The sequence below is a fragment of the Cavia porcellus genome, unplaced genomic scaffold, assembly GCF_034190915.1.
Source record: "Cavia porcellus strain 051 isolate PalLab524CR breed Dunkin Hartley unplaced genomic scaffold, mCavPor4.1 scaffold_31, whole genome shotgun sequence".
Lineage (NCBI taxonomy): Eukaryota > Metazoa > Chordata > Mammalia > Rodentia > Caviidae > Cavia > Cavia porcellus.
In genome coordinates, this window is record NW_026947514.1 from 7,386,164 (window position 1) to 7,530,342 (window position 144,179).

At 45.1% G+C, this 144,179-nt stretch overlaps 1 protein-coding gene and 1 long non-coding RNA gene across 8 annotated transcripts; one reads left to right on the forward strand and one right to left on the reverse strand.

The window, feature by feature from the left end:
* The first annotated feature begins 24,298 nt into the window (after positions 1-24,298).
* On the forward strand, positions 24,299-28,049 carry LOC111754875 (uncharacterized). Its single transcript, XR_002789552.2, has 2 exons — positions 24,299-24,528; positions 26,530-28,049. It is a non-coding gene; the product is annotated as an uncharacterized LOC111754875 (long non-coding RNA).
* Positions 28,050-28,230: 181 nt separating this feature from the next.
* Positions 28,231-104,139, reverse strand: Vrk1 (VRK serine/threonine kinase 1). 7 transcript variants are annotated; one of them, XM_023562033.2, is made up of 13 exons: positions 104,018-104,139; positions 71,063-71,227; positions 65,702-65,757; positions 58,377-58,446; positions 57,261-57,348; positions 53,553-53,661; positions 53,331-53,423; positions 51,201-51,333; positions 50,366-50,486; positions 49,981-50,039; positions 48,879-49,057; positions 32,670-32,760; positions 28,231-28,423 (listed from the first exon to the last, which is right to left on the reverse strand). In XM_023562033.2, coding segments are annotated over exons 1-13 (1,197 nt in total). In that variant the 5' UTR covers positions 104,019-104,139; the 3' UTR covers positions 28,231-28,391. The 7 variants fall into 7 exon arrangements, with proteins under 7 accessions (XP_023417801.1, XP_003463056.3, XP_063097309.1 ...); XM_003463008.5 differs by having other exon boundaries at positions 103,980-104,131; XM_063241239.1 differs by lacking the exon at positions 104,018-104,139 and adding an exon at positions 103,560-103,808.
* Between the last annotated feature and the right edge of the window lie 40,040 nt (positions 104,140-144,179).

Genomic DNA, 144,179 nt, shown 5'->3' on the forward strand with positions numbered 1-144,179 from the left:
AGTGAGCAGACCAAAGCCAGGCACTCTGTAAGGTGGCTGTGAGCTAGGAGGGCTGAGGTTCCTAATTTAATTTCTCTTAATTTCCCTTATACTAGACAGTGTGTGCCAGTCACCAGTGCTGTATAACAAACATCTCCCAAATATAATGGCTTAAGATGATATATTATTTTATTGTCTGTGTTGGTTTGCTAAGGCCTCTATTCAAAATACCACAGACTGGATGGTTTAAACCTAGGAAATTCATTTGCTCCTAGTTCTAGAGGCTGGAAGGCCAAGGCCTAGATGCCAGCAGGGTTGGTTTTTTCCGAGGCCTCCCTCCCGTGCTGGAAGGTGCTTGTCCTCTATCCGTGCCCTCACATGGGCTTTTCTCTGTCCACGCCCTTCCCTGGTGACTATTTTGCTTTCAAGGACGTTGGTCCTATTGGGTTAAGGCCACCACCACATGCTAAGGTCTCCCAAGACCAACCAGGAATTTTGAACCCCGCTCCACTAAGCCCTACTCCCCGAGAATCGAGGAGAAAGTTCTGGAAATGACCCCTAAAGCCAACATCGCAGGGCCCCAGCCACGCCCCTTTCCACGATGGCGACATGACACCTGTTGGCCACATCCTGCCCTTCTGATCGCCTTTGGAGTCTGCACGGCCAAGATGATGTTCACCCACTCCCAGTACCTACCCGATGCTGTTTTTTTCTGTGTAAATTCCCTCTTTCTGCCACTTGATAAAACAGAACACAGTTGTTTTTTCCTGGAAAGGACAGCTATTTCATCAGCATTACCAAGCGCCTTCAAGAGAACTCAACCTGTAGCCAGAGCTGAAGGTTATTTCACATTAAGTCACCATGACGGGTAATATTATTCATTACTTTTTTTTATTCCCAGCAATATGTTTTCTATCAGTGTGTGACTTTTGTTACTTTTTTTTTTTAACATGAATGAATCTCTCTTTACCATAATACTGCACAAGCAGGCAACACACATGCTGAACTCCAGCACGTCTGTGGCTCATTTGCATTAACTCTCCCCGGGGCCTGTCCCAGGCTTGCCAGCTCTCCCTGATTCATGCAGAGGAGAGTCTCAGGCCCCCCAGGGCAGGGTGGTGCTGTGGGTACCCCAAGCTTCTGGACATTCGGGTCGGGGTGCAGAAGAGCTTGGTGACTCTCTCACCTCCTGCTCTGCTGTGAACACGACAGGAGCGTCCCAGGCCTCATCTGGGGAAGCCTGGTAAGAAGTGATAGGGTCATGGGGGTCTCGCCCTCAGAAGGGACCAGTGTCATCCTCCTAGGGCCCTGAGTTAGTTCCCCACGAGCCAGCTGTTAGAAGCTGTTGCATCTGCTTCTCCCCCTTCCAGCTTCCTGTCTACCCTTGTGACCTCTTCCTCCTGAATGTGTGACCACCATAGTGGTGCCCCCTGCCCTGAGGTCCTCATCAGGGGTCACAAGCTCCTGGACTTTACGGCTCCGGAACTGTAAGCTAAATAAAATGCTTTCCATTACCTTGATGCAGACACTTTGTTATAGCCCTGGGAAACGGGAGGCTCCACTCCCTCCAGTGAAACCAAGCTCGTGCCAAGTGGAGCCCCCAGTGGTCACAAGGGTGAGGGACTTCAGAAGTGGGGCCTCGGGTCAGGATGAAGATTTCCTGTGTGGACCACCTTGGAAGAGCCACGAGCCCCTGTGGGTCTGGATGCCCACCCCTGCAGAGCAGGGGCCGTCCTGGGAGGGGTGTAAGGGCTGTTTCTCCTTGTCAGTGTGCTCAGCCATGCTGGGAGGCTGCTCTTCAAGGAAAGTTCCCAGCAGGTGGGCCGCTGGGAAGAAGCTCACAAAATCCTCCCTGTCCTGTAATGCCTGCTCCCGTGCATCCTCCTCCAGGAAGTCATCTTCTTCTCCTCACACCCATCCAGGCCCCCAAGAGCACCTGACAAGGTCCCCGGCTGGTCCCCCACAGAAAGCTTGGGGTTAGCCACTGGAAGTGGGTCTGTGGTCCCACACCTGAGCTGGTCCTCTATTTGTCTCCCAGATCCCAGAGCCTAATGTCTGCTTGGTGCCTAGAAAATGCTAGCTGGCTTGACTGAGAGACCAGGAAGCAGCCACAGCGCTGGCACTAAACAACAGGACACTCCATAGCTTCAGCCTCTAACAGCAGAGCTGACGGTGGGGCTCTGAGCTGCTGCAGCCGTCTCTAGTTGCAGGTCTGTGAAGGACTGCTTTAGAGGAAGTCGAGGCTCATCGAGGGGCTGGTCACGGCAGCAGGATGGCAAGGTTAATTTATGTCATATCCCCATCAGCCTCAGAAATTAGCCATCGTCCAGAAGGCATGGGGCAATTTATAAAAAGCTCAGAAACAGAAAGGAAATTGGTTTAGTATCCAGAATGTGTAAGAAATTCCTGCAAAATGTTATCCATTTTGTAAGAGAAGAAAGTAAGAGAGAAAGAGACCAAAACTAATAGAAAAATGGACAAAAGTAAAAAACAAGCAATTTACAGAGGAAGAAAATAAAACGCCTGACAAGTATAAGCTGAGATGCCCACCTGTATGAGCAAATGATACTCAAGACAAAAATCACTTTGCCTCTAGGAGGCCGGCAAAAATTAGAAAGTGGAGTTAGGTCAAGTGTTGGTGACACTGTGAGACACAGCACCACTTCATCACACAAGATGCCCAGCAATTTCATTTCTGGGCTTAGAGCCCAAAGAAACTCACACACTGCTGGAAGGGAACACATGGGGGCCATCGGGCAGAATGACCACACTTCAAGCAGATCAAGGCTCATCCCGTGTAAGAGGCACAGTGTTTCACACGTGTCCAGGAAAGCCGGGAAAACACTGCCTTCCCTTCTTTGATTGAACCTGACAAAACGCTTTCTTCTCACACAGAAATTTATACTCACTGAAAGGGTTCTTTTGACTTTGTGTGGCTCTTTCTGGGCGCACAGGTAGGAGAAAGCGCGGGTGGAAAAGGTAAACACATCCTCGGTGCTCCTGCAGCTCCTGCACCACCTTCTGCCTCTGCGTGGTCAGCATCATGTGTCCACACAGCAGTGTCCACCAGGACATGAGTCACAGGGCCTTTCCTGTGCAGCCCCCGACACCCTCCTGAGCTACAGTTCCCCGTGCTCCAGTTCCATCCGGGGTACAGATGGTGCCTCTATGGGGGCCAGTGGTGGCAGTGTGTCACAGCTGTGAGTGCGAGCCCAAAGGGTCACCCAGCCTGAGCAATGGCCTTTGTGGACTTGCTGGGCACCTGGGACTGGTGGGGGAAACGAGCAGCACCCAGAGTGTTGGAGGAGGCACAGGCACCACTGTCCAGTAACCCAAGGCACACCGCCTGGGGGGCAGGAGGGGAAGAGCGGAGTGGGGAGTCAGTGGACTAAAGAACACCAATGAGGAGCTGGGAGGCTTAAAAGTACCACGAGGTTGGGGCTGGGGATTTAGCTCAGTGGCTTACGTGCTTGCCTGGCAAGCGGGAGGTCATGAGTTCAATCCCCGGCACCAAAAAAAAAAAAAAAAGGACTGTGAGGTCACGTGATAAACCTCCTCTCTCTGCCATCTGTGTTCAAGATGGGAAACCAGGGCTCTGAACGTGACAGGGGGACCAGGTCCAGGAGAAAACACTCACTGCTGAGGACGTACTGTGTGTCTGCCCATCATTTAGCCTCACAACAGTTTTCCAGAGCAGACTGAGGAATGGCATAGGTGCCCTCACTTTACAGAAGCAGAAACTGAGGCTCAGAGTGAAGAACTCTGGTTTGGGGACACATGGCTCACGGGACCAAGCTGAGATCTGAGCCTCGGTGTGGGGCTCCATAACTCATAGTCGCTGCATGATTGACTTTTTCACTGCAGGGCCAGGTGAGGTTCACGTCAGAAAGGAAGGCAAGGAACCCACCGTGGGGTCTGCGACAAGCAGAGAGGATTTGCACTCGGTGCGGGAGGTGCGGCTGTCTGCTGCAGGGGAGAGGGGAATCCCATCCCGCAGCCCTGAAGGTTCTACCCGCTGGGCCAACATGCGGCCCAGGAAGCTGCAGCTGCAGGGCGAGCCTAAAGGACAGGCCCTCATGGGCATCTCTGCCACGCCCCACTCCGCTCGACCTCCAGGCAAGGCAGAGAACTTCTGTCTCCTGGACCCCGATCTATTTGTCCCCTGCCGCACTTCTGAGCTGAGTGTACAGGAAGAGGACGGAGGCCCGGAGGGCGGCTCCAACGCGGTGCAGCTAGGGTTAAATTCTGGGCTCCCAGGCAGTCAGGGAAGCAGCTCAGAAGAAGCAGGAAGAGCAAGATCAGCATCCTGGCAAAGCGGAAAGAACATTTATGAAGAGTGAACAACAAACATAAAAATAAGACAAGCCTGCGTGCTCTCACCTCTGCTAATCTTCCCTAATTAGACAAGAGAAAAAAATAAAAGGCCTCCAAACGGAGAGGAGGAAGGGAAATGGTCGCTGCGTGCAGATGACATGATCTCATGCACAGCAGACCCCTAGACACCCCACTTAAAAGCTGTTCGAACTGATAAATGAATTCAGTAAAATAACAGGGTGCAATGATCAGTAACATTTTTACACACCGACAGTGAACTATCTGCAAAAGGAATCAAGAAAACAGGCACATATGCGATAGCTACCAAACGATTAAATCTTCAGAAGTAAATTTCACCAAATAAGTAAAAAACCTATATATACACCGACAACTATAAAACGCTGTGAGGGAAACTGAAGACTTAAATAGATGGAAAGATATCCCATGCTCATAGATCAGAAGAATCAATATTGTTAAAATGTCCATAGTATCTGAGGCAATCTGCAAACCTTATCAAAATTCCAGTGTTGTTTTTGTAGAAATGAAAAGGTAATTCTAAAATTCATACTGAACCACAGAAACATATGATGAGCAAAAAGGAGGTATTGCTCTATTTGATGTCAAACTATACTACAAAGCTACAGTAATTTACACAGTATGATAGTGAACAAAATCTATCAACCAATGGGACAGAACAGAGGGCCCAGAGGTGAGCTTCTGTTCATAAAATCAATTCCTTTTTGACAAAGGTATCGATAATATTCAATGGGTAAATGATAATCTCGATATTCACATGAAGAGGAATGAACTTGGATCTTTGTCTCAAACCATATGCAAAGTCAATTCAAAATAGATTAAAGACTTAAACATGAGGCCAGAAAATGTAAATCTATTAGAAGAAGCTATCAGGGAGAACTATACGATATTGGTCTCAGTGATGAGATTTCCTCAAAAAATAGGTGGCGATAGCAATAATAGACAAATTGGGTTATATCAAATTGAAAAGCTTCTGCACAGAAAAGAATTATCAGCGTGCAGAGACAACCTCTGTGCTGGAAGAAGATATTTGCACATCATGCTTTAAAATTGAGCAGGAGTTAATATCCAAAATATGTAAAGTGTTTGAGCAACTCAGGAGCCAAATGGTCCAATTTTTTAAAAGGTAGAGTCCTGGGGGCTGGGGATTTAGCTCAGTGGCATAAGTGCCTGCCTTGCAAGCAGGCAGTCATGAGTTCAATCCCCGGTACCAATAAAAAGGAAAAACAAAAAAATTTTAAAAAATGAACCAAAGGGGTGGGGGGAAAGGCAGAGTCCTGAGCAGACATTTCTCATAGAAAACATACAAATGGCCGTTTTTGTCAGACATATGACAAAAAAGATCACTGACCATTAAAGAAATGTAAACTAACCCTACACTGAGATACCGGCCCACACCTGTAGGAGGGGCTGTTGGAAAAAGGGAAGGGAGGAATGTAAAAGCTAAAAATAGACTCAACATACAATCCAGCAATCTCATTTCTGGGTTTTTACTCAAAAGATTTTAAATCAGTTTGTTGAAGAGACATCTATACTCCAGTATTCACTGTAAAATTATTCACAATAGCCAAGTTGTGGGAGCAATCTATGACAATCCCTGTATGACCAAGCAAAGAAAATGCAACACACTGACACAGTGGAATACTACTCAGCCATAAAAGGGAATGAAATAATCCTCACCTTGGAGAAATGATACCGGTCTGAGATGACAAATGTGTTTAACCTGATTCAAACATTACACAACATGTCCATCAATGCTATCTCATAAGTATGATTTTTGTTTCTACATGTTGGTTTAAAAATAAATTTAATTTTTTAAAAAATGTAAACGCAGCACTTTGGGAGGCTGAGGCAGGAGGATCATTGCAAGTTCGAGATCAGCCTGGGCTACAAAGTGAGTTCAAGTCCAGCCTGAACTGCACAGCAAGACTCTGTCTCCAAAAAACAAGTAAATGCAAAAGAACAAAGATGTTTTGTCATTTGCAACAGCATGGATGGAGAGAGAATATTTACTAAGTAAAACAAACCAGGTGCAGAAGGACAAATGCTATTTGTCACCAAGAGTAGACCTTGTGGAAGCAGAAGGTGGCGGGGTGGTTACAGAGGCTGGGGCAGGTGGCAGTGGCCGAAAGGGCACAGTGATCAAGGACACAGACTCCAAGTTATACTGGAAAATACATGGTTTATTTTTTGACATCTATAGTGGCCAATGTCATTGTAACAGTGTCACGCACCTTGAAATCGCTGAGGACAAGCATCGGTGTCCGTATTACAAAGTGTTCCGCAAGTGAGGTGACGCCTGGGTTAGCTGGCTTAATTGTTACGTGTTGCATTCAGAAATCATATACTTTGTGCCCATAAATACGTGACTACAAATTATCAATTTAGAGTAAGAAATAAATATCTTTCAAAACCAGCAGTAACTTATGTAGCTTCTAACTCTGTGGTTGCAGTGTGGGCTGACCCCGTCCCACCCCACCCCGCCCCACTCCCCCACGTGCTTCTCTGCTGACCGTGTGTGTCCGCTCAGCCAGGGGCTGGCAGGCGGTCGGTGGTCCCACTCCCAGGCCAGCTAGCTGTGTAGCAGACGCTGGGTGACAGGGGCACCTTAGTGTGGGTTGCTCATCTCCCAGCAAGCCATTTCGGGCATGTCCACACAATGCCAGCGACACTGCTCCCTGAGCAGAAAGACCAAGCAAACCCCATGGTACTGTCACCTCCCATGCTTCTGGAGAGGCGTCATGACACACTGTCACCCTGCCGACATCCCATTGGCCAAAACATGTCACATGGCCAAGCCTGTTTCCAAGGGCAGAGGAAACAGAACGCACTTCTTGATGAGAGCGAAGAAATTTTCCTCTGCCTTAATTATTTCAGAAAAACTAAAAACATCAAAAGAAAACTCAGGAAGGCTCTGCCAATGGTCAGATTTGATGGAAGCCCGAAGTCCAGTCATGGGTGAGAATGTCCCCTCTCTTGAGCCCTAAATCCCCAGTACTCCAAGACTGCAACCAGGTATCCCGAGGGGCGGAGGACTAATGCTAAGAACAGGATACTGCTGTCTCAAACGTCCGTCTGCAGGTGGCCTCCCCAGCTCCACCCCCACAGTTCCGTGGGGAAAAGCCTGGTCTCAGTTATCTCCTTCCCAACAACCGGCCCTCCGCAGTCCGCCTTCCCGCACCTTCTCCCAGCTCAGGACGGGCAGGGGGTGTTTCCCCTCCGGCTATGCATTAGCCACCGCTGTCAGAAGCACGCTGTGCCGTGGCTCCCCCTCGGATGACACTCTAAGCTCGAGTGCTAGAAGACAGGGAAATGCAGCTGATTGAGACTGAAGACGGTTGTGAGCCACTTTCTAATTTTCCACTGTGAGCTCCTTTTTATTCTCCGGCGGTACCCTTTTTGGTAATTGACTTTCAAATACTACTTGTTACATATCACACTTAGACAGGAGTATATCTGGCAGAATTGAGTTACACAATGGACCCAGAAGTGGATTTCATTAAGGGAACCTGTTCTGCAGGTCTGAGGCACCCCACAGTGCCAGCCGCACACCGATGTGACACAGGAGGCCCTGCGACACGTACACTGTGACCAGCGTGCAGAAATCGCGGTGCAGCTGTGCGCTGCTCCACAGCTAGGCACAGGCTCGCGGAAGGAGTTCCCAGAGCTGTTTTCTCCTTTAGCATGACCCTGTGAGTTTAGAGGGATGCGTGTCAGTGAGGACACGGAAGGCCATCCAATCTGGGCCATTCATTTACAAAATGCATCATGAGGGCACATCTCCTACGGAGAGGCTTCGGAACTGCAGTGTGCAAGGCAAAGCTGGCCTGGAAGACCTCAGGGCGGGGCATAGCAGCAAACAGTGACCATGCTGTGGGAGGGTCTACCCAGTAGAGGCTCACACCACGCAACAGAGGCAGAGGACAGAACTCTCGGTGGGGACAGAGGAGATGAAGCTAAAGTCCCATCTTAAGGGAGGCCTAGAGCTCAGCCTGCCTGACAGTGTGGAGACACCCCAGGATTTGACCTTGGCGGAGGGCAAGCAGGAGGCTGCTGACTATGGCAGTCAACCTGTTATGAGATTTATCACACCAGGGGCGGACCCCTGTAATCCCAGCACTCAGAAGGCGGAGGCAGGAAGATCCTTTGAGTTTGGCATTTTCTACTCAGGTTTGCAAAATCCATGTCAATAAAGGGGTGTGCTGGGTGCCCATCTCTAGGCCTCTGTGCATTCTAGATTCTTGGAAGACTCCCCCTTCCACCCGCCACGTGAGACCGGCGTGCCAATCCCCAGCTCAGAAACACCTCGCCTAGGGCAGGAAGGCAGCTCTGTGATGCCCACCCCGGCTCTCAGAGTTACATGCTGTCAGACTGCTGGAGACAAAACCCCAGGGTCACACAGGCCAGGGAGCAAAGTCCTGGCATTTCTGGGCTGGGAACTGCAGATTGAGGTGCGGTAAGGTCCAGCTCTAGGGCTCCTGCTCCTGAGGGCAACCAGGGCACCTGACTGCCCTGCTTTCTACGGGAGCTGGTGACAACAGTGACACTGTCACTCACTAAGAAAAGTCACTTCCTAAAATACCACACGCTGCAGGTAAACGGAAGAAAGGTCAGAATGATGTGAGTAGGCACAATATAAATCGCCTTATACATAAAAATTGCCTAATTACTGGGGTGACGGAGAAGAGTGCGTGACAGTCCTCTGAGCCACCACACCTCAGCACGGGGTAGGATGGGGGGCCAATCTCAGTGCAGCCAAGGCCCTCAGATCTCAGGCCTGCTCCAGCAGCAGAGAAATTGCCAACATTCTGTGCGCCCCCAACCTCGCCGTATGATCAGGTATAAAACAAGCTCTAGAAAAACAGCATGAAAACGTCGTATTGTATTTGAATCTTTGTATTCATTTCATACATAAGTAATGTGACTAATCATTGATTTTTTTTAAACTTCTGCCCTCGAATTTTCATTACGAAGATTCAAAAGGTATAAATTTCACCCGTTAGGCTCGGAAGCGTACACAGTATATTACTTGGATGAATTACATGTTGTTGATTTCTGTCTGTTCAGCCAGATTTTGAAATGACATGGGTACCACGCCATCCATCCTCTCTCTCAGTGAGTACTTAGCACCTCAGCTCTGCACCCCCAACTCTGCAAATATGGGTTTCAAAGACAAAATTCATTTGGAAGAGATATAATTCTTCTTTAAAAATGACTGAAATCCATTGTTCCAACCCCCTCAAAAGATCATTTGTTGAGTGTTCTTTATGTTCCAGAACAAGACAGAAAGACAGCGTGCACCAGTATGTCTAAGAGCTTGTTGAAAACATAACACATAGCTTTGTTTTGGTTCTGTGTTTTGTACCGGGAATGAACCCAGGGCTACATCCCAGCATTTTATTTACTTATTTATTGTCGAGATGAGGTCCCGCTAAGTCACTAAGTCGCCCTGGCTGGGCTTCAATGTCTGACCCTGCATGCTGTGATCACCAATATGTGGCACCACGCCCAGCTGAGAAAGTTTTCAAGTCACTCTTGGAAAGCACAAAACAGGAAGCAAGTGGGAGTGACCTCTAGGCCACAGTGATGGGATTGGGAGTGGAGGAAACCGCCAGACTTACGGAGTTAACAGGATTTAGGGAAGCGGGTGAGGAGAGGAGGCTGTGGGCAGAGAAAGACCTGGCATCCGGAGGGCAGGCGCGGTTCCAGATGCAGTGCGTCCACATACTGCAGGGCGGGCAAGCCCCTTGCCTCCAGTGGGCACTAAAGGGCTGCTGTGGATCTTTTTTTTTTTTCCGGAACCCCAGGGTACCAACTGTGAGTCAGAGTGAGGTTTAGACCTTTTTTCCTTTTCCATAACACAGGCCATATGGGACGAGACACACAGCCAAGGTAACGGGCATCTAGAGACAGAGGAAGGGAAAGTTGGGGCTGGAGGGATGGGGCAGTCGTGGAAGCAGGGCTGGTAGAGTGCCAGTCACGGGGGAAGTGATTCCAACCTCAGCAGACGCCTAACCAGCCACTCAAGGGGATCAGACTAGAGAAACCTCTGTGTGTGTGTGTGTGTGTGTGTGTGTGTGTGTGTGTGTGTGTGTGTGTGAGAGGCCTTCAGGGAGAGCTCTTGGCTTGCCTCTTTGGGTAGAGTATTGGCTGGATCAGGGTCAGTAGTTGCAGGATGGGACGAAACCCTAGAAATGAGTGTAGTTTCTACAAAAGGAGTCATTGTAGAGCAGAGGCTGAGTCGTATACACCACAGAAACAGCCACAGTGCTGGCTGCAGAGAAAGGGCAAACCCCCAAGATGCCACCCGCCCAGCGGGGAAGGGAAGCGCCTGTGACTATGGAGAGGGGGCCGATTTGATCTCGTTAAGTCTTCCAAAAATGCAGTTTGCTTGTGGGGCTCACCCTCAGGCGTCACACAAATATCACCCAGCACTTGCCATTCTCTGGAATCCTCTAACTTGCAGTTACTTTGCAGTTGGAATTTCCACCATTCCCATTTGCCTGGGCGGGAACAGAACGAGCAGAACTCTTCCAAAAAGTCAGCCACCCGAGAGAAACCCTTATCAAAGGCACTGATATTGCCAGCACACCGGCTCCACACCCGACCCATCTCCGAGGGGTGGCACAGCAAGCTTAGCTTCTCTGAGTAGAGGCACACAGGGCATGGGCCCAGCACTAGTGAATTCCTGCTCCCAGGTGGGAAAACGAAGTTTCGCACAGGAAGTCACAGCACATACGAGGATGCAGCCTGAGACATGCGCGCAGAACTGGAGATCTAGGAGCCAGATTCTTGCTGCATCCACCAAGTCACTGGCCCATCCTTCTCTCCAGCATCCAGTGTTTACCAAGCACCCAGGGGTGCCAGGAAGCACAGGGCAGAGAAGGGTGAGACAGAAGCAAAGTGCTTGCCAGTGAAGAGCAAGCAGCATGAACGTGACTATAGACAAGATGGGAGCTGCCGAGGGCTACGCGAGGGATGGGAATTGAGAGGAAGGGCTGCCTTCCCCTCCCTGCCCCGGGGCACGCTGGGAAGGCTGGGGGTGGTGAGGATTGGCAACTTGGATTCAGCTGAACTGAATCGGTGTGGCGCTGGATGTGGACGGCCCACCTGAGGATTATTGCCAACAGCATAGACAACTAGAGGGGAAAATGGTGCTGTTGATTCTCCTGGAGAAACTGTCATGCTGGCTTCCTGATAGGAACTCAGCTGTTCTCAGCATTTCAGGGGAGCTTGGGACTTCACTGTTGCTGAGGACAGCTGCGGTTCTTTTTGGGGGAGCCCTGGCCTTACCTTGGGTGTTACTGCCTGGTTCCAGTGCAGATCCCTCAGCCTACTGGCACAGACTTTCTACCTTCCACCACTGACCTTTGGCCTTCCAGTGCAGATCCGTAAAACAGACCTGCTTGACACATTGTTGTGGGCTGTAGGGCTCCAGTTGGACTCAGGGAGGGCATTGTCGTGGGCTCTGGGTCTTCAGCTGGACTCGTGCAGGACACTGCGGGATCCAGGTCCGCAGTTGGACTTTTTGGGTCTCTAGTGTGGACAGATCTCCTACACTCTTGCATTTACTCTTTGGGTGACTACCATAAAATAATCCTGTAAATTATGAGTCCTGTGTTAAATTGCAAACACTGACTACAACAGAGCAGGAGAGCACAACAGGAAGGAACACACGTACCCCTGACCCTCAGAGGTACACCCAGGAACCCCAATGGCCGCCAATGGAGATACATGTGTCCTGCCACCTCCACACTGTGGACATTCATGGCATACCCGGTAGGTTTGACCTGCAGGAGTGAGCTGAAGTAGGAGAGCCCTGGACTTGCTGAGATGGACCTGAGCCGCATTGCAGATTTGCTTCTGGCTCGCTGGTGACCCGCATACCGGGATGCACGGCCCACACCCCCCACAGGACTAGGGACTCTTCTCAGGTGCTGAGAGTGCGGGCAATGGCTACCATTGCTCTCCAAGAGCCACTTCAGTGGACATGGCTGCTTTACCGGAGGGGCAGGGTTAGCTGATGTCTAATACCAGGAGCACAAGACGGCAGAGGAGCAGCCTTGGCCTCCCAGGGGACTGCGCTGAGGGGCCATTAGCAGCTCCGGCCTGGCCCGCATGGCCCGGGGCTGGCCCGAAGCAGAGCTGGCCTTCTATGCTGGGTCCTGCTCCCACCCCCCAGCCCTCCACAGGCAGGGGTACCCTGGAGGGATACACTGCTTGTGATAGTTGATCCTGAGTGTCTTCTTGATGTTCGGTGCTTGCCAGTGTCAAGTTCACATGGAGACATAGTGGGAGGGTTTATACACAGAAACTGGCAAATTCTTTGTCTCAGAACCCCTGTCCCCCAACCTACCCCGAGGGCTGTCAACATTTGCCAGCACATTTCTGCCTGCAGCCAGCAACCCCCAACCCCTCCATCTGAAGGTCTATATCCTGCATGGGGCAGATCTGCAAGCCAGCTGGGCCATAACACCTGTGACTCATTTCGCCTAATGTAACCCAACCTGTTCCTCATCCTGAAAAACGAGGTTTGGCCTAGATTCATGAGTTTCTGGCTGTCACCTGGAGCGGTGGTGTGTTCGTGGTGTCCTTAATGTCAAGAAAAGGCTGTCAAATTCCCAAGTGACCTGAGGTCTGAACACTAGGGGCCTCATCTCTAAGACGGGAACATTTTTTTGGTTCTGTGGCAATCTGAGACCAATGAACAAAGAGCTTCTGGTGCGGGGAAGTCCCTGCAAACATCCCAGATGGCAGCCCAGGAATGCTCTGGGCTAAAGGTGTGTCAGACAGCCAAGGGCACCCTGGGGCCTGAGCCCAACATGTAATGATCCCTCCTGTTTCGCCTCTGTCTCAACAGAAGACAGAAAATTCTAGGAGAGGTTTTCAGGGCCAGCATAGTTCAACGAGATGCCGTCAGCAGAGCCACCGCATTGCACTTTAGCCAAGAGGCTGCAGGTGTGCGCCCAGCGGTCTGCCCGGGCCAGCACCCGCTCCTGCTCCGCGGGAGCCTGCAGCCGGCTCGCGGCCCCGTCCCCGTGGGGCTGTCCCCGCGCCACCCTTCTGCGGCTGCACTCTCCCTGAACGCTATGCACTTTGCTGCTTCCCAAATCAGCAGTCCGGAAGATAATCAGAGCCGCAGCTGCCACGGGGCTGTTTGTCAGCGCACTTTCCCGGGCCGGGCCTCATGGTATTTGAGTTAGTAACCACTGGGTCTCAGGTGGGGTTTAGTAAGTCGAAATATAGGATGCCCAGCTGAATTTGAATTTCAGATGGATAAAGCATAACGGTTTTATTGTAAACATGTCCTTGGCAGTACTGGGGACATATTTACGCTAAGGAAAAGTTTCTGCTAAACAATTATTTTCCCTGATCTGAAATTTAAATTTACCTGAAATTTTGCTGTGGTTAGAACGTCTGTGTCAACTCATGTTCAAACTCCTTCCCTACCGCAGTGGGGTTCACAAGGTGGGCCTTTGGGGAAGCGATTAAGCCATGAGTGCTTCGCCTCACGAATGGGGATTAAATGTTCTCCTATCCCCGAAAGCTGTGTGGCCCTGCAGCTTTCCTGCCGCTTGAGACACAAACACCAGGTCCACACTTCTGCCCCACGGGGACATGGCAAGAAGGCGGCACGGTGGACACAGCTGCCCACCACCCCACCCCGACCCAAGTCTGCCGGGGCCCTGGTCTGGGGCCCGAAGTCTCCAGAGCAGTGAGACACAAGTTTCCGTTATTCATAAATTACCTGTTGTTACAGCAGCAGAAGCAGACCAGACAGCCCCCTGTCTCATAACTGGAAATCCCAGTTATAAGCCTTCCAGAAATGAAAACGGGTAAGAGAAATCTGGGATTCAACTGGCAGCAGCTCCTGGCATTTCCCAAGGCTCGTGTGTGGGGACAGCGGCCGTGTGAGCTGCCTTCCTTTGTCCACTGTGTCCTTCACACCTGGGGCTGGGAAAGGCCCCGGGAGAGGACCCTGAGCTTGACAGAGAGGGCTGAGGCTGTGGGGTGCAGGATGAGCCCCCCAGCTTCAGGTGAAGACACTTGGGGTGCCGGCCTGGACCCCTGGACTAAGGGCTGGAAGAGAAAGATGGGGTGCACCCAAAGCTCTACAGTTAATCACTGAGGTCACAGGTCACATTTCTACCACCACTGCTTGCACTCAAGGGAGTGCCTAAAAGAGAAAGTCCGCTAGTAATTGTTAAACAACCAACAGGTGTGATTAAAACCCGTCATGATGGTGCTCAGCCACGGCAGTGGCCACGGCATTGACCACGCCTCGGCAAGGCACAGAAGAGCACTTTCAGAACTGCTCCAGGAGGGGCCCTGGACAACAGGGTAAGTGAGTTCTAGGTAAGGGGGAAGGCCGGAGGGGGGACTCACCATAACCCATCCTTCCAAGGGAAACATTCGCCGCGTATCGGGATCACCCTGGTGTCTTTCGGCAAGCGACCCAGGCAGCGGTCTCCCGGGAAGCACTCAGAGGTGAGGCCTTCCCAGCCTCGCTCGTCCACCGGTTCTGATCTCGTCCACTGGCCTCATCTGTCCACTGGTTCCATCCGGACTTAAACTGCTGCCCATCTGTGTCGGGCCATCTCCCTTTACCTTCCACCTCACTGGGCTAGTTCTGCTTTGTCCACTGACTCAGAAAAGTGCCATTCTTCTTTCATGTGACCGATTTGAAGATACTGACCTTCTCCGCCAGACTTCCCACGACCACCTGTGTCTTCCTCTCCAGACTAAAGGATCCGCTTTTCCTTTTCCTTGGGGAACAGTTGCCCAACCATCTTGCCTGCTCACCACCTCATTTCCAAGCAAATGCAGGCACCAGGGTCAGGGTGGGCCAGCCAGGAGTTTGGTCAGGTCATTCCCCACAAACCAACCTGGCCCTCGAAGTACAGTGGCCCCAGGCCTCCTGCCCTTACCCAACTGCTTCTGCAAGGCCACCAATGAACACATGGACAGTCTGCCTGTCCTCGCATCTGCCGACATCAACGTGGAGCCTGGCACTGTGTCCAGTATATTAAGGACAGGAGATCTAGCCCCCCTCTCCCCACCAGAGCACTCAGGACCCCAGCTTCCTCTGGGAGCTTGGTGGATGGTGCAGGGCTGAAAATCAGAGACACATTTGAACCCCAGCCTTTTCCTCGGCTCAGCATGGCTTAATAGGGCCAGTGTTTTAAAAACATCCCTAAAAATATTAAAGGATAAAATGAAAAAAATGACTCAAAAAATAAAAGAAAAAAATGAAGAGAAGTCCAACAAACAACAGCCAACCGTTCCAGGTACATAAAGCACAGAGATCAGAAGGAGGGAGGAAAAAAAAATCATATCCCAAACTGAAGAGCGCAGGGCTTGGCCTGCAAGGCCCATCGAGTCAACACTGTGTGAGTATACAATGGTCACCTGGCTCGGTTCCTCAGTAATGCAGTCCACCAGCCAGAGCGGCCAGGGGGCGCAGGAGGTGCAGAGCAGAGCCCATGGCCCAGGGGTCACCGTCCAACAGTCCTCCCCCTCCAGCCCCAGGTGACCGACCTTCCATAGGCTCTTGGTGGGCACCTCCTCCACTCCAGGGCTGACCACCTCCAGCCCCCTGGTCTCCCTGGGCCACCAACACACTGAGCACTGGCTCTGTCCCTTCACTTGCCTCTGTCCTGATCTGCCGGATGACCAACAGCTCTGCTTCCCGTCCAGGCCACAGCCCCTACCTCATCTCCTTGAAGGCCTCCCCGGACACCCTGTCGTAGCACCTCCCTCTGGAGACCTTTGGCTTCACATCTGTCTTACTCTTTGTACTTATCACGGTCTGAAATGACTGTGTATCTTTTACCCCCACCAGGTGATAATTTCCAAAATGTGAAAAATGTGCCTTCCCTATTCACTGCACATCCCCCGAGCTTAGAACAGAGCCTGGGACAATGTAAGTATCTGTTACTTGACAAAAGCTGAGTCCTGAGAACAGCAAGCAACAAGAAGCCTCACCAAGGCACATCAACATGAAATCAAGAACAAGGAGATGCTCCTAAGAGTTTCAGGGAAAAAGGCAATCAGAATGGATCACACCTTCCCTCAATGCCACCACCCGCCAGAAGACTGGTGGGGGAGCTAATGACCTGCCCGGAACTCCAGCTGACCTGAATTAGCATGGTGCTGGGTGTGGAAGACTCACCCGAGGAGTGTTGCCAGCAGCCTGAAAAGAGAACTGCAGGGGAAGAGGGGTGCTGAGATGTGCATGAGACATTGCCCTGGGCTCTGGGTCTTCAGCTGGACCGCTGCAGGACCCTGCCATGGGATCCAGGCCATCAGCTGGATTCTTTGGGTCTCCAATGTGTGGACAGAGCTCCCACTTTTGCATTGACTCTTAGGGTGAATATTATAAAATAACACTGTGTGTGTGTGTGTGTGTGTGTGTGTGTGTGTGTGTGTGTGTGGTGCTGGGGATCGAACCCAGGCCCTTTTTTCATGCAATCTAACATTATTATCATTCTGAAAAGATGCAACAGAAAAAAGAGGATCAGACCTAAAGCATTACAACCACGAGAACTCAATACTTGAGTTTTACAATGTGGGAGTAAATTCATCAGTGTCACCGGAGGAAAGACCAACAACACACAACTGCACTGCTTTACACTAGCAATGAACTATGGAATGAACTGAATTTAAAAGCACATTAATACTTACAATTGCTTCAAAGAAAATGACACGCTTAGGTGTAGGCACTTAGAATATAGGATGGGTCCATCACACCACTTTTCACAGATGTAAATAAATGAGATGCAGGATGTGTTCACAGGTACGAAGGCTAACGTGGTAAACATGTCAAGCCTTTCACACAAGTGATCTAGTTCTAATGCAACTCCTACTGAAATCCTAGCATGGCTGTTTGTAGACACAAGCTAATTCTAAAATTTATGTAGAAAACCAACAGCTAAGCTTGAACAGCTAAGCCAATCTTTAGGAAGGTCAAAGTAGGAAGAATCAACCTAACATTACAGGAATCAGTCTTCCTGTAAAGACAATATGAAGAGTGGTCAGTAGAGATGGGCCGATAGCTTAATGGAACAAGAACAGACGTAGTCCAGGTAATTTCTGACAAAGGTATAAGATCGAATCAGTAGAGGAAGAGCAGCTAAAACACTAACCCATGCCTTTGTCCCATGCAAAGGCAGCAAAATGAACTTGCACTTCTGTAAGAGGCAGAAGAATTGTCTATCAAGGCACTGCCCGTCCAAGAGGAGACTAAAAACACGGTAGCACTGGAGGTCCCCTGGTCCCCCACTTAAATCCTCTCACTCCAGCCAGGCTCCCCAGCTTCCTGGACGCAGCCTGGAGGCCTCGGTCTCCCTTCTCAGGGGGCTGCATGGCTGCCTGCTGCGTCTCAGATGCGGGGCAGTTAGCATCTAAAAACAGGCAATGAGATGCATCTCACAGGCTCCCGGAAGGTCCTGCAGGAAATACGCACCAGTTGCTCTAAGGTACCACCACTTTGATGCACCCCGAGGGGGCACTCCTGTCCTCCCTGTTTGGACACCTGTGCCCTTCCCCTCCTCCCTGGGACTGCATTCACAAACAAAATTATGTGTACGCATCTGCCCTGGGCTCAGCCGTGTAAAGCTCACCAGGTAAAATGAGGTTCCTCTAAAACTGGCGAAGGAAGAAGCTTGGGGAGGGAGGTAGAGGAAGGCAGTTTCAAAGCGTGTTCCCCTCAGATGCAGACTCTGAACCCTCAGTCACCCCTGCAGGATCACTCTCATTCATCAACAGCCAAGATGGTCCAACATCAGTAAAAACACCCGAAATGAAGACAAAGATCAGAAAAAATGGTATAATTTGGAGAAACAGACCATGATAGAACAAGGAAGCTTAAAAATAAGGTGATTAATATCTCCACAGACACAGGAATCTGCATCCATGAGCAAAAGCCAGGATGAAGTTTTTTAAAAAGGAAAATGAAAGGAACAAAGAATTCCGGGAAATAAAAGCATATAGCAGGAAAAAATTTTTAAATCAGAAGAACAGAACATGAGGGAAATCTCCCAGGCAACAAAACAAACAAGACAAAGCAAAAGTATCCAACATAAACTGCAGAAACAGAGAATGAAAGAAATAACCTACAAAAATACTTCACTGAAAATTTCCAGGACATTTTCTGATTAAAAGGATATATCCAAAAAACAGATCCATATCAGCATACCTTTGTGAAACTGAGGCCATCATGGCAAAAAAAAGCCCTATAAATGGAAGGAAAAAACACATCCTACGGAAGAGATCAGGAAATCAGAATGATTTCGAGTTTGTTCAACAGCAGGATTGGAAGCAACGCTTCCAAAAGTCTTAGGGGAAATTATTTTCAGTCTGTAATTCCAAATGAGTCAAACTACCCATCAAAAGAAACTGCAGAGCATTTTCATATATGCGGGATTTCAAAACTCAAGTGACCTCCCCCACCTTTTCCCCAGGAAGCTATCGAGGAGGTGCTCTGATAGGCAAGCCAAGGAAGAAGCTCAGCAGGAAACGGCTGCCCAGCACACAAGCGGCAAAGGGAACACACTGGTTTGGCAGGGGCGTGGTGGTGGTGAAGCCCACCAGGCAGATGAGCTGAGCGACAGGCAGCTGGTTCGGGTCACGGCACGTGGAAACCTGTGTGACCAGGCCAAGCCAAAGCCTCTGCTGATGGAAGTAAGCTGAGCCGTCACAGCCGCCACCTGCAACTGATTCCCAGCACACAGAGGGGAAAGAAACCAAGACAAAGCCTCAAGCAGTCAGGGGTGGGGCTCTCAGAAGTGGCCCAGTGTGTGATGCAGGGATCAAGGATTCTAGGATTAAGGGTGTGAGTGCTACCACCCAGAGTGCCCTGGATAAAATGTGAGAGCTAGAAAGAGCGGAGGTTGTGCCTTGCTTGCTCACGCCTGCCTGCTTGCTGTGGACTGTTTCTCCTTGTGATGCCCTGGGGCCATGCCACCCTGCCTCGGACTGAGCCAACTGTGCGCTGACAGCTCTGCAGACTGGGAGCTAAACAAACCTCTCCTCCTTTACCTTTGCAGGTCAGGTATTTTGTCTCAGCAGGGAGAAAAGGAACTAAGACAAATGGGTGAACATCTGGTATTTGAACCCACAGCTTGGCCAGTGCCTGTCCCAACAAATTCTAGGGCAGAAGCAATAGGAGCTTCCACTTCCACCTGTAACTGTTTTGGTTACAGGCGTGCGCCCGCCCCCCCCCCCCCCAGGCTATCAAAGCCCGCAACTGTTGGTATTTCTAGGGCGGGAAACCAGGACTGGAGGAAAGGTTCTCAATTCCTTTTTCCAAAATCCTTTTGGTTTTTAACATAACAAATGGTTATTACCTATTCAGATTCTTTGGATCTCTGAGGTCCTTCAGTTTATGACTTTTCACCCCTTGCCTTTTTTTTTTGTTTAGTTTTAGTTTTTTTTTTTTTTGGTACTGGGGGTCGAACTCACCACCTCAAGCTTTCCAAGCAGGCACTTGTGCCGCTGAGCTAAATCCCTAGCCTCGCTCTTCACCTTTATCGGTTTGACTCTTTGAGGTGTGACTGAAAATTAAGATGAATGTTTAAAAGAACCAGAACACTACAAGACACACTGTCATTCACCCGTCTCTGCACCCCTCCAGGCCTGGCACGTTCTTACCCCGCGTTCTGCTCCCGGCAGGTCAGTTCTGGAGGTCTTCTTTCAGGCTGTTGCACCGTCAGACGTGTTGATGTCCTGAACCCACCACTGACCTCTCACGGTCATTTTGACCTTGGGGATGAGCCAGAAATTTCACAGTGCCAGACCTGGTAGACAGTTTTCCCAGTCTGCCTCTAATGGAAGGCACACGGTAACAGTCTCTACCAAGTATTTGTTCAAAACTTGTAAAGATATAAAAAAGGTTTTCCAAGACTGCTTCAGAAAGTGGCAAACGTGATGGGGTAAGTATGTCAGGAGGCGGAGGTGGGCTGGACTATTCTGAGGGGGCTAGTGAAAATGCATCTTTTCCTGTATTTTTAATTTAAATATCCACCTCAGTTTTCCATCGCTCTATCAGGCACTATGTGTACATATATCCTAAGAAAACAACCTTCCTCGTGATAGTTTAAAATGACATAGGTGCAGGGAAAAGAAGGGCAGAAGGAAACAAACTTTTTGTAAATCAGGAGGGGAAGAGGGGTTGGCGAGAGAGAGGGTCAGGGAACGGGAAAAAAGACCAGGCTTTATCACATACCAATTCCCTGTAATGAATTTATATATACCTAAAATGTACCAATAAACTTAATTTTAAAAATGACATAGACCAGGGTTAACGCACCACACAAGTCGCCAAGGCCATCATCAGTCAACAGCCGCAAGGGCCGCTTGGCGAGCAGACCTTCCTGCCTCGGTCTTCTACAGAAGCCATCAAGCCTGACCTCGTGGGGTTTCTGACCTGATTTCCAAAGCCACTTCTATTTTTATCAAAGGCCAATTAGTTTCACATGCATTTTTAATGCCATATTCATTTTGCATACAATCCCACAGTGGATGAACGGCCTCTTGCCCTTCAGCTTCTGGGATAAAGGCAGAGCCACCCGTGCCAGAGACCTGCCCCGGCACTTCCGGGTCCTTGCTGCAGCGTGGAAGTGTCTCCTGTGTGGCGGGCTGCACTCTCCCAGAGGATGCCTCAGCCCCCTAGCAAGGCTGGAGTGACCCGGATGCAAGAGCACCTGTCACTGGGGCCACTGAAGCTATCTCCTGTCTGGCCACACCTCAGCCCAGCTGCCACCTTCCAAGCGGCCTCTGAGGGGAAAGACAGCACCATCAAGGCAGAGCTTGAGGCCCTGGAGGGGCTAACAGTGCAAGGGCCACCAGGGGAGCGGGACCTATCCACTCACAGCCCCCTTAGAAAACACAGACTTGACTACAATTCCTGGTGTCTTTGGATGGAGGAAGAGAAAAGCCCACTATTCAGAGCTTTTTTCCTAGTCTATGTGTTTCTGAAGCAGAAAAACCATTCATTTCAAAACAGGACACTGGAAAATGGGACGTGGGGGGCGAGGCTCAGGGGAGCTCGGCGAGTCGAGGTGCCAGGGCACATCTGCCTTTCAGCTTCCCTGCCGTCTTCGTTCCCTGGGTTCTAATGATGCGGGGGTGAATCGCATCCCCAGCGTACCCTGTACCACTCAGATTTCTAATGACAGCTTGGATCACAAATTATAGAAATTTGTGAAGCTGAGTATCTTTGAAAATGGAAAACCAACCCAGAATCCCAGTTTGCAGTGAAGACTTGGTACAGGAGCTGCTCGACCGGTAAGGAAAGGTCTCCTGGAGTCCTCCATGCTAACAATGGGGACCATCAATTAGGCGCCCGCTCCGAGCCTCTGTGCTGGCTCCAATACAGTTTTTTTTTTTTTTTTTTTTTTAAATGTCTGGCAGAATGCTTTACAAACTGAACCCAGCAAGACTACAGTTCCACCAGAAGGTGCCTCAGATGGTTTTGCTAATAATTTTGATCAGCTGAAATGGAGAAAAACATCATTTCAATTATTCACTTTTCAAAAACCGTCAATTTTAATTTGGAATATTAAATGGCTCTTTCTTCCTGCAACTCCATCCACCAAATAAAACCACCCCCACCCCCAACCGACGAAAAACCTTCCCAGAAGGGAAAAGGCGGTAGGCAGGGATGCTTTCAATGCTAACCTTAGAGTGCTAACCTCCTGTCCACCTGAATGTCTAGCTGCCTGGGGGCTTGGTCTGGCCTAGCTGTGTGTAACTCTGTTGAAAGAGAGTTCCTTTAGGGACGCGGGAGAGGCTGGCACTAATACCACTGCAAAGATGCAACTGCGAGCCACCATATATTGGCTTTTGTTTTAATAGCCTTTTAACCAACTTTGTTAATGGACTGAATGCAATTTAGATATGGAACTTGGCTAAAACGTAGCTTCAATTGGCTATTAAAATTTAAGAGCCAACTAAGATAGCTAATTACAACAAAAAGCTCGAGCGATAATGCTAAGCAGAATTAGTAATAGCAAATGACAGTCTGTCTAGTCTTATTCCCATAGGGAAAGAAACTCTTAACTGAGAAGTCAACCAGACAATGTGCAGCGAACCTAATTGCATTCCTGGTATTATGGCATACAAATCTGGCCGCTCACGGGGACAAAACAGGGAGGAAAGTCTGTCAGAGTCCCGTCAGAAAGCAGCTGACCCTCTGTACATACTCGAGAGCACAGACTCCAGGAAACGTTCTTTCTACCCTAGCAGGGGCCGAGGAAGGGACAAGGATGGAAGGGAACGGAGCCTCCAAAAGGTGCGGCGCCAAGGGGGAAAAGCCTCACCTGCGCAGAATCAGTCTCTCGTTAGATACTTAGATCTAAAAGAGGCAGCAATAAATATGTGGCTGCTCAAAAGCTGAGCGCAGAGGAGCCGGCGGGCTCCTTTGCTTCATTGCAGATCCGCTCATCTCCGCATCAGCCGAGTGCGGCCGGCTCTCCTGCCAAGAGTTATTGTGTGTGGTGGCCACTTTGAGTCGGAGGCCCGCGAGTCTTTAACATTCCCTCGTCAAGTGTCTCCCTGCTGTGCCTGTAAATGTCAGTCCAGTTTTTTCACGGCTGTGCGCACAGATTAGAAACAGCAGGAGAGCTGGGAGTGTGACTACAATACCAGTAAGGACACTTGTCTTCGTGGCACTGCTCAAGTGATTCTTGGAATGCAGGACCCTGCTGTTTTCTAATATTTACACACAACTGGAGTCATCAAGAGCAGTAAATGCAGTCTAAAGGCAGCTTGCTTTTGTGTAAGGGACTTTACATTCAAATAGGGATATCAACAATCACACCAAAAAAAAAAAAAAAAAAAAAACCCACCCGTTTTAAAGTTTCATGTTTCCCTTCAATTTTGCCACTAGCAGACCAGCCAGGTATTATCCTGACTGTTCCTCAGCTTGACCCTCCCTCCCCAACGCCTCCTGTGTGCATCTAACAGTTCACTGGGAACAGCGGGTGTCTGTGATTCTTGACCTCAAATTGGGTTTCCGCAGGCTGCGGTTTCTCTGACCTCCACAGGAACACACAGGGCCTTGGAAACTATTTTGATGCTGTTCCAGCCATCTCTGCTCTGGGAACACTTTGCATGCCCAGTGGAGACTGACATGGGGTTGGCAGCACCTGGAAATCAAGCCCGGTCAGGAACTTAAGAGGAAAAGAGGGATGAAACCCACCATAAATGTGTGTACATCTTAAGGACTGTCTAAGTGGCCCTTCTATAAAATGTAAAGAATGCTCCAGTAAATACATATTTTTGGCATAATTTTTAAGTATCCACCCAGGATTGCTGCACTTGAAATCTACACTGGGGCACGCCGGGACCGGATTATACACGCCTTTCTAACTATGAGAGTAAGCAGACTCGGGTAGACTTTCCAGGTGAACTGACTCACAGGTTAGCACCAAAATATTCTACATGAGCGAGTGAAGCCCGGTTTGGTGGTGCACACCTGCAGCCCCAGCACTTGGGAGTCTGAGGCAGGAGGACTGTCACGTGTTCAGGGCCAGCCTAGGTTATGCAGTGAGACCCTGCCTCAAAAAAACTTAAAAAAATAAAAGTGAAATAAATGAAGTCCAGAGGACCAAGTTTGGAGGTCCGGGGTGGGGGGTAGACTGTCTTCTTGAGGACCCTGAAGACACACTATCCCTGTGCCTGCCAAGCCGCCCGGGCACCTCAGCCACCGCCCAAACAGCGCCCCCTAACCGCCGGCTGCAGCAGCAGCCCGTGCACGGGCGCGGTGGCCCCGCCGCCATCACCGCTGCCCAGGCTGGGAGCAAACCCCTGCGCACCCGCATCCCTGCTGGCAGCTCCCCTCGGCCCCCCGGGCGTGGCTGTTCTAGGGTGAGCCCACACGGAGAATGACACCGAGGACTGGCTGTACTCATTTCTGCATTGAAGCCAGAGAGAGTATTAAACACCAATTTTCCTGTTTTAAAATTAACTTGTCCAGCTGTTGTGTGGTGCTCGTTTTATACAATTATGATCACTTTTCCCTTCTGCTATAGAAAACGGAAGGAGATTCAGACAGCTCTTCCACTTCCTCCCACCCCCTCTCTGGATTTGCTTCTCAGACTTCCTGCTTCTGCGCTGCAAACCCCGGCATTACCTCATGGCTCATCTCGGCTCACGTTCTAATACAGACCCAACCTAAGTAAGCCAAAATCCTACTCGGTAAGTGCAAAAGGCTACGTCTGCCACCGTGGACGTTAGCACCTGCGGTGGGCGGGGTGATGAAGGCTGTCTGCGCGAGGCAGTGGTGGTAAGGAGTGGTCAGCGCACACTGCAGGGGCCACTGCTGCTGCCCCTTACGGCGCCCAGCAGTTGGCGTAGAGCACACCGAGGGGTCACCCACACAACTGCTGACCCATGGAACATGGGGTAGGTAGGCATGAAGGAAGACCAGGACTAACTTAGCCAGGGCACAGAAGCTTCATTTTGGGAGTGGTGGGGGAGTTGTGAGTGAAATTGTTCTTTCACTTGACTCTGATAATGCAGCTCGGACAGTAAATAAGAATTAAGAAGTCAGCGGCATTAAGTTACTGTGCTGGTCTAAGAAGAGACTGACAGATCAATGAAGCTGAACACAAAGTACAGAAACAAACCCTGATGAAGAACTCGGGCTGCGTAAAGCAGGTGCCACAGCCGGCGCGGCAGGGGTGGGAGGGTGCTTTATCTAGGGCACGGTACCCACAGGGTTAGCTGCTGGGGAAACAGCCCTGCGACCCTGACGGCATGGCAGAGACCCACCAAGATACATTCCACGCGCACTGCAAACTTAAAATCATTAGAAGGCTAGGAAAAGTCATGCTGTGATTTCTGGATAAAAACATTTTAAAACAATGACGGAAATTACAATGAAAAGATCAACAAATTAAAGCTATAGAAGCTAATCTTCCAGAAGTGACAGTATAGCCAACAAAAACTAAACAGCAAGAACTAAGGCAGCAAAAAAGGGACGCAGAGTGGGAATTATTCCACAAACAATGCAAACACAGCGAAGAGAAAACACCAGGGCTAGTTTACAAGTGTAAGTTCATTGTCAATCACTAAAAACTTAACCTTCATAAAACTAATATTTAAACAACATGTATTTCTCACAGTTTTGGTGGTCAGAGCACGGGCAGAATCTATCACTGGTGAGGTCCTTTTTGCTGGTTTGCAGGTGGCCACTTGCAGAGACAGGATCACCTGTTTCTCCTCACTTCTTTCAAAGGCACTGATCCCATTTGTGAGGGCTCCACCCTCAGGACCCTAATTACCCTACACCAGGCATCAGGCTCTCACATACAAATCACAGCGGGACATACACTGTCAGTGCACAGCACTCAAGCAGGACACAAAGTCAATCAACCACTCTCCTGGACAAGGTGTTAACTGATGGACATTTGCAAAATAACTTTACCACACCCACCAGTGGCTTTCCAGTTTACAGTCTGACACAGTGGCTCACTTTTTAAAATGTAAGGAACTATTCACACATGCAGAGAAAGATTTCTGACCAGTTTTGCTCAAGAAAAATTTTTAGCCAGGCACGGTGGCACATGCCTGTAATTTCAGCCCTGGAGGCCGAGTCAGGAGAAGACCACCCAGACTACACCGCTCTTGTCTCAAAAAAATGGTTTTTTTGTTTTTTGTTAATATGCTAATATTTTATATTGAAAACTTACATGCTTAAACATTCACTGTTAAGAAAGTCATTAAAATAACCACAAATCCTTAAGAAAAAATAATAGCGAAGCACAAAAATTGTATTCATGAGTTACCTACAATAGGAAACATTTTCTTTAAAAAGCAAAACATAAAGTTTTAGGTAATACTTAAAAAGATAAAGTATAAAAAAACTGGAAAAAATAGGTCAAAATATGCACAGTAGTTCTGTGTGGATTGGTAGTACAGCTGGTTTGCCCTTTGATTCTTTTCTATATAAATTCTAAATTTTGAACAATGACCATACTTATTAAGATATCTTGATCAGAAGAATATGGAGTATTAAAACAGAACTTAGAGTAAACAAGAATCTAACACCCAGTGGTACAAATACAGACACATGCACACACAAGTACACGAACTATTCCTCCACCACTAATTTACTGCTATGCAAGTTGGGTCTTCAGCAATTCAAAGAAATAACAGGGTTTCCGGCCCTGGCCCATGGGCGTTTTGTCTCAACAGTGACTGCTGAGGATGCCTAGAAGCTACTGTACTTGTTAGCTGGGCACCAAAGGCTTACCAGCTGCTTCCTGGAGAAGGTGGAGCATGTAGAAATCCTGCTGGGTGATGGAAAAGAGCTGGCACAGCTGATGAACCTCGAGGGCCAAGGAAGTCTCAGCGCACCACCACCTGTGCAAGCGGAGGAAGGAAAGTGCTGCGGCGCGGGGACTAACAACTTCTGGGTCTCACTGCTGCCGCGGCTGCAGATCTGCACCGACTTCTGCAGCCCGCCACGCGGCACGTCAGGAACATGTCAGCACTTGTTCAAAACAGCATGTGAGAAGGTACTTCCCCTTAATATTTAACCAAAAGGTTTCTGTGTTTCGAAAAATAAAGAAGGCTAAGGCATAGATACAAAAACACATCCCGCACATTTTATCCTACTTTAAGCACCCGTGTGTTTAAAACAGAACTTGAGAGCTGATTAGGTGTTACAAATAAACTTGGGGCCGTAACACTGAGGAGCACTGAACTCCAAATACGACAGGAAGTCTCTGCCCAAAGTCTCATTCTTTCTTCTTAAAAGACACGCAGCTCCGGAACGTCACGTGGCATGAAGAAGATCCCTCACAAGGAGATCTGCAGATCCCGCCCAGGATCCGACCACTGCAGTGATAAGACCCCACCTGACAAGGAGCTGTCCTCAGTGAGAGCCGACAGTCACAGGCGTCATGTTGGCTTCCTTTCTCACACCGGCACAATCTCAACAACTTTTGATATGCCCACATCCCACGTGTACAATTAGTGACAATGTTTTCTTCAAATCAACTCACTTTCTAAAACCTGAAATACCTCATTTAAGCTTGACCTAAGTAACAGAGAAACTTAACATGCCAGTGACATTTTGAATACATATTAAAACATGTAAATATTTAAATAAAACTGTGCCCATGCCCCACCTAGAAACACCATACTTACTGCAGGGCTAAGTGTTCTAGCCATTAGAAAGTATGTCCTCTCCCAACTTCTCTAACAAAAGAAATTTTGAAGAATGATTTTTGAAATTGCTCATAAATACGTTAAAATTCTGAGGCCTGTTCCCAAGACAACTTAAAAAATAGCACGTTTAACTTTCTAATCCCTAAAATTCTACTGTGCTTGATTTACTGTAAAAATGGCACCTATAAGGAAAGCAGTGTATGAAGGAACAACAGGCTGTGTCTGATCCCGCTCACAGGACTTCCTTAAAGGAAGCCACACTGTACACAACCCTTGACGGTGCCACGTTGAATAACCCGTCAGCTGTTTTCTGGTTGCGTAGCTTGCACGCGTGCGTAACTCTTCTGCACTCTAACACTGAGCTGTGAATGCCTCTGCCGCACAGACGCACGGGCTTACTCCACTTCTGCTTCCGCACTGAGCCCTTCTTGGTGCTCCGTCCCAGGCAGCACCGAATGCGTACTGTGAAGAACAAAATCAGCACAAGCCAAACCTGGTTGCCACAGCAAACTGTTATTTGTATTAAAGAAAAATGACCTTTATTTGAAGTTTTGCATTTCCTTCAAAGTGAAGACTTTGTCAAACAATTTTACCCACTCTGGGAATGCACAATGATCGGGAAAGTGGGTGCCATAGCAGTTTTGCTTCTGGGTACACCAAAGCTCCTGTCTGTAGCTTAATGAGTATAACTTGAAGATGTTGAAATTCATAAATTAGCCTCTATTAATTGTACAAAGTATTCATTTAATAAAAAAGTTTATGTTTTTTCAAAGACACAGGTTTTAATTATTACTCCCACCCACAAGACTCACATGAAAACAAAACGAAACACAAAGGGAGAAAAAATAAAACGAAAATGAAGAAAAGTTGTTCTGAGATGCGATTTACTTCTGGATTCTCTTTCTGGTTCTGGAACCTTGGGGGAAGAGAAAAAAAAAATCAAAGCAATGTCAATAGTTATTAATTTACAAAAGCAAAAAATAGAAACACGGATATTCCTATACACATTATTAACAATTTAAAATGTACATGATTCTGATGATTTGTAGAGATGAAATCTGCACAAAGGCACAGCTGCTAATACCCTGAAAATCTTAGGAAATGGTCTATTTTTTAATACGTGAACAATATGCTAATGATGTGTACAATTTAGTATTTAGGCCTCTTCCACTGGTTAAAACACAAAATATAACATTCAGTTTACACTGCTACTGAAACATCACCCCCACCAAATTTTTGCTGTAAAATTTAAAACATTAACTCCCAGTGTAAACCACAGCAAGCATGGACCCCTTGCAGGGAAAGCAATGAGTTTGTGCATGGTATGGAGAGAAAGGAGTTTTACTTTAAATGTGTTGCTTTTTAAAGCCTATTCCTATGCTTTTTAACACAGGTGAGCACTGGACTCCATGCAGAAATGCAGTCTTTTCCACCAGGAATCAGGCAGTCAAGTGCCTCCCAAAGAGGCACTGCATCTGATCCCAGCTGGCACCTCCTACGACTGCCCCTCGCTGAGTGCACTGGGGCTGGAGTAAACCCATGGTTCTCTCTGGGGACAGGGGACTTCTCCCTTCCCACAGAGGCCCCTGCCCAACTCTCCCCCAGCTCTGGGAGCGGAACGGGTAGGCTGTGCCACAGCCTACCAGGCAGTCAAGCGCTGGCACACAGGGGTGCATCTACCCTTCTCACTTCCGAGCTTCTCTCTGCCAGGGAGGGAGGGGGCGTCTGAGTGAGAGCGGCCTGGCCATGCCTATTCAGACAAGGCCCTGAACAACCCAAGTGCAGGTCTTCCCTGAAGGACAAAGCATTCTTGCAATCTGGGACAGAACTTCCATCACACACAGGTAATAGTAAGCAGCTCTAAAAGTTTTCTGCTTTGGGGCTTAGTCACTTAAAAGTTAACATCTTTTTACTTTTCCAAGATATAGTTCTAATCAATTTCTATACAATTTAATTATAGCACGCTTTGAACTCAAAAGAGTATTTTTTTTCTTGCCACTCACAATACATAGTATAAATACTATGGTTCAATTAGCAATTAAGTTTTTCAATTTTGGTGATACAGCATTCTATTAAAAATATCCTATGGTAGATTTTTAGGGTTTTATTTCCAAAATTCTGAAATTAACTCTGCATTTGATTGTGTGACTGATGTAGATACCATAGAATCAAAGTCAAAAACCAATACTATGACATCTCCTTTCAATCAATTATGGATCCTGTCACAAGCACGTGACCAAGGACACTAAGTAATGCTGTGGCCCCTGTCCAAGAGGCACCCTGTTCACAGATGGCTCCGACGATCTACTCTTAGCTTCTGTCGCTCATTCCCTTTAATCTAGACTTCAGGTTTCTCACTGCAACTCAAAGTGAACGCTGTCACTACCTGGAATTTATTATATGGTCATTCTAAGAGCTTTAGCTACTGTTCTATGTATCAATTCAACATTCTCTCTATTGTTACAGAAACAACTATTTGGTGCCTTAAAATATAACCATTTTCATGATGTTAACATACACAAATTTGAGGTGTTTAATTTTGTAAGGCAGAAGATAAAAAACAAGTGGAAAATTTCTTTCGAGGGTTCTCTTAAAAATATCTATTTCCTAACTGGTCATGCTTCCCGCAAAGAATGCTCAGGAATGGCCCCAAACCCATGGTGCTTCAAAAAGAATACCAGCGAGAGACAAGAGTAGTCTCCATTTTACGAACAGGAGGGACAAGTACGCTAGCCATAAAGATCATGGCTACACTAACTACTTTTAGTACAATTCTGAAATATTGGCATGGTTTTGCAATGCCAGACTATGCACGGTCTTTAAGGCTTATCATTTTGTCAGAGGAAAAATTACTTGTAGCAAATAACCAAATTTTCTCAATTGGTAAAAATTATGCCTTGCATAAAAATAAAAGGATTAGAGGCCTCTGTTCTTCTTGAAAACCACCCTGTCCCCCACTCTCTTTTTCTAAGAAAACCCACACAATACCCACGCAGAAAGCTTTCAGAATGTGTTCTTGGACAATAGACCCCCAACTATTCAAAATGAGTTTAGGTGTATCAAGAAAATTATACACGTTTTAAAAATGGTCTAAATAGATATTACAGGAAAGTTGCTCTCATTTTGCTAGGTACAGCATTCTGAAAGATCACACAGGGAGAAAAATCTCTCACCATATTGTAAACCATAAATTGTGTTTGAAAATAAAATTGTTAATGAAGAAACTGACATTTCTAAAGCTGCAGTCAGAGGTAACTATTCCTGAAACACACTTATGATACAAACTCTAAAGCCCTAAAACAGAAAATTCACTGAAGTGAATTATATGAGTCTTAAAAATTTTTTTAAATTTCAAAGATAATAATATACCTTCCCCTTCAAGTTACTTTAAACTGATGTGTGCATGTGTATGTGTGTATGTGTCTGTATATATATAGATATTGTTTTTTAAACAACACTCATGTTTGTTTTATGCTTTATTTCTTCCTAGAAGTAGTTACATTTTATCATCCAAGGCAGTATTATTTTTAATGAATAGTCTGATAGTAAATTAAGAGGAAAATGAATTACAAAGAGAAAATAAAACATTTAATTAAAGCAATTCAGGGTTTATGTAGGAGAATCTGATGATTCTTTATCATCTTAGAAAGTTGTACCAAAACTATGAATTACTGTCCTTAAAATTATGAGCCCTCTCTCTTCTAATCCATAAAACAAAAATGCTAATATACTTCCCTACGGAAAAACCGTCCGTATACGGAGCTTACATTAAAACTTTAGGCACTGTGAACGTGTTTTCATAGTCACACCAGAATTTAAAGTCATTTATCTATCCAAACAAACATCTCTGCTGCGTGGGAGCCGAAGCGCCGCGGGCAGCTGAGCGCCTGCTCCTCCGGGGGCGGCACCAGTGCCACGGACCCTGTGGCACTGCGAACAGCGCAGGGCCTCTGCTAAACTCAACTGCCAGTTTAAAACCCAAGAGATTCTGTCAAAAGTGAGACTATTGCTCTATCTATATAAATCCTTCATCGCGTTCCCACGCACCTCTGGCTGAGACTCGCTTGGATGTGTAGCTCCTTGGACTCACTTCCTAGTAACAAAATGCGCAAGACAGGAGGCGGGCGGAGCACAGCTGCACAGCAGCAAAGAAAGGACACAGCAGAAAAGCGAGGGACCGCTTGGAACCCCGGAGCCTCCGGAGTGCGGTCCTCCACACCTCCCACAGGGGTCTCCGGAGTCTCAGGGGAGCGCGGTTAACCCTGAGGGTGTCCTGGCCGTAAGAGATGACGTGCTGGGAAAGCCAGGAGCAAGGCAACTCTCTGCAAGCTGCACACTGCTTTGCACTCACGTGCATTTGCACCAGGTCCAAGAGGTTAAAATGTATCACGGATCTCTCTCCACAGGTCTTTATGCCAAACAAAACTGCTACCCAAAACGAGCCTTTTCATTAGAAATCAAGAAGTATTTTAGGACCAACAAAATAACAGATCAACAAAACGCAGACAGACAGACAAGAAATCTTTTTTTTGAAAAAAGTAGTATGGGCAGAAATTAATCTCTCCTTACTGTGTCAAGCACAGCAGCACTCGGGACCCCCAGAGCACCCCGTCCAGCTGTTTCTTCCCCACCCTGGCTCACAGTCCAGCCAGCTCTGCCCTGGGCAGCGGGTGCCTTTGCCAGTGCCATTCCAGAGCTCTCCACTGCTTGAAGCGCCTGTAGCGGCAGCTTGCATTCCAGGCCATGTAAGACAGATTCCATTCTTTGTCCCCTACAGTTGGCAGGCTTTATGGGGTGCAAGCAGGCAACTCAGGCAAGTGGTAGTGTGCGGCTGTGATAAGCCTAGCCCCTAACTGACCTGGACCTCGCTGTCATTCCCAGAGCTGGAAGGGTCAGTCTGAGGGAGTGGAAGTGACCGGCCTGAGAGCTAAAACTCCACACCAGCTCCACCACTTAAACGCTCCGTGTCTGCAAAACCAGAGCGCTTCCCTCCATAAGTAATGGATGCACAGAGGACACTAGGATAATACGATACAAATGTAAGAGCTATTTATGTATTTTATTAAAAATCAAAGTGGAGTGACCAACGTTAGTCCCTCATCCAGCAGGAGGAAATGCAGTGTGTGCCTGGCACAGAAAAGATAAGCGAACTGTTCACTCACGGGTCTGCGGGGCCTCCTCCATCTGGGGATGGGAGCACTCCATGTCTTCAACGCTCGATTCTGTGTTTTCTTCCACGGCTTTCTTTCTCTTCTTACACATAAAAATTTAAAAGAGAAGCAGGCCAAGGGTCAAATAAGTACGTACCCAAACTTAGCACAGACGTGGATATACACGAACGCACGGAAGCGTGGCTGTGTCAAAGCTACAGGAAGAACAGTCCTCACCTGAGGACAGTGGTCGCCAAGGAGAGGAATGGGCGTGAGACTGTGTCCAGCTGCAGGGCTGGTCTGCATGCTGGGGCATTCGTCCACCCAACTCTGATGGTCATCTTTGCATCGAGCTCATCCCTGAAAGCTACACTTTACCCATAAGCACTGACCACAGAGAAACCCTTCAAAACAGTGTTCTACACTGCTCTCCTCACTCACTGAGGCCAATGACAACTCTGAGATCTGAGGAGCAATAATGGCAAGCTTCCTGTAATTATCTTCTGTAGTACCTTTTATGATATGTTTAAGTAACTTAAGTACCTTTGATAAGTTTAAATAAGTACCTTGTGTTACATATTTAAATGTTTAAATAAGTAAGATTTATTATAAATGTCTGGCTTGAAAGGGGCAAAATTCCTAAAACATCCAAACTCCCAGGATTCTCCACTATTTGTTCAGGTCTCCTGTTACTCTCCTAGCTGGGAGTTATTGGGAGTCCATGCTTATTTCCCATCATCTTCCGATTGTCTCCAATATTAATTCAGTTTTCTTATTTTATGTCTATTACACAACATCTCCTAAACACCAGGCACCGTAGTACACAACTGTAGTCTCAGCCCCCTGGGAGGCTGAAGCAGGAGGATCACAAGTTAGAGCCCAACCTGGGCAGCTTACTAAGACCCCGTCTCAAAACTAAAACAAAAAAATCTTCTAATTAGGACTTCTATAAAAGTCAAGTTTTGCAAATTATTTAGAAGATTTTTGTGTTTTCTATGTAGGTACACAGGTATAATTATAAAGGGACATCAGTAACAAATACAAAACTATTAACTTTCACAAATCTTTATCCTACATAATTTCAAATTTAAATGTGCAAAAATCCAAGTTTTAACTCAAAGTTTCTCTAGGGTACTTAAAATAAGTGTGTACCATCTAAAATTAGTTTGGACCATTTAAGAAACCATCTGAGAAGTCTCCAATTTCAGATTCATAATGCAACCGAAAACCCTCATTTATATTTTCTAACAATTAATCCTAAGTAAAACTTCATCTGAGAGCGCTCCTTGCTGCAGGCCATCGGCGCACCGTGGTGAGAGAAGCTAATACCTGCTGACAGCACACTCCGCTTTCCCTGACGGCAACACTCCGGAGAGCTGCGGTGCGGAGCGGAGTGGTGCAAGCTGGGCCCTCTCCAAGCCAAGCTCTCTGCCCTGCCGAATGGTCAGAAGCACTGCGCCCGTGTCTCGGGCTGAAACCCACTGCTTGAAAACATGGGTAAGATGGCCGTGGGGAGATCAGAACTCAGGAGACCTCACCCTGATCCTAGGAAAAACACTTCCCACACACAAAAACAACCTGCCTACACCTGAGGATCCAAAGCTTTCATTTGGCAGATTTGTATAGGGGTACAGGTTCTCAAAAATAGCTGGAAGAGTGGTTGTGACTCCATCTAACTGATGAGAAAAGGGGAGAGTGCCTTACATCTTTCTTTTCCAAAGTGTTGCTTCATGATTACCATCTAAACCCTGCTGGGCTGAACAGATTGGTTCGATAATTACATACAATAACTGCAGTGGGCAGGTAACCCTCAGCTGGCACAGGGCAGCTCCCCTGTGAGAACTTCCATATGCAAACTGCACTGATGGAGTGCATTAGGTACATCTTTCCTGCCGGTGCACAGGCCTGATTAACGCCAGCCAAGACTCCAAGGTTCGCATGTCAGCAGACTTGTGATGCATTAGGCAGGAATAAACACAGACACTTTTGTTCCTTCAGACCAAAATTAAGGAGGAATATCTCAGTTCTATGTTGCTTTCCATACAGCAGTGAATATATTTTCTCATTTTTGGAGGGCAGACTTTAACAGGCTTATTATAAAAGGAGCTATCCAATGTTTTCTACCCAAGACTTAGTGTACTCGTCTTGTTTTCAAGCTCATTTAATGAAAAGGGGTTTTCTTAGTCTCCATGCAGGTAAATCATCTAGGGATGAAAATAAGACAGTGTCCAGCCAACAAAAAGAGCGCGTGTGCTTTAGGCAGCACTTATCAGGGAAAACACCAAGTTCCATGAACCCACACTTCAGCCAGTAGCTGCGGCCCACTCTTCTGAGAACGTGCATTGCGTGGACCAGGGCGCTGGTGGTCTGCAGACCACCTGTCCAGACGCAAACCCAGATCCTTGGCTTAATGGGCTCTCGGCGTGCTGTGCATTTTTAAGGCAGTGAGTAAACTCCGCGACAAGCGGGTGCCGGCCCCCCTCTTCTGAGGACCTCCAAACAACACCTTTAGGCTTCACATAGTGCATATGTTGACTCCCTTTGACCAAAAAACTGGTTTAACAAAGAGACTATGCTAATCTCTGATTCTGTAGCCTTCTATATCAGGTCTCTTAGTTCCTTTTATTTGCATTTAGAAGTGAATCCAAAACATCACATGACACACAAGCACAACTTATAAAACACACTGACAATAGTGTTTTCTTTTAATTCAGCACAGCTAAAATATCTTTCAAAAATCATTTCAAAGGACTCTAGTGTATGTGTGACACGTCACCTCTTTGAAGTGCTCAGATATGCTAGGTTAAAATTTAGTTAATTAGCAGCTTCTCACTTCCAATTCGGAAACAGTGAGACATATCAGCCAGATGCAGTTGGACTGGTAATTTCCTAATAGTCCAAACACTGACTGGAGAGCAATAAAGCTGTTTCAATGGAGAAGGGAATTAAACTCTTCAGATGCAAAACCACAGACCAACTCTGTTTCCCAAGGAGGGCATCAAACCATCACCTTTGGGTGCTCTGACAGCCTCAAAGAAAAGCCATCAGGGTTACAGCGACAGTCACAGCTGAGGCTGCAGGTGGTGTCACTGCGGTTCCCTTCCCCCTTACAATATTCGCACAACTTTATTTTAAAAACTGAGAAAGGCCACCTAAAACATGCCAATGTTTGCCACGTGCCAAAGAACTGTGAATACAAATGGGTGACTGCCCATATCACTCCGCCTTATGGCCACCTGAAACACCACACAGATGTTTACCCTTTATAAACTGGTATTACATTCCATAACAGTAACTAAAAATAGGACATTGATCATTCAAGAGTAATGGAAAACAAAAGACAGGGCGTATCCTGCATGAAGAAGAAACAAACACATACACCCTACCACAGCATTTACAAGTGGGAGAAGAACAGAGGGTGCCTGCCCAGCGCTTCTCACCTGCCGGCACCAGACTAAGCTCAGGGCTGCTCGCTCTTCCTGGCTTCCCGCTCCAGAGCACGCCTCCTCCTTGGCCAGCAAATGAAACCCGCTGCCTGCCCCTCCATGTCGCTCCTCTCACACAGCACGCCCACGAGGATCAAAGACAAAGGTTTCTCATCTTTGTACTTCTTGCCGGGCATCGCAGACGGTTTTATACAGGAATGCCTAGGATCTGCACCCTTAGAGCAACTATTCAACCCCTGTTACCGTAACAGAGAGATGACTCCACCAGTCCTTCGAAAGCTGCTATTTAAATAGACCTTACAGCATCAGAAATACATTTTAACAAAACACAGGAAAAGTCAGCTATCATTAAGAGAAAAAGGTGAAAAGAAGGGGAATGGGTTAGCAGAGTCCATGACTTCACAACAGGCCAGCGAGCCAGGCAGGAACACACCCTGCCCTAAAGCACTGAGGTGCTGTTAGCGGGAGCAGGTTCAGGGTGGAAGGCTGCAGGGGGAACAGTGATCCCCACAACAGCACCCACCTACCTCACCGCGCACTCAGGAGCACCGGGTGGCAGGCTTCACTCCCAAGGGCTACGAACACATTCAAGGAAGGCAGGACTTTCGGGTTTTATAAAATACCAAGTGTACATGCATACTCAGATTCCACCACGGCTTGCTTCCCATAAACCGCGATTCACAAAACTCTCTTCAGTGTCCCATGGCGGAGTCTGCTGAAGTGCACACCGTCCCCCCACTCCCATCCAATTCCACTTGGGGAAACAGCAATCCACGCACATGCACAACAGCACAGCAAGTCCACTCTTGTTCTGCCTGTTTTATTTGCTGTTATTTGTTTACGGTTAGATCTTTCTTTCCTGGACACTTTTAGTGATCTACCCTGCAGTTCAGAAGAGGAAACAACTTATGTAATTTTGCTATCAACATATCTGAGGGAAAGAGTTGAGCCAAAGGAAATGTCTACATTCATGGCTCACACAGTCTGGGATATCCACGTTCTTAACCAACTCGGTGACCCCACCCTGACAGTACCGAGAAGGTTTAGGAATGGACCGTAATTCTCTGAAAATAACACCCTGGAAATTACAGCTCATCCGTGTGAGTGTGCATTTGGGAGCCCTGAGCACATGTCAGCCTCTCAGAACTGGCTGCTTCCCCAGAGGCTGGAACATGCACGCACGTCGAAGGCACCGATTCCACAAGGCAGGCAGGAGCTGTCTGCCCTGCTTAATGCACATGCGTGTCCCTGCTCAGACAGCCCTGCTGTCACTCACTGTCCTCAGACAAACAGGAGGGGAGCAGAGAAACAAGCTGAGCCTGGACGGCAGGGCCCACAGGAGTGCGGCATGAGTACTCGCTCCTGGCCAGACTGCACAGAGGAATGGCAACTGCAACCTCACCTCCCACGGGCGTTTGCCACAGCACCGAACCCCCCACGGGGCTGCTGGGAGTCCAGCGCCACTCAGGTCAGAAGGGCTGTGAAACCTCAGCCAGAGCAAACACTGAAAATTCAAGAAGCTGAAGGATGGTCCAGAGCTTCGCGGGGCAGAGAGCAGGCGCTAGTCCACAGTGTGTCCTCCGTCCACACAGCACCATCGGCATGGTATCGCCTCACACAGTTCTACCCTGGGTTCCACCACTTGGACCGTTAATGTCAAAACCCTCAGCAAGGTTAAGGCATTACAGTAAGGACAACGCATGGTTAAACAGCTATGCCTCATCTTTAATACTTTATGCCCAAAATCACTGGGCAATTGTTTAAGCTCCTTGAGACTCTCTGACCATGTAACAATGGTTATGTGGCCCTGGACAAGTCGCCCTCTGAGCTTTAGCTTCCTCCTCTGTGAAAAGATGCATCTCATGTGCATCTTCTAAAAGAATTTAAAAGTCTTGGCAGACTACATAGTATTACATAAATGTTTATGATAACCTAAAGTTTACAGGGTTGATATCCTGTTACCAATACTAGGTTCTCTGAAGATTTCTCAAGAAATAAAAATGAAAGACTCTGAAAGCTACAATGTGATACACTGAGGATAATGTTTATAAAGATATTGACTTAAAGTATTATTTATTTATAAATTTAAATATTATTTATAATATTTACAAAGATAAATATTTCAATGAAAACCAAACTCCTATATAGCAGTGAGTAGTTAACTGATCGCACGCTAGATATGAACAAGTTTCTTACAAAACATACAAGGCTGTGTTTGAGTTACTATAAAAAAGCCTGCCCGATCATTCCTTACTAAAGCTCTGTTCACAAAACACTGCACTCTAAAATGCACAGACAGAAACAGCAGGCACAAAACCTGGTGGTCAGGAGCCCTCTGTTTTATGTCAACTACCTATTATCTTTCTCCAGTTAAGAGCATCAGGGGGAAATTTTAATAACCAACTTATTAATTTGAGTTATATGTTTTTAATGTAAGTAGTTATGAAGCTACACTTGGAGTCTTTATTTCACAGTAATTACCATCTTGTCATTTATTACAAAAAATCAACTTTTACCAACTCACAAATATTTATTATTCAAAACAATCTATAACACACATTCATCACGCAAAATGTAAGGTCAGGCCTCATTTATACCTGCCTAATACCCTATCTCATAATTCAACTTTCAAGGGTGTGTGATGTTAGCTCTAAAGAGGGTGTTAGGAAATTCAAATGAAAACATTCCATGTTACTTTCATGCTATCGAGAAGCCAGAGATGAGAAAATAAATAGTAGGTGAAGTAACAGCAGAACAGCGGCACTGCGGTAACATTACCGGTTACTTGCTGTGTGCCTGACACTCCTCTAACTCTTCATACATCTCCCTTAATCCTCGTAACAACCTCATACACAAGACAGATACTATCATTCCCATAGAAAGTGTGTTGTTTTAAACTCACCCCTTATTAAAAATAAATGCATAGAATTGTCTGACATTCCCTAAGAACTGGTCATAATATCAAAGAAAAGTGGATTCATTTAATTTTGAGTACATCTTAGAATTCTGTCCTTCCATTACTTCAACAAATAAAATCCCCTGGGCACCATTTAAGACATTTATATGATACCAAATTTCCTTTCTCTGTCTCGTCTAGCAAGGTACTTATCTGTACAAAGATCAACACAGGGTGTGTGTGCATTTTACCATCTGCCCACACACAAAAACTGCCAACAGAGCTGATAAACAGCAATACTTAGAATCTAAAATGCCCAATATCTGCTTTTTACACAAAAGGGCCATTTTCTACATAGAAGCTAGAATTCAGACACTCAACTTATTATTTACAGTGGTTCTCAACTCCACTGGAATCACTCAGAAACTTTAATAATTTCCTGAGAGATGAGCAGTAATTTCAGCTACTTGGGCAGCTGAGGCAGAAGGATCTCAAGTTCAAGGCCAGCTTGGGAAGCTCAATAAGACTGTGTCTCAAAATTTAAAAGTAACAAAATAAAAGAACCTGGGGATATAGCTCAGAAGGAATGCATCCCTGGGTTCAACCCCCATCACCACCCAAAAAAAAAAACAGAAAAGAAAAGCTTCCAAGGCCTGGATCCCACCCTAACAGCTTTTTATCTCACTCATCTGGACAGCACAGCCCAGGCAGTGGGATATTTCAAAGCAGCTGGTTGATTCTAACATGCAGCCCTGGGGCCACTCAAGCCTGATAAACCCATGCAATAGAATGACCCACAGGACAGGTGCTGAAGAGCCCGCCTGGACAGAACAAAGGATCTGGAGAAGCAGAGTCTGGCATCCATACACACAAGCTATCCTGCCTCGGGTCTCTCAACCTCCTGAAATCGCTCGCAGTAGACATTTGTAATGAAACTAACGGCTAAACAGGCATTTCCATCTGGGCTGAGGAATGTTATTAAAATTAGTCAATTTATAAAATACAGGAATGGATAATAAAGATGGACAAAATCTAAGGGGAATCACAGAACCAACAACAAAGATAATAAACTAAGACTGAAGAACTAGTAACTATGCCAAAGGAGTCAATATAAACGAAAAATTATACAAACTATTCTCAAAGAGACTTAAGCTGCTATCACAGCAATAAAACAAAAATAAGCTGACATAAAGAAAAAGCAGCCACTTCCCTTAAAATAGGACTGAATAACAGAACCGATGAAACATGCGAACTAGAGGCCCGCAGCTCCACCGAGAACAGTGGCCGGCACAGGAGCAGAGCACTCACGGAGGGCAAGAGACGCATCGGAAGGCAAGGCAACTCCTGTAGTGGGGTTCCTGAGGACGGGATGCAGACAAGCGGACAGAGGCCCTTACCCAGACACACATCCGCCCAGAGTTATAGATGGCACCAGGTGTGTGACACGAAAGGGCCCATCAAGTACCAAGAAGCATGCATGACTTTTATAACAAGATGAAGCATGCAGTTACTGCAGAATCTCAGTGTAGAGAACAAGAAGCTTCACGAGTGAATTAAACAGAAATCTAGTAAAAAATCAAAATCAACTGAATGCTAACAGACAACAAAGCAATGTCTTCTAATTAAAAACTCATTATATGGCCAAATTACTCAACTAGAACACAATATAAACATTTTTAGACTTTTCAAGATTCAAATGCTTTGCCATTCTTAAGCTCTTTTAAAAAAAAAATTACTTGAGCATAAACTGAAAAATGAACCCAATAAGAGAGCACAGAAAACAATAGAAAATGGTTAGCAAAAATACCAGTCAGTTAGATTCATTAACGCTAATAACAACACAGGGTAGAAACAGTTACACTGGTGCTCAGACCTCAGCTGGACGTCACAGAGCCGGTCGGTGAGGAGCAATGAGGATTTACTGTCGTGGGGAAAGGACACAGATACTATTACCTCTAAATGTTCACACACAAACAAGCTAAACGTGTTACCATATAAGAGGGGACAGTAAGAGGACACGATTGCACAGCTTTCTCCCACGAAAAACCGTAAAGGAACGAGCCCAGAACAGTCACTCCACAGTACTTCAGCAGCAAACTGCAGTGGCGCAGTGGCACAGCCCGCCCTCTGAAAACCATGGCCACGCCGTGTGCCAGGCACTTCCAAGAAGCAACATGCACCCGCACCCCGCTGAACACCCTGGGGGAACAATGGAACCAACACTGTTCTGAGACTGTTCACCTGCAACCCCCAACCAGAAGGTGCATGCCAAACAGCACGCAAAACAAGACCCCAAAGCCCTGGGAAAGGGAAGGGAAGGCCTTCCCAGCTTCGTAGTGAGCCACCAGAAGTAAGAGCTACCATTTTGTTCCTTCCCTTTCTGGGAAGAAGCCTGGAGAAGGAGGGATGAATAATCAAAATCATTCACAAATTTCCTTCAGGAATAAACAGGGGCTTACCAAGACAAATGACAAAAGAAAAAAATCAGTAAGAAAACATAAAAGACCTAAAGCCATGGGTAAGAGATGGCTTGTGAAGTCCCTCTTTCACTATGAATTAACTAATAACATGTTGAACGAATGACTGAGATTTTTGCCTCTTACAGCTGAAAGAGAATGGAAGCAAGAGCTGGAGAGAAACACATAATGTGGTCTCCGTCTCACCAGATCGTACCTCTTCTCTTACAGGGATTGCCCCTGTAAGAGCAATCCAAATCCCTCAAGACCCAACTACGAGGCTGTCCAGCCACTTACTCATCACTGGGACACAAGACCGGGCAACCACACCCACAGCTTAAAGGAGGGAGGTTTATTTAGGCACATGCACGGATGGCTGGCTTGAAGGGACAAATGGCCGGCAGAAGGGTCTGGGGCAGGAAAGCTGCTGGCAGCACGGTGGCCAGGAAGCAGACAGTGAGGAGAAGCTGGGGACACCTGCACCCTGCCATGCCACATCCCCAGACAGACTCGCCCCCTAACGGCAGGTCCACTCTGAAATCATCGACGGACTAACCTGCCGGTGAGCACAGCACTCTGCTTCAAGCACCTTTGGAATACTGAGGCTCTGGGGGCACATTTAGGATCTAAACCATAACAGAGGACAAGAAACACACTCTGATGAAAAGAGAAAGTCAGAGACCACAAACACAACAGTGTAATGAGTCCATGTAAAACTATCTCTACTCAATATGAGTAAGAGGAACAGGAAAAGCATGCCAAGAAAGTCGAAGTACTAAGGACAAAAGAAAATAAATATTCATAGCATGTGAAAGGTTACTGAAGCCTCCACTCGGAAGCAGAATACTGTCCTCCCAAGAAAAAGAAAGTTTCATTAAATGCATCAGTAGCTTAAAAACAACAGATTAAAAATGAGAAAAAATGTTAAAAAGGAAAACATAATAATAAGGAAACTATGGCTCTAAAAGAACAATACTGTACTCATCACGGTACTAACACAGTAGAAATAGCCAACACCAGACATAGCTGACAACTGGATGACATGAAGGCAAAGTTTGAAAAAATTACAAATCATGTAGAAGAACAAGAATTAAGTCACTCATAGCATGTACCAGTCAGCTCCTGTCACTGAGACACATGAGACACACTTACACCTGGAAGGAGAAGGGTTTAATCTGGCCAGCTGCTCTGGGGAATTCAGTCCATGGGCTGTAGCTGCTACACGGCAGGAACAGCACAGGAGAAGGGAGTGGGGAAGGAAAGCAACTCACCCCACAGAGGCCAGGAACAAGCACGAGCCTCCAACACACTCCCGGAGACCACTTCAATGGGGCCTCGCCTCCTAACTGCATTCAGAGCAATCCAGACACCTCACAATCCAATTACCTCTTAAGACTTCCATCTCTGGATCCGTAAGGCTTCTGGGGACATTCTAGATCTAAACCATAAAACCATTAGCAGGAAATAGAGAAGGCAAGTATGTATGATCCTCCAGACACAGAAAACCACACACATGACTGAGATTACTGGAAGAATATCTACATAAAGACAGTAAATCATACTCATGGAAGAGAATATTTTAAGGATATCAATCCTGTAATTTCAATCAAAGTCCAAAAATTAATAATCTGATTCTGTAATTTGTATGGCAATGGAAAGGGGCCAAGCAATGGTAACTTGGGCGGGGACACTGGGCACAGGAAGCACTGACGTATAGCCCAAGTTCTTTCCATTGAGGGTCACTAAGTTGTCAGGATGGCCTCCATCTTGAGATTCTCCCCCTGGCCAAGGTTACCGGCCTGCAGGACAAAGCTGGAGGTTGACATTAGCAGCCGTGTTAAGGAAGCGAGTAGCTGGGTACCGGGAGTGCGCCGAGTGCGGAGCAGGCCGCGCACACACACCCAGCGCAGCTCTTCTCAGCACCTGCGGTGGTGCTCCAGGGATAGGACCGCCTTTCCTGTAAGTGGCTCAGATCAACCAGATATTCACCCAGGGGAAACACATAATGACTTGCATTATGCACAAAATCAACTTCTTCTACATTTTAGATCTAAATGTGATACAATTTCTTGGTGACAACGTAACAGCCTCATGATCTTAAAAAAAAAAAAAAGCAGTAACTATAAACAAAAAAGACTGGGGAATTAGGCTTCATTAAAATGAAGAATTTCTGTTTATTAAAAGTTGAATTAAGGGCTGGGGATTAACTCAGTGGCTCAAGCACTTGCCCGGTAAGTACAAGGTTGTGAGTTTGATCCCTGGTACCAAAAAAGAAAAAAAAAAATTATATTAAGAGAGTGAAAAGATAATCCACTGACCTGAGGATGGCAGGTGCAGTACATACACAGGTACACACATCTGTACACACAGAGTACTAGACCTCTAGCAAATCAAAAGAAAGTGGACAACCCACATTTTTCTAAATAAGAAAAGGAAACAAAGGAGAAATCAAATGACTTCATGTGCATATTAAAAAAAGATAATCAAGGCCAATGTGCATATAAAAGGGTGTTCAAAATCAGTTTGTTAATGAGGTCAAATTAAAACCATAAAAAAATCAGAGCACACCTATTACAATAGACAAAATTAAGTATAATACAATAGCTAGTGTCAGACAGCAAATGATACTCGTAGCAAGTGCTGGTGGGAATATAAATTGATACCAAATTCAACAAACTGGCTACTGTCTATTAAAGCTGAATGTTATGGATGACCTATACCTCAGCAATTCTACTATGAATTGCCAAGTCTGAAATAAATGCTTCTCAAAAGAAATCATAATGTTCTTAACATTATTATAATTGTCAAACAGTGGAAATAATTCAAATGTCTATCAACACCACAAGAGGTAACTAAATACAATCACAGTTAAAAGCTGGTACTATACAGCGACAACGAAGAAGTTTCCTTATGGACATCACAGAAACTCAGACATAAAACTGGATTTAAAAACACAAGAGCACATAGTCACTCCTATGTATTTTTTTAAATGGCAAAACTAATTCTGTAATGATTCCTATCTTGATTGGGTGACGTTTAAATGCGAATGTTCACTCTGTAAAGTTCAAATCCCACACTTTTTTGTGCATTTTTCTGGGTATATGTAATAAACTCACTCAAAACTTCATGTGGAAAAAAACCTACTTGACAAAATGGGAAAAGGTTCGAAATAAAGAAATGGAAATGGTCTACAGGAAAATACGAGTAGACACTCACACCCCAGAAATGCAGCGCTGTGACCGAGCCGTTAGAAAGCAGAAACGGACGACCCTGAAAGGCAGTCACCTCCGTCAGTCAGCGTGTTCATCCAGGTGGAGAGCTTCTCCTCCAAATCTGAGCACATGTTTGGGAAGAGCTACTCCACCTCCGGACTACAGGGGTAAACGCTGTCCGAGGTGCCATCGCCTCTGAAAGAGCAAGGGCAGGCATCCATCACAGCAGCCGAGGCTACCAACCGGGACGAAGCCTCCACGTCTCTTCCTCTCTTTGTGCCCTGCTCAGGACTGACAGCCAGCAGAGATCTACTCAACAATGGCTGATGATTTTTCAGAGAAACTCTAGAAAAGTCAATTAGCATACAGTATCTAAAAAGAAATTTAGAGACCAGCTATAACAGGGTGGAGGAATGAAGGCTGCATGCACATGGCTCACTGGAATAACACTCCCTGTCAGACACTGAGAAGCCAAGAGGCAAACGGCAGGACCAAGCTCTAGAGCGGCTGGACACATCCCCGGGGACACAGATCCAGCGATTCCAATCAACAGTGCTTTCTGTCGAGTTGAGCAGGCAACTTAATCAAAGCCCTAGAAGAAAACAGCTAATGGAGGTATTAATGTCCTTTTAACTCACTGAGCTCCGTCCAGTAAATTAAGCTGTTCCTAGCCTGGAAGGGATAGGGAGGAATTCTTTAAGGATGGGACGAGTTATTGATCTTTGTAGCCCCAGGGACTCAGCCAAGACCAGGTACATAAATCAGGCCTTATACAATAACTATTGAATGTTGATTTAAGAGTACACACTAAATCCAATAACCACTGCCGTGTACTGCCAGGTTCTCATGAAAAGTGTTTAGTTGTAATCAACAAGGAAAATCTTTGGCTTTATATTTTTACAGGCAGATTTATTCTTGGTCTCTTTCTTCTTCAGGCTTACAACATTCCAAAGTTCTGTGAACTGAATAAAACTCCTTGACCTTTGGCCAAACACATTTCCAAGTTGGCAAACTCACATTTCATTCTAGTTTCCAAATAGGCTGCACCAGTTACCAAAAAAAAGGTGGAAAGCCTTGCTTCATTCCACAGTTAATCAATTCCTATAAATTAAGCATAAAGGACCTCTCCTAAAAACCTAAAAAGAAATATATTGAATTGATTAAACCTACTTCTTTCCAAAAGAGACATCATTCTGATAAATACAAAGCAAATATACTTTATAATTCAAAAAATCATGAGCAAGAAAAAGAGAGCAAACATACCATGTAATGATTACTGTGTTTCTAAGTTAAACACCATATTTACTTCTGAGCCTCCTGGTAAACATGGGGACAAAAAACAACTGAACTGTAGAATAAACTGCTAAAAAGGAAGTAGCATATAATTTCTCAAAGAGAAAGCTTTTGGGAGCCCCCAACTTTTCAATCAGTGGAGGTCTGCTTCTATCTATTTTAAATGAAAGCATTTTTTATTTATTAGGAAAAAAATGTTGTCTGGCTTAAGAATAGACCAAAGAAAAGAAAATTTTAAATTTGTATTGTCCAACTATTTTACTTCATAAACAAAAAGACAACCACATTAATAACACATTTCAATTATAAGGCTATTATGCAGTTTCACGATCTTACCTGACCTAGGTAACTTTTGGTAATTTCTTTTTACTACAAAAATAGCCGCACATCAGCAAGGTGTATACACAACACAGCAAACAATGACGCAAACCTCCCAGTAGTTGGCTTACTTAATTTATTTCACCTTAACTGAAGCTTTACACACACAGGGATGATCCAACAGAAAATTTCCAGTCACCCAAGGACACAACACTGACAAGGTCACAGATGTTGGCACCACAGCAAACTGACCTACTCAGCTGTGAAGTCAGCCAACCTGCAGAAACCAAATCTTCCCAGCATGCAGGATCTGACGACGGGGGTCTGAAAAGGAAGGGCGAGCTGTTCCGAACAAGTTCTCACTGTGGCAGAGGCATGCACTTCCCGATCAGTGCAATTTACAGAAAAACATCATAGAAGCTAGCTGTAAAGACTAGTGCAAAGAAACCCGTTGCCAGCAGCCAAGGCATGCTGCATGTCTAAGCACGTATGCAGACAGAAAGTCTGCGGCTACCACGGCGCAAAGGCCACTTGGCTACCACCTGGTCTTGTGTGTCTCACACCTGGAGCTAGCTTCCAGTGCACCTAAAGACCACAGAAACGCAGCAGAGGCAGTGAGACAAACTTGTGAAAGGAAATTCGTTTGGGTCAAGAAGGTAAATTGCATGACACAATTCTGAAATTCCTACCTGCTTTGTATGTTAAGATTTACAAAAATCATTTAATAGGCTGCTTCTGCTTTGAAAGATATTTTACTTATTATTAAAGCCTTTTCTCCGAGTTTGAAATAGGAGAGTTTCAAGGAAATCTACTGAATAAAGAGTCGGAGTAAAAATAATCAATCTAAAGAAAATTATTTTTCTTCTAAAAGTAATTTTTATTTCCTATACAAAAATAGCTAAAGTTTTATTAGTTTCAGATAATAACGGAAGTCAGTATGTTTATCAACAAATTAGCAAAAATAACAATAATTAATTTAAAGTGAATTTTTTAAAAATTTATTTAAAGAGGAAAAAAGCAAAACAGGAAAAAGGGTAGAAATAATACAGAATTTCAAAAAAGATAAACAGTAAAAAATCACTAGTTGATAAATTACATATTGTCCTCTTAGAAACAGTTGTTCAAGTTACAAAATTAAAGCATACAAAGTGGACATTCAAACAGTGAGACTGCAAACGGTTCTGTTCAACAATCCAACACCAACTTACTAAAGCTGTAAATTTTAAAGAGGTATCAGTTCTTCATGCGTGTGCATATACTTCTGTAAGTTACTATTTAATGTCTATCTCTAAAATTAATTCTTCTATATGTAGATAGATCTGATAGTAAAAAGTAAAATAACGTTCAAATGGTAGATACACCAAACCACCAAAAAAGGAAATTTTCAAAGGGCAAGCTCTCTGACAATACCCATAAACAAGGGAAAACTGAGACGGTCAAACCCCAAGGGATGATCTGACAGAAAAGAACACATAACTTATACATTTAGAGACTTAGGGCCAGGGGTTTAGCTCAGTGATTCAAGTGCCTGCCTAGTAAGCAAGAGGTGGTGAGTTCAAATCCTAGGTACAAAAAAAAAAAAAAAATCAGCCAGTCATTTAGAGACTTAACAAAATCCCTTCAACAGATATCAATATTTCAAGTTAAAATCATTTTAGACATTTTATAACTTGCTACTACACATAAGATATATATATATATATATATATATATATATATATGTATGTATCAGAAAAACTGAAAACATCATGCTATAGTGAAATATGTGCACCCATGTTTATTAGCAGCACAATTTGTAACAGTTAAACATTGGAAACTACAATGGAGTATCACTCAGCTATAAAGAAGGATAAATGTGAGGCTTTTATAGGTAAACGGAGGCAACTAGACACCACTTATAAGTGAAATAAATCAAGACTCACATGTAAATATCATATTGTCTCCCTTGTGTAAATAAAAAGAAGTACAATAGGTACTGTGCATTAGTTATTGTGAAAAGGAAAGGGAAAGATGCTCAAAAGGAAAGAACAACTGGGATCAGGGAGAGGAGAAAACAAAGAAGGGAAAGAATTCCGTGTGTGTGTGTTTCTATGTAAATATATACAAGATAGATAACTAGAGTTATCTCTTGATAGTTCATCAAAAAGCACAGTTTGTGTTTTCATTGATTGATCATTTATGCATGTGTAAATCTTATAATCTGAACTAATTTCAAGATAATATGCAATATTAACTAGTGTTAACTTCCTATTTTTTGAAATTTTGTATTTTGTTACTTTTGTTTTTAAAATAAAAAAATATATATATATCTATTTTTCTACAACCCTCCATATAGTATTGTTATCACAAAAAGCTTGCACTTATATTCAATTCCTAAGCAATCTATTCTTTTCTTTTTTTGTCTTTTTCCTTTTTATGGGTACCGGGGATCAAACTCACGACTGCCTGCTTGCAAGGCAGGTGCTTATGCCGCTGAGCTAAACCTCCAGCCCCAATCTGTTATTTTCTTTACTGAGCAATTGCTTTATTTCCTAAAAGTTAGTGTATGTTGAAACTATAATTACAAGAAACTGAAAGCACAGTTGAGGAGCAAAACTCACCTTTGTTACTGCTTTTGCTTTCAAACTTCCATTCTCCATGACACTGAAGTCCAATTTGCTGTCATCCTTACTTCCTACAGCTTTTAATCCTTGCAAAAGAATATCTCGGAACTTCTGATAAAGAGGCTTTTCAGTGTAGTCCAGTAATTTCACAGCTTCCATGTACCTAGCAATTTCACCTAGAAGAATAATGTAATCACAAATCTGATAGTTATGTCTTCTAGAAAAATAATTCAGGATCTTAGTACACTTAGAAAGTGAGCGTGTAATGTAGAGTTATGAATTTTTGTTCAATTGTCAAATTCAGGAAAATACCTGAGATACAATTTTAAAACCAATTTTGTAATAGTAAGAACCAACAGCAAAGAACACACTAACATTTTTAAATATGCACCTATTAAACAAATACAGAAGGACCTGGAACAAGGCTTCTGGAATTAAAGTGCCCTTAGATACAACGAGCATCAGAGGCAGGACCTACAAAAGCTCCCACACAGCATCAGGGCCTCTGGCAGGATACTGAAACCGCCCCTGTGAGAGGGAAAGGGCCAAGCAGCCGGCCTCTCCACTTCCTCCCAGAGATGTCCCACCCCCAGGGCCCCCAAGGGGCCGTGTCCCACCCAGAGCAGCTCCCCTCCAGGCTCCCACGCAGCGCCCTGCCCGCCACTCTGTGGAAAGCCTCCCCACCCGCACACCCAGCCCGACCCTGTGCCTGCGTTCTCACTTCACAGCAGCAACGACCTAAGCCACCGCAAAATCCACTCGTTCCTTTCTTTCCTGCCCCTCTCCTCTGGGATGTCAGCTTCCTTCGCTGATGCACTCCTACGGCCACGCCAGTCCTCGGGCACTGTCCAGCCTCAGTAAACACCCGCTGGACGTGGGCCCGAAATCTGCTTCCTACGCTGAAAGCACTAAACAACTGAAAGAGGCTGGAATATGTGTTAACCATTCACCTCTGGAGAGGTGTGCGTTCTTTTAATGAGAATACACTAATTACACTTTAAAATGCCGAGGCTCTCAAGTAAGGGGAATTTCACGGACATCAAGTCTTTTTCCTCTCAGAAAATAAAATCCCTATGAACTTTTAAAAAGTTATTCTTACCTGGCTTATTTTTCTCAGGAAAACATTTTTCCATCAAACTTGCAATATTATCTCTATATCTGTTAAAACATTAAACAATGAGTCATTTAAAGTTTGATATTAGAGGGTATTAATACTTAGAAACAAGGAATGGTACATTAGGCAACACTGTGTTCAACCCACTAAAGGCCAGTCCTGGCCGCTGAGTGCGCGCTCCCTTCCTGCACGGCAGCCCCACTGGACACTGGAGTTCCAGCGAGCTCTTTTCGTCTGTCCTAGGGCTGAACTCAGGACCTTGCGCTTGGTGCTGTGCTCCGAGCTGCATCCCCGGCCCCACCTATTAAGGTCCAGCTGAAAACAGCCACCTCTCACGATTTCACTATAAATAATTCAAGTTGTCCTTTACCTAATTTTGGAATCTCTAACATAGTTTGGATCCTTCAAGTTATCCTCCCAGGGAAGATGGCCACTGAGCCACTGGATCATGCAGTAGCCGAGTATTTCCAAATCACCACGTCTCGAGGGCGCTGCGACACAGGAGGAGGAAGTCAGCACCCAAACCGACTGGTGAGGCACGCTCTCGGGCGCTCACGGAACAGCGCCGAGGCCTGCTCTCATCACATCCTGATTCGTGTAATCAAACACGTATTCAACACTGAGTAATATAAAACGTTTTATTTCCTATTAATAACTTACTTTAAAATCTAAATCGGTAAACTTTAAGAGTTTAGACTCGGACAATCACTCTAGGAAATAAACTATAAAACCATGACACATTTAATACTGTCTTTGGAAAACATGAAGATGTTAAAAGTGTTATTACCACTAGAAGGGTTCTGGGTGTTTCAGATCTTCCATAGTTTCGGGAAAGAAAATAAGGCATGACTGATTGAGAAATAAGCTGTCCTAGTAGGTAACAAAATAAAAGCTACCTGCTATAAAGGTGTACTACACGAGAAGCTTACAGTCTAAAAAACAGAAACAGAAACTAACCAATATTCCAAGCAAGCAATATACAACCCCGAAGAAGTCTCACCGCAGGGGAGTAAAACGCCCCACCACTAAACCTTCCTGGCTCTCTCTGAAGGGCGAGAGGAGGCAGAGGACAGAAAACACACGAGGCTCCCTCCTGGAGCTCACCCTCTGCCCTTTTCTGTTATTTATTTATGCACAATTAAGAAGCGCACAGGAATCCTGCTAAGGTATTAGCAGCACAGCTCACTCCAGAGGGGACGACATACCCACGCCATGGTGTGCGTCAATGCTGGTGAACTCAATAGTGCCATCGTGACATCTTTTGGGATCCTCTTTATATTCTCTATGAACTCCTTCTGGGCAGTACCGATAAGCAAGGCCATAATCTACCAAATATACCTACAAATGTCCAGGCATGCAGGAGAATTAAAGGTGAAATCACTGCATATACTACTTTAAAAGTCAAGTAATATCGTCTGAGAGTTGCTTCACCTACAAAGACAGAACGTAGTTAGATCCAAAATGCACACAAAAGCAAACTTCGGAAACTGACTACTTTTTAAAGATCCCATGCTCCTCCGGCCCTTTCTCCCATTCCCTCCTTCCCTCCCTTCCCCATCAGTGCTGGTGACTAAACCCTGGGCAAGCTCCACACTCTGAGCTACACTCCGCTTGTAACAAACGTGTTAACTAACCGGGTTGCCAGAGGCCAGAGACCCTCACTTGACTTTACACACTTTTTCAGGCAAGTGTGTCCTAAACTTGTAATGAATCCTTCCTCCTCAGTGTGAGCAAGGCTTTTAAATCTTCCACTTTTTTTATAGTTTAAAATAAAACTGAGCATAAAACAAACTGTCCACACCAGTTGTACGACCACTGACATTCTCCACAAAGGAGAGCACTGAGCGTCGAAATGCTGACACAGACGACAGCAATGTGACTGTTCTATTCCCGCTTCTTCACTTAATAAGATAATTGAATGCCCAATTACATAATAAAAATACTTCAAAGAGTTTAATAATGATTGGGAGAACTTTTAAATGAATCGCTCGTCTACATTTAAATACTACACATTAATGTTAACCTTTGGAAATAAAGGCCGAGTGACTACTACGCACTCACACATCCGTGCTCTTAGAAGTGGGCCGATCAATCACATCATCCTTAGGCTTTCTTACGTTCCTCGGTCACCCCCTGCATGCATGTGGGCACCAGAGGCAAGTGAAACACAACACACGATGGGCCGAATACTAGCAGAGCAAACCCATCTGAAGCAAATGCCCGGGAAGGTAAGAGAGCTGCAGAACATTTCCATGTAACCAAAGCACCGTGTTCTAACCCTGTGCCAACGACACGAGTGGTAGTTTTGTTGCTGTCCAAGTTCTTGAGCACAGAGGAACATCGGTAACAAGATGTCTGGGGAAGCTGCAGCGGGCCCTGTGCCGGCCTAAGACCTGCCCACCAGCTCGAAGGGGCGGCAGCTTCTCTTCTGTGAGCGTACCCTGGAGACCCGCATGTGCACCCCGCTGAAGGAGAGAGACGAGGGGTCACACGGGATGACAGGAAGGGCCCAGAGAAGGAGGACTAAACCACAGGTAAGGCAGCTCTGAGAGAAGCCACACGCAGAGGAGCAGCAAATAACCGCATAATTATCAGAGTAGCCAACGCGTTTGAAATATTTAAATGTCCCTTTCTGAAAAGATCAAGTATGAAGTCAGCCTATGTATTCAGTGCAGGGCTAACCACGAGTACCAACTAAACCTAATTTTTATCAAAATCATGAAACAGTTACAAGAAAATTATATATATCTGTCTACTCCAACTGACCCAACGAAATAAAATAACCTTAGCTTTTTTTCTCCCCTTAAACGAAGTAAAACTTACAAAGAGAATGTAATAAAGTAAAAAATGCACATTTGAATTCCAAACACTATGGGTATACAAATTTAGACAGCTCAGATATTTCTGTAAACCAATTGATTTGAATAATCAACATGTTAAAGACCAAATTTTCCAAGTAACAGAACACTTACATTTGATGGATTTCTTGAACAAAGGAAATAAAAAAAAGTGACAAAGCAGACAGGCAAACATAATTCATTGGTGTACTATATAATTTTAAGCTTCCACCCCCAAACAGCTATTTGAAATTCATTTTGTATCACAAGCACTTCTTCTGAATATTATTTAGGGCAAAATAGCCAACTTGATAAAGTGCCAACAAATTGCATCAAAAATTTAGAACGTTAACTAGATAAAAGTGTCAAAAAGAAATATTGTTATTACCATATCTACTTCAAAAAGTAAAACTTCTGAGTAGGTTCAAGAGTTCAAAGCAACCGTATCTGTTTTCAAATGATGCGTTTTAAAGCGCAGAACTAAAGCTCTGGAACTACCTGGTCAGGGTTCTTGTAGCTCAGAAGCAGATTTGAGGCCTTGATATCCCCATGCACGTACTCATGCTCGTGGATGTATTCCAGAATATCCAGCTAGGAAAGCATCACAAAGCAAAGTCAGTGCAGTACAGCGTACCAGCCAGCAGAGGACCGAGCTTCAACACAAGCCGCCTTTACTGTAGAAACAGTATTTAAAAGATAAGGAAAATGTGGCTCACATACAATTCTTAAGCTTAGCTGCAAGACAGTTTTCCGAGAAAACCTTTTGGCATTTGCTTCGTATATTTTCTGAAGGTCACTCCCAAAGCGATCTATTATCATAAACCTGTAACTGAAGACAAACAAGAAAAGTCAATGAAAAAAATGTACCTCAGGAAAACCTGCTTGGCTAAGATCACACTCCTTCCACAGTAATGTTTTTCAAGGCATTTGTTTAATAAGACAGTATTCTGAGACAGACAGACAGACAGAGACAGACAGAGACACAGACATTTGGAACAATTTCTTCCAAACAGAACCCTCAAGAATTCAGTGCTTTCCGGCCCTGCCCTTTAGCTACCAGGCCTCCTGGTCTTGGCTAGTTATGGTGGGCAACACACAGTTCTAAGAGAATGCCGACCCAGAGTCTAAAAGACTCATTTCTAACAAAAAATAAATCTGATTAAGAATGAGACACTGACTTATCTAGTAGTAAAAGCTGATGTACGTTTCTGGATGCTAACTTCCCTGAGTAGGCCTATTTAAGGCACAATTCAACAGAACCAACATTCCATTAAAAATTAAGACTGTCAGGAGATGTTAAACAGCATTTTGTGCAATGCTACTTAACAAAATGCTTAAAAATGATAAAAGGCTGGTGCACTAACTATTTAATGGCCAAGATCTGAGGAAGAATAAACACCCGGAAAACTGTGAAGAGTTCTGCTTTTGTCACAAACTAGCTATGTCACCTTCGCCAAGTGGCACGATTTCCACACGAGTAAATGAGGCAGCAGCGGCGCCGGCCCTTTCTGCGCTCTTCCCTGCTCTCCAATCCCAAGATCCTGTACTGAGAAGCACCACCGCTGACTTGCAGGAAACACCGTTCAGCTTGTCCTCTGAGGATCACGTTCAACTTCAACAGTTTTCCAAATTCCAACTCATGTTAAATCATTAAAAGACTTAAATCATTAAATGATTTTGTCAAATCATTGACAAAAACCAAGCCCATGCTGAAAATGTGTGCGGCACATTCCACCAGACCTAGCTGTGTGCGCTGACCACCCTCGCAGCAGGCAGCTTCCCCAGAACCTGCCCGCACACAGCGCCCTGAGGCCCTGGATGGGGTCTGCGGTTCCTCCTCACACCACCATCCCTGCTCCCAGCAGCAGAAAACCGTAAGGAATGTGCCTTCTTGTGAGTGGTGGGACCATGCTTCTAACCACAGAACTACATACACTGAAATAAATGTCACAGGATACGAAAATCTCACTTATATCAGGGCTCCATCATAAAAATAAACTACGGCAAGGTTAACAGGAAAGAAAGAGTTAACACACAAAGATGATTTGTCAAAAAAACCTTCTACCCCTTTTTTGACTGAAGAGAATTAGAGTTCCTCTTGTCTACACATCTTTTAATAAATAAAATAACATTTATAAAGGCAAAGCAACTTGTTAAAAGTCATACAATTAGTGGCAAATATACTCATTTATGTCAGAGCTCCTGGTAGCAACCTCTAAAATATAAAGAGACTAGTAATCTTGACTTCCTCATTTCTTGTGTATAACAGGTTTTGAAAGGTCTGGACAGAGGACACCAGGACATACATACATGTTTGCTTTTACAAGCAAATGATGTGCACTTACTATAACAGTATCTGAGTAACAAAAAATATAATCTCTGCTGACATCATCAAACAGTTAAAACAAAACGGCTTGCTTCAACATCAGATCTGTTAAAAATTATATTAGCTGGGTCTTTGTATTCATAGATCACCCCACTCCTACCCTAAAACAACCCTTTAATCTCCTAACTAAACTGTAACTGCCAACTAAAACATGAGACCATACACAGCATGGAGAGACATCCATCACTGAGGACTGAAGGTTGTTTCTGATTGACTCCTCTAACACTTGGATACGTATTGTTGTAGGGACTTGGATAAAACAGTTCAAGGAATGGGGAAATATAAATCAGCACAAATGATCTCAGAAGCAGCTAACATTTTACTGTTCTAAGTGCTCATGCTGTTCTAAGTAATATAAATATATATATATATAAATTACAGAAAAATATATATATATTCAAATGAGTTAGTGAAAACTAGGGATGTTTGCAAGGGGAAGGCGTGAAGAATAATGCTACTATTTCTTTACTTGTAGAAATTGTATCATTGTTATTCTTAGGGGCCGCAAACTGAACAGTGAACCAACCTCTCTCATGCCCCCTCGCAGGACAGACCTAGCACCTCGGACTCAGCAGATCTGGGCAGAGAGGGGAGGGCGCACTGCAGGGGTGGAGAGGACAAGGCTGTGCCCTGGTGCCCCGGGCCTCTGAGGCGCTACAGTGCCCCTGCAAGACAGTCGAGGTCAGCTGCTTTCTCAAGATCTGCTCAGCTCACAGCAAAAATGCTCTGGCAAAATTGGGCATCACCCAAGTGACTGCAATTCCTAGGAGTCCCTCCGTTCCAATGGAGACGAGCAGGTTGCATGATGTGGCCGCCCAGCCAGCCAGCACCCCCTCCCTCACCCCATGTTTTAGACAGAGCTCCACCCTCCCTGTGGGCTAGCGTGGGTTCTCTAAGTCACTCACTGCGACTGCTTCGCTCCTGCCAGTGACCCATTTACGAGCACAAAGTGTGCCCCAGAAAACGAAAGAGGAAGTGTGCCATGGTGCCCTGGGGCAGCTGCCCTGGCCAGGCAGGGGAGGTCCGGCCGCAGCAGCACTGCTTTCTGCCGACGTCTGTGTGTGAAGCCTAGCAATGTGGCAGCCTCAGTGAAACCGTAACATGCAGTGCCCACTCACAGGGAACACAGATGGGACTGGCCAAAAGCACCACACCAGGGCCCCGCGCCCTGCTGACTGCTGACGAAGGCTGACTCGGGTTTTCCTGGGCTTGCAACCAAAAGCACTCTAACCTATGCACCTCCGGTCCCAACTCAGCCTCCCTGCATGCAGTTCCCGTCATTCATTCAAACACTGAAAAGCTATCGATTATGCACCAAGGTATGGGGGTTTTCGCCACTTCAACTAGGCCAACACTGTCCTCTCTATTCTCTCAATTCCTAACATCCAAGGGTCAAAAAGCTTACAATTTGGCACTTAACTGTCCTCTAAATGTTTCTCGTGTGTGTGCTTTCTCTGTTCAGCTATGCTGAAACCTTTACAAAGAGAAGAACTCTAAGCCAGGTATGGTGACGCACACCTGTAATCCTAGCACTTGGGAGCCTGAGGCAGGAGCATCACTGTGAGTTCAAGGCCAGCCTGGGCTATAGTGAGTTTAAGGCCAGCATGAACTGCCTAGAGAAACCCTGCCTTAAAAAGATCAAAAAAAGAAGAAGAAGAAGAAGGAAAAAGAAAGAAGAAAACAATTCTAATTTCATGGGCAAATTAGTTATTATTAAGTACCAAATAGAACCCTAAGGATTCTCTTCTGTATAAAGGAGATATGGTATGTTTCAGGGACAAAACAAAAAACACATAGGGCCCTTTTGGGCTTTGTCTATTTGTCACCTGGGTCCAGTCGGTGGCTGCTGCTTCCCGCATGCTAAGGGCATGAGGCTGCAGCTGGGCAAAGCAGAGGCAGGATGACGTCCTATCTGTTCACCTCACTCCACAGAGCAGGCTGCAGATCGGCTGGTATTCTGGGCACTCACTGAATGACTCTTAGCTAAACCAGTTTGATGACAAATGCTCAGAAAAAGGAAAAGACAGACCATGCAGTTTTACCTGTTTCCATTTTTATCATGCAGTCCAGATCCCCAATACTTAGGAACACCAAGATACTTCAGTTTATGGGTATGAATCCATTTCTGAACTGTAAGTTAAAACAGATGCTTGTGACTTCAACTGCTATGCAGAGTTAAAAATTCTAAAAACCATTCATTAAGTGCAAAATGTGTTTATAAATGTAACAAGATTTCACCTTTACTCATAAAACAGGAAGAACACAATATGATCAATAAGGACAAAAAACACTTTACATTCAAAGCCTTTTTGTTAACCTACAAAATTATTACCCCACCTTTAACACTGCTTTTAAAAATCCAAAACCATGGTACTGCAACCGCAGTTAATCTCTAATCATGAAAATGACCACCTGTTTCCACAGGAAGATTTTTTGCTTTGTTTTGTTTCATTTTTTGAGACAGAATCTCGCTCCGTAGTCCCAGCTGTCCTTGAACTTGCTCACGAGGCCCAGGCTGGCCTCAAACTCACACGATCCTCCTACCTCAGCCTCCCAAGTGCTGGATTACAGACATGCACCACCATGCCTAGCTAATAAGACTTTTTTGAGTCCAGTCTCTAAGGATGGATTGTCTTCTCTTCAACCTTAAAATATTTTCTTCAACCACAAATCAAGACCTCAGCAAGATGAAGCTTTTCTCCCCTCCCACTGGAAGTCTGGGAACTTGGAAGGAAGGATGGGAGGGGACCACAGCATCTGTTCTGTGTCCCCCTCTCTGTTCCTGCTCCCCGCTCACCAGGCCGTGCTCTCCAAAACTTAGGAAAGTACTCAAAAAATCTGGAGAGTCCTGAGTCACCTCTCAGATTAAGGTTCTCAATTTTTAATAACATTTCCTAAATCATGTATCATTTATTACCTTTATACTATATACTGATGTAGGCAAAGTCTTTTAACAAGAAATCAGATTTCTCATCTCATTTAAATGAAGTATATTTATAAAGCCAAGAAAAACAAGTCTCTTAAGATGTAATGCTCTCTAAAAAAAAAAGAGATGTAATGCTCTAGCGAAATGTAATGCTCTTACCCTTATGCCCCCAAAATAAAGAAAAATAAAACTAGTAATTTAAAAATATAAACATGTGAACTGTATTTCTTACTTTGCTCTGGTTTAGCAGCTCTCTGGTAGAACTTTAATTCAGTAAAAAGAGGGCCATTGTCACTGGGTTCCTTAAAACACAAGAGTTAGTCAGTACCAGCACTAGTTAAATCCCAAGTTATTCTAATTGCAACTTCCAAACAGATTTTAATTAACGTTGTTTCCAAAAGTTGTACTTTTTTACTTAAATTTCTAACTGTTTAAAGTTCAAATCTTCAGAAATGCTTCAGATATTCTCCGATAAGTCCATAAGTCTTATATTTCTTTCATGTTCCATTTTCCTAAGTGATAAATTATATAAAATCAGATATACAGCTCAGTCTGCAAAGAAGTTTAAGAAAAACCTTTCAACCAATTTTCATCTTTATTAAGCTCTCCCTTAAGCAAAAAAGAGAACCATGTTAACTGTATCACGAAGGGCTACAAGATATTTCTGAGATTTAATAAAAGTTCAATGCCTGATTTAACCCATTAGTGGCAAAAATCCACCCCTGTCCTGTCTCTGATTACAGCCCTATCTAGCGTGTCAGGACGGCAAAAACAGACCTCGCATATTCGGGATCTCCCAAGTTCACGCACAGTCCACAGTCCCTTCTTTCCTGGCATCGATGCCCACGGGTCACAACCCAAGGCCCATTTCCCACATGACAACTTATGGCCAAAAAGCAAGCACCGCTTCACATGGCAACTGCTTCCTACTAACCTTTCCGGACTGCATTAATTTTACATTTTAAGCAATGCTGAAAGTTAAAAATATTTTTAAAGAGGCAAACATTCACAAAAAAGTATTTGCACACTAAGAAACAACAACCAGTAAGGAATTCTGCCTTGTTAAATAAGTACAGAAAAATGAAAAAGACCTTACAATTTTGTGGGCTCTTCCAATAAAGAATGTTGCCTAATATTAATCAGTAGTATTAGGTTGGGAATGTTGTGTTGGTGATTATCATGTTTATTAACAATCTGATGGAGAAGCCAGGCATGGTGGTACACGGCTGCAACCCTAGCACTTGGGAGGCTGGGGCATGAGGGTAGTTTTAAATTTGAGACCTGCCTGGGCTACAAAGTGCACGCAAGGCCATACTAAAGTGCACAGCAAGACCCTGTCTCTCTCTCTCTCTCTCTCTCTCTCTCTCTCTCTCTCTCTCTCTTTCTCTCTCTCTCACACACACACACACACACACACACACACACACACATACATACACACACACACAAGAATCTAAGGAAAAACATTTAAAAGGAGTAAAAACTTCAAGTTAGGAAGAAAATATTTCTCAACTAATTTGAGAATTGCTTTACTTTTAGAAGGTTTGGCAAAAAGATTATTTTGGATGGAATACCTGGAATTCAAGGTTCAATAAAGCATTAAGAGAACTGATAGATGAGGGCTATTACTTTAACTGAGAGAAAATTTGTGAAAATATGTACTTTTTGGCTGCTAGAGATGTCTTTGGCAAATACTTAAAATATGTTCAGGTTTTTTTTTTTTCCCGGATGCAGAAACTCTCAACTGCCACAAAGTTAATTTTGCTCCTTGAGGTTTAAATAAAACCACTTTATATATACAGTTCCACTAGCTCTGATGTTTTGCAATTCAAAAAATAGGTACACCCAGTGAAAGTGCTCCCAGGAAGCTTTGCCAACGTGCGGAGCTAAGCAGCACTCAGTATGAATGAGCACTGAAACCGCAAACGGGCAAGCCGCATCTCACGGGACGCCTGCCGCGCCTGTCACAGGTAGGAACACTTCGCGCCCAGTCTGGGAAGAGGGACATTGTAGGCCTGGCAGGTCATGAACACCTTAGGAACCAGGAACCAATCACAGGCTGCCACACCTGTGCCAAACTTGTAGTTTGTGTGCTCAGCCCCTCGAGCCTCTTCAGAAGCTGGGTTCTCTCCTAGCAGCAGGGGAGAGACAGACAGCTGTGACCCCTTCAGTTAGTGACACAGAATCAGTGGAGGCAATGTATAAAAGACATTAAAGAGAAGGAATTCGGGTTCATTTCCATTCAGGTCTGAAAGTTTTCCTAAGACAAATCCTAGCTTATTACTCTCAGTATAAAATTCTGATTATATTCAGTTTCAACCTATGTCATATCAACTTTAATTTTCAAGTTTTCCTTCAGGCAATAATTTATTAAACTTATAATAATGAGAATCAACCATATAAATCAGGCCATTATAATGAAAGCCACACTACAATGAAGGCTCTTTGAGCTCATTTCAGACTTTTTCTAATCCAATAAGCTTCCATTATAACAAAATAAAGGAGCTACTTCCTTGGCACTGTGCTCTAGCCAAAGCGAGCTATTTCTGTTGAAGAAAATACCTTAACTCATACTAAAATTTTATTAACATATTTCAAATCTAAAATACTTTGCCAACTCTATAATAGCCAAGATTCAGAAAAGAAATTGGGACTGACATTTTAACTAGAATATCACTAAACGTTTCTTTAAGACTTCTAAGTGTCAAAATGAAGATGACAACAGAAAAAAATTAAAATGTGATATATTTCAATGGCACCATCTAAAAGCAACTAGCTGCCATTTAAAAATGAAGTTGTATAAAGTTTCTTCTTCCTACCAAAGAATTATGATATATGAATTAAAAATTCAGGTCACTTCTCATAACAGCAGCAAGGAAAATCAAACATCAGTCTGCAAACTCCTTTCCAGGGAACTCAGAAATACACATTTCTATTCATTCACTCCAGAAAACGACCACGATGCAGTGGCAGCGGGGTTACACAGGCCAAAGGCCCAACCTTCACCTCCAGGCCTGCTACCGACATGCCTGCAAAGGTGAGCACAGCTCAGAGGATTCCATTTTCTTTTAAATAGGGTCTTACTCTACTGCCCAGGCTGGCCTCCGACTCATAATTCTCCGGTCTCAGCCTCCTGCATTAGCTGGGAATACAAGCCTGAACCACAGTACTCAGGTGAAAAACTGATTTTTTTTTAAGTCTTAAGTGTTAGCAAAAGAGAGAGCAAGTGCAAGAGAACTTTTTCTCCTTACATTACCTATTTTTTCTTTCACCTCTCCTGAAACAAAATTCAGTATCCGTTATCTAGAACCAAAGAATCCCATTCACCATCCCCGATGACCAGCATTCGTGTCCCAGTGCTGCTTCTGCGAGCCAAAGATTAAGGCCCCAGACAAAAAGCACCCACAGCTAGGTGGACAGAGAATGTTCCCGCCTGTGCCTCGACAACTGTGCTGGACACGCACATCTTCACTTTGCCACACTTGCAGTGCAGGGAGCCCGGAGGTTACAGCTCTTCTGCAGAGCAGACACAACAAGCCCAACCAAAGTTTCTGCCGCGTCGTCCACGTGAAGGTGGAAAGTCCATGCCGGACAGGGCACCCAGCAAGTCCGAGCTGAAGGTCACAAATGTGCGTGCACACATGATTCTCTTTAAAACAACTACGGGGCGCTGCATGGCAGATTCCACAGTCTTTCTCAACCTTGATGCCAAAATAAACAAGTGGGGAGCCCAGGCCCTACACCCAGAGACTCTAACAGCACTGTACACTCAGGATGGAAAGTCACTGCCTGACAGTCTACTACAGTAAGTCTGATTTCAGAATAAAAATCAGTGTCTTTATTTCTTAAATAACATCTCTGATTATTTTTTTCTCTCAAGGTAAAATACATACTCATTTCTGAAGATTTGGAAACATTTTGATATATGTTCTTCATATATAGCCATTTATAAAATATCTTCATACTACATACACAGCAGGTGCCCCTTTTTAAATAATGAATTATGAGATTTCCCCAACAAGCAGTACATGTTCTTTGAAAACTGGTCTCTGGGCTGGAGGTGTACTCTGTGGCTTATCATGAAGGACTGCAGCTGATTTCCAGCACTGCCACACAAAGTAATAAAAATAAAAACAGATCTTTAAAAGCCTTTAGTATTCAAATAACAAATGTTCAACACACAGCTCTGATTTTCATAGCAGAAAGATCTGACATTCATTTTACAAGTTTCTGTTAGATGAACCATGTCAACTGTGAGTACTGTGAAGCTATAGACGGTAAATTACACAAAGGCCTGCTCTCAGGAGGGCAAAGGGAACGGCAGCGGGCAGCCGAGAATACAGGCGTGCAAAGAACAGCAGAAAGATGGTGCACAGTTAGGGCCGAACGTATTTATAAGGATAAACAACATCTAAGGACCACACAAAGAAAGCTTAAGACAAGGTCCTTACCAAAAAGCTTAAGACACAGTTAGATAAACACATAAAAACTACAAACAACCAGTGGCATGAAAGAGCATTAGAAGTAAGACTGTAAATAATTATTGACAATGAGTGAGGTAGAAGTTTAGAAGTCCGGGAAGCGGAGGTATGAGAAAAGCAGCCAGCCGTTACTGAACTTCTCTGGCAAAGGGAGAGTGGCAACACTGCCAGGTTACATCACTCTTCAGGGTCACAGCTACAAAGCTGAGTGACTGAAACACCGAGTGCACACGCGCAGTCACCTGGACATCACTGTCCTAACACAAAGACGGAGTGATGAAGGACAACGGGAACGGAGCAAAACTAAGACAGGAGACACACAGAAGCCGTCACAGCTCCCCTTTCTACCCATTTTTTTTTTAGTTAAGTAAAAAAGGCAGGGAAAGTAAAATCTCACTGAAAAAATACTTGAAATACCTCTAATTGAAAGAAAGAGTATCAATGAAAGAAGAATATCGTAAGATGAAATGTAACTTAAAGGAAGCTCCGAGCCAGGAGTAGAAGCATGAGCCTGTAAAAAAGCATTCTGGGAGGCCGAGGAAGAAAGGTCTCAAGTTCAAGACCACCCTGGACACTTAGCAACTTACAAAGACCCTTTCTAAATATAAAAAATGGGCAAGATTAATTTCTTCTTAGAAGTTTCAGAAGCTTTCCACTGTGAGAAGGAAGCAAGCCCCTTTAATCCCCTTATGACTTCCGAGTTTGAGGTCCAGGTGACCCAGTTACTCGGACCCCTCTGCTGCGGGGTGCGAGGAGAGTTCCAGGGCACACCTTGTCAACAGAGCTGCTGTGTAACCTAGGCGGTGGCTGCACAGGCCTGAGCTGGCTGGCTGCTCATTTACAGTTCCAAGCTCCTACATACATGGTCTAATTTCACCCTAAGAACATTAGCTTCTCTGACTTAACAGCAAGCTGAATAGTTCAAAAGGAATGTTATTATGAAATGAGAAAGAAAAAACCCAGAATGAAAGAGTATGGAGAAAAGGGAAACAGCTGGGCATGGCGATCCCAGCTCCGTGCCTGTGATCCCAGCTCTTCAGGAAAGCAGAGGGAGAGGAGCACCACAAGTTCAAGGCCAGCCTGGGCAACTTAGCAAGACCCTGTCTGGAAATTTTAAAAAGGGCCCAGGCTGTAGCTCTGTGGCAGAGTGTTTGCTGAGCGTGCACAGGGCCTGAGCTACAACCCTCAATACTACAAGAAAGAGAAGAAAGGGGCAGGGGGACAGATACAACAGGACAGGAGACAAGCACTGACATCAAACTTTAAAATCTTTATTTCCGTGTCCCAGCACAACGAACCTGTAGCACAACTACAGAGTTTAAACCAATATAAATATGGACAAAAAATAAGATACTTTTATTTTCAAACACCAGACAACAGGCAGTTCAAGACTGCGACCTCCGACAGAGGCAACAGAGGGTGCCCAGACACCAGCTTTTTCCTGCAGGCACTAGGAATAGGAGGCGGGGTTCACCGATGCAATCCCAATGGGAAGCCCAATCTCGAGAAGAGAAAAATCCTAAACAAGGCACAAACAAGGCACAAAAATCCATAACAAAACATTAGCAAAGCAATTTCAGCTCATACAACCTAACAAAACTTGATTGGGAGGTGGGGGGTGGTTTACAAATACCAATCAATCCATCTGCCACACTAATGAGAATAGAGAAGGATCTTAGGATCCACCTCCAAACATATAAAAAGCACTGAGAAAATGGACAAACTTTTAAGCAGGTGAAATACTTACAGCACATGTACCTGAGAAGAACAACTGTCTTACTACTCAATTGTGAAAGCTGGTGCCATCCAGCTATTTTTTTAAACTTAAAAGGAAAAAAGAGACAACAGATTGAGCAAGTATTATACACACACACACGCACACACACACCCTGAAAATGTGCTCAAAATTATTAGTCACCAAGTCATTGCAAAATGAAGTGAGATAATGCTGCATGCCCAATACGATCACTAAAGCCAACAAACACACCACCTGCCGAAGGCGGCCCAGCAGCGAGACCCGGACAATCAACCCTCACGCATTACTGGTGGACGTGAAACAGCACGGGCACCTTGGGAACCTGTCCAGCACCTTCTTACAAATTTAGATCTACATCTTCTCTAAAACAGCAAGTTCTTGGGTCCTTAGCCAAGAGAATTAAAGCCTACAAAAACACTTGTACAAGAATGTTTATAGAAATTCTGAAGAGCCCAAACTGAAAATAACCCCGACGTCTATCAACAAAGCAATAAAATGAAACGACGGCTACGGCAACAGTACAGGTAACCCTTTAACTGCATGCTGAGCACACGCAGTTTGCTGGTATGGCACAGTCCCACTGAGGAGTAATATCCTCCAGAAAAAACAAAAACAAAACGTGGGGAGGCAGCGAGTTTAACTTAAAGGCCACAGGGAGATAACGGATGTTGGTAAGGAAAAAGATGCATAATTGATTTAAAAACAAAAATAATAGTAAAAATGAGTATTTTGGTTCACTCATCTAGAAACTGACCTGGCTCTTCCAACTGTTTATGTCAGATAGGATGTTATCAACCTTCACTCATTATAAACTGATTTCAACATGAGTATAGCAAAGGTCCAACAAGCATAATCAAACAGTTCAATTTACTACGATGGATGGGGAAGGCAAGAAAACTGGGAATAGGCAAAAAGAAAAAAGTTGAGCAAGTGGAAGTTCAGAGCTAAATGCAAAATCAAAGTTAATCACGCTAGCACATAGGCTTGCAAGATGTAAATCTTAAAAGCACCTCATCTAAACAGCTGCAGGGAAAAGACTGCGCTGCGGGTTTCCTTCACACCCACACTGTTCCTGCACGTCCACGCACTCTGCCCACACAGCAGCGCTGTGCCAAGGCCGAGGAAGGCAGGGACTTGGTGAACTCGAGTTCTTTAAAACCATAAAGCTACTTTTGAGTCAGATTAAATATTTATGAAACTATTAAAAATGTAATACCTTATGGTTTAATTAATTCTAGTTAACAAAAAGGATGTTTTACAAAATAAATACTATATTAACTTCTGATGAGAAAAGAAAAATTATCTGAAATATTTTCTTACCACTTTTGCAACACAGGGTGCATCACTGCCAACCGATTTTGAAGAATTTGTATCAGCTGTTTAAAAAGTGAAACACAGTATCAGAATGCACAGCATTATAAATACTACAGTAGTATTTAGATTGTTACATCTGTAGCGCCTGATGAATTCAATTCCCAGGTATGTGTTTCTGCCTACCACTATAGAATATTTCATCAATTTTAACGGATCTTACATTTTCTGGTTTCTTCACTGTTCACTGATTACAGGATACCCCAAGTTAAACACAGTTAAATACTTAACAGAGAAGTTCCGATGGTGTTTAATAGCCTGATCCATATTGTGAATTTCCCAGAAGGGAACTGATACAAATTTAACAAATAAATCCTATTAAGAAAGAACAGCTACAGGTAAGAAAAAAGCTCAAGTTCCAAAAAAACAATAGTTTGGAAAAACTCCCCCACATCAGTATCTCGGGACCTTGGCACTAGAATTTTCAACTGCCATCCAGAACAATTTTAAGTTGATGTTTTTCACTTCAGACAAATGAAGAGGCTCCGCTGCCTGGAATGCTGGGTTAGGACTCTAAGGCCGCCCGGATTCACTAACTAACACTCACCAAAGAGCTGCGAGTGCCGGTTTCGAGGAATGAACAATTTAGCAGGAGACAGCAAAGGACAATCCTCACTCTTAGGAAACTGCTGGTTGAGTGTGAACACACACACAAAGTGTGTCCGAAGGTGATTAAGAGGGGTAGAGGGACCAGTCAGTAGGAAAGGCAGGCCGCAGTGTTTGGGTGCAGGAAGAGACCCCGCAGACACGGGTCACCCAAGGGCAGCCTCCAGGCAGTAAGGGCATATACCAGCGACAACAGGACAGCACGCTATAGACAGACTGCACAAAGGCCCTGAAGTGGGACATGCTGGAACATCTGGAAAGACAGCAGGTCAAAGTAGCTGGAGGAGAGAATGTGACATGATCAAACTAGAGGGACTAGACAGCGACATCAAGGGACTGACTTTCACTAAAATGGCGGGGGGGGGGCCTCCAGAAGGTTCTGAGAGGAGCAAGACTAGGACCTGATTTTCAAAACTTTCTTTAGCTGCTTTTGGAGAGCGGCATACAGGGGGCACGGATAGAAGACCAGAAGTGAGAAGGCCAGGGAGGACTCCCAACGGGAACCCAGGTGACGGCCTAGGAGCAGACAGGGGGCCAGACCATGACCACTTACATGCAAAGGAGCCAACGGGATCCACTGTGGGATCAGAGGTCAGGGTCTGCTAAGGTTTGTGTTTGGTCCCACCTCCCACAGCCACCACCGCCACCCCACCCCCCAAGTCTCATGCAATTATGGACTCAGCTGAGTCTGACTTCCGGGATTGGTTTGTTGTCTGGTGCTGGGATTGGTGTGAGTGCTGCACCCACCCACGGGCGGAGCCGACACACAGCAGAAGGACAGGAAGAAGGGGTTTCTTTTGTTTTTTTTTTTATGTGGTTGGCTCCTGCTGTTTTGAAGGCAGCCCCAACATGCCACCCTGCCTTGGAGCCAGCTGAGTATGAACTGAAACCTCCAAAATTGTAAGAAATAGACCTTCCTTTCCCTAATTTTGGGCATCAGGCATTTTGTCTCAACAACAAGAGAAAAGTAATTGAGACAGGGTCTGAGGGAAAGGAGAAAAAGGAGATGTAAGTGCTTTCTGGTTTTGGCCAAAGCAGCCAGAAAGAGGAAGCAACCATTTACAAACATGGAGAGAACTGCAAGAGGAGCTAGCACTTCAGGGTGTCTTAAATTTGGGGTGCTTATTCAACAATCAAGTTTAGGTGTAAAACATACGGGTGTATATACAAACCTTGTGTTCGTCCAAGTGGAGAGAACACATTTCAGGCCATCAAAACAGAAATGCTGTTCACCTAAACCCTGAGACTGGAAGAGATCCAGGAAATGGGTCCCTTAAGGAAAGAGACAGCAGAAGGAGAAACCTAGGACTGAGCCCCAAAGCATTCTCGCATTAGAAGTCAAAGAGATGTAGCAGAAAGGTGATGGGAACCAAGAAACTACCAGTCAGTTGGGAAACAGCAGTCTGCAGAAGGGTTACAGCTGAAACCCCTCAGGCCAGAGAAGAAACACCACTCATCAAAAGGGCTCATGTGGGCAGGTGATGGGATCTGAGCTACCAAGCAACAGCCCGAAGGAACACCACTGAGATACTACATAAGGAATACTCGAGTCAGAGTTTTAAACAGAACACGAAGGTTAAAGACAGCATCCCAGTATGGGGAGAGGAAGCTCGAAACTTCCTTCAAACAACATGCGGTGCAAAACATGCCGGGTACAAGGAAAACAGGGAGAGATGTGCCCTGCCAGTTTCTTCTGTGATTAGGAAAAGCCATCTCAGGGCAGCATGGGAAGAATTATCAAAGACACCTCAGGGGAGTATGTTCCCACATGACTGGCCCTGAACTCGGCTTTGGGCACAAGCAGCAGCAGCAAGGCTATATAAAACTGAGATCTCAGGCCGGGTACGTAGCTCAGTGGTACAGCACCTGTCTGGCAAGCATGAGGTCTTGGGTTTAATTCTTAGTACCAAAAATAAATATTCAAACACATAAAACCAAGATCTCAAAGATCTCAAAGATCTCAAAGAGGTACCTGCACTGCCACGTACACTGACATACTACATACCATGATCAAGATACAGAAACAATTCAAATGTTCATTGCGCAGAGGAATGAGTACTTTGCTGATGTGCAAATTTGTACAGTGTTTTGTATAACAATCATATTGCAATACAGCTACATTTTTTCAAAGTTTTAATATAAGAACAGTGTAAAATATCCTAGCCACAATTTTGTTGAACTGTATGTTAAAACAGTTTATACTAGGCATTAGGTAAAAAGTATCACTACAGTAGGACCAGGGATTTAGCTCAGTGGCATAAGCGCCTGCCTGGCAAGCGTGAGGTCGTAAGTTCAATCACCGGTACCACAAAAATAAATAAGTAAATAAATAAATATCGTTACAAAGATTTTTAAAGCATCACGTAAAGACCAAGAGGCAAAGGGCAGCACAATGGCTGAGACAGACTTTGAGGTTGAAAGGATGAAAGCAGAAGTGGCACATAAAGGGTCTTATAAAGGAGGGTTCTTGCCAGTCTTGAAATTCTTTAAGTTCTTTAAGAGTAGCAGGAGCCCTAAAGCTTAATCAGGATGGTCACAGGATCTGGCTTCATGTTAGGTCCGTCACACCACGGTGTGAGTGAGGATGCGTGACGCCAAGAACTGGGCAGGAGCCACTGTTACAGTGCAAAAGACAGGACAGGGACCTAGCCTGCAGGAGGGAGGGCACAGACGGAGAGAAACGGATGCATCTGAGAAGTCACACAGTGAAAGCAACAGGACCAGAAGAAGAACTGGGGAATATTCCCGCATTCAGATAATCCTCTCCTAATTGTGCTCAGGTCAACAATGAAAGACGGTAGACATGAGATGTGGCTGTGGGATATCTCAGTAGAGATCAGTGTAGGCCACTGGCCACAGACCTGGACACAGGAGATTAAGCCCTAGGTTAAAGATAAAAAACATGGAAATCAACAATAAAGAGCAGCAACAGAACCATGAGACCAGACCACGTGGAATACAGAGGAGAAGTGAGCCACGGAGGAATGCTGAGGAACACAGCAGTAGTCAGAGGGACAGAGATGTTACCACGAGTGAAGTTTTATTATTCAGAACCGGCAAACCACTGGATATTAAAAAAAGTTAGATTAAAAACTATTAGATGGTAACTGTTAATAGTAATGAAAGGAAAACAGCAAATACACATGCAAAACAAGTTCCAAATTTGCAAAATGTTATAAAAGCAAACTGATGCACATCGGTTTAGAACCGAGTTCCCTTATAGTACGTCCTAAATGCACACATCCTTCAGTAGAGACAACTTCTGTAATATACACCTTCCTCTAAGTTGCAAGGTCAAAAATACATACCTAGTTAACGTACTTTTTTCAACACAAACCTTAAGTTTACTGGAATGGGTTTGCCCACATAACATAAAACGCGTATTCATAACCGCAAGTGCTACCTGCATACAGAAGTCATGCATGTAAAGACAGAGTAAAGCACTAAGCTGTGGTTTTGGTTTTGGGTTTGAATTTGGCTCTATGTTTTGTAAGACTGCAGACTGAGCCCAGAGCTTGGGTACTGAGCCAAAGCCCCAGCCCATTTTATCTTGAGACTGACGCACTCCATAGCTAAACTGCCCCAGGCTGGGCTCAAACTTGCAGTCCTCCAGCCTTAGCCTCCCAGAGTGCTGGGATCACAGCCGTGACCACCTGCTTTGGTTACACTGTCTTATGATGACAGGCTCAGAAAATGCAGCTGTCCTGCCGCAGCCTGCAGGTTACAGAGGCTGGGGAGGGGGGAGAGGGTTAGAACCGCTGTTCCTTACCCTATGCCACTGATTCTCAACCTCAGCACACATCAGAGTCACTACAACACCAGTTCAAACTTGGCGGGCCCTCTCCCTAGTTTCTCCTCGCAGGTTTCAGGGAGGGGGGAATATCTGCATTTCTAAGGAATTTCCAGGTAATGCTAATCTGTACTGCAGTATTAGTATTCAGAGTAAGATGTTGCTTGAAACAAAAAAAGAAAAAGAGACCAACTGCTAAAATTAAAACTGTGTAAATTTCCATGCCAGAAATAACCATATAGTTAACTAATTAAATTAAGATTAGAGGTAAAGTGAGAACACAGAATTAAAAAGGGAAGTATCAGAAGCAAATATGAATAGCAACGTATTCCTAATATCCGTGGTGAAGCAGCTTTCCAAGCAATCAGGTAAAATATTCTTTAAATCAGGAATTTAGTTAAACCTACAGAATTTTAGGGTTCTACATGGGTTTCCAAAAATTTCAAACTAAGTGTGCTAATGAATGATAATTTGATTAGGCCTAGTATGCAGTTTCCAGGTTATTCTCCTAAACCAACTACAACAACTATGGGGGTGGTAGAGAAAGAAAAAATTCCACATCTGTAATAAAAAAGCTAAAAACAACGGGATTAAATTATAATCAGGTGAAGAAAGATCCATAGCTTCTTCTGAGTCCCAAAAAATGTTAAAATTACATAAAATCTTACCAATCTAAAGTCATTGTACTCACCAGTGACATTATTAGATATTTTGTCCCCTTTCCTATTATGATTAACTGAGTAATCTGCTTTTCTCCTCCAATCAGAAATGCATTTTTGCCTAACCATACAAGATGAGGTTGACTGCAGATTATTAGCTACAGCTAGTAATAGCACAAAACTGGAAACCTAGATTTTTAACAAGGCACACAAATTCTCTGGACTGAAGACTAGAAGAAGTAGTCACACACTTACCAAGATATATTCGGCCAAAGCCACCTTGGCCAATGGGCAATCCTAGCTTCCACTCCTTTTTTGACAGGTCAGTTATTACCTCCCCAGCTGCAAAGTGTTCTGCAAGACGTCTCTTTGCAGGGCCCTGTCTTCCAGCTTGAGCTGCTTTGACACGAGGCATTTTCACTATAAAACAGAACAAAGCAACATTTATACTCTTAGCATTCAAAACATCTTTCCCTAAGGAAAGCTGCTATGCAACACAGAGCCTGGTCAAATGCCCACCTACCCAAAAACCTAAGGAAAGAACACCACTGACCCAGATTTATAATGGCTCCAATCCTGTAATATTCAGCTTTGGAACTGAGACAACAAGTAAAATTATCTACACAACCACTTTCAAGAAAAATATTTTGTTGTTAGTTCCAGTGACACATCGCCAGTGACTAAAATGCTACTTAATAAATTTTAAAAGTGTTGTATTAAGTAGAGAGGAAAATAGCCTACAATTACAATGTGTACTTTACCGGGACGCAAAGAGGGATTTGTAAGGACAATAGTGATGTAGTAAGATGAAAATACAACACAAAGGGAAAGGCCAAGAGCACTGGGGCACAAGAGGAGATGCCTACCTGAGTTCCCATTCACCCTCAAGACCACGTGGAGAAGGCCACTTAATAGATAAGGAAACTGAGTCTCAGCAAGCTAGTCACATGGCGGAACATCAGAGTTTGCAGTGACTACCTGGTTCCAAAGCCTCACCAACACGCTCCAACACTGTGGGAGTCATGTTTCACCAGTGACGAGGCCAAAGGTGTCTGTCTAGAGATTTAGGTTTGCAGAAAAATCAAGGCTGCACCCCTGCTCACCATTCACTTTTCTCACCAACACAAAACTTTAATTTAACATAGTATTTACAGAAAGCGGGGGGCAGGGAGGGGGCTGAAATGGGATCAAAAACCTATTCTACGTTAGATTAGAAATTTTTAGCAGATACCCACACCATCACTCTACAACACAAATTCCTTACAGGCAAATAAATGCTCTGTATCCATTCCAGTTATGACTCCAGTTAGCTTGCTAATCTTGATCAAGTAACCTCAATCAGCTTCAAAAGCCCTCAGGTGTAACTCTTCCTTGTGTAAAGAAACTCAGTTAATATTTTTGCACGAGCATACATGGATGTCTGTTGCGATTTCAAACACTCAGATCCATAAATGCTAATAGAAAATGATTTACCTAATATTCCATAGTTCCCTAAAAATGAAGGAGAGAGACAGCAAAGATAGGAGAGTAGTAAGAATTAAATTAGTCTGCAATTCTTTAAATGGTTATTTAAATGAAAGAAGTCTGCTAAGATGTGACAAATTTATATTATATAAGCAGCTCAGTTTTGAGCCCAGATATACTAAATATATAGACGCCACATTACATTGGAAATTTTAGGCAAATACCCACACCATCACTCTACAACGTAAGTACCATACGTGCAAACAAATGTTCTTTATTCGTTTATTGGGAAATTTTTAATTCAATTTTTTCCCAAAGACTACGTAATGCATCTCTGCTATCTAAATTTTCTCTTAGATAACAAAAAATCAAATAAACCACCATACAACGGCTATTTCTTCATATTAATTTCTCATAATGACTGTGCTTTCGATTCGAGGTGGAATTTTCCTGAGTTCAACTTTAGTGCCAAACATAACAGACTCAAAACACCAAAAAAGGTAACCTATATACTTGCAGCAGAATATCAGCTAAAAGTAACATCTGAAACATATACAACTCTCAATACTAAAGTAGATCTCTTCTAAAGGTCATCCAACTTATTCAAATCACCAGAGTAACCTCCCATTTGATTATTTCCTAATAATAGTTGAAACACTTTAAAATAAATTACAGTGGGTCAGGGATTTAGCTCAGCAGTGTAAGCCCCTGGCTGACAAGTGCAAGGTCATGAGTTCGATCCCCAGTACCCCCAATAAAACAAATAAAAAATAAATAAATTATTTTTTTCTGTCACCCAACATAGTGACAGGACATTTTTTTGCATTTTTCTGGAATTCTTTTTCCAGAAGTAACACATATCGCATGTTACCTTGAGACCATAATGTTAAATGAAGTAAACCTGACACTGAAGCTTAAATGTCTCATGGTTTCTTTTATACAAAAAGTATGGATAAATTAAAAAACAAAATAAAAGATAACAGGAAACCAGGAGACAGATCTTTTGCAAAAGAGAAGGGGACCAAGAAAGGGAGGGAGGCAGTAAGAGGGAGGAGAGGGGAATGGACATAAAGGACAGAATTAAGATGTTATGTCCATGCACCAACTCCCCACAATGTAATCATCATGACTACCAACCATATGCTAATAAAAATTAAAATTTTTATTAATACATAAAATAATCTGGCTCAGTACCTATTCAATACAAAACCGTGGTCAAGGAGTGTTTTTCCTGTAAATGAAGCTGTTTGCTTTTATTTTTAGCTTTATTCCTGGGTCCAACTAAATAAAACTAATTGCAATAATTAATTAAGACTTGGAATGCCCTTGTTTCCTAAAAATAGTTCCGCACAACAGCAGCGTCACAGTTAGCCACTGAATACTCACGAATCCTGCTGGAGGTCAACCGGGAACGCGGTGGGGCAGCAGCTCAGTGCTTAATCTCCCCAAGTCTGGCCCCCCAAAACCACACAAGTCCAAAGGAGCACAAATCTACGATACATGGGGGACAGTGTCCTCCTTCCCACCAGCCCCTAAAATTGAGTGGGTAAGGGCAGATCTCGCATAACTCTCCGAGCTAACCAGCCAACGTGGCCTCCAGACCACACTTCAGGGGGCAGAATCCAACGTGAGCACCTCAGGACGGGGAAGTTCAAATACTGCGAGGCAGCACCCGGATTCGGGCAGCAGATAAAAAGAAAGGGAGAGCGCAGGGTTAGAGAAGGACAAGGGCGACCTGTGCCACAGCAACCACAACTGCACAAGGGAAACTAACTGCAGGTCGGCTGCACACCCAAGGGCATGGGCCGACTCCCCCAGAACCCCCAGCTCGGGAGAACCACCGCGAAAGCTCCAAGACAAGACAGTTTTCTCCTGTGGAAAAAATTAACACGCACCGCAATTAGAAAAACTCACTAGGGGTGGAAGGTAATAATGAGAAGGCAAAGGGCGAGGTGCATGGCTCAGCAAATGATGTGACTGTTCGCTGTGTCCGGCCCCCTGCACAAACGCACCAAGGTAAAATTACTCCAGAAACAAAGACTAAATAAAAGGAACATATAATGAATAAAATTGTAAGTGACTGAAAAGAACTGCAAAGTGAAAAGGAAAAAGAAGTCAAAAAAGGCAACAAAGGTAAGTATTGCAAGAGAAAAACCACAAGTTCACAACACAGAAAAGGCCTGTATATACATATCAAATACACATTTATGATATAAAAGAATACCAAAGTGCAAATACTGCGACCTTATCACACGGAAAAGAAGTCACAACCTGCTGGAGAAAAAGGCCCATTTCAATGCCGTCTGTCATGACTGGCGTAACTTCGTGGTAAGTCGTGGGATGGGGAGGGCTCTAATTTCTTTTATCAAAGCTGTTTAGACTATTCTGAGCCTTTTGCATTTCTACAGAAATGTAAGAATCAAAATGTTAATTTGTATGAAAAATGATGCTGGCATTTTGAAAACAAAAAAGGCCTATTTATCCAAGGTGACTACAGAAAGACTGGTATTCCTACGCAGTGAACATGTATTTACTTGTAGAGGAGAGATTAGGGAAGAGTCTGGAAGGAGAGAATATGCAGGACATCCATGACCCTAAAATGCAGGCACAGCTACAATACACGGGAGAACATCTGCAAGAGCAGCCGCTCTTCAGTGATGACGCGATGCTGCGGCCTGCTTTGTTAACGGTGGCTCCTGGGGGGACGCGTGCTGGACGGCCGCGTGGGCACAGCAGGCCTCACCAATCCTTCCGGCTACCTAAGGTCAAACAAGACCTCAAACTATTCAATGGAAAATTCCGGAACTAAAACACTGGTGACCTTCAGACAGCAGGCTGTCCTGGGCAGCGTGAGGAACTCCTCAGTGACCCGCTCTGCCTGCCTGGACGTGCCTCATCCCTCGTCCAGGACGCTCAGCTACGCAGCTGCCACCCTGGCTGTTAAAGATACTGCAGTGCTTGATTTCGAGCAGCCAGATGCTGCTCACTTCATGTCCTCAGGGGAGCACCATGAGAAAGGCAGGTGTACTACACTAAGTTACCGCCAGAATTACAGTACACAGTTTAAACTGTTTATTAGTGCTGATGACATCACGCTGTACCCAGCTGATAAGTCAATTTATCACAGGTATGTACGTGCAGAAGCAGACAGGACACACAGGGGTGAGCACTGTCTTCAGACCTTCACTGGAGGACTTGAGTTTCCCTACAGATCCTGGAATTAGGGGACATACATTACACCCTGTGGCCCAGAACACACAACTCAGTATGAAAAAGGAGATACGAGCGGGAAAAGTGGTATGGCTAAAATGCTGTAGTTAAAAAAGTGTTTAATTTATAAGAGCTTATCTTTTGCACAAAGCCATAACATACACACATATATACATAACACACACCATATAAGTCAGTTTCCTAGTTCCATTGATAAAAAGCCTAAAAACAATAAACTGCGTAGTAACAAGCAGCACTCCTAGCATATGCTAGGAATAAATATTGCTTCCATTAAAGAAACCAGGCCCCTTGAAGAACGACTGATTGCAGGTCTGGAGCTGGAATCTGCAAGAAAAGCTCAGAACATTTTGTGATACCAGCTATCAAACAATTACAACACCTCGTGAGAAAGCTACCAAACAATTACAACAGTGTATGTCAAGTAGATCTAAGGAGCCAGCCTCGAAGATGGGAACGATGGGAAAGTTTGCGTCAATGAACTCACAACCACAGTGCACTCAAACACATCAAATGAAGGAAGTGAATGAACACTGAGGGTAACAGGAAGCCGCCTCATTGTAAGAAGTAGTTAAAAGCAGGGGAAGGCATTGACTGTGCCTTGTTTCCTAAATAAACTGTACCAATGGTAACCAAGTAGAAGAAAAATTTCTCTTTATAGAAGAACTGACGCTAATAAATGAAAATATGGTGATAGATTATTACCATTATCACCATCCCAACTCCTAATAAATGAATAGGCCCAAGTATTAAGCACTGATAGCTACTAACATCAATTGAGTGATATCCATCTGTCTCCTGATAACAGCACATCACCACTGCACCCACAGCTGTCATGCCAAAATATATACATATACGTATGTATCAAAAATGAATGGAACCTGAATGTGATCAAGCCTACCAAGTCACAAGCTGTGAAGAGCACAAAACCAGAACACAGGAATCCAGTTAACTCCAGCTGTGGGAAACCCTGTACCACATACAATACCAGCACTAAGGGGAAAAGAGAAGTAATGTGAAGAACACTAGACTTTAAAAACATACATAAAACAAACAGAAACCACAGTGCTAAAGGATGCACCTTAGATATAAAGGAAAATGGTTACCATAAAACATGCTTACTTGGGGACACGGGAGAAAGCTGTTACTAGGATGGGATGTGTGGCAGGCAAGGTTTTATTTCTTAACTGTGATGATGCTTAGGAGAGTACCAGATAATTCATTAAATGTGTTTCTGCTTGACAAAGTTTGCTGAGTTGTATATTTCATAATTTTAAACATTAAAAAAAATACTGCTAAAATTAACAATGACCAAGGGGTCAAAACTGGAAGGGATTTTCACACTCAATAAGCCTGCTCCACACAAAGAAAACAAAAAGCAAAGACCTTCTAAGCAAAACCTATATCTGTAAATATTAGTGACCTTTGCTCATTCTTTTAGGTTATTACTTTTGCTTGTTATTTATAGGCTATTCTTACATATTGTGCGTTAAATGAGGTCTCTGTATTGCAAATACATACTCCCAAATGGTTTGTCTTTACTTTTTGTGTTTACTTTTATAGCTTTTGGATTTCATGTCAACCTTAGAAACACTTCCAAGTCAAAAAAAAAATTTTTTTTTATATCTCCCAAGTTTTCTGGTTATTTTATGGCTCATTTTTAACTGGTAAAATTTTGATCTGCCCACTTGTATTTGGCATGAGGCAGCGGTTTGGCTTTTGAGAAATGGTTAACCTGATTGGCTGTTCTTTTTATTTTTTCTTCCTTGGTCACACAAGCTATTCAAACATAACGCAAACCAACCCAAAGAGACGGAGAGTAACTCACAAAGCTGGTGCCTTAGACTATCACTGTCTTTACAAAATCAAACAGAAAAAATGGAGAAATAGTTTTAGACTCAAAACGAACTCTGCCTTGGAGTAAAGCTCCCTCACGCTCACGCCCAGCCCAGCTCTGCCACCCGAATGTTAGAATCTGTCTGGCAGCTCTGCCTGAGGCCACCTGACACCAGGCTTTCCTTCTAAACCTGCTGACACACCAGGCCGCCAGGGGGCCCTGGAGCCACCTCCCTCCCACATCAATCTCCCCATGGCAGAGGCCTAGGGCGCCTCATGGAGCTGCAGACTGCTGCTGCTCAGAGCGGGGCAGGTTCACACCTAGAGGTAACTTCTCCAAGGATTGAGGGAGGGACGCGGAGGAGGGGGAGCAATGCAGCTTCACTGCTCACTGATGCAAGTCAGCTCAGCATGACGGAAACAGAGGTTATACCTGGTGGTGATGATACTTTAATGCGCTGTTGGACTCCACTTATTGTTATTTAGGAACAAAATTGATATTCATAAAACTAGTCTGTAGATTAAATAGTTTTTATATTTTCATACCAGTAAATGTTTGCCCCTCCCCCCAAAAAACACCCTGGAAGCGTTTACCATAATCTAAAGCATTAAAACATCGTAAAGGCTTTGAAGACTTCTGCTGGTAAGAAGGCGGAACTGGAACTCAACACCACGTACCACGCCAGTCATTTTGTACAAACTGCGTGACATTAGTGCCAATCAGCCCGGTAATTCTACTCCTACACGTGTACCTAGGGCAGACGCAAACGCACGCAGCAAAAGACACGCGAACAGCGGCAGCTTTGTTCACAAACCACAATCCCAAGCCATCCTGCAGGAAGATGGAGGGAGCTCCCAAAGGCCTTGTGAGAAGGGAGAAGCCAGGCACAGAGAGATGCGCTGTATCACTTCCCATTCACAGCAGCGTCTGTAAATGGCAAAACCAACTGCTGGTGACAGAGGTCAAACAACAGGTGCCCTTCTGGAAGGCAATATCCTGTCTCATTCTTCATGATACTTAAACTGTATATTCACTATATAAAAATTAATCAACTTGTACACTTACAATCATTTTACTATGCATAATTAACAGTGAATTACACAAATCATAAAAGTTACAACAGGGTTCATTTGGAGGCGAGAAATAGGGTTTTTTGGGGTTCTGGGGTTTTGTTTTGTTTTTTGTTTGAGACAGGGTCTCACTGTGCAGTGCAGGCTGGCATCAAACTCACAGTGACCCTGCTGCCTCAGCCTCCCGAGCACTGGGATTACAGGCGTGTGCACCTTGTCCAGCACATACATGTACTTTAAACAGAAAAATGCAACACAAAAAATATTTACATATAAAAGATGCTCAGCTACTAAAACGGGTAAAAGCTACACCAAGGAACATGAGTCTAGCAAATGCAGTGGGCAGTTATTATCTCCCACGCTGAGGCAGAGTACCCGAGAAAGGACCACTTCCCTGGCAGGCCGCAGCGCAGCCCACCGGTGGCAGAGCTCTCTGGAGGGCAGGCAGGCAAGAGCTGGTCTGCTGAAGCCTGCGCACAGCAGTACACTGGCAGTGAGAAACCACCCAGTGCCGAGCTAACCAAACTCACAGAAGAGGGAGTGCAGCTGCCGGCCGGCCGGCACCCCATAAGAGGCAAGAAAACTAACCAAACAAAAAGAAGCAAGACTAGCGCTGCACTGGCAAGAAAAGTCCCTCCCCTGCTCTGTCCAGCTGAACCCTTCCTTGCCTTCCACTAGCAAAGTCAAACATTATTCTAATTCCTTGTTTGTTTGTTTTTTGTTTTTATCGGTACCGGGGATCGAACTCACGACCATGCGCTAGCAAGACAGGCACTTATGACACTGAGCTAAATCCCCAGCCCCCAAACATTATTCTAGAAAGACAAAAATGTTTCAGGTCTGGTTCACACATCACCACCAACAAAGAAGGGTAAATCTGGAGTTGAGACAATACACCGATAACTGCATACATCTATAGACTTTAACTTTTAGGACTGCATGATCCTTATGCAACAATGATAGAGAACATTTTCATAACCTCATAAAGTTCCCTAAAGCCGTCTGCTGCCAACGCCCATTCCTGCTCTTCCAGACAAAGCTGAGTCATGTGCCCCTCAAGGGTGCCACTTGCTGGAGGACACTGTGCCACCAACTCTGACATGTGTGTCTAGACCCAAGGTTCCCCGGCAGCATTTCCCATCCCCGTGGGACCTTCACTGTCCACAAGGCCCCTTTCTAAAGTCAAGGCTTACAGGAAGCCTCCTAGCAAGAAATCTGTGCTTCCTCATCTCCTTGTTGCTTTCCAGGCAATTTCCTAAAAGAAAGGAATCATTTAAACCTGTAAGTACTTCTCACAAAAATAACCCAAGTCCTTGCCTCAGTTGGTTACTGAGTGTTCTAAAGAACTTAAAATACTCATTGGAATCCAACAATTGCCCCAGTACAATACAGGTGCCTTTTAATAATGAAACCAGTATCTGTGTTACGGTTTCTATTAAAAGAATACACTGAAGGGTATAACCCATAACCAAATTAAATCTTTCTGCATAATTTCAGCCACTTGGCTCAAGTACACTATTATAGTAGCCAATGCAACAGAAAGGCTTCAAAGAAAAGAATAAAGTTTATCATCATAATACATTACATAATCCGACCACTTCTCATCCCTCTGATACTAAATGAAATGCAGATGCAACTGAAAAACACATCAAAATGCAAATCAATACTGCCCTTTGCTGAAATCACTCACTGGTATATCCCATATTAGCATATTCACCAAAATTTAATTGTAAACAGAGTAATTATGGTACTAAAGTTATTAAATACACAAAGCAAGCTTGGAACTATACATATTCAAATAGAATTTCAGTGGCAGATCAACTTTTATATCAGAAACAATACCCTAATTAATAGTCGGCTCTAATGATAAAATGGTTCTCTGTTTTTCAGATAACATTCCAAAAAAAGTTCTGCTATGAATATTAAAATAAACTTTTGTGAATAGATTTTAAAATTTCAATAGCTATATTTATCACAATATGGTACTGTATTTAGACAACTGGCATTTTTTCAAGTCCTGGATTCAAATTTGGAATATTTTTTAATCCTCTGCTGAAAAGAGGAAAAAAGCTTGACTGAATCACAACAATAACACTTAACAGACTTAATGAGCTCTATGAATTCATCACACCCATACTGGGAAGCTACAATGCCACATAAAGCTCATCATACATGTGGCAACTACTCATAAACCTTCCCTAAAATAGGTACGCATATAGGTTCCTTTAGGGGTTATATATTCGTACACAATTTTCTTTGAAGTTGTAAACTTCTCTGATATGCTGTGCTCTCTATAGGAGCAACAGATGTAGGAGTAACTCAGGACAAGCTGAGGCCTCGCCATTCCATTAACGTGGTAACATCATATCTCTACTTTTGGGAGCTGCCTTTCTTCCACACCCTCCATGTATACATGAAATCTTTCTCATATCCAAAGGTCTGCTCCTTAATCAGATATCACCTCTCAAGTATTTTTCATAACTCTTATTGCTCATGACAAAGTTCCCTAAAAGTTTATAAGCTCCCTTATCCACAATACACAGCCCTTTGTAGGAATTCAATAAATTTCTAGAACCAAACAGCTTTATGCTTACTATAAGTCACCCAACCACTGCTCCTTTTAAAGATCTGTTCCACTACCATTTCCCTTCCTAAGTCTCCACAGATGACCCTAGTTTCAGAAAAAAACAAGTTTTAAAAGCAAATTCTCTGATCTTTTCAAAATCAATCTACAAACCACCTGCACCCACTTCAAGACAACCTAGGGTCCAACCCTAGCTTCCTTCTCTCCTGTCACCAACATAAAGATGCCATCCGCCTAGCCAACACCAAGCTCTGCACTCTCACCCATCTCCTCCAGTCTTCTCAAGTCTTACTGCTAAGCCACCCTTCCATCACATGCTCAAGATTGCATCCTCCCCAACAGCTTTCACATATCCTCAAGGCTTCCTATTCAGAGAAAAAAAGTCTTCAAATTCCCCTCCACCGCATCCTTCCTTTTCCCTTTCGTTGTCAAATATTCTAGCGGCCACCCGTACTAACTTCTCTTCTCTTCTCTCTCCCCCTCCTTCTGGACCCTACGCTCGCGCCTCCACTCCAACAACTCCCGCTAAGGTCACGGTGTCCTCCACAGCACAGAAGCCAGCTGGCGCTTTCCGGTAGCCTCACCTGTACCTGCTCAGCAGCACTCCTCGCTGATGCTGATTCCTGTTTTCTTCCTTTTACTTTCATAATACAAAATTCCACCACTTGGGCAGCTCGCTGTGCTAGATACTAGTAATTTGGAGGTACAACCGCGAATAAATTATTTTTTGAAAAATATTCTGTGAAGTAAAATTAAGGTCCTTGGAAATCAGAACTGAAAACAGAACTGACTTGATCTGTTCATCTTTTAAGCTAACGGAAAACTATTTCTAATCCCCAACAGGTATTTACAGGCCCGTGCCCACAGCAGCACTCTTAACAACGGCCGAGAGGCAGGGCGCCTGCCGTGCCCACTCTGGATGAATAGGTAAACAGAACGTGGACATGTATGCGCAATGGCGTGTCCCTTGCCCTTCACAGGAAGGAGGCTGCTGCAGCACCTGCTGCGACTTGGAGGGACCTTGAGGACACCAACGCTAAGTGGAGCAAGCCAGACAAACGCTGTATGATTCCACTCAAAGGAGGTGTCTAACACAGTAACATTCACAGAGACACAACACGGAATGGTAGTTAACAGCTAGTCAGAGAAGGAAGCGGACACTTCTTTAATGATGCAGAATTTCAAATCTGCAAGATGAAAAGTTCCAGAGATGTGCTTCATACTAACACAAGCACACGTCACCCTGATGAGCTGTACACTTCAACACGGTTAGAGTGGCATGTATTTACGACAATACAAAACAAAAAAGTTCCTAAACACTGTGCAAAATAAATCAAGATGAACAAATAACCAATGTTCTCAGTGACTACACAGTCACCTCTAACCACACACACACACAATTAGAAAAGCATCACAAGTGATATTTTTCAAAGATGCTAATTACATAACTCTACAAGTTATCATGGTAATAAACATTAACTGTGAATCCAGTGAATTTATAAAAATTAACAATGTCATAGTTTGTTCATTCATTTACTCTGCAAATACTTATTAACAGTCACCCATGAGCCAAGTACTAGAAAGGTCCCACTTTTGACATACTTAGCAGTAAGACAGACAATAAAAACAAACATACCTTATATTTTAGAAAATGTACTTGCAACACCTTTAAAAAACTAAAGCCCATCAAAGGGGGCAAAAGATAGGGTGCGCAGAGAAGCCAAGGGCAGCTTCCGGAGTTACAGAGCAGCAATGGTCGCCCCTGCAGGAGGAGCTGCCGTGTGGCATCGGGAACAGACAGCATAGGCAGAAGGGCACGCTGCTGCAGTGGCAGCAGGCCAGGCCACCCAAGAGGAGCCCAGGGGCTAGCAGGCAGGGGGTGAAGCTCGGGCAGCACACGGCAACAGACACACTGCACACACTTGAAGGCCACGGTCAGCACTCAAGCCACGGCAGAAGGGTCAACCCAGCTTCTGCAAGGTTTTGGAACATCTGCAACACCTGCATTTAATTCACAATTTTCACTCAAAATAAACATCATACTCTGAACACCTAAGTCAAGAACTTTCCCACCAACCTATTTCTGAGCTTTTTACATTTTTTATATTTTTTGCTAATGTGTTTTATTAGTTCATTCTCACAATATAGTCTATCTGTAAAATGAACTCTACAAGCTTAGATCCAAACTTTTAAATGCTTCTAGTGTCTGTCACAAAAAGTCACCTCAAGGCACAATGGGTTATGGAGAATCAAATTCCACCCCTAAAAAGTAGAGGATAGGACAGAGCCCTTTTCTCCTTTTAACTTAAATACCAGTTATCAGGTAGCATTATGTGAGTGAATGGTCTGTAGTTTTCTGACAAACAATATGAACATTTATACCATGCTTCAGTCTTTTTAAAATTTAAAATAAAATATTGGGTCCCCCAGAACACCATGCGATTAGCATTTATATACTGTCTGCTGCACTAATTCATTTGCTTAACAAATATTTATGACAACATACTGTACTAGGAGCTGTATTAGAAGACAAAGCTGCAAACAAAGAAAAGAAAAAAAAAAAAACAGCCCTGCCTGCATGGAGCTTATATATTCAGAAGAGAGAGAATTTTAAAAACTGAAAAGATGTCATATGCCCAAGGTTAATAAGAGAGCTAAGGTGGGGCTGGAACAGGAGGTGGGGGGTGCTAAGCAGCCACACAGAGTGATGCTTTAGCAAAGAAAATACAGTGAGGGCAGACAGTCATGGAGAAGCTGCAGACAAACATCCCACCAGACAACAGGAGCCCATGCAAAGGTGCAGAGGGGAACACACCCAGCTTGTTCTGCAAACAGTAAGGGGGCTGTGAAGCCTGGGCAGACACTGGCTGAGGTCAGAGGCAGCAGGACACAGGGTAGAAAACATGTCCCATGCAAGGATCACTGTGAGGACTAGACATGGATGGTCTTGAACAGAGAAGTAACACACTCTCACTTGCATTTTAAAAAGATCACTCAAGTTGATGTGTAAAAAACAGACCATGGGGTGCAAAGCTATCAGTTGTTACAATGGCACTGCTATTGGAATAAGCAATGACTGCATCCATCTTTATTGAATAAGAATGTCAATTTTGAAAATAACTCCACTAAACAGAGAGGTACAGAATAACTTGAGTTTTTTTTTAACTTTGCACAAGCTGCCCTCCCCCTTAAAAATCAAGTCTACAGTGCCAAGTAGAAACAATTGATATTAGTGACAGATGGTCTAGGAAGCATGCTAATCATCTCCTACTCTTGATTTTTTAAGCTCTCTTTATTGCAATTTAGTTCACCAGGAAATTAAACACTTGAACCCATTTATTCCAAATGCATTTATAAAACACCTCAAAAATAAGTCTGACTATCTGTGAACGACTAGATATACAAAGTTAAATGAAATACAAACTTTGGCCTTACACATAGCTTCACACAAAAACGCCATCACACAGCCATGATTTAGCATGATTCCATCATCTCCAAAAAAGGATCAATAAAAACTCAGGTGAAGAATGTTTCTGAATCCTCTGACAAAACTATTACTCAATGAACAGTTAGCTGTAGATATCAAGAGAAGCAAATCCTATAGATTCGCATTTGTAGAGTACAAAAAAGTGCTCTTCCAATGGTGCAAGTTCTTTAAATATCACCAGTTATGAAACTCCTGCTTCCTCTGCAGTGAGTGCCAGGAAGTTAAGAAAATTATAAGGTCAGTTACGTAAGTACTCATAATCAAAGGCAGTAATTGGCAATCCGGCTACCTATCACTGTTTCACCAGGGCTTCGAAACAACGCGGAGCTGACTCCACAACAGCCCTGCCATGTGACTATTTTAATGCTCTCCGGGGCCCTGAGATGCACAGGCTGGACCACAGGCTAGGCTTGCTTTCTTCAGATCATTCTTTTCCAGTCTAACTGTTCTGTTCTGTACAAGTCTATCATACTAAAAAATTTTAATAAAAGCGCCTTCCAGTTCTCTCTAGACATTGGATAAAAAATATAAATTAGTGAATGAGTGATTCAGGAAGAGCCAAAAATAAGACTTTTTTCCCCCAACCTGTATCTTAGGCTAACATGATTTCATTTGGGCTTCAAACTTATTTGGGACTAAGAATTTATTACATGTTTTGGCACAAATAAGGTCTAAGTCAAACAAGATAGTCAGCCAACAATAACTGCCACCTCTGCTGCTAAACACAACCAGGCACAATGTGAAAGCAGCACATCTAAAGACAGCCCTCTCACAACGGGCTACGCCATCAGTTAGGAACGCGTGATTAGTGCTGGGGTAACTCTGAAAAGCAGACTACAAAATCCTGCGATTACACAGTCACTTCCTGATAACACACAGGTCGTCTTCATTCCCCACAAACCCCACAGCTGAGACAGAATATTCAGAAAGAATAAAAAGTATATTTATTATCAATACCATCTGACATAAAAACCTGGGGCAAGGAAAGCTAAATGACCTGCCTGTGGGTTCCTATTAGGGACTCATTCATATCAATAAAGCATGACAAACATTTACAGTTACACGGTGCCTTTTGTAACATGTACCAAGTAAGTGTCAAAATACAACACAACGACTATGAGAATACAAAAGTGAACCTCTAGAGATAATGACCTCCTAAGTTCATAGATTTATTCCTAAAAAAACACAAGCTAAATCAAACTGTGATACAATCTTTAACAGCCATCGCCACACTAGTCATGTTTTCACACCTAAGCTGGAAAGAACGAGGTGAAGACTCACGCTTCAAACTCTGAAAAATAAAAATTAAAGTAGGTATCTTCAGAGAAGAAGTAATTTTTTCTGATCATATTTCTTTTTCTACTTGTATTAGAAAAGTAATTAGTATTAGACTCTAAAACTGTTGGCAGAGTAACACATTTATAATACAGTATCAGATATACTTCATCAATTTCCATTTCTTTGACTGATTTCTAAAAGTTCTAAGGCTTTTTAATTAAAAGCACACAGTATGTTAGTATGCTGATTTCCAAACACAAACCCATACCACCACGCCCTCCAGAAGGGAAGGGCCCAGTATCTCTCCGATTCAGATGCAGTGTGGACCCCTCCCTGGGTCCCTGCAGGTCCCCCAGAACCAACAGTGAAGAAGATACCACAGGAACATTCAGCTATTCCTCCAGAGATCAGAAACTAGAAACTTACTGTTCTTCTGAGGCAAGAGAGTCAGAATTGAGAGAAGCAACCTAAAAATACCACCTCAAGACGGAACATGCAACTTCTGACCCTAATATCAAGGGAAAGAGCTTAAAGAAATGTTTTTTATATAAAAGTAAAACACAAATACTTCTCTAAAATTATCAATTTTGAACTATATGATTAAGATTTTTATATAACATTTACTATACTTTTAAAACTATAAACGTTATTTTTCATTAATTCTCATATGGACAATTCTCTGTACAATGAATTCTCTGGCTTTTCACCACTTTGTCTACCAATATACCATCCAGGACCCGCTAACCACAGTTTCCCAATATGTTTTGGGAGCACAAGTCTGAAGGAGGATAGTCCCAAACACTGAGAAAATTAGGATAACCAAATAATGAAAACATATCAGCAACACAGTAGAATCTTTTAAATTCATATAACAAAGAACTTTTCAAAATCTCAGAACCACCAAAGTTAATCAATATAAAGCACAGTAAACTCATAAAGAAATTGATAAATTGACAAAAATCCGACATCTTCACAAATTAAAAAAAACACCATAAACAAACTCAAAGACAAAAGAAAAATATCTGTAAAACATATTGCAAAAGACAATGTTCTTATTTAAAAACCCTTAAATCATAAAAAAGAAAGGATAAAAGCCTAACCCCCAAAAATGGAAAGCGGACACTGAAGGCGAAGGTACCGGGTATTTATCACAGCACCACATGCAGTAACGGGAGCCCAGAAAGGCCGTCAACCCACCCCGGAGGACGGAGGACGGAAACCAGGCACGACCACAGCAGAAAGAACAGAAGGAGGCAGTTTCTTAAATGAGGTGGATTCAAACACAGCAGCACAGAAGAGTTTCCAAATGTAAGTGAAAACTGCAAGAAAGAACCAGGTTTTTGAACATTTCTACTCATAAAAGAATTAAGGGCCAGGGCTTTAGTCAGTGGCACAGTGCCTGGCGGGCAAACATGAGGTCCTGAGTTCAGTTCCCTCCCTCACAAAAAATAAATTAAAAAATAACAAAGGCGCCAATTATATAGACACTGCACATACTTGACTGTGCATGACTGGCATCCCCAAGTTGTACAGCCGTGCATCTCCACATGTGTACAGAGCATGTTACATATTACTAAGAAGCTACACAATTAATTAGTAAAGAATGCCTTAAGGTTGGGAGTCTGATTTTTTCACTTTACCCTTTTATACTGCTTAAAATTATTATGTGCATATATTAATTTTTCAACTAACATATTTTAAAAGAATTCTTCCTGAATAATAATAAAAAGCACTTTATTGAATAAAATGTAAAGTAACACTTTCCAACGCTCTTTGTGCAGAATTTGTCAGTGCTTTTGCAGCACAAGCCCAGCCTTCCCCGCGTCCTCCAGCAATGAACACTACCATCACCTGTGCAGAAAGACACCTCTCACTACCTCCAAGTCAGTAGGACAGGCCCTTCACTCTGATGGTCAAGGCCAGATTGGTCTTTAAACAAGCCTCCAGTCCTGAAAGCATGACACGTCTCTGAAAGACTAGTAACTGAAAGTGAACACTGACATTAAGTTCTTACATTAACGTGATCATTTAACTTGGTTCAATTGATCCCAAATAAGTAAAAATATGAATGACCAAATCTATAGCAGGAAGAAACAATGCGCTATTAATTATAACACACAGCTCTCATACACAAAAGACCCGATGTACCGTGTAACTAATACTGTCACCAGTCGGCATCTATGTGGCAGGCTTTGTGTTGGGTAAACACATTACCTCTAATCTTCACAATAACCACAAAACATTAAGTGTCACTACACAGAATGTACACGTAAGGAAACTGTGCATAAGGGAAATTAAATAATTTCTCCATGGCCTCACTACCAGGAAGTAGCAAGGTCAAGATTCAAAAACATATATAGAAAGTGTAATTTTCACAAAAAGGTCTGCTGTTAATTAAAAAAGAACACATACTGCAGAGTAAATCATTTGCAAAGCAGCAAGTTGTAAGGGGGTAAAATATCTGCGTTAATGTCTGATAATATTAAATATTAAACAGTATAAATGACAAAACAGAAACATGCTCAACATGTTGATCTAAATATGTGTCCTACAACCTTAGGTAAAAAGTAGTATGATTTCAAACAACCAGAAGGAAGCATAAAACAACTGACATAAGAAAGCATGTTAGGAAGACCTTTCTAGTTGCTTTTTAAACCACATTAGCGAGGCACAGTGGCATAGTCCCAGCCACACGAGAGGCTGGACCGGGGTCCTGCTTGAGCCCATGAATCCGAGGCCAGCCTGGATACCCGAGCGAGACTACAGCCCAAAATATAGGCGTGTGTATGTGTTTATGTGTGTTTGTATGGAAATACAGAGTCTGTCAAAAACCTGTATCAGGTAAAGAAAATCTTGCATAAGTATTTTAACGCTAAATTTATTGAGATGTCATGAGATTCATACAATTTATCTTTGGCCTCTACAATTATAAGAGGTGTTCAGAGTGGTGGCCATTAGCTTCCAGATATATATTAATACCACAAACTAAGTACACATACCTTTTTTTGGGCAGACCCTGTATTTTTGAGACAGGCTCTCACTGCAGAGTTCAGGGTGGTCTTGAACCCACTGTGGAGCCCAGGCTGCCTCAAGCCTATAGCTGCTCTCCTTCCTCAGCCTCCTGAGTGCTGGGACCATGGGCGTGTACCACCGCACCTGGCTTCAGTCTGTATCCCGATCAAATGCAGTTTAAAAACAGTATAATAAGCCACTGCTGGATATAAAAAGTTAAGAAAATAATAACATATAAAAATAGTGCATTTAATGAGACTATCTTCTAGTTCCAGAGGAAAAACCCTAGAGATTATCAAATCAGTTTCTTCTGCAATCTCAGCATCTAAATGATGACAATTTGTTAACGTTTCTTACTAAGTGGTCCAGACAAAATAGACTACATAATCTGCCTAAATGCAGAAGACAGTACGGTGAACAATTTCACACTGGGCAGTGTTGAGCAGACCCTTGGACTAACTCCACAGTACTTAGACATCGCATTGCACTGGTTCTATACATATCTGCCTGTTAATATTTATTTCCTAAGAATCTGGAGGTCAAGGATTCTGTTTTACTTTGGTGCCTCTTGAGTCTAATCTATCACTTGATGTGAAACTAACAAATATGTCCTCGGCATAAACTGCAAATCGTGGTCTGAGTCTACCTCCTCAGCTCAGAAAAGAACCAAGGTCTCCATGAATTTTTTTCCTCACCTGAAAATAAGAAGCCTGGGTTAAAGTCCAAGCCAGGCATTCTACCTTGTGTTAATCACCTCTCTTGTCACTAGACACAATCCCTGACACCGCAGTTTAAAGGAGAGGGTAAACCTGGCTCACGGTTTCCAGAGTCTTAGTCCATGGGTAGCTGGCTCCAAGGCAGTATCACGGCTGAAGAGCACAACAGAGCAGAGGTGCTCAGTTAGTGGTGGGGAACAGAGCCAGAGAGCATGGGCCACGGGCCAGATACAGGGCACAGCCACACCTCCAGGCCCCACCCAGACACACCTGAAATGTGATTCATCCCAAAGCCACTCACACTGGCCTCTACCCTAACACATCCTATGGTCTGCAGGGACAGCTCAGTTCATTTGTGAATCATGATGTACCACAAGAGATCTATCCCAATAACCTGCAGGTGCACATGCACTAACCTAAGGAACCTACAACCACATGCTTATCAGTGACCATTTTCAAGAGAATGAAAAGACCCAGAAATCTCTTAACCCTCCTGCTTACTGTGGAGTAAACACTCCGAACAAGATGGAAGAGAGGAAAAAATAGTTTGTACTGTAAATATATCAAGTTCAACATTAAAAGGTTAATGAATAATAAAAGTCTGACTTTAGAAACAGGCAAAGGATTTGATACACATTTCTCAAACACTGATAAGCTAATAATAAGCTCACAGAAAGATGTTCAGTATCATGAGTGTCAGGAAAATTTAAATCAAAAATACAAACTATCCCTTTGTAGCCACTAAGATGGTATAAAAAGACAGTGACAAGGACGGGTGGGATCTGAGGAGATCTCAAATACACACATTGGTAAAATGGTACAGCCACTTTGGAAAACACTTTGATAGTTCCTAACAGTGTTAAAGATAGCATTATCTAGATACACACTCAAGAGCAATGGAAAGAATACATTCATACAACTTGTACTCAAAGCTCATAGCAGCATTATTCAAAATAGTCAAAAGTAGAAGCAACTCAAGTGTCTTTCAACTGATCAACAAATAAATGAAACACAGTATATCCATACAGTGGAATATTACTCAGCAATAAAACAAAAGGAGTGCTATTACATGTACAACATGGATAACCTTGAAAAATGCTAAGTGAAAGAAACAATCACAAAAAAAGACTAAGTATGGGACTCCAATTATGTGAAATGTCTAGAACAGATAGAGACAAACAGCAGGTTAGTGTATTCTTAGGGATGGGAGACAGGGATGGATGGAGAGAGACTGGGAAGAGGTTTCTTTTCATATTCATGAAAATATTCTAAATTTCAGTATGGTTATGGTTGGAGTCCCATGCATATGCTAAAAACTACTGAACTCTATATAACATCTAATTATAACATCTATATAACATCTAATGAGTAGATTGTATGATACCAACTATAGCTTAACAAATTTCTTTTAAAAGTTAGTAAGAAAGACACGCTATCAAGGATAACAGAGGGAGGGACACCAGCAACACTGTGTATAGTAATCTAGATGTTGTAAAAGGGCAGAAATCACTCCAGAGCAGGTCATTAAGAACAGAAAGGAGTCAGCAACAGGAAGATACTCTGTTATGTAGTCCGGGGTGGTTCCTGACTTACCCCCAAGCACAGCAATATGCAAACCTCTTACAACAACTTAGAAGGTGTGCCACTGTCCAGAGGAATTATGCAAGATGGGAGGGAGAACCTGTCAAAACCAAAGCTCACGGACCATGAATGACTCCCATAGACTCACAAATTCTACACTGTGTCTAAAGTTCCTACAAGTTCAAGTCAGAAACTAAAGGAAGTGACAGTTACAATGATTGTGGTACACTGTGACTTTCAAAAACGAAACTAGTGTCTTTAACCACAACTCACTAAAACAGAAAGGGACGGAATATATACATCAATAATATGGAAAGAATGTATCTGAGCAGAGACTTGCCAATATAACACAAGAAAGCTTTCATCAGCCACTGAGATGAAGATCTGGAGCCCACATTCATAAAAGCGTAACATAAAGCTGGAGATGCCATCAATACATTAGAGAGCAAAATTCAGATACAAGATTCTCAAAGCCTCAATAAAACTGTGAATTAAGTGAAAGACCTAGCAAACCACAGCCAGAAGAAACCAAAAAACTTACATTCAATCCAATTTACCAGTGAAGCTGAGGCCAGGGGCATTTAATAACATGCGTAATTCTGACAGCTCCTCAAAGGTCATTTAAGGCTCGGAATACAAAACTAACTCCCAGGCTGTGACCACCTGACTCAATGCTACCTGTACTCCTTGCACAGGTAAGTGTATGGTGGAAAATTTCAATTGCAAGAGACTAAGACCTGCTTGTGAGAGGCAAACAAAGAGCTTCTGAAGAATATCTTCATGACGAGGTACCAAAAGCTTCTTAAACAGAACCAAAAAAGCACTAACCAATAAAAAAGACTGATAATGATGTGTTGTCAAATACATCATTACACAGGAAGTGACCTAAATTTAGAATTTCAATTCCTCAGAAACACACTGTAAGAACAAAATGGCACACCACACATGGAAGAGATCTTTGTAACTCATCTATTCAACAAGTCACATCCAGAATATATAAGAACTCCAACATTTCTGTAAGAAAAAGGAGACACCCCAACTTGTTAAAAATGGGCAGATCTGAATATCTGCCAACAGACGCTATCTAACAACAAGCATAAGAAACAAGGCACTCAATAGTCATCAGAAAATGCCAATGAAAACCACAATGAAATCTTCTACACCACCAATAAAATGGTTTTAAAAAGTACTTAGCTGACTGTATCAAGCTGAAGAGCAACTAGGACTCTCAGATGCTGGCAGAAACATATCGGTACAACCACACTGGAAAACTGTTTGCAACCTCTGCTAGTAAGCACTGAAGCTGAAGACAGGTGTACACTCTGACCAGCCATCCTACTCCCAACTATTATCAGTGTATGTAAGCAAAGATATGAACAAGAACTATGTACAGCATCATTATTTATAATTACCCCAAAGAATAAACAACTTCAATAACCATTTACAACAGAAGGGGTAATTTTTGGCATAGAATTTGTTGTGGGTTTTGCTCTGGTATTTGTTGTGGTTTTTAAAAAGTCTCAAATTCTTTAACACATCAGCCATAAAGACAAGAGCTCCGCTCCATTCCCTTGAGTGTCAATCTCAAACCTGCGACTTCTGAAGCTAAATGCCTCAGGAGATTCCTCCAGGAACTTGGAGGCCTCGCTACAAAGTCCAGGCCTCGGAACCCTACCTGGAGGCTGCTCCAGCCAACAGCCCTAGATGATCCTAGTCTTCAGGACACAGCCTCCAAGGCAACAGACAGCAGTGAAGGTGCCCCATCATTCCACACCCAGTCCCTGGAGAGCAGTGAGTGGCAGGTTACCTCCACCAAGTTCCCAGCTCAGACTTCATGAGCATGATAAAATCCTTGTTATTCTACATCACTAAATTTGGAGTAGTGTATTACGCAGTAATCAGTATCCAGAATTAATGTGTTCTGCTGTAATAGATAATGCAAAGTAGAGAGCTATGAAAGTATTATTCTTACACTGTAACAGATTTCATGCAACAACGAGTGAATCTCAGGCACAGAGTGGAATAAAAGGCATCTGACCCAAAAAGAGGATACAGGTTGTATTACCCTATTCATGGGAGTTCAAAACCAGGCAAACCTTATCTGTAGCTACTACCGAAGTCAGAAGAACGGTTACTTTGAGTGAGAGTGATTATTGGAAAGCAAACAACAAAGGTTTCCGGATAACTAGAATAATGAATGTCTTGATCTGGGTCGTACTTATTATACTATTTCATTTTAATTTTTAAAAAATCATTGCACTAGATAAAATTTGTGCATTTTTATCATACTTTAAATTTTTTTCTAAATTAGTAGAATCTGGTACCCACTTAGACACAAAGAATGAGAAATGAAATATGACCCCAAGTCTTCAGATGGGATTCACAGGTACTGTGCTAAACCAATGGCTGAGCCATGGGGAAAATAAAAGCGAAGAGCAGCCACCACGTCCCCCGCCTGAGGCACTGAAGGATCTGCCACGCGGTCCTGGCACAGTCACTCCAATTCCACGCTCCCCTTCTCACTACCATCCTACCTCCACGGCCACCCAATTCTTGGCTCTGCCCCGCCGGGCTGCCTTTACAGGACATCTCCAAGGCTTCCGTCCTCGAGCCTCTTTTCACTCGGCGCGCACGCGCACACGCACACACACACACACACACACACACACGCACACACACGCATAAATTTTATCCCTGTACTTCTAACACTGCTAATCTCAGTAAGCATAATTGTCACACACCTGTTCCTTTAAGCTAGAACCTTCTAATTTAACCAAGAATTAGGATTCCAAAATATCGTAAAAAGCAGAAGTTAGCTAGATCAAATAAAAGGAAAGGTAACAGGATTAACATAAGCTTTCACAGCTACAGCCAAAACTAACACAGACCAATAGGATGAAGAGATCACTTAGACAGATTTTACTCAGCTCTAGGCTCACTGCGCAGTGTGATCATGGAAAGAACGTGGCTGAGCTGGCTCCACGACAGAACATCTACCTCACATGTACAAGGCCCTGGTTTCAATCCCCAGCCCTGCTAAAAAATAAGTAGTAAAGCCAATATTAATAACAACCGTACATAGAAAAAGGCAATATGCTTCCCTATACTAACAAAAGACACTAGCTGCATCTAGAACAAGAGATGAAATTCTAGTTTTTACTTATCAAGCTTTGCCTAGAGAAATACATTCAATTCTAAGCACTGTAGTTTAAAAATGGACTTTAAAAAAAGAAAGAAAGAAAAGAAAAGCCACCAGTGTGATGTATTAATGTGAACCCTGCAATATAAGGAAGAGTAATGAACTGGAGAGGCTTCAACAAGGACTGAGGACTTGAGGACAGTTTTCATGTATTTTAAAGGATATTATGTGGAAGAAGAACTCACCTTCTTCTGTGTCTCCGAAAGACAGAACAAGATAAAAGCAATAAGAAAACAGATTTCTACTCACAATATTAACTTTCTAGCAGTCAAAACTTTTTAATAAAAACCGTACAGCCAGTCTCCAGAGCAGGTTCTCAACTGGGGATAATTGTGTCCCCCTGGCTACTAACCATCCAATCATGCAGAGAGCAATTCCCAACAACAAAAACTGACCTGTCCAATGCAGCAACAGCTCCAGGGCTGAGAACCGCTGCCTGGAGATAACATGTCTACACAATCTCCCCCAAAAATGACTTCCAAAGGTGGACAGCAATGAATTCAAAACAGTATTGTTTTAGCTAAGTCTCCATGAGAAAAGCTACCTTCAGGCACTCTGCAGTCATGATGGTGACAAACAGCTACTCACCACTTCCTGGGGGCCAGACATTAAGTGATACACACACATACTTCAGTTAATTTTCACAACAACCCTGTAAAGCAGGCATTATTTTATCTTGATCTGACGTTGAAGGAGGCTGCACTAAAGTTATCTGCCTGACTCCAGTGTGTATGCGCTTGCGTCACATATGTACTATGTACACATATGTATCACTGCAAAAAGCATCAACATTCAATGACGTTTAAAGATTTCATTCTCTAGAAAACAGGAAGTATGGAGACAATTTCTAAGCAGGTTTATGCTCAGTTGTAAACCCAGCTGGCTAGGAGGAGGGAGGGTTATTTGAAGTAGTCCGGCAATGAAGGAGAGAACAATTACCCTGATTGTCCCAATTGCCTACTTCTCTAGGAGCCAAGCAGCTCTTATACACCCTCGGAATCTCAGTCAGAGCTGGGATTAATGATGACATCCCTTTATCCACAGGCGTGAAAGCGCAGGATGGACAGACGTTTGAACATCCCCGACTGGGAATCCTGCCCTTAACAAATACACGAGATGCAGATACATGGTTTCTTGGCTGCCTCTACTCACACCCATCTGTCAGGATGGCAGTGTGCCTGCTCACATGTTGGTCAAACTGTCACTAGGGCATAGGTGCCAAGCAATGATAGTTTTAAATGGGCAGCTTGCATAGCACTGTACGAGCTTGCTCTTCTGCAAGAAAAAAATTCTGATAATACTGAAGGGCTGCAATCACAAGTGAAATATTCCTGATAGATCTCAACATTTACACACAAAAAAGTCTTGACTAGTAGAAGAGAATCAACTAGGGAAGCTAAATTGCAAGCAAAGAGTCACAATAAAGCACTTGGCACCTCCAGTCTTTCATTAATATGTATTACTGTGACCTCTTAGCTGATCAAATCCTCTGCTCAATCCGTCACCGCACATTTTTTTAAAAATAGGATGCTATTTTCTCATATTCCAAGTGAAAGAATAAAAATGTATTGATTTCTAGTAGTTTGTCTGATATAAGTTCCATTTCGTGGCTGGTCAGCTGAGTGCGGTGGCATACACCTGTAATCACAGCACTCGGGGGGATACAGCACGACATACAGAGACTTTGCCTCAAAATAAAAAATAAAAAGGGCTGGGGATGTAGCCCAGTGTGGAAGCACTGGCTTCGACCCCCGGTACACACACACAAAAAGACTGAAGTCCAATCTAAGCCAAGTAATCATTTAAATGCACAAAAGAAAGCAGAAAACAAATGAGATCCACGCAGATGAACAGGGATAGAAAGTACTCTGTATCAGAAATCGAGAACTGAAGTGAGTGATTAGAGAGACAGAGAGAGAGACAGAGAGAGAGAGAGAGAGAGAGAGAGAGAGAGAGAGAGAGAGAAACCAAGCACTGTAAGTGACAAGTTAAAAGACAAGGACTCGAGGACAGAGCCACAGGACTGTCCCCTGCCATAAAGCCCAGACTACAAGCCAAAAGCTCCCATAACCCACCCAGGTTACCCTTCTACCCTAAAAGACCATTTGAAATCCTGGCATAACATTGTCTAATCTTTACCATCTGGAAATTCTGCCCCAAAACTAAAACTCTGGTAGCACAACCTCGGCCGTCTGTCCTCACGCAGTCCTCAGTAAGTGTGAACAGCAGCTGGTCACCACTGTGCTCTGGGTGGCTGGCCTTTCGTGTACAAGCATCATGATTCCTGCCCTCCCCTTCACCATGATAAACAAATGTGGATTCCCCTCAGCCACATTTCTTCACTGGATAATTTTTCAACTGTTTTTATTTCAGCTGTTTAAATCATGGACTTTTGCTCACGCGTCACATAAAATGTCACCCATGTCAACAGTGAAACTGCTCCCTTTACCTCATGCACATGAACTAAAGGCCGCGACGCTATGGAGGAGTCTGGGAGTGCAGCAGACCCCTCAGCGCCCACGCGAAGACACGGCAAGTCTTGTACACACCGCCACCCTCTGCTGTGTTTCAGACCACCACCCTCAAGGGCCCCGGTGGTCAGGGCTTCATCGCACTACTGGGAGGAGACACGAGCTCTGGGCAAGGCCCAGCACAAGGACATTAGGTCACTGGTGTTGCGCCCGTGAGGGGGACACTGGGACCCTGCTCCGTCACTTCTTTGCTTCCTTGACGCCAGGAGCTGAGATGGCACACTCCTGCCAAGATGCCACGTTCACCACAGGCCCAGCAGGAACAGGTCCAAACCGGCCTAAACTGTAGCCTCTGAAAAGAGCCAAAGTACGTTTTCCAACTGATTATCCCAGGAACATCATCACAGTGGCAGAAAGCTAACTCACCTTTCTAGGAAATATTACAGATCGTTCTGAAATGACACCACTTCTTCAGCTTTCTGGTCGAGTTATGTCAAGGGTCATCGTCACATCCTGTTGCTCCTAGAAACTATTACTGCCGTGCATGGCCCTGAAACCTCTTCTCCTAATTCTCATGTCCACCACACCATTACGCTACTCAAGATCACACAGTACTCTCCTAAGAGCCAATGAAATTGGTCATAAACTCCTCAATCTGGCCAGCTGTTTCTGTCCTCACGAACTAATTATCCTTCCTTAAATTTTGCTTTCTCCTTCTCCCAAAACAGTTGGCTCTTATCTATTTTCTCTAGGATGCCTCTGCTTATGCTGTTTTCTAAAATGTTTACCACTTCTTTCAACCCCACCACGTAACACCTTCATAAATCCAGACTCAAATCTCCTCAGTGCTCACTCTCTCCTCCTGTCGGCATTTTGGTACTTGTATACACCGCATGACCAGGGAGAAAAATTGATAAAGAAAGGGTGGTCTTTTCAACAGTTTTGGAAAGCAAAAGGCAAACCAAGATCTAAATCTTGGGCCGGGGTTTTAGCTCAGTGGAACAAGCACCTGCTTTGCAAAGTGTAGTCGGGAGTTTGGTCCCCGCTACCAAAAAAAAAAGATCTAAATCTTGTATCCTGTTCAAAAATTAATCTAGGGTGGATCTGACAAAAATACAAAACATAAAATTATAAAATACTTAGAAGAAAACAAGAGAACACCCTTCTGACCTAATGTTAGACAGCATAGTGAGATGTACGCTGATAAACAGGACTCATCAAAGCTACAAACTTCGGTGCTGAGAAAAACACTGTACAGTGAATGAAAAGACAAACTGAGAACATATTTACAAGTCATGTATTTGGCAAAAGACTATCTACAACATATAAAGAAAGCTCTAAACTCAGCAACAAGAAATCAACTACAAAATGGGCAAAAGACTTGAATGGGTTAGTCTTCACAGAAGATACGAACAGCAATTAGGCACATAAAAAGATTAGCCACTAGAGAAAGCTGTCAGGGAAGGAGGGTCAGCGAAAGCTGCAGCGTTAACCCCACACACAAAGCACAAGCAGCACCAAGTGGGGCACCGATCGGGAACTCAGTGACTCCCACACGGATGACGGGAGTGTAAGACGGTGTAGCTGCCCTGGAAAAGGCTGGCACCTCCTTAAGATAAGCACACACTTTCCATGCAACCCAACAGTTCCACTCCTAGGCATTTATCCTAGAAAAATGAAAACACATATTCATACAAAAACCCGCACATGAAAGCTTATAGTAGCTTTATTTACAATCATTCAAAATTAGAAACAACTCACATCCCATCAACAGGTAAATGTTAAATAGACTTGGAAAGCCAGAGAAACGACAAGCATAAAACAATTACTGAATCTTGGAAAATGACACTGGCAGTGGAGTATCAGTGATTAATCTTACTTGGATTTCAGTTTTTGGATTCGTGTATCTGTATGTCCTATGATATTTTATTTTATACACACATTCATGTGACCAAAATCAGGACACGGAACTGCTGCAGGATCCCAAAGAAATCCAACCCTGTGGAGCAGTCGAGGTCTGACCTGTATCTCTGGCATGGTGCCTTTCTGGCAAGCCACGTGCCTGGAACTGTCCCACTTTTGTGGACAGGCTACTGTACTAGGGAGCAGGGCAGGGTCTTCAAAGCTGTTCTTGTTTGAGCTAAAGCTCTGGGAGAAAGTGAAAACGAAACAGCAAAAGTCACCAGGTCACTCTGACGCGTTCTTCTGAGACGTCCTAACCTGGGCTTTCACTCCCACTAAACACTGCACCAGCGGCCTGGCTGGAATCACCTCCGCTCCCCAGCTCCAACTGGGCGCGCTCCGGAGGTCGCCACCTCTAAGTGCCATGGGTCTTCCCTACGTGAAGGACTATTACGTCCTCCTACTACAAATTAACTTGTGTTCTCTCCTTATTTGTTGCACATAATAAATCTCTCTCCACTCCTTCATCCGCTGGTTGGGCTTAGTGGCTTTGCATTCACCAAGAGGCAAACTCACTGCCTTTGGTTAGAGAACTATACAGCCTTTTTAACTTAATGCAAAACCCATAAGCTCCACCCAAATGGGCATCTACCAATAGATTATTCCTCTTTGCTGATGAGTGGTGTTCCCTTGGGTGGCCACATAACAACTTATTTAACTACTCACTCTGACGAACACGTGTGCTGTTTTGGGTTTGTCACTATTATAAATAAAGAATCTTTGTACAGGTTATTGCACATGGGCCAGTTTTTATTTCTCTGGGAAATGGCAAGGAGTACACATGCTAGGTCATATGCTACGCACATGTGTAGCTTTTTATAAAACTGGCAAACTAATTTCCAGAGTAGCTATCCCTTTGCATTTTACATTCCCACCAAAGAGTTGAGACTATAAACTTGTCACAACTTTTATATTTTGTATAAGCCTGAAAACACAAGATTAAGTACCTTAAACACAGTAACCCAAACAGATTACCTCTAACAAAACATTTATAATTATAATCTGTGTTAAAAACTGTTGACACAGAGCTAAATGCAAAATGGCATACTAAAGTGTGAGATAGTGAGTTGGATTCCCAATACCACAAAAACAACAATAACAAAAACAGACATACTAAAAATTTGTCTTCTTCCAGCCTATAAAGATAGCATTTTCCACCATTCAGCATTGTGAAATGGGATCAAAATACCTCAGTACACAGCATCATCAAAAACTATTTGTTCGCCTGGTATCTGATAAAACAATTTGAGAAAAACAACCTGCATTGAAGCTGCTGTCATCTTGGTATGAGATTTACAAATTCATGGATTTTTGTTGTGGTTAGAATTGACAACTGCATAATACAGTCTCTTTTGTGTTGTTTTTTTTTTCTCTTTTGTGTTATTAAAACAAGGTCATATCTATAGAGCAGAGGCACCTGTTCATCATACACAAACAGCAACTAGCCAGCCAGTTCCCAAAGAGAAAATTAATGCACAGAAAGAAACCAGAAAGTCCCAAAGAGAATGGGATGGTCCTGCCCTCCTTCCTAAAAACTTCCCAGTTGTTACTGTTAGTCTCGTATGCAACCAACTACAATATTCTGTTGTTGTTGTTGCTACTGAGCTGTGTAAGATGTATTTGTAAGCCAGGCACTGACAGGCACAACTATAATTCCAGCACCCAGGGGTCTGATGCAAGAGGGTTGCCAAGTTCAAAGCCCGCCCAGGCCACCTAGTGAATCTGAGGTCAATCTAAACTACAAAACAATACCCTGTTTAAAGAAAAAGAAGGGAAAAAATTACATATGCCCTTCCAATATAAATATATTTACTTTAAAAGTATAAGACAAAAAATTCTCATATGTCAAGCTAATTACTCTGCAATTATATGACTCCCATCCAGGATATCTCCTCACTTATTGAATATGGCAAGTGAAAAACGTGTTAGTGTAGGAGTATGTTCAATAGTCATGATAAACACCTGCCAGTGTGTAAAGTGTCTTAGTCTTCAAATTGTGGAGTCCTGATGTCTACCCATCGGAACAGAGCTCCAAGGAGAGCTAAAAGTTACTGCAAACACCCATCAAAATCCAGCCACATTCCACCTGAGGACACACCAGTGAGTAACTGCCACACACCAGTTAACAAGCAACCAAGTGGTGCAGGAAGAGTTCACAGATTTTTATCACCCCGTGATGTGGCCACAGTCAGTGGGGTGTATTCTATGATGCTCATGTACTCCCTAACGATGTGTTCTCATTTCTCATCCATGCCTACGAATGATGCATGGCTACTACCTGAACAATAAATAAACAATAAGTAAAATGATTCACAACATGAATGTTTCCTACTGGGCAAAAATGCTGTCGCTAATACAATTCTTAACAAAATTCCTGAGGAATATTAGCAAGTTTCCTGTCGCTAATATTTAATGATGAATAATGATGAAATGATGAATAATGATGAAAAATCTAACACCTCATACCTCAATAGGCTCTTGAGAGCTTTTCTAACCCGCTATGTGTCACACAGAACAAGGACATGCAGGAGGCTGAGTGCAAAGATGTCAGGCAACACTGGGAGAAATAAGCGTAATTGGCAAAGTGCACAAAATGACTTCAAAACAGCAACTCCACAACGCAGGCTGCTTAAGTATCATTAAAGGGCCAAGAGGTCAAAGAATCAAATGGCAGGACCCTCTTCACTCCCAAAAACTTGGTCACAGGGGTCAGACACACACTAGAGTACAAATACATCTCAGTGACACCACCTAGCTAAACGTTTTACTGGGATTCTATCATCTTAACAAATGTTACATCTCTGTTAAGAATTTTGTGTTTTCTACATTTCACCAATAGTGCAGTTCTGCAAATGTGCCTTACACAATGCTAAGACTCCTTGTGTACTGGGTGCTAGGTAACTAAAATCAAGAAGAATATTCCCTATTAATGAAAAACAAAGAAAATTTGCTGCAACAAAGCAATATGATGGCAAGAATAGACTTAGTACTCAGCACGATTCCTGGCCAACAGGATACATGATCTCTGGGAAATAAATGAGTCTATTTCTTCTCACTCTGAAAAATAACCTTGGCATGAAAAATACCCTACCAGTCTGAAAAATGTTCTCCAGTCCTATTCAGTCACCAATCCATTCTCAGAAACCATCAGGACCAATTTTCACAAGAGCCTCCCTCACTCATACAAAGCAGCAGCCTTAATTCCCATTAGGCTCCCTGCCTGATATGTGGAGATAAGCGCATTTGCACATTTGCATAAATTGAGGAATCATCCTTCTTCATTTGATGTAAGGTAAATCTCAAAGCTCTGCTTATTTTTCAAATCAAACATATTTTTAAAGTTTTACGTCCCAAATGAAAAACCCTATTCATAGTATATCTGATTAGGGATGCCTTTATGAAAAAAGATATATAGTTGTCAAAATTAAAACCTTTTTTTCTTCTTTTTAGGCATCTGGGACATTCACTTATTTATTATTATTTCACATTAGTGCTCAAACTTTAAAGGAAAAAAAAAGCTGGCCTGTTTCCTTTAAGAAATTTAATTTTAGGGTCTGTCAACATTTTGAATGCATCCGTGTTATTTTTAAAATACACACTTGCATACTGGAAAAAAACTTCGCATAAGCTTTCCATATAACCATTTCCTGGGCACTTACTAACTTAGTACATGCCAGGCTCTATGCTTAACACATTACCGCATTACCTCATTTGTTTAACAAATATTCTCTCATAATTTTTACAGCACTGAGCCTCACAAGAAGTCATTACACTTTAAACTGTTATTTGTACTGGATACTAGTACTGTACTAACATGACAGTAATGCCTAAAACGGGGTTATTGTTATTAAATTCAACCTGTGCTACTGTATTAACACAGAATGTGATCTGCAGTGTTGATAATGCATTTGTGGGGGCCTCAACAGAGAAAGCTATTCAGTGACTAGAGTACCTTAGTTATGTTCCTTTCTGCAGGCAAGCAGATGAACACGATCTCAGCCACCTGGAAATTTAATTCCCATTACCCTGTGCCACTTTGAACCACATAAAGGTAACCTGCATAAAAAATGACCAGATAAAGAACCCTCGCTTCCTTGTCAAACTGGTTTAATGCTGTCCATTAAATCCTTCGCTCAACCTGTCATTAAAAAAAAAAAAAAGAAAAAAGAAAGCCCAGTGTCTGGCCAGGGTTATAATTCAAAGGCACAAGCACCTGCCTGGCAAGCGTGAGGTGGCGAGTTTGATTCCCGGCACCAAACAAAAAGTCAGGTGTCTTCACTGTGAACTCTTAAAAATAAATGCTGCCCTATATCTTTTTTTTTCCTCTAGTGAATTCGTCTTAACGGATGGGGAACTACAGTAATAAATACGTAAGCAAATATAACGATGTGAGGTTCTTCAACAGTTCCGTAAATGTACCCTCCCATAACCAGTATTTCCTAATTGTTCCCAGAAAGAGATGGGGGAGGCAAAGGAAGCAACCATACAAAGAGAAACAGGAATGGTGACTTTGAAAGAAAAAGACGTTAGCTTCTGCATCTCCTCTCCCAGTGACTCTGGTGCCATGTTTCCTAACTAAACACCCTAAGAATGTTACCTCGGCAGCGGGAAAAGCTGCGTCAGGAGAGGGGCCACCCTGCCAGCTGCAAGGAAAGGTCAGAAGCGTCTAGAGGGGCACGAGCAGCGCCGGTCGCGGTCTGCGGCCCTGCGGCCCTGCCTCCCTGCACCGCGCCCTGGAGTCCACCCTCACGCGGCCTCACCGCGAAGGGACAAGCAAGCACAGGGTCGCCCTCGCGGTCCCCTCTTCCGTCTCGGGTCTCCGTCCAAGTCACCTCCTCGAGGTGCTGATTCCAAGAACCTCACCCCATCACTATGGCCCGCTCTCGCCAGTCCTGGAAAGAAAGCCTCTCAACGCGCGTCCATACTCTGTCGCCCGCGCGTCGCATTCAGCGCTTCCCCGCTGAACGAGGGGGGCGGGGGCGGGGGTGGTGGCCCGGTGGCCTCGTCGGTCCCGCCGCCAACGGGCTGCAAGCACGGCCCGGTTCTTAGAGGCCGCAACCCGGCAGGGACAGCAGCGGGCCGATTGGAGAGCACTGCCCGCCGCCGGCAGCCCCGGGACCGACGGCGCCCGAACGAGGCCAGGGGGGAGCGGACGCCCGCGCCTGCTGCGGAGGGCACGGCCGCCCCGAGGCCCGCGCCGCCCCGGCCCCGCCCGGCCAACCGTCCCCGCGCCGCGGCTCGGCGCGCGAGTTCTGGGACCGCGCCACCCACGGCCTCCCCTACCCCGAGCCGCAGACCCGTCGCCTTCTACCAGTACGAACTTCCCGCCGCAGTCGCCGACTTGCAACTCCGAGGCGCCGCCAGCCCCTCCACACCCCGCAGTATGGAGCCTTCCCATTGGCTCTGGGCGACGGAGAAGGCGGGACGAGTGGAACGCGGCGGACCGAGGCCGCGCTTCCCGGCCGCCTCAACAGGCATGCTGGGAGCTGCGATCCGTGCGCGCGATGCTCGCTGGGAATTGAAGTCTTTCAGCGACACAGTAGTCCTATTATTACTCCGGCCTGGCCACGATGGCTTCTGGGAATTGTAGTTTACAAACCGCAGATGTAGGCCTCTGAGCACAGTGTAGCCATCAATGCTGAAAGAACAGAGCAGTATTACCGGTGTTCAAAGGAGGTTGGTTTGTTAAGTGCGTTTCAAAGGACAGGTTATAAAAGAAAAATTGTGTTCCCGCTGGCTGTGTGTCTGCCCTGCGTGCTCAGATTTGCATTCTTCTCAGCCTCTTACCCACCACCCTGAAGTGCTTTCACACTCTAGCGTGGGTCAGTAGACTGACCTGGCTGTGTAGACTGGCTCTGGAAGATGCAGTCTACAGTTCAAATCCCAGCTCTTCCACTTTAGAGTTGTCAACCTAAGGGAAGTCATATATCCTCTATTTGCCTCAGTCCCGTTTCTGTCAAGTGAGATCATTTTATAGGCAATTCTTTGCACTTACTTGGTTCTCAAAATTTAGACCCCAAGCCTGTCTTTTCAACACATATTTCCATGTCTGCCTAACCCTCCATAATAGTGCAGCTGTAATTCTTACACCTGTTTCCTTTGTTTGTATAATCATTTGTCTAAGTCCTTGTTACCCATGAGACCAGGAGCTTATTTGTGGGCCGAGATTCTGTTCTAGGTCAATGTCACAAAGTCACAGGCAGAGGGGGATTTACAAGGAGGCTAACATGCTGGGAAGCACCTTAACTGTGTTTACACAACTTTGGGGACTTTTTATTTGCCAAGCTAAGATATTTCTATACAATTTTCTTAAAGTGGATCCTCAAAATCGTGTGTCGGTCCCCACAAGACTTAGAATCCTCCTCTGTGCAGCTGACACTGCAGGACTGTAGCTGATGTCTGGAACTGGCCACTCCAGCTACTCTCACCTATCCTGACCTGCTCCAGCCTGTCCTCTGCCCCAATAGGCTGCCTCTGTGAACCATTTCAGGGTCTGTTTCCTAGGTTTTATTGGGTTTGGCCAATGGTGAAGCCCACAGAGGATAGGGAGGAAAGAGAAAGAATGGTTAGCGCAGGTGTCTCCCCAGGTCCTTCCTGGCAAGCTCACCTTCGGTTAGGTCTCCTAGCTGAAGGTCCTGCTCCCTGGTCTCCCTCCAGTCTGCAGTAACAGCAGCGCCTCCCTTTGTTCAACCAGTCTAGAGGTGATTGCACCGTGACTGCTGCCGAACCCCAACTTACTGCTCCCTCCCAGTCCCCACACAGTTGTAACCAGTCTCACTGCCAACAAATCCTGCAGAGGATGTCTGCATGTCTCTGCTTTCTGTCGAGACCCTGATGGCAACACAAGGTGAACACTCGATGAATATTTTTCAGCAAAGAGGTCTCAAGATTCACACGTCTCATGATGTGTGATCCCCCAGCAAGACTCTGTGGCCAGAATCCATTGAGTAAAAGACATTCTCGCACACACACACACACAAACACACACACACACACACACACTAAGAAGACTTGGAAAAGATTTATCTGTTACAGTGTGACCATGGTCCCCTCACCTCTCCACAGATCTGCAGAAGAAAGGTCCCTGCTTCGACTCAAGGTTGACAATTGGCTGACCTTAAAGCACAATTAAATCAGCGCCAGTGCATGGAGTGTTCCAAGGTGAGAATAGAATGTATTTAGTCTGTAATTCGTGGCTCTGGCACCCTCAGTCGGACGCCTGACTGTGAAGTGCTAGTTCCATGCAGCTATGTTCCCAGGCAGTTGCCAACACCTCCAACACCACCCACACGTGCTGAGACGTCCTCCCCGTGCAGAGCGTGGCAGGACACCAGTCCAAGCTGCTATCACAGAGACAGCAAGTCTGAAATGCTGGAGGTGGAGATACAAGCCAGGGGTACAGGAGACCCTTAGCGAGTTTTCATGAGTTGGTAACCTGGTACCAAAAACAGTGTCAGGCAGAAGGTTAAACCAGTCAGGATTTGCTGCTATGGGGTTTTTGAAATTAAGAATGGGGAGTGGAGGTTAATGAATATAATCCTGCCATAGATCCAGACGTGAAAGAACCTACATAGTCCAAACACATGTACTTAGGGTGAGTCAGGGGCAGGGTGGACCTCCAGGTAGTCTGGTATAACTGATATTTAAGGAGGCCTTATTATCTGTCAGGTGCTCTGACTTTTCACACACATTATCTCCCCAACTTTTTTTTTTTTTTTGAGACAAATTCTCTCTATGTAGTTCAGCCTGGCCCTGAACTCACCATGTAGCCCAGGCTGGCCTGGAACTCACAGTGATCCTCCTGCTTCAGCCTCCCAAGTGCTGGGATTATAGGCCTGCACCACCATGCCCAGCCAATCTCCCCAATTTTTAAAAGAACAAAAGTATCTCAAAGAATCTAAATGGGTCCACATCCCCTGTACCTACTTCAAAGTGTTCTTTACGTTACCCCTTTGTACATAGCCCTCATACTGAGGGCAATTCTTAGAGATCACTTGAGCACAGTGGTAGACACTTATACATGACACTGCCATAACCAAACGGCAGGATTCCTGGTGAAGGGGTCACTGTGGATAAGACAAAGTGGCTTGTAAGAGGGTTAGGCACTGTACATAAAAAATTTTCCAGCTGTCCATCAAAGGAAGATCAATTAATAGCCTACATCAAATCTGCACTGATATGCCACATAGGTGGGCATTTCTGAGAACCCCTGCAACCCTAGTAGCCCTAGTGCAAGATGAGGGGATGTAAACACAGTCTAAGGTGCTTTGGGAAAGAGGGTGGTGGTACTGTCTCCCCCAAGCAGAAACACAATCTGTGAAGTTCAAACAAACAAGGATGTCATTAGACAGCAGCTTGGTTGACCAGCAGGCACTGGCTCCCCTGATGAGTCAGTTCAGAAGCCTGGTCCTTGTTGTTTCCATCTGTGGAGTGGGCACAATCCTCTAGGGCCAACCAGCAATTTGCCTCCCCAACCCGTTGGGAGGCAGATGAGGTAAGGTCTGTGAAGGGTTTTGATCTGTTTGGAACAAAGCCACGCTGGTTTGTTCCTAATTATAAGCAGCCCAAACACCACTCAGGGAAGTATCACCTCCTGGGAAGAAGGAAATGGGAAATGAGGGAGGGGCAGGATGTGTTGTGGGGTCACCTGGTTTGTATTTTCCCAATTTATTTACTTGTGAGCATGTACCATGTGCCGGGCACAGTGTTCTCAACACGTTTATAATCTGGTAAAAGACCCAGGCATTTCACAAATTCTAGTAACCTATTACCTCCCAGGAAAACCAACTCACTCAACCTCACAAGGCAGGTCATAAGACCAGGTGTCCAGATAAAGTGCCCAAACCCCACATCAATGAATTGAACTGCTCAATGTTATGCTGCTAATAACCAGGAGAGCCGGCTGCTTCCAATCCCGCCCTTCACCCATCACAGCTGCTAAGGTCAGGAGGTCAGAGCTAACTGGAGGCACCTGGACTCTCCGGCAGTTCTGCAGCGGCCCAGCTAGTGCCTGCTGGCCCAGCCCGTCAGTGAGTTTATAGGTACTCATTCCCTGTACTAAATCCCATTGTGCTTAAATATACCTAGAGTAGTTTCTATATCTCGTGCTACACTGGCTGATACAGGGGAGAAGCTGGCCTAGATAAACGCAATCTCTCCTCCATACTGAGATGCAAGCTTTCCGTGTTTGAACCTCTCTGAAGTCAGGACATGCCTTCCAGGCTATCCCTGCTGTATGTGCCAGTGGATTTATTGGTTCTTTATCAGCGGCACATAAAATAATGGGGCTTTTTACATTTGACAAAGAAAGATTTGATGAAACCCTAGAATAACCTGGTGCTTTGCTTCCCTAGAAATTCTCTCCAGATCGTCTGCCCTAATCATCCTGTAGTGTGCGTGGGATTTCCTGAACTCCCACGGCCCCAGAAACTTCTTCCTTTCACCTGCCTCACATGTTTTTTGAAAGCAGAGATAAACATCCACAGAGAAAGGCTGACACAGGAGAGTGACACGAGGGAATCCAGGTCTCGCAAATGAGAAAGATGTGAACCTGGAACTTCCCCTTGCTGTCCACGTGCTCTGTGACCTTGTGGAAACCGAACCTTACTGAGCCTCTGTCCTCATGTGCAACTGACAGTGGCTGCTGGGATCAAATGAGATAGCATATGTAAACATTTTAGCCCTCGGGAAATGCTCGGGAAAGATGCCTGGGTCCTCCTCCTGCTCAGCCCTCTCCTTCTGAACATCACAGGGTCTGTGCTCACATCCTTCCCACTCTGGAGCTGAGCGGCAGGCAGCCGTCATAGGTGGCTGGATAAGGCTCTGGTCAAATGTGTGTGCACGGTCACAGCCCTCTGCCAAGTTGCGAACTGGGAACGGAAGGAGTGCTTTTCCCCAAACAAAAGCAAATCATCGCTTTTATTTTTGCAAACATCCAACTCCTGTCATGTTTTGATTTCAGGGCTGCTCCAAGATTCTGGGACAAAAGGCACTATATATAAGCATTATTATGAGACTCAAAGGGGCTCTGAGCAAAACAAAATCCTTTTATTATAAGAGAATTGGAGAGACTTGTTGCCAAATATAGTTACTGCATGGAAAATGCATTTTTCTACACATCACCACCAGCACCAGCACTGTGTTGTTGCTGAGCCCATACCCCGCAAATAATTGATTAGAAAATTGATTAGAAAACACTAATGATGTATCTTTGCAGTTTCGGTGGGCTGGGCATGGTCCTAAGTACTTCATAGCTAGTGCAGGGTCTCACTGGGTCTTGCTGGTGACTCCAGAAGGCAGAGTACATAACTGGCCCATTTTACAGGTGAGGGAAGGGAGTCTCAGAGATCTTCAGCAATGCTCTCAAAGCCACACAGCCAACAAGGAGAGGATGCAGGAGCTGAGCTCAGCCGTATGGCACCAATGATCACTGTCTCCCTGTGTCAAAGGGACTGAGAGACTGGATGACAAAGAAAGGTAGGAGCTGAGTGATCATCAGAATCTGTCGCCTGACCTCTAAGGTCAAGGTCACGTGAGTGCCACAGAGTATCCTAGTGACTCAGGGTGAAGGGAGTCCTAAAGAGCCAGGGTTCTTTGGGGACACAGGTGCAGGTTCTACTTTGTTCTTACAAGTTTCTTTAGCTCCCTCCACAACCCCACCAGTTTCTCAAGCCCTGTGGCTTCCCCCTAGCTTGGATAAGAAGTGCACTCCAGCTCTTCGCCCAGCAGAAGGACACAAGAAAGGGGACAAAGATGGCAGCTCTCAGATTTGGAAATATTAAAATACAGTTTCAGAACTCATGGCAGCAGCAACAGAACACAGAGACATTATAAGTTTCAAAAATCTGTGCATTAGAGCACTGAAGATCAAGGTCTTAGAAGAAAAATCTGAGCACAGCAGAAGTTTCAGAGGACCACACAGTCCAGTCCTACATGGGACGTTTCCTTAGGGGTGCAAGAGGGGAGCAGAAGGAAGAAAAAGAAAGGGCGGTGATGTTGAATTGTCCCCCAACAGTGGTGCCAATGGAGCTCCACAGGGGACGCACCTGATGTGCCTCAGAGCAGGTCTCATTTGGGCTCCTGCCTCGGACTGTGACAGAGACAGAGTCTCTGCGTATTTAGAGACACAGTCTTAAGGTAAAACAAATTCACATGGGTGGGCCCAAATCCCACATGACTGTTGTCCTCATAAGACAAAGAAAATTCAGACACATACACACACAGAAAGGAGACTCGTAACGGCACAGAGAGAAGTCACCCCTCTGCAAACCCAGCAGAGAGGGACCTCAAAAGGAGCCAAATCCCCCTAGATCTTGGGCTTCTGGCCACCTTCACTGTGAGGAAGTCAACAGTACCCGGTCTGTGGTGGTTTGTGGACAGCCTTAGGAAACAGACAAACACGGTGACCAAACCACAGCCAGTTCCACAGCTGAGGCTGCGCCCCGCCCCACCCATCTCAGCAGGGCCCTGGCCCTCAGCGTGGCATTCCTCTCCACCTCCACCTCAAACCCACACGGTGCAGAGACCTGACTGCAAACCAGGCCAAGAATCCTTTCTTCTCCTCCTCTGCCTTGGGATCAGGAGAAATTCCTGTGCAGCCCAGAGTGTGAATGGAGGGGAGATGGGGGTGCAAGCATACTTCAGATTTTTAAATAAATAGACAGAATTCCTAGGAGATCAGCAAAAAAGAGACAGGAATAAACTGCATTGCCCTTCTAACATAAGAGACCTTTGGAGGGGGTTGATTTACAATATTTTCTTTTTCTTCTTCTTTCTCCTCCTCTTCTTCCTCCTCCTCTTCCTCCTCCTCCTCCTCCTCCTCTTCTTCTTCTCCTCCTCTTCTTCTCCTTCTCCTCTTTCTCCTTCTCCTTCTCCTTCTTTTCTGCATGAGGGGCTGAACCCAAGGCCTTCTCACTGAGCTGCATCCCCAGCCTCATTTTTCTTAATTTTGAGATACTAGCTCACCACATCACCTAGGTTTGGCTTAAACTTGCAGCTCTCCTGCTTCAGCCTCCAAGAATGCTAGAATTGCAGGCATGCACCATCACACCCAGTTTAATCCTCATTATCAACCCTGACAGGTGGCCATGGTCACCAATCCCTAACATTTAAGAAACAGCATCTTTAACCACAGTGAGCTAGTGTCATGGCCTGGGTGTGGTTTGTTCCCCAAAGTTTCATGCACCGGAAGATTGATGCCTAGTAGCGTGATGGTAAGAGGCAGCAGGTCCTGGGGGCAATGAGGACGTGCCCTGGAAGGGACAAATGTACTTCTCATGAGATCCTGAGTTCAGCCTCATGAAAGCATTGTTGTGGAGGAAAGAGTCTAGTCCTTCTGACCCCCAGGCTTCCTGTCATATAACTGGCCCCCTCCTCCTGACACCAGGTCATCAGAATGCCACCAAGGGAGCCTTTGCTAGCACCGTCCTATTTGAGCTTCCAGCCTCCAAAGCTGTGAATTGATGAAACTTCATCTCTTTACAAATTACCAAACTTCTCGTATTTTGTTGTAATAACAGAAAATGGACTAAGCCAGCAAGTTAGTGGCAGAGCAGGGTTTACACCTGAGACTGAGGTGATTGCTGCATCCCTCCATGCTGCCTGCTGAAACTGGATCAGTGGACGTTTTTTTCTCTCTTAATTTCTGCACAAACGACTTTGGTTAATACCTTGAGAGAGAGTGAATAATCAGCAAGTTGATAAATTAGCCTCACTTCAAGCAAACAAGCCAATTGTTATTTTGCCTTGTGCAGGTGTGGCTTGATTGCAGACCACTAGTGACCATTAATAAAAGGAAGCCAGGTTGCAATTCACCAGCACGTACGAATCTCCCAGGTCCAGTACCCACTCCCGGGAGCTGAGCTCTGCCAATATTTTCATAAGTTAACACCTGCTGTAGAGGCATAAAGTATGATTTAACCGAGGTAACATTTATCCTTGGGGATTTAAATATAAACTAAAGAATAATCGGTGAACTTGATCATTCTTCCCCATGTCTGTCATTGGTCCTCACTTAACAGAGACATCAAGCCTCGGGTGTCCTAGAAAATCTGTCAAGCAGATTCTAAGAGGTTTCAGGACATATTGCAGAGCCTTTTGAGGCTCAATGGGTTGGATCTGAAGTACATTCACTTACTGTTAAGTAAATATCTACTGAGCACCTACTACAGCCCAGGCACTCTTCCAGGCTCGCAGCATAGAGATGAACAAGATGTTACAGTTTAGACCTAGATGTCCCCCAAGAGCCCCATACATCCATGGGCTGGGCTTTGGAGGTGATTGGATTGCAGGGCTTAGATCAGGCTTGTTGTTAGGAGGTGGGGTCTGGTTCATCACTGGGTGTGTGGCCTGGAAGGCTTCATCTCCTTCCCCTGCTCCTCCCTTGATCTCTCTGCTTCCTGTGCAGCATGCTATGAGCAGCTCTCCTCTGCCAGGCCACCCTGCCTTGGAGCCAGCTGACTGACTATAACTTCTACAAACTGGGAGCCAACATAAACCTCTCCTTCCTTTAGTCATGAGTATCAGGTACTTTGTCCCAGCAACGAGGAAAATAAGATGCAAGAAAAGATTGCTGCCCAAACTGGGTAGGATGACAGACATACCTCTAATTCCAGTCCTGTGGGAGGCTGAGGCAGGAGGACTGTGAATTCAAGGCCAACCTGGGCAGCTTAGCAACTTAGCAAGACCTTGTCCCAAAAATGAAAAGTAAAAAACAGATGGGAATGTAGCTCAGTGCAAAGGCCCTGGGTTCAATCTCTCATAAAAAAAGGAAAAAAGAGAGATCACTGCCCTAATGAAGCCATACTCTGAAAGACAGAGGCACCTACACTGACAGTTACAGGACTTGGTGATGTTACTTCATGAGGGGACTGCTTTTCTCACCTTCCAGTACCATGAGGAAAATTACGTTCCCCATGCCCAGGGAAGCTACTGGAAAGGAATGCTAGTCCTTCTCCCAGTCCCTCCTCTCAGGTAATCCCAAGGAAAGTGACTTGTTGGATTTATAAAACTAAGAAAGAACCCGGCATTACCTAACTCTCTTTCAGTCTGTCAACTTATTATTATACTGTGGTCACTGCCCCCGTGATGGTGTGCATGAACATGTGACAGAACCAAATGAGTAGGAGATGTGGGCTTTGTGACACAGCATTAGGTGACAGTGGGCATCGGAGAGGATCATCCACTGCAGTGACTCTGGATCCTGGTCCCTAACAATGTCAGCCCAGTGGCACATCACCCCGAGAGTGGGAACTCCAGTAACAGATGACACAGGTCCTGTGCGGGACAGAACTGGCCAGAGATCTCATCACAATATGCCAAGGAGCACATGGCTGAAATCTGACCAACTGTCCATTTCTGAAGATGTCCATCTAATCTTCTCAGGGGAACTGAGCCTGGGGAAGCTAAACTGCAGGTCAGCAGGGTGAGCTGCTGGATCTGTGTCTTTACCGTGCATTGCTGCTCTCTGCTAAAGTGTCTGCCTCCTGCACACCTTGTGGAGGTGCCCTGTGGCCCTTGTCTCAGATCCCAACCTCCCTGACTCAGTCTCCCCTTTCAGACTTGCCACAGCTCACCACGCTCCTCCTGCAGCTCTTGTCTGTGTGTCTGTTCTCTCTCCACATGCTCTGATGCAGGGCCTGCCATAAACACTCTTCTTTGGTTCTAAGTCTTTGATGTTCTTCCTGCTTGGATCTTCATATCCCCACCTACGCAGATTCCAGAGAGTGGAGACAGAAACATGGGAATGAATCATCAGTGTCTGACTGGTGTGCTGGAAATGGGGCAGGGTGACCCTTCAGGATGGACAAGTAGACCTAAGCAGGGAGAGAAGAAAAAGACACCGGCTTGGACCAGGAGGGTCAGAAACACCAAGTCAACCTGCACCGCCCAGCAGCAACCAAGCTCGTTGTAGTCAAACTGCGGAAGATCAGAGGAGGAAATAAGCCTCACCTGGAGAGAAGCAATGGGGCAGCTGCATCCAGCGTCTGCTCCTGACCTTACCACAAAGACGACGGGGCAAATTAGTTACAGTATTGTGAAGAAACCCCTCAGCAATCCTGAGTGTTGTACCCCATGAAATTATCCTTCAAAAAGGAAGGAGCAATGAAGATTTGCTGAGCCAGAAAAGGAGGAAATGCACTGACGGTAGACCTGCCCTGCAAGACATAGGCAAGGTTCCTCAGGGAGAAGGGAATGATACAGATCAGACTCAGACCTGCATAAGGAAAGGGGGAGAAAGAATAAGCGATGGTACAGTTCAAATACTCATTGGGAGAAGAGAGAGAGAAAGGAAGGCAGGAAGGAAGGAAGGAAGGAAGGAGGAAGGAAGGAAGGAAGTAAGGAAGGAAGGAACAGAAGAGGGAGGGAAGCAAAGAAAACGGGAAAGTAGGAAGGGAAGTTGGATGATCTGAGAATCTGGTGGTGAGAGCAGAGTAACCCACAAGCCACATCACCGTAAACTTGCACCGGGAACAGGCCACAAGGAGGCGGAAACAAAGGGGATTTGTCCCTGACAGAAGGAACCGTGCGGGGGAGACCCCTGTTTACTTACTCTCCCCTGAGGACCCTGGTGTGGGGTGGCTAGAACTCAAGAGGAAAACCAGAACTGTCACCCGAGGAGTCAGGGATGGAGTGCTGAACAGCTAGAGTTGGAAACTGTCACTCTTCTTGCTGCTGAGACGAGATATACGAGATATATGACACCCGCAGTAAAGGAGGAAAGGCCGACTTTGGCTCACAATTTGTCCAGCTTCAGTCTGCAGTCAGCTGGCTCCACGGGCAAGGTGACACGGCGGAGGGACAACACAGAAGACAAATGGTTCATGGGAGGCAGCAGGCATCAGGCAGCGGTAGCAGCTCCCTCTCTGTCCTTTCTATTGTACCCAGGCTCAGGCTCTTAGGGCAGGGTAGCACTCACATCCAGGGCGGGCTTTCAATCATCCACACACTCAGAACTATGCCAAACCACTCACTGGGCTAATGTCATCATACCCTTAAACCAAGCATCACACACTAAGATCCATTCTCCTCCGAGAAGCCTCACCTATGGCTGAATGACGATTTGGGGGACATCCAGACACAAGCCATAACTGAGGGAGGAGGGCAACCCAGAACAGAGGAAGCCATGAGGAGCAACCTTAAGTCTCCTCTGTAAACATCCCTGACCTTGGCCGATTACTGATTTGCATATGCAAAATTTGAAGGACCAGGGGAATCAGCAGTGGGATTACCCACTGCCAATCAGACTGAGTTTGGTCTTTCTGGTAGAAAAGCTTTATAAACATTCAAGCTGAACCTTAAAACTCAAAATGAAACCACATCCTAAAGGAAAGGCTACGTCCAAATCCCAAGAAACACACCCCGTGAGGTCAAGTGGTTCACCTTGATATAGGAAGAAAATATGTAACCCCCAACCTGCTAGATGTCAGACACTCTGAGTTTGTGTTCCCAGAAGTTGTAGGATGAATTCTAAGGAACTACAGAAGTTAGGACTGGGAAAATTTATTGGGGAGGGGGGGGACAGGAATGGGTAACAGGACTAGCTCCAGAGAGATGGGAGGGGTCCCAAATTGGTACCCTATTGGGGTACCAATGAGCCTTTTCTCTGAGAAAATTTTACAGAGCAAAGTCATAAGGGGTGAGTGTAATGTGGGTCAAATTATAATCAACCAAGAAGATTACAACTGTAGCCACTTAGCTAATATTAACGCAGTAGTAATCAGGACATATGGACAACATCATGAACCTTGGCTGATAATCCATAGTCTTAGTCTTGGTAGTCTTAGTGGGTGGGAGAGGATGGCCCACGTCTAATGAGAATTCCATGGGAAATCTCAAGCAGGTGGTCTCAGGGTTCTTTCGGGAGCATGGAAATCTGGCCGTTGTGACTTTAATCTTCGTCAGGTGCATTTCCAGCCAGTTTTGATGTGTTCTCCTCTGCACTGACTCCTCAAAGACCTACCCCTGTTTGTCTACAATACTGTGCAACAGTGTAGGACTTGAATTCAAGCTTTATAGCCCCCTCCCTGAACCACCACACTCAACAGCTCTCTCCCAGCACCCTGCATCCTTCCTTGAAAACACTTATCACCAAGTTCAGTACCCCAACACTGTTCCATAGTCAGTCATTTATCCTCTGAACTATGCTAAAGGGCCACACGGAAGAGTCTTACACAGTGCCTGGCACGCAATCCACACCCACAAGGTGTTTGTTGAATGAACAAATGACTAGTTTGCCGTGGCTGCGGGACAGACTCCTGTGCGTGTATAATGTATTATCATCCTGTTAGTAAAAACCTATCATTAAAAATGCATGCCTGTCATATGATTCCACCATCGCCCCCTGCGATCCTGGAGTGAATTAAATCACCAATAATCACTCTGGGTTATAGCCGGATTTATGTGTACATATCTGTTACCAACTACTTTTAAGCCCAATCAGGAATTTCTAAGTGTGATATGAATGACTCAGTATTTTGATTAATCAGCACAGTAGGGAAAATTTCCTTGGGTAATCAGACTGAACATCGCGATGGGGCACATGCTGAGAAAGAGCGGAGGGAGGGGAAAGAGGGAGAGAAAGGGAGAGATAAGAATGCTTTTGTAGCCTGAAAGGCAGTCTGAGCCAGCACTACAGAACTTCTAAAGTTTCTGTTTTATCATAAAGTCTGGCTGGAAGTTGAATTACTTTCCTGGGGCTGCAGTGACAAATTACCACAAATTGGGTGACCCACGGCAGAAACCGTCTCACGGGCTCTGGAGGAATCAAGGCAGCTCCGAGATGTGGTTCCTCCCAAAGCTCTCAGGGAGGAGACTTCCCTGTCCTTCCAGCTTCCGGTGTCACCCAGCGTCCATGGCAAGGGGACAGCTTTACCCCAGTTTCTGTCTCTGTCTTCCTGTAGACTGATTCCTGGTGGATCTCAAATCTCCTTTTCCTTTGGGAGTTCCCACTGTAATATCCATTTTTTTCAACTTTAAACAGAGGTTGGTTTAAAAACCCTCCAAAGCACCTCCAGCACTAACATTTGTTATTCATAAGCTTCTAGAGCTCACACAAGCCTCAGGACAAGACTGGTGGTAGTTCTCACGCCACGTGGCCATGGGCTGAGGCCACCACCTGCTGTCTCCACCACCACCCTCACGTCATCCCACTCTCCCAGAGTGAAACCATCATTTAGGACTTTGGCTTTTCAATGGAAAGACATGGACCATTTCTGCTCTAGAGTGAGCACATTACCTGGAGCTAGCCAATCAGTGTGGGTCACACCCTGGAGCTAGTGATTGGTTCAGGGGTAGACATGTGACCCACCTGAGCCAATGAGATTGGATCCAGGAAGTTTTGTTGTAATACTGGGAAGAGGGTGCCCCCTTCCTTCCAGCGCTGAAAGCCCTGAGAGCTCCCCTCTGTGAAGGGAGACAGTGCAGAATGGAGGGAACCTGAGTGACTGTAATTTTCAGGCCAGAGGGAAGCCAGGTCCTGGAAATTCTGACACTGCTGGGGCACTGGGATATAGCCCTGCTTAACCTCGCAGGGCTCAAACTCTGGAAATTTTTAGGGACATGAGCCATGAGTCATTGTCATCTTTCTTTCTTTCTTTCTTTTAACATAAGCTACTTGCTAGTATCACTTCAACTGAAAGTTTTCTGAATAACACAAAATGTGTTATTTTAAGGATGAGAAAATGGAAACCCAAAATGGAGACAGCTTTTTCATATAATCTGACTGCAGAAAGTACCCCAGTCCAATTCCCACCGTTTACAGATAAAGAAACTGATGTCCACAGATGAGAAGTGATTTGCTATGCGCACACAGCATGCACACACACGCGCGCGCACACACGCAGGCACACCAAGGGTGTGAGTTGCTTTATTATAATACTGAGAAGCTCTGTTTACCATCAAACATTTCATACGGCCTATTTCACGTGAGACAATTATTATCTAGGCTGGTGCTGTGAAAGGCTTTTTCCCATAATGGAATTTTACTCTGGAAGTGTATTTTGGCATTAAAAGGTTCTACTTTATAATGTCAATGGTTCAATGTGTGATCTAAAAGGCACTTAAATGCTTTGAACAAGAGGCGTAAAAAGCTTTTACTGCAAAAGCCTTGTTGGATGTACCAATTTTGCCATTGATCCCTTTTTCCCAGAAGGCTGCCCTGGAAGCGGCCCATGCAGCAGCAAATCCCATGGCAGGGTGGGATCCCCAGGGTAAGATACAATTCTGAGGGCTACACTTTCTCTTGCCCATTTGCAGACATGGCAATGTTCTGAATGGACCACAGCAGATTTCTTCAAGTGTACCACCACAAACTCAGACATTTAAGCCATCCAGAAACCCCATAAGATGATCCTCGATCCAGGTATGTATCCTTGCCTAGATCTCTTCATCTATCTAAAATTTCAATAACACCAGCTGCTAATGTCCTTTGAGGGGTCAGTTCATTAGGGTTGCTAAGTAACCTGGTACATATGCTGTGAATAATGGTCCCTTTTCCTGAGTTCCATGCTTTTTCAGTGATGGAGGGATTTCTGCCATACAGTGGAAAGAACCACACACAGAGAGCCAGGAGCCTACTGGCCCCTCAGCTTTATCCTGGGCAGTTCATCTATCTGACTGTTTGACTACATCACAGAATTGCCACTGTTGCTCATGATCGTAGACCCACATGGCTGCCCGCAGTGTTAATTCCATGTGACCATTCAGCTCAGTGACCTGCCCTGGAGAAGAGAATCTGCCAACTCCTGGTCATTGCCCCACCCTTTGCCAGTAGCTGGGGACCTGAGGCATTTGGTGGACTAGACAGGAACATGCCCTGCAAGGGTTTGTAAAGAAAGCAGCCACAGGAAGCCAGAGTGGTCAAGTGAAATGCCCCGGGGTGTGCCGTGTATCAGTGGTCCTACCAGAGTTCCAAATTCAAACAACTGCAGGCCACATTGCATCCTGTACTTTCTGCCACGCTTCCAATGCCTGTCAACATGTTCAGCTCCTTTAGCCAAAAAGGGAAACTTAGTTGTGCTTAATCCTGCAATTCCCAGATAAATGCTTCACCACAGAACCTCAGGGATATCCCACTCCCGCTGCACTGCAGGAAGGCAGGGCACACTTGATAGAGTTCAACATTCCAGAAGATTCTAGAATCTAGAGTACAGATTCTGGGTACAAGATTCCAGGGGCTCAAATGGAATTCTGGAGCTATTCCTTACATCCGCTATTCCCGTTGGTATTTCCTGTGCTTCCATTGGATGTTCCAAGATGAAGCCATCATCCAGACCACGCCATGCACACCTCCCCATCATTCCCTCCTCCATGCACACAGCCATGCCGATCAACACACTGTGCTTCTTGGTGCTCTCCCAGGTGAAGACAGCCCCCCTGTCACCTGGCTGCTAGCGACAAGAAGCTCACTGTCTACACGGGAAGATAGACATGTGGATGCCCAAGAGTATAGGATCTGTGAGATACGTGTGCACCTTGTGTGGGTGGGGAGAAGTCATTGTGGGAAGATGGGGTGCTGCCCTAAGAGCCAGGGAAGACAGACAGCAACAGCCCCACATGCAAAAGCCTTGAAGGAAGGCAGAGGGGATTCCTGGGATTACAAGCAATTAAATCAGAACGGAGAGTACAGGATAAGTAGAGAGGACTGGGAAAGCCAGTGGGGGCCAGACCAGGGAGAAGTTCCAGAGCCCTGCATGCCTAGATGCTCAGGACCCTTCGGGGGCCATTGAAGAGCAGAGTGAGTATCTGAACCCACATGCCATGTGTGGGGGGGGGCGACCTAGCTGTATTTGAAGTGAAGAGCCCTGAGGAGTGGGCTTGGAGAGACTGCTTGGAATGCTGAGCATGGTTAATTGCAGAATGTGCTCAAGGGCTCAAGGTGGCTGTGAATTCCTTGGCAATCTCCTACTCCAAAGACAGAGTTTATTTCCCCTCTCCTTGAATCAGAGCTGGCCTTTGTGATTTCTTGGCTCAGGAAATGTGGAGGGGACCCCCTGTGACTTCTAAATCTAGGTCTTGAGACCTTGCAATTTCATGGCATCTTAGACTACCCAATGTAGGAGGAACCAGCTATCTAGTGTCTGAGCCCTCGGGCTGGAAGGACACTCCAGCCAACCCCTCAGGGAGGTGTATCTTGGAGGGAACTGTCCAGCCAACACCCAGCCCCCAACAGTCTCAGCTGAAGCATTGACCACCTCTGTGCGGGCGCCATCTTGGATAATCCATCCCCAGTGAACCAACATGGAAAGGAATCAAGGAGCTGAGTTTCCCAAGTGTCTCCAGGTGTTCCTAGGAGGCACAGCCACTGTGGAGTGGAGAGCAGCAGTGCTGCGTGCCCTGCCCTAATCCCTGGCCCACACAGTTGTTGTTTCGTGCCACCATCTTGGATGATTTGTTACACAGCAAGAGACAGACAACTCCGAACAAGCTCAAAGCCCCAAATCTTAGGAAACTCTCCTGTGAAAAGGAGTCAGTGTTTCACAGCTGCCACCCAGTGAAAAAGGTTCTGGGGATAGATGATGTCACACAACAATGTGACACTGGACTGAACAGTTAGAAACAGCCAACAGAAAGGTTTTTACCTGGTGTATATTTTACGCAATGCAAAAAAAACTACCTCCTGTGGAAAGATAGACAGTAGTGCCTACATATATAGGCACACACACTTCCCAGACACGCTTCCTGCTTCATGGCACATTGTCATCCTGTCCTCTGTCCCAGCAGGTGTCACTTCAGAGCCACACTTCTGAGAGCTGGGGGGCAGGAGCCCTGCAGAAGGAACACAGCATCTATCTGGAGGACTGCGCTGGCAGGCAGGCTTCATTAACTAATAAGAATTTAATGCAGTTCCAGGAGGCAAAGGACAACACCGCATCGGTTGGTATTTCTTCCCACGCAAGAACATCTCTGCAGCGGTTTCTATGATCCCGGGCCAAATCCAAGCCCGCACTGAAAAGCCAGCCAAAGCCTCCCTTCAAGGAAGGCATTTGTGGAAACTCGAAGCTGTTCATCTCCTCCCAGGGCTCAAAGCCTAGCTTGAATAGCCAAGGGCAAAGCACAGTCTTGCCTGCCTCCTGCTGGGTTAGAAGTGCTGGAGCCAGGAGAGGGCTGGTGGGGGGAGCCACTCTGCAGGAGGGCGGGAGCAGAGCATGCAGGGAGAGACCCAGAGTACAGTGATTTACCTCCCCACCTGGGAGGGGGTGCTGCCAGAGAGGCCCGGGCCCTGCTCTGTGCTCAGGACCTGTGCTCAGACCCTGCTTTGATGCTAAGAAGAGCCTCTAACATTTCAGGATTCCTCCATCTCCACCAAGTAGATTCTCGGAAGCTGCTTGTGGCCCTGACCTGAGTGCAGAACCAGACCCCAGTCTGGGCCATTCTGGATCTCCCAGGTAGACCTGAATGTGGGCACAGCTCCTGTACAGAGCTGGGCCCACCCCACCTGCAGCTCCACAACTGGGGTGGACCTACTCAGCACACCCATGGTGGATGCAGTGGGAGGTGGGGAGGTCACATCCCACAACGTGGTGGCCAGTGGGGGCATCAGACCCAAGGTAGGTCTCCGCCCTTTTCCAAGGACTTTAAATTGCAGAGATGGGGACACGAGATGATGAAAGAGAAGTGGACAGAGCCAGAAATGGAGCGAAAGCCATGCATAAGCACACACAGGTACACAGCATGTTCTCCCTGCCACACCCCACACCCCACACACAGACGTGGGTACACAATGCACCAGACACAGACAGCATCCAAGGGACCTTTGTCCCCAGTTCATCTGGCAGTTGGAGATCCTTTTGTCTCTGCTCCCAACCCCTTTGGCTCCTCTAAAGAACACTATGATGGCTACCACCAGGTGCCTTGGTGGGCTCTTTTACAACGACACAAAGGAACTAAGAGAAATCTTGGCAAACTTTAAAGAAAACACAGCTAATTGCCACTGACATTCTCTCGAGTTGCACAAGCAAGCCCTGGGTTTAATCACACGCATTACTGTAATCAGCCTGCCAATCACATTGCGAGATATTTCATTTTTGACATAATTACAGTAGAATACCCACAACCCATCAATAATATGGATAAGGTAAGATTGATATTGTGTCTCCAAGTGGGACCTGACAGAGCCATGGTGGCTTTTGTTCGGGGAAAAAAGGCAGGAGGGGCAGCATTTCCCCCTCACTTTGAGACAGGGTGAGCAACACTGTCTGGGGCGTCACTCACAGGAGGCGGGGGAACCCCACGCATCGGAACCATAATTGGGGATTTTCAATTATTCAAGCCTCATATAGGTTATTCTTATGGAGTAACAAATTTAGAATGAATGCCATAACCTGGGGCCTTTGTACTTACACAGGATCGTGAAATGGAGGCCTATTGTGAATTTCTCTTTTATGTTAATTTACCTCATTTTACTTATTAGTTCCTTGCTGTAGATCAGTTTATTCCTGGGTGTTAGTCGCAGAAGTAAAGCACAGGCAGAAGAAACTGCACCTCTCGGACTTTGCACTTCTCCAGGAAGTGGGGCCAGGACTCCCCCTCTCTGCTCCCCACACCTTCTGTCTTTTCTGACTCGAGGTAGGGCTTTGTTGTTATTCCCAACAGCAAGGATTAGAAGCCGCAGACAGATCCTCAGACAGGTCTTTCAAAGACGGGCTTTTTTTGCACCCGAGTTCTATTATCTTTGCAGACATCCTGCCCGAGCTGCAGAAGGAGGGAGGAGAGGAGGAGGCAGGGACGGGGCTGGGGAAGGGGGGAAACAGGTCCTTCCTCAGCTCCTATTCCAGCAGCATCACGGTTGGTGGAGGTGCAGTGCCGGGGGTGTCTGATGGCAGGAGACACAGCTCCCAGGCAGAGCCCCGGGGGACGGGGCTGCAGGGAAGGAAGGGAAGGGTCAGGGCCAGCAACGTGGATCTGAAGCAGCCACTCCCAGGACGGCCCCACGCAGCGTTCCATGCCTGCCCTGTGACCTCGTCTCACCTAGAGATTGCCACGCACTCCTAGATCAGATGGCACTGTCACACAGAACCAGGCTGCGGTCCTGTCTAGGACCCACAGAGATGTTTAGCTTTCTTTTAAAACCAGAGAAAAATAAATGAACGTTTAGGTCATGGAAAACACTTTAGTATGCAATTGTAATATATTTGTCTTTACACTAATGCAGTCACCAAGTATAATTTGTAACATTTTTCAAAACTGGAATGTTAGGTCGTACATAATGGTGGCCATCGTAATCATTTTAAGGGCATAATTCAACAATACTAAATACATTCACACCGCCGTGCAACCAATCTCTAGAACGCCCTTAATCTCGCCAGACTGAAACACTATACCCGCCAAACACTAACCACCAGTCATCCCTACCTCCCGGCCCACGGCAACCACCTCTTACTTCCTGTCTCTAAGAATCTGACCATTTCCAGGACCTCCTGTGAATGGAATAATTTGTGTGTGTCTTTCTGTGACTGCTCATTTTGTTTAGCATAAAGTCCTCATCCACACTGCAGTACGCGCCAAAATTTCCTTCCTTTCTAAGCCTAAACCATCATCCCCTGCTGTGTGGATGGACCAAACTTTTCTTTATTCAGTCAACTGTTGATGGGCCTTTGGGCTAAGTGAACAACCCTACCATCAACACAGGTGTACAAGGCCTGTTTCAGGCCCTGTTTGTAATTTTAATATGGCTGGGAAAAAGGAGCAATTCTATTTTTAATATTTTGACAAAACACCATACTAATTTTCCTGTTGGCCGTGCCATTCTCCAGGCCCACCCGGAGCAGACAAAGTCCTGATTTCTCCACACCCCAGTAGCACTAGTTTCTCAGTAGAGGTTGAGAGTTGCCATCCCGATGGGTGATAAATGGACTTTGTAATATTTTTGCCCAGGGAAAGTGGCCCAGAAAAGTAAGGGAGCCTCGGGCTCTTGAAAGTCAAGGTGTGGCTCTGCTGGTCCCCACTGGCCTTTCTGGGGTGGCTCCCCTGGCCTCCGGGCTCCCTAACATCCATATCCACTGCAGCCTGGTGGCCTTTCCAAACCTGGACTATGTCACTGCTCTGCTCGGTGCTCTCTGTGTGGTATCCTGTGCACCTGAGAGCACTCTGATTCCCCACTCCTACGCACATTGTCCTGAACTGCCTGGTACCCTGGAGAGGGGCTGGCTGGAAGCACAGACGCTCTCCCAACCCCGAACTCATCATAAGAGACAAGCATACAGCAGAGGGTGCACCGAGGTCTCCAAGGTGGTTCGGGGAGCTCCATGTTCACCCACGGTGGCCACTGAAGCAGATGAGCACTGGCCAGGTGCTTTAAATACCTGAAATTCCTTCTCCCTCGGTTCTGGTGGTCAGAGCTATGAAATCAGCATCACCACATCAAAACCAAAGCTCTGGAGGAGAATATATTTTGTGACTCTTCTGGTGGCTCTTTCCTGGGGCTGCCAGCATTCCTTGGCTTGTGCCACATCTCTCCAATGTCTGTGGTCACATTGCTTTCCTTCCTGTGAGGGGACAAGTCTCCTCTACCTGCCTCCTATAAGGACTCGTGTGATAGCAGACTGCCTAGTGTAATCAGCTGCCCATTTTGAGTGATACAATTTTGTCGTATCTGTAGAAACCTTTTTTACAAATCCAGTGATATTTATAGGTTCTGGGAATTGGGATTTAGTGTCCTTGGGGACCATTTTCCAGCCTATCAGAGCTCCCCACCCAGCACTCTGAGGCCTGTCCTGTCATCTGGGTTTCAGAGTTCAGGTGCTGTGATGCAGGATGGTTCGTGCTATGACAGGCACCACGTGCAGTCACCCCTCCCTCGTAGGTGACCCGATTAACGCCCCTGATTCCAGTGACACAGGTCATCTTGGGGCTTCTCAGGGACAGCCCTGGCTTCTATGACTCCATCCCAACACTCCACACCTTCCATCCTTCCAGTTCTGTCTTCAGGTCTTAGAACGTTAGAGGCCTCCCAGCCAGGGATGGTGGGCCGTGCCTTATCCAGTGACGAGACCCCTTTCACCACGCTGCATGGGCAGATGTCTCTATTTACCTTAAGAAGACTTTCTGAACTGAAAACAAATACAAAAATGTCTTCTGCATTACCTGGCACAATAGGTTGTGCTCCCCTAAAGTTAGACGTTGATGTTCTAATCTCCGGCACCTCAAGATGAGACCTTATTTAGAAACAGAGTCGTGGCAGATGTAGTTAGTTAAAATGATGTCACACTGGAAGAGTGTGGGGCTCTAACCCAATGTGACTGGTGTCCTTATCAGAAGGGGAAGTTTAGGCACAGAAGTACACACCCATGGCACGGATGGACAGGAGCTCTCAGCCACAACCAAGGAGTTCTGGAAGCTCAGAAAGGGGCCAAGGACAGAGCTTCTGTGCCCTCAGGGGAAATGTGACTCTGCTGAGACTTTGAACTCAGACGTCTGCCCTCCAGGACTGAGAGGGAACAAGTTCGAATTTGTGTTAGCAGCTTTGCATCATGGGTACACAATACCTGCCATAGGCAGTTTAAAGAAGAAAAGTTCTATTCCGACTTAACGGTTTCCAAAGTGTCAGTCCATGGTCAGCTGTCTCCCAAGCAGAACAATTACAGTGAAACGGAGTGGCTGAGCAAAGTCTCTCACCACATGGCAGCCAGAAAACAAGAGAGCCAGAGAGCCAGACCAGGGCCAGGGCCAGGGTGTTCCCTTCCCAGCCACGCCCCCAGCAACTCCCTCCCTCCATCGGGGCTCCACCCCCTAAGAACCCACTCAGTTACAAGCCCAGCAGTGCATGAATCTGTCCATGAGGTTAGCACCCCCAACACATGAGTCTTTGGGAGCCACTTCACATTTAAACCTTCATGCCACTGCTTTATGCCACCCCGTTCATGGTTCTTTGAAACTAACACTGTCATGGGTCATTTAACAGATGGAGCATGTCTGAAAAATACCCTGCTAGGCAATTCTGTCCCTTGCAAACATCCCAGAGAGTCCCATGCACACCTTGACGTTTGGATCTGTGACTCCATGTGGCCTCTTGCAGCAATGGAAGGGACATGGTAGACCTGTGCACGAGGCTGCTGCCAGCATCCCGGGGCTCACTGCTTGGCAATATGTTTTGTTTTAATAAGCAGAAGAGCTGCACACTAACATAGAAATTAGAATTATAGCATAGCAAATATGTAACCCAGTAACCCAATGGTTTACGTCAATATCAAGGGTTATGTGCGATGCATAATTATGAGTGCTACGCTTTTATAGGACTGCAGCGGAGTAGGCTTGGGACAGAAATGTCCTCGTGATGCCCATGACAGAACGTCCCGTAAGAGAGTCACTGAATGCACCAGGACCCCCATTCCACAATGCCCCTCTGTGCCTGGCAGGTGCAGCTGGACCTGCCTCTAGGCTGCGAGGTGCTGCTCCTGTGGCGCAGGCTCCCAAGGGCATCGCAGGCCTTCCTACGTAGCTGAGACTAGTTCATTGTCTCCTGGAGCTGGTCTCATAGGATGTATCCTGGCCAACCCTTTCCCTCCTTCCAGCCGGTCTCAGCTCTTCTCTCATTCATCCTTTTTTATTTGTTTTGAACTGCGGACTGAACTCAGGCCTTGCCAGGCCGCTGAGCTATGTCCCCCGCTCTCTCATTCATTCTTGAAACTGTGCTGAGTCTCCCTGCTGGTGGCCTCTGTTGGGAATCTTCCCGGAGGCCTCCCTGGTGCCCAGCCTAAGTTCCAGTCCCCAAGGCACGTTCATTGCCTTGCCTGCTTGCTTTCCCTCTGCTCCAGCTCATTTTGCCAACTCAAGATCTCTGCCATCCGCTGTTTCCAAAATCAACAAAAGTGCTCTATCTCATCCTGACTTTGGTCCCAAGTCCCCCACTATATGAGGGCCAATTTCTTTTTTCCTTTTCTAACAATGTGCTTTCTTACCTTTTGTCATGGTTTTATGTTGGTGGCCCCCAGGCCTCATGCCTTTGCATTATGCATTTGTGATTGGTTCATTGTTTAGTGCTCGGATTGGGGGTGTGAGTGCTACACTGGCCGAGGGGTGGAGCCAGGATGTAATGTAATGGCAGGAAGAAGGCGTGTCTCTCTCTCTTGCTGGTTTCTCCCTTGCTGTTTGCAGCCACCATGAACTGTGGCCCCGCTACGTCACCCTGCCTTGGAACCAACTGAGTATGGACTGGAACCTCCATAAACTGTAAGAAATAAACCTTTCCTTTCCCAGCTTTGGGCTTCAGGTATTTTGTTTCAGCAACGAGTAAAAAATAACTATGATGCCTTTCAATTCTGATCATGAAATTTTAGTTTGAACCATACAAGATTGCCATTTGTGTAAGTCAAAATTGGCAAAACACCAGCATTTTGTATCCATCAGCCTACTGACACATACAATATGTGTAATAATTCCTCTATGTAGAGTACCTATATGTACAATAGAGGAAATTTGGAAAATACGTACAAATATAAAGATGAACATCAACCATCACAAGATGATCTAAAGAGACAGCATGTAGTTTTGCCTTCAAGTTATTGTCCTTGTTTTAAGTTAGTATTTTCGGATTTTTATCTCTGGTGCATATTATTACAGCATTTTAGTACATACCTTTCCTGCATGTTTTTTAGTGTATTGGACCCATCCTACCACTAATAACAGTAAGCACCTACGCAGAGACGCTGTCCTGTGACCTCAGGTGACCGTCCTGGGAGGTGGGGACTATTGTCGACCTCATTTTACAGAGGGACATTATATTTCATTTTCAGGCCTGCTCTTCTCAACCCCCTTGCAGCTGTTACACACCATCACAAATGCCTCGAGGCCAGATTCCTCTGTCTTCCTAGGCATGCACGACAGTATCACAAACTCTCCGTGAAGGAGCAGAGGTGAGTATCTCTGGTTCTGTGGGTCAGAGAGGTTCTGTTAGAAACAGTGAACCCTGGCAATCCTGTGGAGTTCAGGTCCAGATGCCCCTGTGAATACCAAAATCCATGGTGGTTCAACTCCATAATATTTGCATGGAACATATACACGCCCTCCGTGTACTATAAAACCTTTCTGGGGTAGTTACAACATCTGATACCTGTCAGTGCTATGCAAATAGTTGCTATACTGTATTGCTAGAGACTCATGACAAGAAAAAAGGCAGCACACATGCAGTACCGACACAATATTTAATTCTGAGTATTTTCTACTTGCAGTTGGTTGAATGTGTGGGTGCAAAAATCCATGGGTAGGGAAGGGCTGAGTTCAGGGCACCAGCACTGCTGTTGGATGGAGGAGCCGAGGCCAAGATGTAAAGAAATGGGTGTGGCTGGGTCCTAATAAAAACTATTCACAAAAATAGGTCACCGGATCAGAGGTGGCAGCTTGCAAAACACTTTTCATTTGTATTTTAGTGTGCAGCTCTTCCACTTACTAAAACAAAGTTTATTGTAAAGCAGTGAGCCACATGACACTGGTGGCAGCCATAGATTTCCCACGTCCCTTGACTGCACCAAGAGACTGTGTGTGTCACAGACCTTAGCCATCTGTGTGTGTGTGTCGGGTACCCTATGATGTTTGCCAGGGTGGAGGGGCAAAATTTCCTAGTAATGCATTTCTCAGACCATGTCCCACTCATTAAATGACACAAAACAGTGTCATTTTGTTGGGCTGCACAAACAGGGTGGCACAGAACAATGGTGTTAAGGTTTAAATATGAAACGGTCCCCAAAGACTCATAATTGCAGGTGCTAACCTCACTGACAGATCAATCCACTGATGAGCTCATAACCAAATAGGCTGTCAGGAGGAAGTAGGTCACTGGGGGCGGAGCCCAGATGGAGGAAGTAGGTTGCTGGGGGCGTGGCTGTGAAGGGTACTTCCTGTCCCCAGCCACTTCCTGTCTCTCTGGCTGCCTTGTTCTTCCTGCTTCCTTGTCTGTAGAATGCAGTTGATTGACAGTAGACTTTGGTTGATTACTTCCCACTGTTGACCATTGACTTTTTGGATAATTTTTAACATGAAACTGTGAATTTTAATCAAGTTAAATCTGATCATCATTTCTTTTGGCCGTGCTTTTATTGCTGTAAAACTCAGAAAGCTTTCTCCATTTTGTAAGTACTTATCTATATTACCTTGTATATACCTTTAAAACATCTCAATTTCTCAGTCAACATCCATTTTTTTTTCTTTTCAACATGAGAAGAGCTTTCATTGTCCAGGAAGTTTTAACATTTAGTCAAGTGCTTAGAGTTAGAGTAAGACAGAGTAATAAGCCCATCTCTTCTTTATTGGGTATTTATTGCCTATCTTTTCGGTCACCAAAATCCATAGAAATTTTTTTTTAAAAATGTTTTCAGGAGTGAAAAAAGAAAGATAAATTCCATAAAACTCTGAATATAAAAAAGAAAATTTCAAAAGGAAACAGAATATGTCACTTGCTATTATTTGATGCTTGTCCTCCAAAATTCCTATGTTGAAACTCTAATTTCAGTGTGACAGGGTTTGAGGTGGGACCTTTGGATGGAATTAGGTTATGAAGGCAGAGTGCCCTTACAGCAGGGTGACAGAGAGCTCCCTCACCCCTGCCACAAAGTGAGGATGTAACAAGCAGCTCTATCTAAGAACCAGAAAGCAGCCCCTGCCAGACACCAAGTCTCCTCACTCTGATGATCTCCTTTTGCAGCACAAGACAATGTAACTCTAGGAGTGACAGCCATCATCTTCTATCCAGAGCCAAAAGGGATTATATAGCTTCCAGCCACACTCAATGCAAGAACCCCTAGAGAGTGTGCTACGACTTCATAGGGAAGTCTATCTACTTCATAGGGAAGCCTATGCATGTGTATAAATACTCAGAAAAACTCCAGAAGCATACACACTAGACTGACAACAGTTCTAGTCTATGTGGAAAGAAAATATTCATTCTAGTTGATGCTAGCAATTTATGTTTAAAGATATGTGCTACCAATGAAAGCATAAAAGCTAATAAATGTGAAGGAGGTGTACAACTTCTAAATTTTAAGAAAAGAAAAAGCAATAATGAATTTCCAGCAAGGGGCTGGAAGACAATGAGGAATACCAGCAAGTATGACAATGAGAAAATGCATAACAACGTGAGTAGAAAAATAAATGTAAATGCATTAAATTCTTACATTAAAACTCAGAAGTTTAGAGTGAGTTTTTTTTTTTTTTTTTTTTGTTAACCCAGCTCTGAATCACTTATAGGAGACACAAAAGGAAAAATGATATGAAAGATCGGAAAATAAAAGCATGAGAAAAGATTAGCAACTGTTAAAGAAAAAGCAGCTGTGGTGATGTTAACAAAATTAAATAGGCAGCGAGAAAAAGAAATACTTTGTTCTGGCAAAAAAAAAGCATAATTTACAAGAAAGTGCGACAATTATGAATTTTTTTGCACATATACCATTATTTGAAATTTTAGCAAGATGAGATATTAACAAAGCAGGAAATCCCCTCATACAACATTATAATAGAAGTCTTTGATATACTTCTCTCAAAAACAAATGGATCAAATAGAGAAAGAAAAATATCAAGAAGATTTAAATAATGCAACTAACAAGCTTTATGTAACAGAAACATAGAGAATACATTTTTTAAAACATATATAGTCATCACAGAATACTCATAAAATCTGATGGCGTATCCAGATACAACTCTTTTAAAAACAAACAAAAAAGTGGGGGGGGGAATAATACAAATCACTCTGATCACAATTCAGGTTTAATGACAGTGATGATAGAGACGGAGAAAGTCTATTTGCCTGGAAATATTAAAATGCCTTTCTCAATAACTCATAGGTTAAAGAGAGAAGCAAACTGAAATTTAAAACTATTTGGACACACACAGTAATGAGCGCATGACAGAATGAGAAACAGCAGGTCTGCAGCCGACATAATACTCAGAGGGAAACCTAGAGCCACAGCCCTCTATCTGAAAGCAAGAAAGATTGAAACTAAATGATCTGAGCGTTTAATGCAGACAACCAGAGCGATGGGACGAACAATCACACAAACCTAAAGACGTGGAAGGAAGAATAAACATAAAAATAGAAATTAGTGAAAATAGAAAACAACAAACAGAAAAACAAACAACCAGTAAAGATAAAACTCTGAGACATGTATAAAACCTTAAGAAACAAAAGTACAAAACAGATATACTTTACTAGGTTTTATCACTGATTCTTTGAAAACTTCTGGGGGACGGAGCGTGGCTGTGCCCTTGTGCAATCCCACTGTGATGGAGTTGGGGAGACAATTGATAACCAGATAAATTCTAAATGTGTCCAGTGATCACGAGTGCCATAGCGGGGAGCAAAGCACAGCAGGAGGATACGGAGCCCAAACTGGGCCGGGTTTCCTACAAAAATAGATTGCCTAAAAGGGAAATGGAAAATCATAGAACAATAGTTACAGACATTATCAAGAGTGAAGTTTCCGCCCGAACACCCTCCAGGCCTGGGCAGGGTGGCTTCCACTGGAAGGACCAGTCCCCCGGGTCACACAACCGCCTACCTACTTGCCACCAGCTGGCCCACCGCCTGGGTCCATTTCTTGGCAGCAGATTTCAGGCATGAGGGGAAAGTCCATTCTCAGACCACAACATCATACTCCTTCCTGGGCTGAACTTGTAAACGTGGCCACAGCCTGCCAGAGAGAACTCAGAGGTGAGGTCCTGATCCAGGCCTCTGGATTGAGGAATCTAGCTCAATTTAGCAAAAGGAGAGAACTGGTCATTATCAGTGATCAAAGATCTTTCCCTGAAAGCACCAGCCTTCCAGATAGTTCCAGATGGTTCTAAGAACAAATTCTCCAAATAACAACAAAATTCAGATCTATCAACTACTATAGAATACGAGAAAGCACAGAGGTTCTCTAATTTGTCCCTTCAGGTTAGCATAAATCTGTCACTAAAAGCAATTGTGGGTCGGTATCATTTATAAACATAAAAATGGATCCTAAATAAAATGTCATTGTTCTATTGAATCGTGGAATTTAGAGTCCAATCCCAGACATGCAAATGTAATTCAACATTAGGAAACCCACTTCATTCACAGATGGAGGGGAAAAATCATACACTCACTTCAAAAAGGTGTTGAACATAATTAGTAAATTCAAGCATTGTGATAGAGACTGTTCTTGTCTCATCTATTCTGCCTTTTGCTCCTCTTTTTATAACTGAGTTTTTAACCTGCAGCTTTAGTAGTCTACAGCCACTGAATTAGAGACTACATTTCCCAGCCTCCCTTGCAGTTGGGAGTGATCAGGTGACCATGTTCTAGCCAATGGACCAAGAATAAAATTGATACATACCTACACTACCTCCATTATTTCTTACAGGAGGAAAGTGTTTGCCTTAGGTTCTGATCTGACTGAAGAATGGTAGCAATGGAGCAAATTTGGAATCTGCCTGGAGAGAAGTGCAGATCCAGCTATGAACTGACTACAGGGCCATCATCCTGAAATCTTAAGAGGGAGATGGGGTTCTATCTTATTTAAACCAGAGTATTTTGCAGTCTCTTTGTTATACTATGTAGCCTACTAATATTTAGCCCTATCTAATAACACAGTAATTACCAGAAATCACCACAAATATAATTTCCAATGGTAAACTATTAGAAGCATCTTCATTAGAGTCAGGAATGAGAAGAGAAGGATATTTGTTGTACCTGTGGTTAGTCAACATTTTTCCGGCTGCCCTAGCCAAAACAATACATGAGGAAGAGAATAAAACATTAAGCATGGGCCAGGGATACAGCTCAGCAGCACAGAGCTTGTCTTGCCAAGTGCAAGGTCCTGAGTTCGATGCTAGGTACCAAGAAAAAAAGTAAGTATTACAAAGAAGGAAATTTAAATTTTTGGTTATGTCAGAAAATATGATTATTTGCTTTCCTACTGAAAAAGTACCAGCCATAGTAAAGATTTCAAGAAGTGGCCGGGACACACACATGCCCTGGTCCCTCCACATAATAATGGCCCATTAGATAACACAATAGGAGAAAATTCCTTTTCCCCAAAAGCCAAACAATAATTTAAAAAATGAAAAAGCATGAAGAGAAAAAAAATCTTTTCTCAACAATATAAGAAGGCCAGGGTGCAGGGATCGACAACATACTGTTTTTAGATGGTTGTACCCTGTTACCACTGTCTACCAAATTAACCTTTAAATGTTTAAATTAACCTTTAAATGTTATGTATTTTCCTCAGATTTTTTTCTATAAATTTGATAAGCTGGTTTCCAAGTCCATGTATACAAGAAAACACAGAAGAATCCAAGGAAAACATCAAACATCTTAAATGGTATAGAGGCTGAAATAATATAGTATTAACAGAGACAAATACATCAATGCTATGAGAATATGAAAGAGAACCTCGTACAAATGACAGTCTCCATTTGTAGTAAATACAGCATCGTGTCACGGGGGAGAGCATGCTCGCTCTGTTCAGTACATGAATTTGGGATAATTGGCTCTCCAATTTGAAGTCAGTTTATTTTATTTATTTATTTGTCTTTTTTGAGACAGGGTCTCTCTATGCAGTTCAGGGTGGCCTTGAGCTTACTTTGTAGCCCAGACTGGCTTCAAACTTGCAGCAGTCCTCCTGCCTCAGCCTCCTGAGTACTGGGATTACAGACATGAGCCACCACGCCTGATTTAGAAGTAATTTTAGAATCCAACCTCGTACCATATACAATAATAGATTCCAGTTAAATCAATGGGGAAAAACCCCTTAAACCCTGAAAGCATATGGGTAAAGCATTGGAGAATATAATTTAAAATGTGAAGTGAACAACACATCTGCAAGCAAGAGAAAAACACAGAGGCCGTGAGGCAGGAGGTCGCATGCATCCTCCTGTGCTGCAGCCACGCTGGTCTAGCTGCTCCTGGACATGCCGCAGGCACATTACCTCATTGGAGCTTAGCACTCACTGTGCCCATGTCTGGGATATTCTAAACCTAGGTAGGCATCTGTTTCACTGTTGTCTTATTAGTGAGGCTTAAAAAAATAGATTCTAAAACTAAAGTAAGCATCTATTGCATTGCTGTGCTGAGGCAGAACCTACAGTAATATGCTACGATCAGGAGCTCTCTGGTTGGATAACACCTAACAGATTAATTTGCCTATCAGCCCATCAAAGTCCTGAAATTTTTTAGAACCTGTGCTCAAATGCTTTCAGCATTAGAGAAAAGTATTATTCTCCAAAGGATCTGTTCCTTCAATCCATCCATCAACTTGTTCCTGTCTACTCATCCGTTCCTTCACCAACTACCCGCTCACCCTTCCAGCCATTCATCCACCCACTACCTCCCCATCCACCCATCCGACCACCCGTCCATCCACTCACCCACCCACCCACTACCATCCCATTCACCCATGCACCTGTCCATCCATCCATCCACTCATCCACTACCACCCCGTCCACGCATCCATCATCCATCCACCCATCTACTCACCCATCCATTCACCCACCCACTACCATCCCATCTACCCATTCACACATCCATCCATCCATCATCCACCCATCCATCACCCATCCAGCCAGCCAGCTGTTCACTTATCCAGCCAAAGCACCACTACACAAATATTTTGGGGGCATATATTACACACTATACATAGTATTAGGTGCTGGGGCTTCTGAATCAGACATATCATGGTCGGGTTGTCAAGGAACTCAGTCTTGTGACTGTAAACAAATAATAGTAACATACTTTGACAAGAGCTATAATGGAGCTCCTTGTAAAATGCTTTGGAAGAATGGATGTAATGACTTCTAAAGGTATCAGAGAAACTTCCCGGCAGGGATGGCAGTTTAGCTAGGAGCTGAAGAATGTCTATGAGGTAGTCTCCTAGCAGAGAAGAGAGGAAAGGCATTATTCTCAGAGGAGATGAAATACTGAGGACAAACACACATGTTCCACACGTTGAAAAGAGTGGGGTGTTCAGGGGTGCACAGCAGAGGGAGGGAGCATCCCACAGAGGGCCTGGAAACCCCCAAAATCATGCAAACCCTGCTGAAGTTACAGTTTTGGCGAATAGTCATTCTTCAGAAATTTCCATTAAAAATATGCAATGAATCCCCATGATGTTCTTATATTAATCTGTGCTGCCAGCTTGGGCTTAGATGCAGCTTTGCAGAATATATTTTTTAAAGTTTCATTATGCCACTGTACATCAAAATAGGCCAATATAAATTATAATACGGTCATGCCAATAGGACTTGCAAACACAATATTTTAAGTTTATATTGCATTCCAAGACCCATAAAAATTATTCCGAATGGCTGTTTGCTTTTTGAAGCCAAATGAAAAGGTATTTGCAATTTGATTATTAACAAATCAAATCACTGATATGATATTGGATGCGGTACATCTCGAACCGCCTGAGTGAAAAATACTCAGTGGTCAATTATGTAGCATGGCTGGTTTATAGTTTCCTGTGTGTCATTAAGAATAAGCACCACAGCCAACTCCGATTTCATTTTGATTTATTTTAACCATTTCCCTGCCCTGAGAATTTCTCTCGAGGCTCCTACCAGACACTGGAGCTTTTCTTTAACTGGGGCTGGTGTAGGTCGGGCCAGTTGGAGAGCTGAGTTAGTTGAACGGAACAACGGGGACAGGTTAACGGCTAGATGATAGAGTGGATATAGGATTCGTCATAGTATTTATACCACGCCCAGATCTGAAGAATTACAAACCTAAGAACTGAGCTGCTTTTGTAGCGGAAAGAGAGCTGGAGGTTTTCTGACAGGGTTGCTCTCACTGCATTATGGTTTTGATCCTGTATCCTAGACTGGTGTAAAAATCTCTTTTCTGTAGAGATATCCATGGCTCATGGAGAATAATCCATGGAGAAAACAATGTGTCTTCTAGAATAATTACTCTGGTGCAGGGTGGAGGGGCGCTGGCTTCCAGCAGGGCCTCAGCAGGGGCTGCTTGTGTCTCTTCCCACTTCCTCTGAGCAGGGGCTCCCTGCAGAGGAAGTCCAGCGGCCTAAACCCTGCTATGGTGCACTAGGAAACCCAGGATGACCGGGCCCTGCCGGGAGGACATGGCCTTCTGTGGCTGTTGGGAAAACTGTGAGCTTGGCTGTTTTTCTCATAGTGGAGAAGCCTCTGGCTTGGGGGAATCACACCTGACTCGGGTCACTGGTGCTGATGGTGACCCCCAGGTGGACTCTGTTAGCTTTAACAGTCTTCTTGCTATGCCATGTGCAAACCTGAGCATCACAATAGTTGGCCAGGACAAGGATTATTTCCTGAATAAGAGAAGGCAAAGACTCAGGAAATCACACATCTTACACGGGGTCACAGGAATGAACCTCTGCCTGTGCCCTCTCCGTGTCCATTTCCTCCTTTTAGGTAGCTTTTCAGGCAATGTCACCTCCACGCCCAAGATGCCTAGTGCATTGTCTGGGACACAGGATGCTCCTGCCACACCTGGCACCCCTGGCCGTATCAGGGAGGCTTCTAGAAAGTTCTTGTCACTAAGTGGTGAGATGTGGTTCCACGATTGGGCTGAAACTGCTGGAGAGGGGGTGGTACAAACCCCGGAGCTCCAGGGGACAGCAGTAGAGGAAAGCGCCTGAGGAAAGATGTCAGCACAGAGAAAAGCAAGACAAGAGAGGCGGGGAGGACACTGGGACCCTGGACGCTGCCATGCCTGACATGAGACCACCCTATACTTCGGTATGTCGCGTGTATTCTGGTTTTCTGTGCTGCCTAAGACACCGTCTTGAGATTCAGTGCGTAACATGATAACTTACTATTATCTTCCTGGCTGTGGGTTGCTGAACTGGGTTGCTGAGCTGGGTCAGGTGGTTCTTGCCTGGGGTCTTTGATACCGCTGAGTTCTGATGTCAGCCACCCTGGACATGCAAGGTGGTGCCTTCACTGATGGGACTGTGGGCTGGGTGAGCTGAGCTGGATCAGCAGTGGCCTGGCCAGACCTCTGTCCTCGTAGCCTTTCCGTGTGGCTGGCTTGGTTACCCCTAGAGGGTGGCAGTCTCAGAACAGCAGGTCTTCGTACATAGCATCCAGCTCTCCCTGGGAGAGGGTTCCAGAACCACGCAGTAAAGGCTGCAGCAGCTCCTCCTCATCTGCAGGTCACCAGTGTGTGACCCATTGGGGAAGCTGCCCTCGGAGGCCGGTTACCATGATTTCCAGCTAATACACGTCCTGTGCTGGCCATAATGTTGCATTTCTGTCACCTCTAACCACAAGCAGGATTGAGTCTAGTCTGGAGCAGGGCGTTGGCCTGCCCTGCCCACCCCCAGTGCCCTCCCTCAGCAGCCCCTCCCCCAGTGAAAGGTGACTGCTGCCTTCCAGAATTGCATAGCTCTGCTGGAAAACAACAAAGTAACTGCGAAAGGGTCCAGGTCGTCGCTGAGGCTCAGCACCTTGTTCCACAGCTTGGGAAACTGAGGCTCAGAGCGCAAACACCAAGGACCATAGGTGAACTGGGGGAAGCACCCCCATGGTCTCTCTCATATAATGGACTTGTTATGTCTATTCTGTCTCTGCTGACCTTGAACTCACGGACCCCCTGGCTGTACCTCGTGGCATTCTGGTCAGAGCTTGGGCAGGGCAGACCTTGAGCCCGGCTTCTTGTCCCTTTCTATGGTGACCTGGCCTACTCTGCCCTGAACTGTTCTCCGCTCCCACAGAGGCCACTGCTCACCGCTCTGTCCAGACTAGAAGGTAAGGACAGGAAGGACAACAGGCAACAATGAAGAAGTAAAGAAGAAGCCAGGAGGTTGCTGGACCTCACCCGGTGAGCCACCAGCCCTCACCAGCAGAATGGGCCGTGCGGCACCCCTCACTCTGGACAGCAGTTACCGGGGCAACGGTGCATGCGGGGGCGCCAGGGATGGACCCACAAGGCTGCACACAGGCAGGGCCGGCACGTTGACAGGTCAGGGCTACGCCAGCCTGAGTCTCCTGAGAGCTGCCTCCGCCCTGTGCCTGGCCTTTGCTGCCCTGCAGTGACCCCCAGCCAAGACGAGCCGGGGCCCCCTGGATCCCCACCGCTTTCCACCCACCCCATCCCGGAGTGGGAAGGAGACATGACTAATTGTGCCCACCATCGCCTCCTGGCATGGACAATTAGCCACCTGCATCTAATTCTGAGGGACCCAGGGGCTAATTGCATCTGCCAGACCCACGGGCTTGGTGCGCGAGTGTGTACGTGTTGTGTGTTCCTGCGTGTGTGTGTGTGTGTGTGTGTGTGTGTGTGTGTGTGCATGCGTGTGTCCTTACCAGCAGGCACCAAAGCACGGGTTTCTAAAATAAGAGGAAACCATTGCATTTAACACCCCTAAGAAGCCGCATCTCCTGAGCACAAAAGGCCACTGGAGGTGACTGCCCCTCCTGGAAGAGGCTGGACAAGGTGGTGTTTGCTGATCAGTGAGGCTGGGCACCGCCTCCATCTCACCCCGCGGTGGTGGGGGCAGGGGGTCCCTACCTTCCAGGAGCCACTGTGATCAGAGCCACCCACCTTAGAGGTCTGAAGAGAGCCTCCCAGGTCATCCTCCTCCCCGTCCGCTCCTGCCCCAGCCCTGCACCGGCCTGGATGCTTTCCCTCTGACTCAGAGTGGGACACACGACAGGCTGGAAGAAGATGTGCAGATGATTAAACGAAGGGTGAATACATGAATGGCAGGTGCCCCTCCACGAGGGCATCCCTGACTCCAGCCCTGTGTAGTTGGGGTACCTGGCTGGCGCACCCCCATCTCTCCTCCCTCCACCCCCTGCTCCAGCCACACCAGTTTGACCAGGACCCAGACCTTGGTCCCCAGCTGCCTCTTGTGCTCCTACCCCTGCAGCAGTTGCCCCTCCGGCTGCTGAGGATGTGGGAACCCATCTGGATCCTCGGGCTGGGAGTTCCACCTCCCCAGTGTCTGTCGAGCTTGGGAAGTGTATGTGGGGAGGGGGTACATATAGGACTGGCTCACCTGATCCCCACAGAGCAGGTGAAAGCCACTGTGTCTGAGCCCCACAAGCTTCTCTCGCCCTGGGCGGGCCTCTATCCTGTGAGGTCAGAGACCTAACATGGCTCAGTTGTCTGTAGGGGACTCCTTGTCCCAAAAGTAGTTTGCAAGGTCAGAGTTGGCAACTGCTGTGACAAACCCCCGTCTCAGGTGCTTCCCACTGCAGTACGCACAGCCCGCATGGGGACATGGAGTTCACTTCTGTGCCTTGGTGCAAAAGTGATTTGTTTGGTGAACAATCGGTCAGGCTCTGCCACTCCCCACCTGGGACCCCAGATCTGCAGCAAAGTGAGCCGTGAGGCATTTCCTCCTGCTTAAGGTGGATGTGACATCACCCAGAGGGCCAGCACTTGGAAACTTGGTCTCTAGCGTGAACTTGACCCCTGAATCACTCTCTGGCTTTCTGTCCCTAGATGTGACCTCTTCCTCCTACATGTGTTAGCTGTGGAGACAGCTTCTGCCATGATGATCCTCCCTGGATCCAAGTAGATGCTGGGGCCATGTCTTTGAACTTCCAGATCTGTGAGCTAAATAAGCCACTTTTCTTTATAAAGCTAGCTTGTCCCAGGTATTTTGTTACAGTAACAGAAAATAGACAGGTACACTCAGCACACTCTTGATAAAGGCAGTGACTGTAATCTACTATCCAAATCCTTGCTTCCTTCCTTGGTCTCCCTCTCTCTGTCTCTCTACACCCAGTTTGGAGCTTCAGCCACTTCAAACTAGTTAAATAGGACTCCTAACGCTGCCTGTGGCTGTTGCAAACTCTGTAGTTTGCTTATTCTGTGCTTTTCATGTCCTTTCCCTATCTCCCTACTTGACTCAGCCTTCAAGATCTACCTAAGGGCATAATCCCCGCAGAACTGTCTCAGCCTCATTCCCAGGAATCCCCACAGCCTGGCCTTATGTCTTGGCCTTTATCATTTGTTTTGGCTGCATTGTGAGCAGAATATACTTCTCTGCTGCTTCTCTGGGTTCTTGGTCCCAGCCACGTGACTTGCTCTGAATTGGAAGAAATCACCACATGCATGGCTCTTCGTGGCCCCCCTGGCCGCCCACACGCAGCGTGAGCCCTAATAGATACCTTCACACCTGAATGCCGGGGCCCCGTGTGGAAACAGAGTCTGCAGCTGGGATTAAGGCGACGATCTCAGGATGAGACCAGCCTGAATGGAAGCCTGGTACCCCACAAGGGAACGGAGAGAGCTCATCGGCACAGAGAGGCAGGAGGACTCAAGCAGAGGCCAGCTAGAGACAGAGGTGGAGATTGCTGGTGGCCTCCAGAAGTCAGGCAAGGGCCATGGCCTGGTCCCTCAGAGGCCCAGAAAGAGCCAGCCCTACTGAGAGCTCGACTTGGGACTTTCATCTTCCAAAACTGTGAAGGAATACATTTCTGTCGCTTTAGGCCCACAGATGTGTGGTGACTTTTGAGTCAGAAGCCTCACTTCCGGTGCAGTGGGAGACCAGCAGGTGACCTTCTCATGAAAGAGACCAACAAGGGTGCCTGGGCCTAGGTTCAGCGGGAGAGCCTAGGCCTCGCTGGAGAATACTGACGTTCATACTTAGGCAACAGAGCAAATGTTACCACAGGGAACTCCAGGATTTGGCCTGTGGCTAGGCTGACCAGAGGCCCTGGCTTCCCTGGAACAAATCCAGTTTGTCCTTGTCCCAGTATAATTATTCACAGGCCCCCTTTCGCTCTCCAAAGTATCAGGTTTGGGTGGCAAATTCTATGGGCCCGCTACACAGGGAGGGAGGGTTTTCTAACCAGCACTGAGAGTTTAGGTCACCGCTCAGGACCTCTCACCCTCAATCCCACACCTGCCGGAGGAGCACCTTTCTCTGTCCAGCAGGGGGAGGATGTGGCCCTTGTGCTTTGTCCTGGCCTCATGGTGGGTGGAGTGTTCCTGCTGCTTCCCTGGGCTTTGGTGCCCCGTGATATGACCAAATGGAAATCAGAAAAGCTCTTTCACAGCTGAGATGTGCCTCTCGCATCTCTACCATTATGCAAAGAGCTTCTCCCAGGTAGCTGCTCACCCCGTCAGCCTGGACCCGGTGGTGGAGTAGACCTGTCTCAGTTCTCAGGGAGAATCCCAGCCAGCCCAGCCAGCCCACCCAATCCAGCAAAGCATATTGTCTCAGGCCTCTGAATTCCTGTGATTGTTTGTTACACAGTGACAGCTGACTTGTACACCCACTCACTACCGTGTCTTACCAGTGTATCTGTGCTCATCTTTGATTCCCATGTGCCAACTCTAGACCCACGCTCCTAATTCAGCGAGGATCTTGAGACCTCACACCATCGGAGCAGCACTGCCTGACACTCTGTCCTGCTGGGAGGAGGTCCCTCCAGCATTTTCCTGTTATATGGTAAGGAACTGGTTACATATCTGTGAATCCTTTACTTCAGTATCGTGCTATCAAAATAGAATATGAGATGCATGGGTGAGCTAAAAATTTCCAATAGCCATTAAAAAAGTAATACATTAAATGTAATAAAAAATAATGTCATTTCATCATGTAGCCAACATCATTTAAATGATAGTATTATATATCTCCAGTGTATGATGCATGTGTGCATATTATTTAAGATATTTCACATTGCATACTAAGCACAGGAGTCCTGCTTGCACTTCAGTTCATCTTGCTTCACCCAAGCCATAGGTCAAGGGCTTAATACCCACGTACGTGTGGCTTGTAGCTCCCACAGGGGACCTGACTGGTCCTGATCATGGAAAGCAGAGTTCAGCATCACCAATGGCATTAGAACAGCATTTGATATACAGAAGGGGTTTGGTAAGTAATGAATGAGACATTGTTTAAAAATTGAGGTCGGTGGGCACAATTATTACTCAAGGTAAAAAAAATGTTTCTTGATCCCATGACTTATAGATGTCAAGTTTTCATCAACAGGATGGTGACATTTTCAAGAAGATGTTGGCTGGAGTTGTGTCTTGCTCCAAGGGGTCACACACGACCAATGAATAACTTCAGGCCCTGTATTTGAGTCAGCTTTTCCATGGATGGGAGAAAAATACTTGCGCCTTGCCTGCAGTGTGAAGGAGGAGAGGTTTATTTTGGCTCACGGTTTTAGAGGATTCAGTCCATGGTTAGCCGTCTCTAAGCCAGAAACATGGCGGATGGGGGGGCAGAGAGGGTGGGACAGAAACAAGCACCAGACAGAGCCTGTAATTCACCTCCAACTGGGCACAACAAACATCAGCGGACAAATGAATCATCCCCGGCAGAGCCCACCCCTCCCCACGATCTAATCACCTCCTCTAACCGTGAAGGTTGACAGTGATGGTTAACCAGGCAGCATTTCCCAAGCCTGTTTCACCATGCAGTGTTATTCAAATAGTAGCCATTCTGTCCCAGGGCGGACAGAGGCTCACGTGGGGTCATTTAAATCAAAGTAGACGGCAAAAGTAAATAAATAAGTTTCACCCTTGAACTAATCACTGTGAGAAATGATGAAAATTTGATCCATATTGCTTAATAAAAAGTCAGCATTGAAGAATTGCCCCCAGTAAATGTTGACATTGGGAAATCAAAGGTGTAACAGATGGGCACTGGTCCCAGACAAGGCAACGGGCAAGCTTCCTGCAGTAATCCATCAGTCACGTGACCGCCCACCCTGTCCAGTGCCTGAGATCCTTTCCCAGTGACCCGTTGTCAGAGACTGCCCGTGTGCCCAGCAGGAGCAGGGTTCGAAGCTCAGAGGCATCAGAAATGGATCACCAAGACCAGGGGTTTCCAGGGGTGGTCAGGCCTGAGGATCTGGGCGCTCCCAACTCTCACAATGCCCTTCTCTCCTGGAGGATCATTAATTTGCCTCTAGATAAGATAAGCATCTCTCTAATGAAGGTAACGTGAAAAATGCCACCGCTGGGGGAATTCTCCTTCGGAACATTCACCATCATCTATCGGAGCCTCTGTACGCCACAGAACTGAGTCTGAAAAATGGTGTTTGTGAGACACATCCCAGCTCCAGCTGAGACGCAGGTACAGGTCAGTGGCACAAGTGCCTGCTTGGCAAGCACAGGGTCCCGAGTTTGAGTCCTGGTTCAACAAAACAAAACCTCCAGCTAATGCTGCAGCTCATTGAGTGACTTCATCATTCCTCACCCCCTTCCCAAAAGAACCACTTACAATAAAAACAATGAGGTCAAGGTGGGGGTAAAATATTCCAGGGAATGCTACAGAAATTAACCCTGAAACTTCCCTCTGAGCTCCCGACAGCTGGAGTCCAGCAGGAAGGAAGGACAGCAGGCCACAGAGTCATCACCATCTGGAAGAGGGGTTTGGCCAACTGTCAGGAGAACAAACCCCTCTTGACCCAGTGCCCTGGGGTACATTTGTCATTTTGTCTTGTCTCGAAGGCCCCTACAGCATCCTGTAGGATGTAGAAGCAACAGGCTCCGTGGCCTGTGCCTTTGCATGCCCTGGTACACAGCAGGCGGCCAATAATTGCTCGCTGATGAATGCAGGAGACAGAAGAAGGTTTTGAGTCACCGCTGCCACCTTGCTAAGTCCCCCAAGTTAAGGTCCGCTTGCCTTTCTCTGTGCCTCGCTTACAGAGCACCCTCAAATGCCTTCTTCTGTCCCTGCAGAAATGACCCCGTCTTTTCAAGGGTTCCATGGCAGCCAGCACAGAGACAGGCGCTCTGACACAAGGAAGTGGGGCTCACAGGGGCTCCATGAAGCCTCTGGGTCTCAGCCTGACAAGGGTGCTGGTCATGAAAACCACACTGGGGACGTCCACGCAGCCTGCCTGCCTCCCGCTCGGGCCACCTAGCCTCAGGATGACAGGACCCTTTCCTCACTTGCCTCTGCAGCCACTCAAGTGTGCAGCGGGGATCTTGCCCCAAGGGCTGGAGAAACACCGGCGGCCTTGACGGGAGGGATGCGACACGTGTGTTCTGTCCCTCTATCTCCAAACGTTTCAGTGCGATATTCACAAATCTCCAGGACGAACTCTCCCAATGCCAAATCCCTTTGATTTCACATCTCTAAGTATAGCCATAACCTTTTGATTTTAAATAAGAAAATCAGGAAGCTGAAGCCAAGTGATGAAAACTTTCCAAGCTATCCAGGCATCCCTGCAGAGTTCAGGCAAGCCCAGAGATGAATCTCGGTGGGCCTGGTTCCGGAGAGCAGAACCTGGGTGGATGAGCAGTGAGGGGGACACACAGGGACCGGCCCCAGACGGTCTGTGCCCTGCTCTTCTCACCGGTCCGCCATTTCAGAGTTTAATTAGTGAATCCCGGTCCAGTGAATCTGGGTGATGAACCTCATTGGATGGGTCTCAGTGATTCGATCAACTTTCACCACCCACGGGTGCTGGGGTGGAAAGGTGGGCGGGAAAGGGATCAGGACGGCGCCAGCTGGGAGGACACAGGCTGTCTTGGTCACTATTCTCTCGTTGCTAGGACAAAATACCCAACACTCAAAATGAAGGAAGGAGAGGTTTATTTAGCTCACAGTTTGTGGAGGTTTCAGGCCATGATCAGCTGGCTCCAGGGCA

Coding starts and splice junctions, on each gene's coding strand:
- Vrk1 (XM_003463008.5), bottom strand. CDS start 104,094: ATGGGAAGGCTCCATACTGCGGGGTGTGGAGGGGCTGGCGGCGCCTCG. Junction 50,487..51,200: donor TGACGCACACCATGGCGTGG/GTATGTCGTCCC, acceptor CCTGTGTCGCAG/CGCCCTCGAGACGTGGTGAT. Junction 32,761..48,878: donor AAGCAAAAGCAGTAACAAAG/GTGAGTTTTGCT, acceptor TTTATGTGTAAG/AAGAGAAAGAAAGCCGTGGA.